The 144,179-nt window shown below is 43.0% G+C and overlaps 2 protein-coding genes across 7 annotated transcripts; one reads left to right on the forward strand and one right to left on the reverse strand.

Annotated features, from left to right (window-relative positions):
* Positions 1–52,473: 52,473 nt before the first annotated feature.
* Positions 52,474–104,874, forward strand: ABCG31 (pleiotropic drug resistance 3). Of its 6 annotated transcripts, none has more exons than XM_087375714.1 (21): positions 52,474–52,558; positions 59,361–59,520; positions 59,658–59,734; positions 59,832–59,976; positions 60,068–60,369; positions 60,447–60,728; positions 61,157–61,473; positions 61,642–61,802; positions 80,023–80,126; positions 80,290–80,446; positions 80,565–80,663; positions 80,805–80,959; positions 81,058–81,390; positions 81,475–81,765; positions 102,675–102,758; positions 102,856–102,989; positions 103,084–103,311; positions 103,584–103,755; positions 104,041–104,128; positions 104,258–104,424; positions 104,605–104,874. In XM_087375714.1, the coding sequence occupies exons 1-21, from the start codon at positions 52,475–52,477 to the stop codon at positions 104,872–104,874; spliced, it is 3,810 nt and encodes a 1,269-aa protein (XP_087231840.1). In that variant the 5' UTR covers position 52,474. The 6 variants fall into 6 exon arrangements, with proteins under 6 accessions (XP_087231840.1, XP_087231843.1, XP_087231845.1 ...); XM_087375717.1 differs by having other exon boundaries at positions 80,565–80,643; positions 80,869–80,959; XM_087375719.1 differs by having other exon boundaries at positions 80,565–80,631; positions 80,869–80,959.
* Positions 104,875–120,052: 15,178 nt separating this feature from the next.
* LOC147901208 (putative pentatricopeptide repeat-containing protein At1g68930) lies at positions 120,053–122,554 on the reverse strand. Its single transcript, XM_087376451.1, has 4 exons — positions 122,207–122,554; positions 121,742–121,957; positions 121,386–121,654; positions 120,053–120,380 (listed from the first exon to the last, which is right to left on the reverse strand). Exons 1-4 carry the CDS (start codon positions 122,552–122,554, stop codon positions 120,053–120,055), a joined length of 1,161 nt encoding a protein of 386 aa, XP_087232577.1.
* Between the last annotated feature and the right edge of the window lie 21,625 nt (positions 122,555–144,179).

A 144,179-nucleotide genomic window follows, 5' to 3' on the forward strand; every position in this document is an offset into this window, starting at 1 on the left:
GGCTAGAGGAGGTAGGCACTGGCAACAAAATGCATTTTTGTTGGTTTAGGATCAATTGCAAGCCCCACAAAATATAGTCTTTAGTAAATCCCAAACAACCACTACGCTTGTTTCAATAAATCCTAAACAAGGGAAAATATAAATCCCAAATAGCCATCAAGCTTGTTAGTGACAATGATCGTGCATGAGGGATCAACTAATACATAGGTTCAGATTAGCATTCAGTTGGAATCAGACTGTAATAAAAATGATTGTGCATGAGGGACCATCTAATTCACAAGCTCAGATTAGCATTGAGCCAGAATCAGACTGTAATAACAATGACTTTGCATGGGGGACCATCGAGTTCACAAGCTTAGATTAGCATTTAGTCAGTGTATCAGGATGTAATAACAATAGTTTAGAATGAGAACTATTGTTGTTTATTACAGCCTGATGAACTGACTCAATGCTAACCTGATGTCCTGTTTTGATCTTTCCTTTCTTCAGTTGACTATAATAACAATGAGTTTGCATGAGGGGCCATCTAGTTCACAGGTCATGGCTAGACGATGATGCATATGACCATCTATGCTAGGCTGGGCTACTAGCAAAGCTGGGTGTATGTGCCACCACTCCTCCCCCCTCAACCCATTGAATTATTATGATCTTGGCTTTGATGACCGATAAATTCTCCCATGGCAACCATCTAATCACATGCCATGGCTAGACGATGATGTATATGACCACCTACACTAGGCTAGGCTACTAGAGCAAAGCTAGGTGTATGTGCCACTGCTCCTCCCCCCTCATCCCATCAAATTGTTATGATATTGGCTTCGATGACCGAGAAATTCTCCCATGGCAACCATCTAATCGCACGTCATGGCTAGTCCATGATGTATATGACTGCCTATGCTAGGCTGGGGGCTACCAGCAAAGCTAGGTTAATGTGCCACTGCTCCTCCCCCCTCATCCTATTGAATTATCATGATCTTGTCTCTGATGACTGAGAAATTCTAGCATGGCAACATCTAATCATAAGTCATGGCTAGACGATGATGTAGATGGTTGCCTATGCTAGGCTGGGCTACCAGCAAAATACAGTTGGTGGATTGTGTGCTCTTACCAGTGATAGGACACAAGAATTAGGCTCCGATGACCAAGAAATTCTAGCATGGAAACCACCTAATCACACGTCATGGCTAAACAATGATGTAGATGACTACCTATGTTAGGTTGGGCTACCAGCAAAATCCAGCTGGTGGATTGTGTGCTTTTAGCAATGATAGGCACCCAAAGTCGCACAAATGACACAAGAAATGAAGGGGGAAAGAGTGGGAGGGCGGAAAGTCTAGCTATATAAAGGCCTTAAGGGCAAAGAAACAATTCATTACACCCAAGAAAATTTCTCTCATAACAAGCTTCCATGCTCTCTCCAAGCCCCCTTCTACCCCTATGATGAATCTTCTGTCGCAACCTTGATGCCCCTTCATAATGCTACCCAAGTCATGTGATCCATTGTTTGACTTGGCTCTCCATCTTGCAACACTCCACCAGCCATAGCCATGACCAAGGGAGTTGCAAGATGGGGAGCCAAGGGAAACGGGTCGTCGTTGAGTTCTCTCTGCCAGTGGTGCCTTGAAAGAAGCAATTATTTTATAACCCCATTAGTTCCTCAATAAAGAAGTTTCTATGACAAAGGCAATTCCTTGAAAGATTTGAAAGAAAAACCTCATGACCAACCATGTTGCAAGATGGGGAGCCAAGGGAAACAGGCCATCGCTATTCCGTGAGGCACTAGCAGAGAACTCAACTTGGTGTTGAGCCTCTCATAATTACACACAACCTTCCGTAATGGGGAAGGAACTCAACTTAGTGATCAGCTCTAATGCACTAAGAGCATGCTTCAGTGTGCTAGAGCTTACCACCAAATTGAGGTTCCCTGTCCCTGTCGAATGTTGTGCTCGATTGAGCTCACCTCCAAGTTGAGTTCCCTTTTCTAGTGCCTTGACTTTTGAAGTTGCTATGAAAAAGATTGTTTCAATTAAGAGGTGATCGTATTGTCCCCTGCATGTGAGGAGTTCCAAGTCAAAATTGTAAGAAAGTCCTACCTACAATAGCACTACGAGGTGCTCATATTGTCCCTTGCATACAAGGCACCAGGTCAAAAGTGTAAGAAAGTGCTAACAAGGGCAAAAAGTGACACCTAGTCCTACCACAGTGGTGGTGTTGACAAGTGCTTAAAGAAGTGTCACAAAAACAAAGTGCTAGCATATTTGTATGTAATTTGTTTTGTTAAATGTTTGCTTCGGATGTAATTTATTTTGTTTCAATTTCGATGTAATACTATTATCGTAAAAACTCTTGGATGTAATTTCTTTTGTTTCAATTTCAATGTAGTACTATTATCGCCAAAACTATTGTTGGATGTTACTTTGGTTGGCTCTGATGAAGAACAAATGGCATATTTCTGCCCTCATTTACATTTTAGTGCAACCATAGGGATCGTTGCACAAGAAATTATTGAAAAAACTATTCTTACTATAGTGAAAATGGTTCCAATAGCCAGCGCAGTGCTTTAGAACTATGATAACTCCAATAACCAGCACGGTGGTTGTTGCAAGGAAACTATAATAAATTGTAAATGCTACATTTTCCTTAGCTTGGAACTAAAATAGCTCCAAGAACGTGTGCGGTGGTTGAGAAATTATTGCACAAGGAGTAATACGACTAAAATATCTCTAAAATAACACTATTTTCCTTGGTTTAGAACTAAAATAGGTCCGACATCCAGCGTGGTGGTTGCAGATATGGACCTTGAGGGGTCCTATTAGAGATTGACATGCCATAGTGGCCTGCCACGATGGTCTTCATGCCAACGTGGTGGTCTCTCCATGCCAACATCATTGCTTGAACCAACATCGTAGGTCAGCGCAGCAAAAGATTATGTTGCACAGCGATAGATGGCAAAGATGCATAATGATAGGTGGCAAGGCAAAAGTTTTGTGCTATTATCAGACCAACATGGTTATGCTCAAACCAGCACAGTGGTTAGCGCATCAAAAGATTGTGTTGCATAATGACTGATGGCGAAGCTGTGCAAGCAAACATGGCAAGGCAAAGGCTGCATGATGTAGTCAAGCCAGAGGCAGAGCAACAGTCTCTGTGCTCATGAGTAATTGCATATAGTGCCATGTGTCAAGCTCTGGGCTCTTGACCATGATAAGATTGCATCTAATTATTATGCCAGTGCATGTTCAAGACGTCGGGAAAATTTCCAACGAGAGCGTGGGTCCGCACAAAATTCAAATATTCACCTAGAAGTGCATCGCATCACGGCCCCAAAATGGCCCCGAAAATAGTTTCGCGATTGGCCACACCCAAGCAAATGTTGACCTTGTGGTGACAAGGTTAAGATGATGGTTGGGAATAAAGTGGTTGTAACTCATGTAGTTTGTGTAATCAATCCAAATGGGTACTATAGTGGTGTGAATATTAGAGTAGATAATGTATTAGTGATAGTGGAGAGATGTATCAATAATGAGACACCCTTGTCACCCCTATGGATGAACAATGGTTGTTGAAGCACTTTGGTTGCAACAAGTGAGCTTGAGCAACCTTTTATCGAGCAATGCCAATTTCCTTATTGGAAACAAACAATCACATTCATAAATATTTTGTAGGCAATATGCTCAACAATGGTAATATGGTAAACTTAGTATTAGTGGCAATGTTATTGCACATGGTGAGTGAAATATTCAACAATGATGGCAGTTTGCATCAGATGGTGTGCTCTATGTCACGGTGGAAATTGGGGACGAGCATTTTCTGAGCGAAATCTTCCGAGCGTTCGAGCGAAGGAAAAAAAAGCTTCCAACTATACATAAATATGGCAAAAATCGATCAGAAGAAAACATAGTTTCACTTAGAAATATGCAAAGTATTATAGCAATGCCTATTTTATACAAAAATCTTTAGGTGAATCTATAGGAATGGTGAGAGCATAATGGGATGGATTTTGAAGAAACCCACATGTAGAGTAGACTTCTATGAAAATTCCCTTATGATCCTTCTTACAACTTTTACTTAATAGGGGGTGACATTGAAAACCCTCTCTCAACCTATCTTCATGAAAGAGTTTCTTCAAAGAAAACTCATTGAAGCAAGCCATCCAGGTAGTTTCGCCAGCGAAACCCCTTTGAAGCAAGTCTCCCAAGGTAGTTTCGCTGGCGAAACTACCTTGGACAGCACTTTTAAAAGTGACATAACTTTCATATCCAATGTCCAAATATAGTCATTCAACCACTCAAATTGATTGGAACACCCCATTTGAGCACATCTATGAAGTTAAATTTTGGAAAATCTTTCATATATAGTATTAAATATTACATGTATTTTATGAGAGTGATATATAAGCCCAAGTTAATACTTATTTATAGTAATTTAAACTTCTTTAGAAACATGTCCATAAATATGCTATAAAAACACTAAAAAGATATTGCCATATGATATAAATGTGTTAATAAGTAATTATATATGCATAGTATTATTACATTGAGAGTGATTATGAGGAATGTTTCTTAAGGAATTAACACTTTTTTAAGATAATAACAGGGGTACAAAGGGATGTCTCTAAATAAGAAAATTATGTTGTGTAAAAATGAATGAGTGACTAGTCTATATATTTTTATGATAAAGGGATCTAGTTCTAGTGAAAATAAAAGTGTAAAAACCATGTTTCCTAAAGAAAAACATTTTTAAAAATCTCTTGAAAAACACGCTCGGATAAACCTGCTCATAGGTTTTTGCTCGTAAAATTGACGCATCCGTGGAAATTGAAACACTTGAAGCTTCATGATAAGGGTAGCCCTATAGAGGAGGACAATGTGAATGTAGAAAATATTAGTATACAACTTCATAGGTTTGATTGATTTGATGTAGGCAAGAAATGGAGAGAGACAAAAAATTTGCTAACACACAAGAAGCATATGGATATCTTTCACTTGGTCTTTGGCATGCAGACCCAAACTTTACCATGGGATCATTAGCTTGGAAAGAAAAGACAAGCATGAGTATGGCGATCTTGTATATAGTGTTTTAAATACTTGATTCCATCTTCTCCATTGTGCAGCCTTGAGGACATCCCTAGACATTCATCTATCAATGAATGAGAGTCTAATTCTTATGCTCAACAAATGCTTGCAAGTACATTGCATACATCCAATTTAGCTTTCATAAAGCTTCCACCTTGCCTCATATTGCAATGTGATAGTTGTGGCTCGAAGAACCAAAATAGATGTGCTTTTGTATACCTATCTTTACTAGTAACAAGGTGGGTTTTCTTAATCATGTATATGGGTTTCTTAGCAACTGGGTATACCCATGAAGACACCGATTCATTGTTTAGTCATATTTTGGAGTAGTTGAGGACAAGTCATTTAGTCATTTTAGCACATCTTATGAAATCTTCAATGAGTGTAGGCTGGCTCTTGAACTATGATGATAGAACTTCTAGACTTCAAAGGCTTTACTGATGTGTACTTATGTGAAGGCCAAGATAAACTCAGTGGACATTCAAAGTTGTTGCATTTTTATTTTTCCATGCAAAATGGCATCCCAGTTATACAATACAAAATGAATCATACCCAAGATCATTAGATGCAAAAGAGTGGTGGCATAGAGTTGTGCAAAAGAGATGCTCTTGGAAAACCTTTGTTGCTAGTTGGGGAACGAATGTGTGAGTACTTAAAGATAGTGCCCAAGTGATCAATGGTATACAAGACTATAAAATATTGGCGCAAGCATGGGATTGAGAAAGGCTCACTAGATTCTTATCTTGTATGCATAATGTGAGTGATACAATATTGGGAAAACATGGTCAAGGTATTGTTAGGACCTATGTAACTATGCAACTTCTGAGTACATGTTCAAGATTTTGGCCGCTAGACAACACATGTAGTAGAACAAAAAATCAATGCTGACAAAGAAGGTTTCATGGGTTTAAATACACTAGAAGACCACTTCTGTGGTCCAGAACACAACAAGCCCAAAGATACATTCCAACCACTCCTAGATGTAAAAAGGGTGATTTTGTTCTTGCGAGTCCAAGAGATAAGATATATCCAATTTTGTTGGGTGTATATGGGTCGACATTGAACCCAACATTGCCTTTGAACAATACAACATGGTATTGATACACACATGAGGTAGGGCACACACATGAGAAAATTGATCCCATGTTTAGTAGGTTGTCTGAGAGATTCTCAGTGGAGCAAAAATTCCATCTTTCCTCATCAGATGGATACATTCAAGAAATTTATATCATCCTCTCCAATACCTTTTCTTCTCATGCAATTTCTAGACTCCAAGAGTTATGTCAAAGGCTACCTATGTGATGGCCAAGATATGCTAGTTTGTCATGGAAAACCATTACAGTTTTAGTTTTTCATGCTATGCAACACACCTATAATGCAATACAAAGTGCATCCAAAATCACTGAATTGGATGCCCATAGAGGGTAGGAATTGAAATATGAAAGAAAGATAGTGAGCAATATTTTTGCCAGAACGATCTATCTAAAAATATTGCCAATGGATGAATTTGTGAGGGACCACTTGCAAGTAATATTAGAGATAAAGGAATAAATTAGGTTTTAAAAAAGGTTGTCAAGGGGAAAGAATGAATCATATGAATCTTATATTAGATTGGATAGAATATTGGAAGAACATGATAGGAGAACTTGAATATGTAAATATCTCAGAGGTAGGAGTGCACATAAGTTTTTTGCCACAAACATAGTCACTTGATGATGAGGATAATATAGATTGTCACAACAAATGGAATGATCACTATTTTGGTCCTATAAGAGCTAAGATAAGGGAGGAGTTTAGCCCAATGGTGGACATTAAGCAGGGTGACTTTGTGGCTTGGGGTTGCCTAGGCAAGTGTCGAGATGGATGCAACATCTCCTAACTTCAATAAAGTACAAATTCATTAATGAGCACCATCAATTAAGAGAATTTCTCAATGATGAAGAGATCTATGCTAATTGTTGGAACAAGTATTGGGTAGAAAATAGGTCAGATCTAGAGTCTTGGGAATCTATTGATTCGATGGTTTGGTCATGGACATCAAAAGCCATAAATCCACCCACCTAGCAAGTTGACATGTTCTCTCATGTAATGTTTCCCATTTGTTGTGATATTCATATATGAATAATATATCGATTTACAAAATCCTTTCATCTTCTTGTTCAATTTACATGGTGTTTATTAACACCACTAGCTGGTGTTTATCACCACACCCCTAGCAATCCACTGCGTCTGCAATGATGTTTATTAACACCACCAAATATATGATTTTCAAGATCTTGCAATGCTACATGCCAATGTCACTATTACATTTAAGTCACCATAAGTAATGAAATTTTTGACAATCAACAAAGTTTCCCATAAATAATGAAGTTTCCCAAAGTCATATTATTTCCCATAATTAATCGAAGATTCTCGTAATCAACACATAATTCCCAAATTTAATGAAATCCAGCCAATTTTAAAATTCCCAAAGTACCATTTTCCCCCACTTTATCTAATATGGTCTTTGTGTATGTATGTATGTGTGTGTGTGTGGGGGGGGGGGGGTCTCTCTCTCTCTCTCTCTCTCTCTCTCTCTCTCTCTCTCTCTCTCTCTCTATATATATATATATATATATATATATATATATACATGTATGTGTGTGTGTGTGTGTGTGTGTGTGTGTGTGTGTTACCTATTATTTCAATGAATCTAAATATCCACTAATCCATGCTCTTAGTCAATGCTTTGAAAGGCCCTTGGTAGCCATTGCTTTATCAAGACTATGTTCACATTTGCGTTAGTGCTAAAGGGTGCAGTAGAATCTAGAGATAATCCTCAAGAAATGAGAAATCCATTTACTTACTCTAGCTGCATTACAAATCGTGAATCTAAGAGAATAATGTTTTGTCAATTATTCCAATGGTGAAAGCCATCAAATAATTTCCAAATTAAGCAAGTTGCAAGGTAGTTCACTTTCAAGTTCTTAAATTACAAACACATATAATTATGTAAACGTGCATAACAGGGTCGAGAGCACTATATCTCTCTCTCAATTGTATTTTTCAAGGTTGCCAACGTCTTCTTCCACAATATCATGCCCAAGACTCTACTTGCAAATCCGACAAAGTGGCGTGCCAACTCACGTGGCACCATCACAACAAAAATGAAAGTTAGAACAATACATTTTTGATGTGGAAGCCAGGCTTCAAGGTCGGCACATAGTTGTTATCCTTGTCACTCAATCTAGATTAGCATTAGTAAAATCTTGGCATTTTCAAGGCAGTTGGCATTTATAAATTTTATCAAGTGCTTATACAAGTAATTCTCATGAAATCTACATCCATATGGGGGATTAAAATAAAGCATGTTTAAAATATATATTGCATTAGATAACATGCTTTTGACTATCCCAAAATAGAGGGTGTTATAAGCAAATGGTAATCAATTTTACAAAGGACTCCCTTCTTAAGTTATGACGAAAATTTGTGGATAGCCATATTGCATGCTACATATTTTTTGATACATAAGAATCACATTTTGACTTGAACTAAGAAGTTGCAGATCTATGGACAAGCTATAATTTTTCTTTTGTAAGCATATCAATTAGACATTTGTAGCAAAAGTTATAGCTTCTACAAAAGAACTAAAAATTTTTGTTTTGCTATAGCCAGTAAATTACTGCATTCTCAAGTAGTGACAGAAATTTGTGGATAGCCATATTGCAAGCTACAAATCTTCCGATACATAAGGAATAGAATTCTACTTTGAACTGAGAAGTTTTAGATCTTTGAACAAGCTATAATTTTTATTTTGGAAGCATATCAATCAGACATTTGTAGCAGAAGTTATACTCTCTACAAAATAGCTAAAAGTTGTTGTTATAGCTAGTAAATTACTACAATTAGCCAATTCGCAAAAGTGAAGTGTAAACAATGAAACCGACTAAAGAGAATTAGTGCTTGCTCTATTAGCATCCTTTCTCTATCATCTATAGTAAAGCAAAAGATTATGAGAAACATAACCAATACATAGACTCCATAATGTATTACCGCTACTCAACCCATAGATGCATTTTCAATTCCCATATTAGACATGTAGGCCCAACTGGGAAATGCCTATGGAGATCCTTAATGTCTATGATTCTTGTCTTCCAGTATTTACATGAGGTCCCAAGACTATTCTCTTAGCTTAGTGAATAGCTATCATATTCCTTTGTAGATTCTCTCCATACGAGGCAAACTACCATCACAACATATCCAAGTGTATCGGAAGAATTAGTTCAACAATATACTAAATCATCAAGGGTCCAAACCTTTTTCAAGTGATCCCCTCAAGCATGGGGTACCTGAGATCATACCAACTTCCATCATCCTAAAGTACATGAATATCATGAAGGAATGCGCCTAACAAGAAAATGGAAAAGGAAAGGACACGAGAAGGATCAATAAGTAAGCATGCATTGTTTAAGAAAGCTTTAAAGTGTAACAACTCCATTTTTTCTTTAAAATGTAAAGATGGTCATACTTCCTAAAGTATATGTATGTATACCGGGAATTTCCATAATATCCTAAGGGGAGTAAAATATCATGAAAAAGATGAGTAAAGGATAACATTGGCTTGTAGCAAGGGCCATAGAGAAGAATAGTTGGAATACGTCATGCCACATGTTGACTTATGAGACTATAACTACGCCAAAGGGGATTGGGCCAACCATGTATATCATGGGATAGATGAAACTCCCAATAAGGTAACAAAACCACTTCAAAAGGTCTTAAAGGGATGAGACACTCTTTTATAATGTCAACCATAGTGCCTAGGTCACAAATAGACCATTTCAAATCGGCATTTAGAGAGCCCAGTGCTTGAGTTCGTGCTCAAAGCTCAACATCTTAGTTCAAAGTAGCTTATATACTAACATGGACTTCAATTTGGGTGGTTTAAATACAAATACAAGAACTCCCATTCGAATCAAGATACTCAAAATTCTACCTACAGCGCAGTCATGAATACCAAGGCGTGTTAAGACATAATTTTCTTGTAGCTCTAAGGGAAGCTGTCATGTAGTTTTCAGAGGGGCTCTAGAGCTAGAGAAGAAGGTTTGTTACTACCACAGCATGAGGAGAGTCACGCAAAACATTCCATCCCCCCTTCTTGCAACAAGGACCTACCTTTTCAATGAAGAGATGATGAGTGGTAGAAATCCTAGAATATAAAGGAGATGTGGAGGAAGGCACTGTGAAATCCATGATCCAACTGGAACTGCATAGAGGGGTAGCATTGAATAGCCTTCAACCAAGAAATGACAAGAAATACAACCACTTTCAAGATAGCACTAATCTTTTGTAAACCAAGGAGGATGTAAAGTGCATGAAAACTCTCTAGAACTTGTAGATTAGAGCACAATACATCTGATGGGTAGTCCAAACATAAGGGTTCCCTATTCGAAGGTCAAGGCCTATGATCACGAGTGTCACAACCGGAAGTATAAGGCTGCCAACTACAAGCAAACCATCATGTGAACTACTAGGCTGAATTTGAGTAAGAAATTCTAGTTTTGTAGTGGGTGCCTTAGGCTAAAGATTGCGTGCTGGCATCAATGTCATTCCAATCAACCTTGGAGACTCCATGTAGTCCATGCGACTCAGCAACAACACAACAAGTAGTGCCATGAGCCTTCTAGTGCTTTTTAGGTAAACACTCGTAGTGCACCATGGGGGTTCCTGTTTCTACCTGGGAAGTGTGATCGATATCACGAAGGGTTGAAGTAGTTCCGAAATAATCTCTCCACATTCTTCCTATCAAGCAGATGTGTCGAGAGTCTTCCACCCATAGTCTTTCACTAGAAGTTTTCCATCGTAAGAATCCATCTCGGCAGCTCTATCGATGATCTTTGGAGCGTGGTAAATGGCTAGATGATAGTAGACCATGGAATGGACGCTCTGTTCCATTTCCATAGTTCCAACATATGGTGTGTCTCAATGTGGGTTTCCATAGTATACAATTCGCTACCAAAGTCTGGTCTCCCCAGAGTTCTACCTATAACCCAGGAGCAAACAAAGCTCTTCACAACCCAACCAGAGAGGGAGATAAAGAAAGGCCAAATGCTAGAGATTGTTGCAACTCTAGACTGGTCTATAATGTGTCGCCAATATAGCCAATCCGCCATGTGTGACGGCTAAAAAATCATGCTACCCTAAAATGTATATTCAAGGGGGAGGCAAAAGTAGCAAATGGAGGGGTTGTACTTAGTGTAGTAAATACAAAGGTGAGCTACATCACATGTACAATGGGGACACTTCACCCCCCATATATCATTCATGCCCTATTTCTTTGAAAATTCTTACCATTATCCAAGGTCATTTTCGAGCTGTGTGGGCATTCAAACCAAATCTAGAAAGGAGGGGGAAGATGTAACTCCCCAAGTGTTCCAACCCCTACTGGAGCATTTAATGAGCCTTTAGTTTAGGTTCAGGCTCTATGGAGTATTTAAATATGTTCCATTTACTCCTGAGCATGATTATTTGGATGGACCTAGTGGTCCAAGGTTACCAAGATAATGCTCTCACAAGTGACATCGATATAAGTGAGCATGATTCTCGCAAGTGATATCGATATAAGTGTATGAGATAATCAAAAGCATAAGAGACTCCTTGCTCATCCCAATGTGGGGAACCATAGTATGTGAGTCCTATGCTCTCAACATGTACACCTTGGGATCACAGGGGTCCCCAAGGGGAGGAGTGTGTGTGTGTGTCTATATATATATATATATATATATATATATAGAGAGAGAGAGAGAGAGAGAGATAGAGAGAGAGAGAGAGAGAGAGAGGGACAGGGACATATATAAAAATAAAATATGGATAAATATAACAAAAAAATTCATACATATCTATATATTTATTTATAAATATGTTTATTTAATATATGTATATATATATACACATACATACATATACATATACATATACATATACTTCTGAGCATAAATGTGCAAAATTTTGGAGCTGTGCTTGCAATTGGGTCTTATGCTCTTAGCTAAGGTTTAGAAATCCTCAAGCATCTTGCTTGTGAAGTTTGGTCGACTTTGGTCTACAGAATCAGCCACAGTGATTGTTTCAAATTCTGATTTTGCTAGAGCAATGCTGGGCGAAATGGCTCAAATCTTTGCGAATGCTTTCTGCTACTGATGGGCGACTACAAGAGCTTCCTTTTCCACCTAAAAGCCCTCTAATTGATGCAACATAGCTCTCTAATTTCAGCCTACATTCTCTGATTTCTCAGTTTGGGGAAAATTTGGGGGTAATGGTCAAAGTTTGACTAGTTCCTACAATTGACCATCCAAAAGTTTGCTCATATATGTGTTTTAGTTCCCTAAACTCTAACTTCTAGAAATGCATTGAGTGTTTAACTCGCATTTGATTGGTTTTAGAACTCTATGCTTGTTGCGGGAACAGTTTGACCAAAGTTGACTTCATTGTTTGACTTGACTATTGGTTGAATCTGTTGTTCAAATGCCTTTGATTTTCATGTGATGTTATGATTTTTTTGGTTTCATTCTCCAAACCAATCGAAAAGGAGGGGTGATAATCAAATCTTGTAAGAGTTTAGACACTGCTTTCTACTGAAAGTAAGGCCTAATCATTATGGATCTTTCAAAGGTGAAGGAGGAAGAATCTAAAGATAAGAAGACTACATGGAGTCCTAAGTATAGGTTCATTAAGAAGACACCACCGAAAAGGATGTGGGAGAAACCCACTAGCTATTATTATGCCAAGCAATTGGGATTCTTTGATTTCATGGCAAATAATCTACATGTATATGGGAAAGGGGATTTATTTATACTAAAAGAGTGTGACTCAAAGAAAAGAAAGATCTCTCCCAATGAGGAAGAACTAGCTGATCGAGGGACTACCACTCAAGAAGAGGCCGACCTCTTTGATATGAGCGGGCCTTTTAGATTAGGTGTGTGATTGAGTCAATAAGGTGCTCTACCATGGATTAGTCTATCCTAAAATGATATGTTTTCTTTTCTAGTCAGTTGAGTATGCTTGATGTCCATATACTGGGGGGTAGTTCTAGTGACACCATCCACTTGTAAACCAAGATTCCTAAGAGTGCATGATAGATTAGGGCCATGAGTGTGTTAGGGGCAAAAGCAGCAACAGTAAAGAGGAGCTAGGGGGGGAGTCCTTAGATCATTAGTCCTTAGATTATTATTAATACGTTGTATCTAGTTTATTAATGAGATATGAAAAGACGGAAGTTCTAGGGGCAGGCGGAGAACTGAATAGGCACGGCAACCGTGAAGGAGTTATGTGTGCCGGTTAGATAAGAGAGGAGAGAGCGATCATTCAGAGAGATCAATTGAGGCTCATTGATGAGGATCGGAGCAAGGATCAGTGCTATGTATCAGAGAGTACGGTGTTGTACTGCTCGGAGAAATGTTATACAGAGATTCTATTACATCTGCCTTATTGTTTTATCATGAATGATTCTGTCGATCACTGTTCTACTCTATGAATTTTCATACGCAGTTCTGAAGTACGATTACGCATGTAAATCTGTCGCAGTAGTGCGTTTCGAGTTAGTCTTCAGAGTAGAGAGGGCTAACACTTTGGCGACCACGGAAGATTTCCATGTTCGTCGCGGTGGATTCCCCCGGAGAGGTTGGATGCTCCCCATCTGTAACACTCTGATTCCTCGGTGCGAGGCCTAGCGCATGAATGACGCTGGGAGTGAGCCAGGGGGAACATCGCGCTCTCCGGAACGGCCTCGGGAGCCTGCAACTCCAGTATCGGCACGTACAACCCGCGAGGAACGGCATGACAGATATGTGGCTCAACGTGATCTTCTCTTCGGCTTCTTCACGGATAGTGAGAGTAGTAGCCGCTCTGACACACCTCCGCTGATCCCAGGAGAGGAAGGTCCAGTCGTTTCCGGTGTTCAGGAGGAAGGCGAATCCTCCGGACGCAGTAGCCCATTCGATTTAACAGGTACTCCTCCGGAAGACGAAGCGTCACCGTTGCGGAATTCCCCACCACCGAGTCCCAGGAGACGGGAGGGTGGTGTGCCTGCAGGAAGCGGAGCCCCAGGTCCGTCACCAAATCCCGGTAGGGGAGGTGGAGGCGGTGGAGGCGGAGGCGGGGGTGGAGTTCCGGCGGTAAGCAGCGCGGCTATTCCACCACTGGTATCCAGGATGACGGTGAAGTACCCCAAGTTTTCGGGACGGGATAAGGAGGATGCGGATGCACATATTCTGTCATTTGAGATGGCATGGATGGTGAATACGGCTCCACCAGTGCAGGCGACAGATCTTATGAAGATGGCGACTTTCATCCCGACACTGCAGAAGCAGGCGGCAGTATGGATCGCGCAATATGGAGCTACCCATTTTGCCACGTTTGATCTACTGCGGGATGCCTTTTTGCTCCGGTTTCGGGAGGACAAGACCCGTGTTCATGTCCTGGCCAAACTGGGGAAACTGGAACAGAAGAACCAAGAAGTGGAGGCGTATGCGGCCAGGTTTCGGTCGTTGATCCGCCGCCTCGATGCAGCAACTACTCCAGCAGTCCCCATCCAAAATGCTTACTTCATGGAGGGGCTGAATAAAGGATTGAAAAGGTCCCTGGCATCGTTGGATCTGGAAGCTCTTTCATTGGAAGAAGTCGTCCAAGCAGCGGTGAGGGCGGAACAAGTCCTGTTTACTTCCAAGGGAAGGAAAGGAAAAGTGAAGTATGAGGAGGCTGAGGGAGACTCCGATACTGATACTGAGGAGGAGTCGGATCAGTCGGATGAGGAGGAGGACAAACGTTCCATGAGGCGGAAGGCTGGAAAAGCGGCAGGGAAGTTATTTCCGGAAGGATCTGCTGCCGGAGCCAAAAGCCGGGATAGTGGAATAGGGTCCTCTTCAAAAGTTCGCAAGGATACTTGGTGTAATCGGTGCCAAAATGCAGGACACTTAGCAGAGGAATGCGGTTTGAATGAGCGGTGGTGTGCGATTTGCCAAACAGCGACGCATACCACGGAGATCTGCCGCTATAACGCACGAATAGCCCCGACACCAGCGGTGGCGGCGGTAGTTGCGGCACCAGCCGCAGCACCAGCCGCGGTACCAGCCGCACCGGCGAAAAGACCTTGGCGGCCGAGAACGGCTGGAACAGGTGCAGATGAACCAGCAGGGGAACGGACGTTCCTATGTTTTTATTGCAATCAACCCGGACATCGAAAGGTAGATTGCGAATTATTCAAGCGCCACAAGGCGGAAAGGGAAGCAACCCGGGGATCCGGAGAAGGCAAGTCCGCACCAGCAGTGAACGCGGTTCTGATTATCGAATGCGATGATGACAGTCCGCAACAGGATAGCAAGGAGCCTAGTCCGCAGTCCGAAGAAGTACCGGAAGTACCGGCGGGTGTCTCTGTTGAAGGCAAAGTGGGAGGAAGTGCGAGCGGAGATGTGCTCGTGGTCACACGATCCCAGGAAAAGGTGCGGGACTACAAGGCCCCGCAAGAGAAGGGGCGACCCCCGGCGTTGGATTGGCAGGCACAACAACAGGTGCGGTCGACGGTCGGTGAATGGGTCCAGAAAACCCCAACGGTGTTACCTAGGCCTAGCGCGGAAAAGGCAGTCTCAGTGACGGAGAATGGCACGACGGTGGCAAGGCGCCTACAAGGAGACCAGCCAGAAGCGACTTGTCTACCTACCAGTCAGAAGGACAGCCTGATGACCGGCAAGGAGGGTGTTGAACCATATGATTTATGGCAAGATTTGCGGAAACAGCAAATACACATGACAATGGAGCAATTGTTAGCATTGGTACCCAACTTTCGGAATTCTCTCATCAAACAATTGACGGAACCAGTCAGGGCGATGGAGTCGGAGATGGAAGCGGTAACAATGGAAGTGTCGCCTGACGGATCTGCAAAGCCTGAAGCGGAAGAACAGCCTCCTGTTTTAGATGAAGCGGTCCCGGTAATTTCCGTAACGCTGGAGAACAGCCGTGTGGGAGGGGTGTTGCTGGACGGAGGGTCTGGGGTCAACATCCTGTCCGAACAAATGCTGGTGCCGTTGGGTATCACAAAATGGGAATCCGCACCCTTCGCCGTTCGGATGGCGGACCAACGGAGAGTGCAGCCGTTAGGATTGCTCCGTGGATTGAAAATGGAGGTTTGCGGCGTGAAGTTCGAAATCGCTGCGGGGATTCTCCGGATGGAGGATATTAGCGGGTCATACCCGTTATTGCTCGGAAGACCGTGGTTGCGGCAGGCCCGTGTGAAACAAGACTGGCAATCCGACCGCATCACCATTCGGAAAGGAAAAAAGAAGCTGAAGCTCTCGGTACATACCAAACAAGGGCTGAGGACGCCATTCCGACCGACGATGGCGGAAGGTATCCATATGATGGACGGAATGGGGGTCGAAGAGGAGGATGACTACTTCAGTAGGAATACGGAGCTGGTAAGCTTGTTCGAGGTAGATGTGGTTGCCGTTTTAAAGCAATATCAGCATCAGCTTCCCTCGGCTACGCAGGAGTCATCCAGTTCCACGGAAGAACCAGTCGAAGGGAGTCTACCGGAAGGCACAGGAGACATGCCGGACGAAGCGGGAGTGGCGGAGGCGGAAAGAGTTTTCGAGCAGGAACTCCGTCGCTCGCGGAGGGTCAAAGAAGACGAGCTGTTGGATCTTAACCTCGGAACGGAGGGGGAGCCAAAGAACGTTCGTGTCAGTGCGAAGCTCGACAAAGGATTTCGGGGAAAATTGGAGACATTGCTGAAATCCTTCAAAGACGTGTTCGCCTGGGACTACACAGATTTGCTCGGCATCGATCCCAAATTCTATCAGCACAGGATCAATCTGCAGAAGGATGCGATACCGGTTCGGCAACAACGGTATAGAATGAATCCGCACTATGCCCATAGGGTGAAGGAGGAGCTGGACAGGTTGCTAAAGGTCGGGTTTATCTGTCCGGTTGACCGTGCAACGTGGCTTTCGCCAATCGTGATTGTTCCGAAAAAGAATTTGAAGTTGCGGGTCTGTGTTGACTACAGAAAGCTTAACGCGGCGACAATCACGGATCCGTTTCCATTGCCGTTTAATGATACTATGCTGGATACAGTGGCAGGTCACGAGATGTATTCTTTTCTGGATGGCTTCAGTGGGTATAACCAGGTGCAGATGGCACCAGAAGATCGAGAGAAAACAGCCTTCATCACGGAGTGGGGAGCATTTGTTTTCCTGGTGATGGCATTTGGGCTAAAGAATGCTCCGGCAACATTTCAACGCATGGTCCAAGAGATATTTCATGATTATTTACTAATCTTTATGCAGGTATTTCTGGACGATTTCAGTGTTTTTGGGAGTCGCGAGCAGCACCTTGAGCATCTGAAGAAATGCTTAACCCGGTGTAGGGAGGCACGGTTGTGTCTGAACCCTATGAAATGTGCATTCGCCGTGGGCAGCGGTATGCTGCTAGGTTGCATTGTCTCGGCGGAAGGCATTGCGGTGGATCCGGCGAAGGTCGAAGCGATTCGGCAGGCAAAGGTTCCTGGCAACGGTAAGCAGCTCGGGAGATTCCTAGGGCAGGTTAAATGGCACAGCCGAATGCTGCGGTATCTGGCGGATGTGGCGACACCACTGTATGACCAACTCAACAAAGTACCGCTAGTCTGGTCTCCTGCTTGTGACTTAGCTTTTCGACGGCTCAAACTGATGTTGGCAACAGCACCGGTGGTTCAGCCGCCAGATTGGACGAAGATGTTTCATGTCTTCGTGGATGCCTCGGACGTGGCTATTGGTAGTGTCCTCATGCAGGAAGCGACAAGCAAGTGGTTCCGACCGGTGTATTATGCAAGTCGCAGGTTGTCAAAAGCCGAACGGAATTACTCTACTACGGAGCGGGAAGCATTGGGGATGATTTATTCCGTAACCAAGTTTCGTCACTACCTGTTGGGGAATCGGTTCACGTTTCATGTGGATCATTCCGCCTTGTTGTATTTGGTACACAAGCCCGAGCTCACTGGAAAGTTGGCCCGGTGGATGCTGCTTTTATAGGAGTTCGACTTCACGGTGGTCCATCGACCAGGAAGTACACATGCCGTAGCGGATTACCTTTCGCGGTTGGAATCTGGCGAAGACCCGATGGGTGTGGAAGACGATTTTCCGGATGCCCAGCTGTTCGAACTGGAGGCGGTGGTACCGGCAGCTCCAAAGACGTGGTACGACGACATGTTTCACTTTGTCGACACGGGCCAGATGCGCGACGGAATGTCGCGAGACCAGCGGAAACGGCTCGCGCTCAAGAGCAGAGACTTCCGGATCATTGCTGACCAATTGTATAAAAAGGGGCTGGATGGTGTGTTGCGACGGTGTGTGTACCCACATGAGCAGGAGGTCATCCTGGAAGAGGCTCACCAAGGAATCAGCGGTGGACACTTCGCAGGAGAAGTAACCGGACGGAAGGTACTCCAAGGAGGTCTGTGGTGGCCAACATTAATGGGGGATGCGCATAGGTTCGTCAAAAGATGCGATGTGTGCCAGAGGTTGGGCCAGCCATCAGGTCGGGACCGGATGCCGCACAATCCCATACTGGCCCTCGAACCGTTCATGAAGTGGGGGCTGGACTTTGTAGGTCCGTTTTCGCCGCCGGCGAGGAGGACCGGTAACCGGTATATCCTGGTGGCGACGGATTACTGTACCAAATGGGTGGAGGCCAGAGCACTGAAGGATAATTCGGCAAAGGCTGTGGCCAGATTCCTTTATGAAGCCATTATGACACGGTACGGATGTCCGGTTGAGCTCGTCACGGATCAAGGTGGGCATTTTCTTAATGCGGTGTTACGGGAACTGGTTACCCGGCACCTAATCATTCATAAGAAGTCCACAGTGTATTACCCTCAGGCAAACGGACAGGCGGAGTCCTCGAATAAGGTGTTGCTAGTCATTCTGAAAAAGCTGGTCAATGAAAATCGGACAGATTGGGATGAAAAACTTTACTCCGCATTATGGGCGTTCCGGACTTCCTATAAGGTTGCGACGGGGTTCACGCCATTCAAGTTGGTTTACGGAGTTGAAGCAGTGGTCCCCATGGAATTCCTAGTACCGAGTCTGCGGATTGCAGCGGCAGAGAAATTGGGCTGGGACGAGTCCGTAGACCGGAGGATTGAACAGCTGGATCGGCTGGGTGAGGAGCGGTTCTACAGTGCGTATCTTGCACAGGTAGTCCAGGACAGACGGAAGGTCTGGGTGGACCGTCATTCAAAGAAGAAGACCTTCAAACGGAGAGATGCCGTGATATTGTTTAATACTCGGATGGGTCCGCATCCGGGTAAGCTGAAGTTACGGTGGGGAGGTCCGTATTGGGTGGTGGAGCGTTATGGTGACGGCACGTTCCGATTAGGAACACTACAGGGGGAGCTGTTGCAGAAGCCGGTAAATGGATTTCGTCTCCGACCATATACAGGGCCCATGCCACCTTACCCATTTCCGGAGAAACCACCTGTGAAGATCATTTCAAATGCATTTGTAGCCATTTCGGTGGAGAAACCGATGATGGGGGCTATTAATACGCACGTGTGGTCTCACTCACTTTATTCCGAGAAACGGTGGGAGCAAAGCTTCGTGTTGCGGGGCGCGGACGCCGCCATGCAATCTACTGAATCTTCGAAGTGGGGCTTTTATCAGAATGATGGGACACTTGATCGTTGCATGCAAACAAGGAGTTCACCAGGGCATCCAAAAGGCACTTTGGAAGCAAAAGGGGGCTTACTTCCAACTCTTTGTTTTCCAGAACTCTTCTCCCTCGCATCCCAGCTTTTCGCCGCTATGGTGGTCTTCCATCTGATCAATCCGTTACCTGTTGGGGATGAGGCTGTGCAGTCTTGGCTGACACGAGCTCGTCTGGTGGAGTTCGCGGGTTTGCCATGGGCTACGACACCAGTTCATCCATTGGCGCAAGATATCTTGGCGCAGCTTGCACGCGGGCGCAAGGTCGTGGTGTATGGCAAAACTTTCACCTTATGCAAGGAGCTGGTAGCGGCCCGTTTGCACTTGCCGGTGGATGGCCCCTGCAAAGTCACGAAGCTTACCAGCAGTGCCATGGAGGCAGCTCTCGGCGCAGGTTGCAAGGGGGAGTATAATATGAAGAAGCTGGATGCTTCGACGAAGATATGCTACAAGTTTATTGCAGAGGCACTCTGGCAGAAGGTGAAAGCAGAGTTACTGGGACAGACCCAGTTTACCTATTTCCAGAGGGCGGAGCAAGGGAAACCGGTTCCCTGGGCGAAGCTGCTGGCGGACAGAATTCTGGAGGTGGCCAAGAAGCTCTTGAAGCCCACGGCAACATCCCGGATGGGGCAGGTCTTATTCTTTTTGTTCGGACCAGATGCGGAACCGGTCATCCCAGGATCGTATGTGGAGGTGGAGGAGTCCACAGACGAGGGTTCGGACAAGGAGTCCAAGGAGGTGGAACCAGCGCGATCAACAACGGAGGGAGTTCTGACGCTGATGCCAAGGAACCAGGTGACTCCGGTAGTACCTGCGGTGGAGGTTCCGGCGAGGTTCCGGCGGTAGTACCTGCGGTGGTGGTTCCGGCCGAAGTTCCACAGGGCAGCCAGCGGAGTAGGCCAGCGGTTCCGGCAGAAGTTCCACAGGGCAGCCAGCGGAGTAGGCCAGCGGTTCCGGCAGAAGTTCCACAGGGTAGCCAGAGGAGTAGGCCAGCGGTCTCAGCAACATCGAGCCGCATGGCCAGTTTATTGAAACGAAAGTTGGCTCTCGCGCCGGAAGGAGGCATGTTGAAGAAAACCCGCCCGGAAGCGGAGGCCTTGCAAGGGGAAAGCTCAGTCCACACTCGGGAGGACAGTTCGGGGAGACAGGCAGGTCAGGAGGAAGCCCGTGTAGTCCCAAGGGGGAGTGGTGAGCTGCAGCTATCTCCGCCGGTGGAGACCTATGATCTGGTCACGGCACGACGGTTGGCGGAGCGCTTGCTCCAATGTTTTCAGAAGGGGCAGCTGGAGGAGAATGAGGCGAGGTTGCGCCAGGAAAATGCCAGGCTGCTCGAACGCAATCAACAGCTGCAGGAGCAGTTGGTACGACTCCAACAGGTGGATGCACGGCGACAGCAGGATATGGAGGAAGCAAGGACGGCGATTGTCGCCCAAACTCAAGAACACCTGCGGCTGACGAAACAATTGACGGAGAAGGCTACAACTGCGACCGCCAGGGTGCAGTTGTTGGAAGCGGAAGTGATGGCGTACCGGCAACCCTCTAGCTCTACACGCATGCTGGACGAGGCACTTTTGTTGGATTTATCGGAAGCCTTCGTCGCAGAGATGCAGGGTATTTTTCTTGATCATCAACATCAATTGCGAGTAGAGCTGGAGCGGGCTTGCAGGCCTCTCGACCGACGGTTGGCCCGGAGGGATGAGGATGATCCGGCGGGAGGGGGCGCAGGAACAGCCTTTTTACCACCAGCACCGGTGACGGAAACTGCGGCACAACCGGAGGGTGGAAGTTCTACATCGGCAAATAATCTCGGGAAGCAGACAGCGGCGGGACCGGTGGATTCTGCCGAAGGCTATGTCAAACGGATCGCCGAGCTGGAAGAAGCCCTCCGAAGAGCGAAGGCCAGAGGAAAAAGACCCGAGACCGCGATGATGCCACGACCCCGAGCAGACGCAGCAGCCGCTTTTGTGGCAGCTTTTCCGGAGCCAGCGGACGGGGAATCCTTGGACGCAAGGCACTTTTTGCAGCTGAAAGAACACGTCGCGGTGGTGCAACAGCAGTGTGACGATGCAAGATCTCAGCTGTTGGCACTCAAGCTCGCCCGGAAAGAAGAGCACCAACAACATGAAGTTGAGGTGAAGAGCCTCATGGCCGATTTGCTGCAGCTCCGAGCTACTACGCCAGACCCCTCAACAGGTGCCCAAACCAAGGAATTGGGGCGGGTAATGAAACGACTGGATAGTGTGGCGAAGAAAGCAGATCGCACTATGCGGGTAACCGATCTCGAACTCGCTTTATCTGAAAAGACCCGACTGCATGCAGAGGAGCTACAACAGCTGCGGAGAACGAGTCATGTTGAGAGAGCAGCTATGTTGGTTGACCTGCGGACGGCATGCCGCTATATTCATCGGATGGCGGCAGTAGCTCAGCAGGCGGGGGCGGCGGCACCACCTTTCTATGGACAGCTCCAAATTTTTGTGGATGCCCATGCTCTCAACCCGCAGCAGCTACCTTTACTTCGACCGGCGCAAGCGGCTCCGGCAGTACCAGTACCGGCGCCGGCGGCTCCAGCAGTTCCAGCAGTTCCGGTGGCAGCGGCAGCAGCGGCGGCGGCGGACGATGACGGTGGCGACGTCGAGGATGAACCGTAGCGGAGAACCGGTGGGTTCGGATGCGGATCCAGAATCCGATTCCCTGGGAGTGCCAAGTGTTAGGGGCAAAAGCAGCAACAGTAAAGAGGAGCTAGGGGGGGAGTCCTTAGATCATTAGTCCTTAGATTATTATTAATACGTTGTATCTAGTTTATTAATGAGATATGAAAAGACGGAAGTTCTAGGGGCAGGCGGAGAACTGAATAGGCACGGCAACCGTGAAGGAGTTATGTGTGCCGGTTAGATAAGAGAGGAGAGAGCGATCATTCAGAGAGATCAATTGAGGCTCATTGATGAGGATCGGAGCAAGGATCAGTGCTATGTATCAGAGAGTACGGTGTTGTACTGCTCGGAGAAATGTTATACAGAGATTCTATTACATCTGCCTTATTGTTTTATCATGAATGATTCTGTCGATCACTGTTCTACTCTATGAATTTTCATACGCAGTTCTGAAGTACGATTACGCATGTAAATCTGTCGCAGTAGTGCGTTTCGAGTTAGTCTTCAGAGTAGAGAGGGCTAACAGAGTGTTGCCACATGATGGTGGGCAACAAGCCTTGGAGCATCCCATGTACTACTACCGAGCATGAGGTCATCAATTTGTGGGGGGGTGTTAGAACAAATTGATTATGGGCTTAGCATATGAATGTAGGACAGTGTGAAAAGTTGTGTGAGCACTTCAGTAGGTGAGTCTAGTGACTTGGCAGTTAGGTATGTCAGGTTGGTGTGATGTGTGGATTTGGAGTGATCATAGGAGGTAACTGATTGAGCTAATCATGGAGATGATTGTGGATCTGGGATCTACCAGCATGGATGCAGCTACTGTTATGGATAAAATTGTCTAAGGAAAAAGGCATTAATATGTGTGTGTGTTTGTATGTGTGGCAATAGTATAATAAAATATGGTGTGCATAGGGCCCAGGGTTGAGGTGGCAGGGCATGACCATGTGCCACCCTTCCACGTAAGAGGACCCATAAGGTGTGTTGTACATAATCCATGGTAGTAATATTATAAAATGTAAGGTGGCATGGCTCCTCCATGTGCCACCCCTCCACCTAGGCTGCATTTAGTGAGATATGGCTCAAAGTCCATGGGAGAAGTAATATAAAATAGGTGGACATGGATATTATATTGGGTTATTCCCTTCATATGGGATAGGCCCATGTGGGGGAGGTATAGAAGGTCCAAGAGAGCAAGTTAAATAATGGGGAAAGTAGGATGAGGTGGCAAGATTCCTTGTGCCAACCCTCCACTTGTCCTCCTAGAGGTTTGAACATATTATAAAATTGGGAAGAGACCAAGGGAGTATCATAGACTTGAGATATGGGGCTTGATTTATGTGGAAAATTGAGGCAAAGGGTTGTCGCACACAATTGACAGTGCATAACCACCTAGCCCACATGGGAGACTTTTCCACACACACCATGCATGTGGGAGGATGCATTAATTAGGAGAGACCCCCTCTTTTGGCTATAAAAGGAGGGGGCTATTCCTTGATGAGACACGCTCATTCTTGTAAAGCCACCTAGCTAGTACTTTGATATTTCCCTCTCATCCTTTCTTTCAAATAAATCATGGTCATCTTCCCTTGATGTCTCCATCTCTACATTCCTCCTCCTATCATGTACATGCTTCTCTTCCCCCTCTCCTTTTCCCCTTGGGTCATAGTCTCCCTCTTCATTCCCTCCCCTTCTAATTCCTTTTCCCCTCCCATGATAACTTTTCGCCCTCATGATCTCCTTTCCTCTATGGCCCTCGAGCATCGCCATGCTTAGCCTCTAGCCTCTGGTCTTGATTTCTTTTACGGCTAATAGAAATGGTGTGGCTGCTGGGATTGAAATCTCCATGGCGAGTGGCGAATCTTTTGCTTGTATCGGTCGCATCTGAAAAACTGTACCTTCTATGCTCCTTCTAAGCTACTGCGTGCGCATTCGATTGGTGCGTCTACTGTGTTCACCCGCGCGATAGTTTTCTGGGCTGCTGCGTCTTCTGGTCACGAACAGTTTTCTCGCTTCGCGCATCTACTGTGTTCACCCACGCGACAGTTTTCTGGGCTACTGCGTCTTCTGGTCGCGGACAGTTTTCTCGCTTCGTGCATCTACTGTGTTCACCCATGTGACAGTTTTCTGGGCTGCTACATCTTCTGGTCATGGACAGTTCTTCTGAGTTTCTGCAAAATTGTAACAGTAGATCCCGCACCCCCCTCTTCTCTTCTTCTCCTCCTTCTCTTTCTCTTCTCCTCTCCTCTCCTCTCTTTTTATTAAAGAGTAGGATTTGAACCCAAGACCTCCCCCTTCACAAAAGGGAGACTTATCATTGCGCCAACAAGTTGGAAGTGATGAAAATGTAATGATTTTTGTTTATATATTGAAATCTCAGAAACTGTAACTCTCTAACCCTGGGGAGTTTACTCTTGCTATAAAAAGCAAAAGTACTTCATTTCATGTGCTCTATTTACATCTCCTGCTAGATCGCCGATTCGGAACTTCTCCAAGTCCACTTTACAGATGCACGCCACATGAGGAGGGTGGATATTTATGTCACTTCTCGATGCGTTTAAGGATTTGGTGCCTGGTCCTCCGTGCCTTATGGCTACCAATGCACGAGATCTCTTCCTTGATCTTCATGTCGACCTTCAATGGCTGATTGTCCAGTGCATTATCCAAGGAGATGACGGGTGGAATGATACACCGTGGATGATTCATGGTGAAGAACTATTGATACGCTGGGAAAACTTTGATTTTAATTCTACTCATTGTGCGGTGATCGAACTACTTGCTGCTTCAGAGGTAATTATAACGGTTTCCTTCATCAAAGGGTGGGATCCTCCCCAAGCTTGGGGAGAGATTTGGCACATCTGCTTGTTAATTCCTGTGGATAAGCTCGTCCTGAATGGTTTATTCTCAATCTCACTACAAAGGTTTCTAGGCCTCGGCTAAGGTTGGTAATGTTTCGACCAAGGAATCCATTTGTACCTAATCAACCTTTTGTGCCTCATTTCGAGCTTCAAGTTGTAATTCTTTTTGGTCTAAAGATAAACTATCAACAAAGGATTGCAAGTTTATTTGGTGCTGAACGTTTGGCTCAAGTGTTGAATTCTTCCCACCCTCTCCTTCTACCTATCCTAGACTACCGAGAAACTTGGGATGTCCGAATTTTAGTCTTGGTGTGATGACACCTTGGATCCTTCAATTTGATGGAGCTTACAAACCTTCGACCAAGGCTGCTGGCATGGGTGTGAAGCTCATTTCATCGAGTGGTGAGGAGTATTGTTATAGCAAGTCTTCACCTGCAAGTACTTGCAATCAAGCTGAGTACTCGGTGCTCATTTTTGGGCTACAAAAGGCACAAGGACATCATGTCAAGCAACTTGAAGTGCAAGGAGATTCTCAACTAGTATGTCAATAAGTTAGTGGAAGGTGCGGAGCAAAGGCTTGGTTCCATGACATCAACAAGCATTGGAACTTTGCAACCAATTTGAAGAGGTAAAAATTCAGCATATCCCTCAAGCTCAAAATCTAGTTGCTGATTTCTTGGCACGTGAAGCTTGTACTTCAATCACACATGACATGAGTGGAAGCACCACCCCAACAAAGCTGCAAGCCACGAAGAAGGGTGATCATTTGTAAGGAATGCAAACGTTGTGGTCATCATGAAACTAAGTGTTGGGCATACTTGATACGAGTTCACCGACTCCGGAAGATCATTAGAAAGGTCCTCAAGGACATTTCTCAAAAGAAGGATGCCAGACTGCACACCCCTTGAAGAAATAGCATGGCGACTACAAGAACTGGAAGAAGCTGAAGGTGATGTGCAGGCTCTCCAACTATTGACATTTGTCATGGCATTCTTGTTTGCCTTGATGAACAACCTTATGTAGCGCCGTGTCTCTAACCCTCGCTTGTAAAGATGGATGTGATATCATGAGGGTTGGTCCTTTTAAGATTGTCTATGTGCTATTTTATGCTGAAGATTCTTCCCGTGTAGTATTTCACAATACACCAGTCACACCCTACCCTGCCTATGTGTGCTTTGTGGATGTATCTTCACCCGATTTTCAGTTCAAGCTTCCTCTTTCTATTGTTTGTCCATAGATAAGCCTCATCTTGCCACTCTCTTTTCCATCTTCCAAGCATGGCTAACATTCCCGTGTTTTGTGGACAAGTGGAAGAAAATCCAAATGAGTATCTTGTGGCCTTCAAGCACCGTTGTGTTTCTCTCAACTTTCTTACTGAAGACAGATGGCTGTTGGTTCTTCCCACATTTCTAGAGGGTTTGGCTCAAGTGTGGTATGAGAAGCAGGCCGAAGACGTTCGCCAAAGCTGGCCAAGGTTGACAGCAGCAATGATTGAGTATTTCGGCAAAGAAGAGGAGCCGGAGAATGTGTACCTGTAGGTGGCAAACTTGAAGCAGTCAGAAGGTGAGACGGCGCGTCGATATGTGGATTGAGCGGCCGTGCTCCTGGACTGTTTAATTACCACATAGGAGGATAATGCTGGATTTCGAGCTGGAATGACTCAGCATGTGCTGGGCTACCTTGTAGCAGGAGCAAGTGATGAATTCCGCCTCAAGCTTAAATGGGAGAATCTAGAAACTATGGTGCTAACACATGAGATTGCTCAAAAGTTTGATAAAGTTCAGTCTTTCCCCGCTTCAAAGAAGATGATTGTCCCTCCGCAACCCCCTCAATTCCTGCAACAACAACCTGGGGGGTCTAACTCAGGGGCATACCCCCACCCCTCATCAGGGATGTATCCACCGCCTCCGCCTCAAATGTATGGTCCTCCCTTAGATGCTTACCCTCAACAAGGTGTATATTCTCACCCTCCGCCTCAAAGATTTCCCCAGCCTCACCCACGAGCCCCCCTCCTTTCTACTTCCTCGGCCCCTCCAGCTAAAGAGGCCTCCCCTGCAATAGAACATAGAGTCAATGACCTAGCCAAGGCCCTGAATGATCTTTGGCTTGAGATGGTGGGCATCAAAAATCAAGCCAACCGCCCTCCAAGAGACCGTGCTAATGTTGTATGCTACGAGTGCCACCAGAAGGGTCATTATCGCACGGAATGCCCCAATATTCCAAGAGTGAATCTTCTAAGTGAATCTGGCATTGAGGATTCTGATGTAGAGATCCTTGACCTCGGGAAAAGAAGTCGTACCACCTCGGACCCCTCTCCAAACCATGGACCAGGCCACCCCAGGAAGAAGGTGTCCTTCTCAGAGCCCTCAGATGTTGAGATGGTAGACCCACCAACCGAGAAGACTAAAAGATCCCGTAGGAGTAAGTTGTCACCCTCGGATTTTCCCATCGGCTCGGGGCAAGAAGACTATTCGGTCGTTCAGGACCTTGCTCCTCGGTCTTTGAGCATCACGCTCCCTCAACTAATAGCATTAAGCCCTAAGGTGAGATGTGAGCTGCAGCAAGGTCTCTCAACAAGGAAGAGCAAGAAAATGGGAAAGGTACGAGAGGTATCTTCTATCTTTGAAGAAATTGATCGGCACCCACATACAGTAGATGTCATCATAGATAATTGCCGCGTCAAAAATGTGTGTGTTGATGGGGGAGCTGCATGTAATATCATGGTGCCCCGAATCATGAAGAAATTGAATTTGAAATGCACAAGGCGTTCCTCCACTCGAATCAAGGTAGCATATGGTCGACGACTCGCCACCTTGGGAGTCATTGAGGATTTGCCCATCACTGTCAATGGGTTGACCACCACCGTCAATTTCTATGTTGTGGACATCGAAGATATAGGCAGGAGTTACACAGCCATACTCGGGAGACCATGGTTGAGAAAGAGTGATGCAGTCAGCTATTGGAAGATAGGACACATGTCTTTTGGTGCTTCTAAGGAGAAGATCCCAGTGCAACCCGGTGCCACGGAACCGGAAGAAGAAGAGGAGCAAGACAGTGATACTCTCTCATCCTCGGTGTCTGAATCAATGGAAGAATCAGACGGGGGGGAGGAATTCTCAGAGGAGGAAGTTTACATGATGAGGGTGTCTCCGACCCCGCCACCTACAGAAAAGGTAACAGCTAGTCCTCAACAGCTTGAATCTATGCTTTCCCCAGACCTCACTCCAAGTGAGAAAGACGAGTTCCTAGAAATGTTCAAAGATTTCCCTGACCTCTTTGCAACTAGCTACCACCACCTTCTCCATGTGACTACCATAGAGCACAAGATAGAGCTGAAGCTGATGCAAAGCCTGTGGCTCAGAAGTATCGGAGATTAGGGCCCCTGCAGACAGATGCTTTGTGCTCAGAGTTGTAGAAGCTTGTAGAGGCTGGGTTTATTGTTCTAGTTCACAATACTGAATGGGTTTCACCAGTGGTAGTCACGCCAAAGAAAAACAACAAGTGGCGGGTCTGCATCGACTATAAGAAACTCAATACAGCCACCAAGAGGGATCATCATCCTTTGCCCTTTCAAGACCTCATTCTTGAGAAGGTAAGTGGTCATGAGATGTATACTTTCTGTGATGGTTACTCTGGGTTTTATCAAATCAGAATTGCCGAAGAAGATGTGCTTAAAACCACATTTGCCACACCCTGGGGGACATTTGCATTCAAAGTAATGCCATTTGGCCTCACCAATGCTCCTGCTACCTTTCAAAGATTTATGCAGATGGTGTTTGCTCATTATTTGGGGGATTTCTTGGAGGTGTTTTTAGATGATTTCTATATATTCTCATCACGTAAGGAGCACATCATGAAGGTTAGATTGGCCTTCCAAAGGGTCAATGATGCAAATGGCAGTCTCAACCCTGAGAAATGCACCATTGGAGCCACTCAAGGGAGGTTACTGGGACATATTGTCTCATCCGAGGGCGTCAAGCCTGACCCCGAGAAGGTAGCAGCCATCCTCAAGCTCTCCCCACCAACAACCAAACATCAGGTATGCTCATTTGTCAATCTAGCAGGATACTATCGCCGCTTCATTGATCAATATGCTGCTTTGACACGACCCATGACTATGCTATTAAAAGATGGGGTTGATTTCTCTTGGAATGAGGATTGTGATCATGGGTTTGCACAAATCAAGAATGCTCTAGCTTTAGAACCCATTCTATGCAATCCAGATTGGTCAAAGACTTTCTGTATCAATCCTAGGTTTAGTGAGCACACTTTGGCAGGTATTCTTCTCCAGCAAGGGGAGGATCAGTTCATGTATCCCGTTCGATTTGCTTCTCGATAATTGCTCGACACTGAGCGATGCTATTCAGAGGCTGACAAGCATGCCTTGTCTTTGGTGTTTTGCATTGAGAAATTTAAGCATTATGTGGTTGGAAAGTCCTTCATTATACTCACTAGCACTGTCTTGCAAAGCAAGTTCTTCAATCACCAAATCCCATGGGTTGGTTGGCCAAATGGTTGGCAGTTCTACAAGAATATGATTTTTCCTTCAAAATTGTAAAAGGGGGTTGTTCCAACTTGAAGAATGCTTTGATTGATTTCAAGGAGTGCCTTGATGTAACCCTTGTAGTGGCCATAGAAGTTGGGGATCCATGGTATGGTGGTATCTACAGGTTTCTGACTGCTTTCTCCTTTCCTCCAGAAAGTACTAGCTATGAGAGAAAGAAGATCCGCAGAGATAGTAGGTGCTACACCCTCCTTGATGGGGTGTTGTACCATCAAGGCATGGATGGGGTACTAAGACGGGCCATTGATGCAGATGAAGTGCCTAAGGTATTGAAGCATTATCATGATGGATTTTGTGGAGGCCACTATGCCAGTGACTATACAGCTAAGAAGATTTTACATGCTGGATACTATTCGCCGACCTTGTTCAAGGATGTCACTTTGTATTGCAAAACCTGTGAACCATGCCAATTCTTTGGTAGGAAGGACTGGTGTCCTAGGCAACATCACCCAGTGATGTCCATCCATCCATTTCAGAAGTGGGGAATAGATTTTGTCAGGCCCTTGCCCATGACTGACCGCAAAAAGAGTATCTTTTAGTAGCCACTCAGTATGTCACTAAGTGGGCTGAAGCGAGGCTGAAGCTATCACCCTCCCCACTGCAAATGGTAAGGCAGTTTCAAATTTCATATTTGAACATATCTGCACAAGGTTTGGGACACCCATGGAGATTGTCTCTGACCATGGGAGTCCATTTTTAAATGAAGCAGTGGAGTTACTCATGGATCGCATGGGTATTGATCATCACACTTCTAGCATCTATTATCCGACATCCATGGGTCAAACAGAGTGCACCAATGGCCTCCTTTGTAAAACCATGGGAAAAATGGCCACAAGGAACAGGAGCCAATGGGATCAGAAGGTCACTGAAGCCGTGTGGGCTTACAACATCACTCATAAAACATCTACAGATCACACTCCTTTTGAGTTGGTGTATGGTATTGAGGCAGTTTTACCACTAGAGATAGAGATTCTGGCCTTGAGATTGGCACAAGAATAGAGGATGATAGAAGATGAATATGTAGAGGCCAGATTGGTACAACTTGAGAAGTTAGATGAAACCCGATGCCTTGCACTACACCAAACAGAGATCCAAAAGAATCGACAAAAGGCCTGCTTGGATGCTAAGATTCGTAAGGGATGGGAAAGACACTTTGCTGAGGGGGATGTTGTGCTATGCTTTGATAACAGATTGGACCACCAAATGGATAAGAAGTTTCTGCCACTGTGGACTGGTCCATACAAATTCATCAAGGAACGTAGCAATGGGTCTGTACAAGTTCGGGAGCTGCATGAACCCTATGGCAAGAAGGTGATCAACAAGCATTACCTCAAGCCTTTCTTTGTGCATGATGGACCCAGGCATGGAAATGCTGTGCATTCCTTGCCTGGGGGGGGAAACTGTTATGGATAAAATTGTCTAAGGAAAAAGGCATTAATATGTGTGTGTGTTTGTATGTGTGGCAATAGTATAATAAAATATGGTGTGCATAGGGCCCAGGGTTGACGTGGCAGGGCATGACCATGTGCCACCCTTCCATGTAAGAGGACCCATAAGGTGTGTTGTACATAATCCATGGTAGTAATATTATAAAATGTAAGGTGGCATGGCTCCTCCATGTGCCACCCCTCCACCTAGGCTGCATTTAGTGAGATATGGCTCAAAGTCCATGGGAGAAGTAATATAAAATAGGTGGACATGGATATTATATTGGGTTATTCCCTCCATATGGGATAGGCCCATGTGGGGGAGGTATAGAAGGTCCAAGAGAGCAAGTTAAATAATGGGGAAAGTAGGATGAGGTGGCAAGATTCCTTGTGCCAACCCTCCACTTGTCCTCCTAGAGGTTTGAACATATTATAAAATTGGGAAGAGACCAAGGGAGTATCATAGACTTGAGATATGGGGCTTGATTTATGTGGAAAATTGAGGCAAAGGGTTGTCGCACACAATTGAGAGTGTGTAACCGCCTAGCTCACATGGGAGACTTTTCCACACACACCATGCATGTGGGAGGATGCATTAATTGGGAGAGACCCCCTCTTTTGGCTATAAAAGGAGGGGTCTATTCCTTTATGAGACACGCTCATTCTTGTAAAGCCACCTAGCTAGTACTTTGACATTTCCCTCTCATCCTTTCTTTTAAATAAAGCATGGTCCTCTTCCCTTGATGTCTCCATCTCTACATTCCTCCTCCTATCATGTACATGCTTCTCTTCCCCCTCTCCCTTTCCACTTGTGTCATAGTCTCCCTCTTCATTCCCTCCCCTTCTTATTCCTTTTCCCCTCCCATGATAATGTTTCGCCCTCATGATCTCCTTTCCTCTATGGCCCTCGAGCGTCGCCATGCTTAGCCTCTAGCCTCTAGTCCTGATTTCTTTTCCGGCTAATACTGCATATATATGTAACCTTTCATGAATAAAGACTTGTTTATTGTGATTCATCATTTGCCTCATTGTCCACAATGTTCCAACAAAACACAATGACATTTTGCTTTTTCAAGGAAATTCTAGAATCCTAACTATCTTATTAACCACTCTATAGTAAGCATCTCCTAGCTCTTGAGGCTAGTCTGGTGCACAATGGCAGACCTCTTCACACACTCGAGTTACACACTGCTTGGTTGACTCTGTCGACTTCTACGCCCAAAGTAACTCCTCCTTTTGCTAGGGGTCCTCTTCATCCTACTGTTTGCGCTCTATACATCTTCATGCCCCTATCATGTCCTACTAAAAGAAACCCACATCATGAACTTGACAAGTACCTTAAAGGAGCATGAAAAAAAATAGCCAAGAAAATTAATATGCACTGTCTGTGCCGACTCTAAGTAATACACCCACCACCGAAGCATGTCCTCCTTGTAGCTATTTTCCTCCTTCTCCGAGTCTGTTTCTGTGAGGATGCCATCCAACATCGTTCTCAGATAGAACAAAAGCATTCTAATGTCTTTTGAATATACCATAGATTCACAGTAGGTGGATCAGTGTACAGAGTTTTGGGGCTAGATTTCATAATGGGCTCTTTTTGCACTGCACTTAAATAGGGAGAGATTTCATTGAGCCCGACTTTCTCATTCTTCAATCTCATGTTAGTTGTCTAATCTAAATATTTCATCTCACATTAATTGTCTAATTGAAATCTTTCGTCTCACATTAGTTCACTAATCAAAATCTTTCAGTCTCACATTAGTGATCTAATCGAAACCTTTTGTCTCACATTACTTGTCAAGTCGAAATCTTTCATCTCATTATTATCATCATGCTGGCGTGGATCAAAGGACACTATCTAGTCACATAGCTGAGAAAATATTGCCCAAGTAAACTCTGGAGAAGATTAACAATTCAATAGATTACACATAGATTACATAGATTACAATCTCAAAGACTCCTTTACTTCAGATTACATCTCAAGGACTCCTTTACTTAAGATTACATCTCAAGGAATCCTTGTTGAGCTCCCTAATTGCAGGCTCGGCCCTCCTTGCTCCTTTCCAGAATGGGGTGGTTCCTTCCTATAGGGGCTCGGCCTTTCCCTTCATGCCGCTTTCGCTTTCCTTAATTTGAGCTTCCTGGTTGTTGGCTCAGTCAACAATTCAATAGATTACACATAGATTACATAGATAACTCTGGAGAAGATTAACAATTCAATATATTACACACATATTACATAGATTACAATCTCAAAGACTCCTTTACTTCAGATTACATCTCAAGGACTCCTTTACTTTAGATTACATCTCAAGGACTTCTTGTTGAGCTCCCTGATTGCAGGCTCGGCCCTCCTTGCTCCTTTCTAGAATGGGGTGGTTCCTTCCTGTAGGGGCCCAGCCTTTCCCTTCATGCCGCTTCTGCTTTCCTTGTCTTAAGATATTTTACCCAAATGGCAAATTGAGCTGCAGCATCTACTTTCTCATCGTAGATAGTTGTATAGCAGGCAGGCACATTTGATCTATCCAAGGTCTGGGCAATGGCAAATGGCACTCTCTACATAACAATTTTGTATGCACAAACACTCCAAAGCAAAAAAACGTGCATAGGTGGTAGCACGCAGGCCATCAAATACAGTAGTCATCTACGATGGAGGTATGGCAAACCATGCCTTTTGGACCCTATTGCATAGCAGGATAGGCATGCGATTTAACTATTGTGGCCATCAATACCACAATCTTTCTCTGTATATGGCAAAGTTGCTTCTTGATTCCTTCCTCCCTCATCCTAAGGCTTCGGATGTTCTCCTTCATCTCCTCCACTTTTTGCTCACTTTGTGCAATAGCTTCATCTGAATCCTCAGCATCTGTTGAAGCTGCGTAAATTGCTGAAAAACATCTTCATGGGCCATTTCCAAGACTTCCACTCTAGTTTGGAAATCTCTCACGACAATGAACTGCTTTTCATAACTGTCGAAAGCCACGGCAAGCTCGTGCAAACATCTATCCTGATCTTCTTGTAGGGTCTTGTAGCTTGCTCTTTGGACTTCCAATAGTGTTTCGAAAAACAACCCTCACCATGGTGGCTACTGCAAATTGCTCCACCGTGGTGGCTGGGACTTGCTCCACCGTGGTGGCTGGAACTTGCTCCACCGTGGTGGCTAGAACTGGCTCCACCATGGCTGCTCTCTACATCCTTCTTAGCCTGGGGAGCTACCCCATCCTCCCTAGCCTTGAAGCTCTCTTGCAGTTCTTGCATCACCTTTCTGGTTTCTGCATTCTCCTTTTTCAGCTCCTCCATCATTTGGTCTTTTTCAATGTTCAATGTGTTTTGCATGTTGCAAAGCCATTTGTAAAGACCCTCCTTTTCAGCTCTTTAATATTCAAGATCCTTTTGCATCTTTTCTAGCTCCTTGTCTGTCATTTCTCACTTCTTTGAGCCTATCTTGGAGCTCCTTCATGTGCTTCTCTTCTTCTTCTCTTATATGCCTTTCCATGTCGACCAATTTTGTAGCAGCCTTAGCTTGCTCTTGTGCCTGCAAGGCCCTCACTTGTGCCTCCTCTACCTTGTCTTCTGCACCTTCCATAAGACTTTTCTCAAGTTGTGCTACCTTTTCTGCATTGATGGCTTTCTCTTGTAGAAAAGTCACCTTCTGAGACATCTACTTATCGTATTGCTCAAAAATCCCTTTGAGGGTAGATGCCGTCAGGTGCATTGCAACTCCAATGGACTGAGATGACAATTGGGATTTGCCATCCATGTAATTCCTTAGGTTGATTAACAGGCTCTTAGAGATTGCCCTTGAGAAAGATACATCACATCCTTTAAGTTGCTCTACTGCTGCTTGAACCTACCAGAACTTGCAGGTTCATCTCAGGAAAGAAGTGAATGGTCTACTTTAGCACATCTTGGAGGTCGGTTGGCAAGCTCGAAATCTTGACTCTACCATCTTTACTAATCTGATCTTTGGGGTATACGTTTAGAATATCCTGTCTCTTCCACTGCTTCTCAAAAAAGTGTGCTTGCAAACTACCTCCAAAAATTCCTAGAGCATTTTCAATCACGATTTCATTGATGGTAATCTTCTGACCTTGACAGACTAGTTTTCCCTCCTTCACATTTACCTCCTGTACCAACCTGGTGAAGTTTTGGAGAGCATCCAAATTGGGCTTTTGAAGAGTGAAAGAGGAACTCCCCTATGTCACAATTTCAAGATCAAGGGAGAAGGGGCTCTTGCACTATGCTACAGAGGGGGAGGAAAGATTGTGTGAGGAGCTCTCGGACTATGCAGGGTCCATTACGAGAGGCAATAGAAGTTGCAGGAAGAGTGCAAGGGCAATAGAAATGGTTGAGAGGGATAGAAGATGAAACAGTGAAGGAAAAGGGATAGTGGAGGCTTGAGTTTACAGTCCGATTGCAACGGAGAAATAAATGGTCGAGAGGGATAGAAGATGAAACAGTGAAGGAAATGGAATAGCAGTTTGTAGCTCGACTACACTGTCAAGGTGAGAGCCACCATGGTGGTTGTAGCTCGACTACTGTCAAGGTGAGAGCCACCATGGTGGTTGGCCCAAATTTTAAATAATTCAAGGAAGCAATACTGACTTGCATGGTAATGAATGATTAGAGGTGGTGGCATCTAAGATTCCCAGAAGCCACATCTGTGGTGGTGGCTAAGACCCACTGGGCTGGCAATTAATTACCGGCCACTGCAGTGGCCCACAATTACTCAACTTCTAGTTACCACCACTAGGCTTGCATGCATGATTATTATGAGTGCAGTAAATTACCAGTCACTAGGCTTGCATGATCAGGAGAGTACTAGAGTGCATGGTAATGAGCGATTAGAGGTGATTAGGCTTCATGATTTACTTTTGTGGAAATTATTGCATGATGGTGGTGGCTTTCATCAACCATGTCCATCATGGCTATGATCCCACTGTGCTGCCACTCACCCACCACCGTGCTTTAGCATGCATGATCACTACGAGTGCAGTAAAAATTACCAGTCACTAGGCTTGCATGCTCAGTAGAGAACTAGAGTGCATGGTAATGAGTGATTAGACATGGTAATGAGTGATTAGAGCTTCATGATTTACCTTTGTGGAAAATATTGCCTGGTGATGGTGGCTCTCATCAGCCACATCTGTCGTGGCTAAGATTTTATTAGCCTGGCAGTTAATTACCAGCCACCAAAGTGGCACCACATGGCATCTTCTTCATGATTACCAACATGCCGTCTAGGGGATTCCACCGTAGTGGCCTACAATTAATATGGATGGAATCCTGGGCTCTAGCCACCGTAGTGGCTGGAACTTTATAATATATATAAGATCCGTGGCATTTGGCATTTTACTACGTTGCTCTGATCCACCCATGCTCTACTACTTTGCTGCACAGTAGGGAAGAGGGTTGGAAAAGAGCTAGAGGAGGGGTGTAAAGCATGGAGCAAAGTAGAGCAGGGGTGGAAAAGAGCTAGAGGAGGGGTGTAAAGCATCTAAAATTTTTGCTAAGCAAGAGGGAAGGCATGATTGTTCACTGGTGGCAAACTTTTTGCTCTAGTAGTTTCTTTACAAAATTGTTTTTATAGATAATGAAAAATAGTTGGTATGTCAGATAATATCTTCTATGTATTTTCTAGCAGCTGAAGAAAATACATATTGGATCATTACTAGCTACTAACTTAAATAAAAAACTTTGACGTGTGATTGGACAATAACGTACATATACCCTTCTGCTGCTAATCACAGAATAGTGTATGTGACTTATTGCTACTCACATCATAAGGAAACATAATTATGCTTTGTATTTGTTATTAATTCTCAATATCATACTGGTATGGGACCGTATAGATATTGAGGAATATGACAAGTATAATGCTTAGACCTGTAACAAAATAACATAAGCAATGAATGGATGTGGTATAGTACTTTCTCTTGGTATAGGATAAGTATAATATTAATCTTTCATAAGTTTTGAATTGGCTAAATTCGTTATCACTTGGTTAACGAGAGCTTAAGATCTCTTGAAGAAATTTTTTAACCATGATAATACTTGATGAATATTCAAGAGAGTACTCTTCACATCTCTACTCGTTGACTCAGAAAGTCAAATACACAACTGAGGTCAGTCGCAATCCAAGCAAGAGGGATGTTACGAAATTGTATTCTCTTGCTGTGGAAATTATTTTATTTTAGTCATGTGACTATGGCAAAGTATTCCATAGGAGCGCATCGGGCACGACGAGGGTCCTAGTGGATGCTTTGTGGAGTTTAGTTGGGAACTCCTAACTACCTGTGTTTTGCCAGGCTGGATGGTTAGTATTGTATCGAATGGTTGCCAAAGGCCATGGGCCATATTGTAAAGAAATGAATAGTAAGCCATGGGCTAATTTATTTTATTAATTATGGATGAGGGCATATTAAGACTTGTGATGTTTTGAGCTCATGGAGCTATGTTGAGAAATCCCTCTAGTTGTGGACAAGGGATGCTTTTGGATGTACTATTATTGCCTCTTTGATTGTTTGAATTACAATTATAAATACTCTAGATGGGAAGCAAGAGCCACCATCTAGGGGGGCAGATTGGATCCCATGTAGTGTCACTCTCTCTCTTTCTCTTCCCTCCCCACTTGTTTCCTTGTTCTTGGTTTCTATGGTTTTGGTAAATCATGAATTTGTGATCATGCTTGATTTTTAGCTTTTGTAACATCAAGAGGCTTGCAAGTGATGATCTAGTGTTGCATGATGCAATATCGTGTAGACTTCTTTGTAGCATTGGATGAGTTTAGACAAAGTGGCATAGTTTGTGAAGAATAGTTTACAAGAGAGTTGATAAAATGATGATGATAAAAATATTGCACCTATAGGGCAATTGACCAGGGATGCATAATCAAGGATAAAGGGGAAAAGTTAAGGGACAAAGCAACTGAGTGCAACATCCCAGCATGAATTCTCGAATAGAGTGGCCAAAGGACCTAGCAAACACATTGGCTTTGTGAATCTGGCCATTAACATAACTTTTTGGAACCCCTTTCAAGGGTAGTAAAGTAAAGGTGGAGAATGGAAAGGGCCACAAAAGACAAGAAAAAGGCGGCGTGCTATTACCAAATAAAGGAGGCCTTAAATAGGTTTGCAAACATCACGCTATTCCCACTAACTTTATGGTTGTAAAGTCAGTGGGTAGTACCCATCACATATATGTATCTCACGATAGTATACACAGAAGTTTGATTCCTATAGTCAAGGTCCAAATTTATTCAAGAGGGAGAGTTGGGTATGTCTAGTGTAGCTAGAGCACTACTGTATCTAGCCGATATAGCGTTATATAATAGAACTTTCCTTCTCACACATCAACATAGGAGCACTCTCCCAACTATTTTGAGATGGAATTTACCCCCACTTAGAGGCCAAAACAACCATGGAATGGAGCATCATGCATTCGGTAGCATTCAAATTTAATGATACTAATGGGGAGAAAAAATTACATGCATTGGAGAAATCATGAGGGTGAATGACTCAAGTGTAGTGCATGATAGAGCCATTGAACAAAAGATCCCAAAGGCAGTTGAGGTACTCGTAGTAGTAGAGAGAGTGGTTGCTTTGTGAGACTCAACCACAAAAGAGTAGGAAGTGAGCACGCCGACCTCTTTTCCATCACCAATACCAAATGATGAGTAGCTTTAGGTAGTGACTGAAGGAATCAAGAAACCCTGACACTAGCAGTTTTGGGTAGGTTTCAACAAGGACACAGAAGTAAAGCAAGGATGGATAGAGAGAGTAGATGGAAAGATAGATAGGAAAGACACTAGAGAGAGGAAAGGGAAGAAGACAAATAGGAAAAAGACTAGAGAGAGGAAAGGGAAGAAGAAGAAGATGGTCATACAACCAACAACGACTAGAACGAGCATCAACAGTAAGGGTGAAGTTTTAGAGCTTCAATGGGGCTAAGGGACAGAATCCAAGATTCGCAATCTCTAGTTGGCCCAATTCCTAGTGTAAAGGCACCGATGGAAACAATTCTGGAAGAGAAGGATGCCCCAAAAAGTGATGGAAAATCCCACTAAGGGTGAGCAAGTGTCATTCAAATATGAGTTTGATATATGGAGTGTGTTAAAGGATCTACTAATCAATATGTCAGCAAAGCAACTATTAGATCTAGTGCCAACCTACCTCCATCAGCTCCATCACTAGCTCGGTGTTTTGGTTGTACCAATAGTTCCATCTAGTGTGTGTTGCAAGACCATTCAAAACCAGTCCGCCGATGGTGTGTGCCACTCTTTCAGAACTACCAAGGGCACAACCAGAAGCACTGATTTACAATGAAAATATTGCAGAGATCACAATGACACTTAAGGGCCAAGCAATTCTAGGCACATTGGTCGATGGTGGTGAAGGGGTCTATGTAATATTAGATGATATGTGCCAACACCTTGGATTCTTTGGATGGGAGTTGGCACCTTTTGTGGTAAGGATGGTGGACCAATGGCATGTACAACCAATGGGATTCCTTTGCGGTGTTCCAATCATAGTGGCAAACCTAACATTTGTGGTTGTCATCATCATCCTTCATATGGAAGACATCAGCAGTGCCTAGCCGATATTGCTTGTTGGTAGCAGTAAGCGCACATAAGACAATACTGGCATTATGATCAGATCACGATCCCACCGACAGGGTAAGAAAGAAGTAAAGTTGTTTGTTAAAGCTAGGAGGCCGATTCACACATGCTTCCACCCATAGGTGGCTGAAGGAGTCAACATGACAGAAGGACTTTACAACAATGAAGACGATAAATTTCTTCATAACAACCTTGACATCATGACTCTCTTTGAGGTGGACATAGTCTCCATCCTCGACAAGTACCACTTCCCTCAGGAAAAGACCGCCACTAGACAATGATCTACTGGTCAAGGATGATCAAATTATGTTATTGAAAGTACCCTATGATACGCTGACAGATATCTTGAAGCTCATTCAAGTAGAGAAAGATTTTGAGAGGGAGTTACAACACTCTCAAAGGGTGACAGAAGATGCCTTGATGGACTTGAACCTCAGCATGGAGAACCCATGGATGGTCTGCATCAGCACCCAACTTAGTCTCAAGTTTTGGATGAATCTAAAAGACCTCCTTGAGACATTTGTCGATGTCTTTGCATGGAATTACACAAATATTAAGGGGATTGACCCTCAACTTTACCATCATAGAATTTTCCTAAAGAACGATGCAAAACTAATCCAGCAATAGCATTACCGGATGTACCCCAACTATGCTAAAAGGGTTAAAGAAGAGATTGATAAACTCTTGCAAGTTGGATTGATATACCCCATCGACCGTGCAACCTGAATCTCCCCAATTGTAATCATACCAAAGAAGAATAACAAGTTGGTTGCATGGATTACCACAAGCTCAGTGCTACGACTTTGACTAATCCTTTCCCTCTCTTTTTCATGGATGCCATGCTCATACCATGCTGGATGCTATTGCTAGACATGAGATGTACTCATTCCTTGATAGGTTTAGTGGATACAATCAGGTCTGGATGGCCAAAGAAGACTAGGAAAAGATGGCATTAATTACCAAATGGGGGATCATCGCTTCCAACATCATAACATTGGCCTCAAGAATGCACAACGGCATTCCAACACTTGGTCCAAGAATTGTTTGATGAGTATCTCAATTCCTTCATGATAATATCCTTAGACAACTACAGATTCTTCGAAATGCTGTATTGTGCATCTATTCCTCAACCTGACCAAGTGTGCCTTCGCAGTTGCTTTCTTGGCCACATCATCTCAAACGATGGTATCGCCTTGGATCCGAATAAGTTTGAGCGCATCTACAAGGCAGAACAACCCACCACTAGCAAGCTGTTACATGGCTACCTTGGCCAAGTGCAGCGGCATAGTTGCATGCTCCAATACCTTGTCAATGTGGCTACCCCTCTCAATGCACACCTCAACAACAAGCCACTCATTTGGATGAAGGATCCTTCTGATGGAATGTAATGCTCAGTCCTTCTTCGATTCCCCAGAATCATCATCTTGAGGGAAGGCCTACTTCATGATGTTGATCTTGAGGGAAGGTGTTGAGAGTTCATGCTCAACATCATGTGATCATATGTGCATAGCACCATCACGTGATCATATGTGCATAGCACTAACCTTATAGAGTGCTATAAAGGAAAGGGTTAGATCCCCTAATCCTAACCCTAAATGGGTTTGTATATATTCTATTTTTTCAACTAATCTCGTGCACAGTTAGTCATTTGTGGTGTGCTCTCTAGCTGTGCCCTCTCTCCTCATCTCCACTCTTCTCCTCTCCCCTCTTCATATTTTGTCATGGTATCAGAGCATGGTTCTACCTTCCGCTGAGGCGCCATCCTTCTTGTGAGAGTGATTGAGAGATTCAGAGATCGAGAGAGATTGAGTGTTCCATTCTCTTCCATTGAGAGAAAATTCCGTCCATTGGAAGAAGATTTGCGTCATTTGTTCTTGAGAGATTTCCGTCATTTGAGAGAGTTTATTTGAGTGTTTCTTGAGTTGACAGAGAGAGAGATTCTTCTTTGAGAAAGATTTAAGAGAAAAGAGAGATTTCAGAGACTATTGAGAGTTTGTGAGAGTTCTTTGTGAGAGAGATATGCTTATGATAGAGAGTCTGACTTAGACAAGGCTCCAAAGGCTCAGCCCACTGGCTCGAATTTCTGGCTCTCCATAGCCAGCAACGTCTACAACCACCTCTCCTTCACCACGTTCTTCACGAGCTCATGCTGCAGCAGCCGACTCCAGCCCCTGGCAGCCCATATGCTCCATCTAACTGAGCTCCTGAACAGTGGCCGCCATCGCAGCTCTAAACGAGTCTCCAACGAGCCATAAAGGCTTCTCTGCAGTGCCCATTGACGCACCAGTCTATAGTAATCTATAGATTCTACTAGCTGCCTCTACAGTGCACAGCGCACAGCCTCTCCAAGAAAGCTACTTCACCTCCATTGATAGCTCGCCCATACGGGCCACCTCCGCTTCAACATCCATGAGCAACCTTGCTCTTCATGATGCCGAAAGACTCACTCCACCATCTTCTACCAACGCTCATTTAGTGACGGACTCTTTCATGAGACTCTTCACGGGATGCTCTAGCCACCACCGCTCTTCTAAATGAGCTCCCAACTGCTTCTGTCGACAAACGGCACTCCTAGCCTACAACACTGTGGACTAGCCTCCACCACCGACTTGCAACAATGAATAGCCCAAACGGCTCCTCTCTACCAGCCAAGCTCCAACGATTGCTACATCGACTAGCAACGCCTCTAACTCAGAACAGCTTCAACGCCTACGTCCAGCCAACGATGGCTCTAGTTTCAGCGCATCTCCAACGATCTCCAGACGCATAGCCACCACGAGTCCACCGAGCTCAACTGCCTCTCTCCAGCCTCAATGCTTCATCAACCTTCAAAACAACTGCTCACACACCTTCAAAGTGCGACTCCAGCAGTGAGTCCACGCTCCATTGCTCTATAGCAAGTCCCGCGACTCCTTCTTGGACGTCTCATCCTAGCGCACATCCTTTCTCTCTACTGCAACGAGACCTACGCAGCGGCCTTCGATAGATTCACGACCTCCAAGCTCCCGGCGGCCAACAACAGCTCCAAACCTCTCAACGCTTCATCCCTTCTCTGAGAGAGAAACTGCCACATGGTAGATAAAGCCACGTGGCACTCCACAAACCACACCTGGGGTTAAGGTAACCGGGTAGAGTCACTCTAGTTAGAAGGGATAGTGTTGGTCAGCCTAACCCTGGTCAGTTAACCAGATAAGGTTGGCTCCTAACTGTGGTTAAGTCATGTGAACCACGGTTGAATTGGTTGGTTAGATTTTTACCACGTGGCAACCTTATCTCCAGTACCACATCACCTACCACGTCATGAGTGACACATCATCATTGCCATGTCATCTGCCATGTCACTTGGACCACATCATCAGTGCCACATCACATTGTTGCCACCTCAGCAGTGCCACCTCAGCTGTCCAATCAGTACTGACCTCTGCAGGCACACACAGTGCTCCACAGTCACTGCATGTGACCACTCCTGCCACCTCAGCATAGGGCTCCATTGGCACACCTCTTGCTAGGCACAGTGCCACATCATCACTGCATGTGACCCACAGTGACACATCATCATTGAGCACATTTGCACTCCTTTTGCCCCTCCACCTAAATCAAGTCGTATCTCTTGATCCAAGAAGAATTTGAGGGCACTCCAAAAAGCAAAGTCAGTCATTTTTTTGTGTTCTACGTGCTCGTTACATCATGCACACATTTCGGGGCAAGTTACACTCACATTTAAGCCTCGCCGACAAAACCACTTCCTTCACACACATTTGCCTCTACATTGACGCATCTGACCCAGCACTTAAAAAGAACAAAAGAAAAGGAATTATTTGATGTTATTTCATCGATCGAAGGTCGGTTTAGATCTAGATCAGAGTAGACTAGATCGCCATAGAGGGGGATGCTTTGAATTTCCCCAAGTTGCCAATCTAAGCCATGCCCGAAATTTCCGACTAGTACCTACTCAGAGTCAATCCATACGCTCACATACGGCTTCACATCATTACATTACCTAAAACCTTACGTTCATCAGTTCAGTGAGCAGACTTCAGAGACTTCAGAGGCATTGCAGATTGTTTCAGTGGGCAGATAACATTTGATTTCACACACACATGCCACCATTGTAAAGCCTATTCGGCTATCTCACAGCATCATGCACATCATTTCAGCCTTGTAAAGCCTCTTGGCTGTTCCCGGCATCATTGCCACAAGCCTTGTAATATAGATCAAATTTTATATATTGCAGTTCTATCTTCACCGACAATTCAGAGATTTCACTTAGCATAGACAGTGTATTTGCAGTTGATTCATACAGAGATTTTCATGACACTTTTGAGTACATTTCTTGCATCATGTCGACTAGCAACCTCAATCTGGAGGCATCTGCTAAGTTAGACAACTCCAATTACAGTACATGGAAATATCGAATGGAGACCATTCTTGTACTTAAGGACAAATGGGAGTATGTTGATGGGTCTACACCTAGACCATTGGTCGATCCAGCTACCAGTAGCTCTACTCCATCTGTTGTCACAGCACCAGCAACAGGATCTACATCTACACAAATAGTTTCCGCACTAGTAGCAGATCCTGCCATTGCCCGAGCTCAAGCAGAATGGGATAAGAAAGACAAGTATGCCTATCACCTGATCAAGCAGAATGTACAAGATGTCATGCTAGGACAGCTCAACATAGTCAAGACATCGAAAGAAGCATGGGATATGTTCGCAGCTCTCTACAAGTCCGAGAACACATCCAGGATTCTCATCCTGAGAAACCAGATCAACCAGACTTTTTGCAACAGAAGTGAAACCGATCATGCTTATGTACTCTACATAAAAGACTACAAAAATCAACTTGCAGCAGCAAGAGAGACTATGAACCCTGAGAAATGGTTCAAGTCATTCTGAATGGACTAGGAGAGGGATACGAGAATCTAGTCCAGAGTATTGCCATCCAACGGCAAATTCTGACACTAGAAGAACTTCAGTCAGTCCTACTTGGTGAATAACTTTGGACTCAGGCCATCCAAGCACATAAAGGTCATTCTAATGATCAGGCTTTCACAGCTTTAGACAGAGGTAGAGGCAGAGGCAGAGGTAGATCATACCAGAAAAGTGGTCATCGTCAACAAAATCAAAGTCATCATCAACATTAGCATCAGCATCATCCTCAACAACATCAAAATCAGCAAAGAGGAAATAATTCCAACCGAGGAAGATTTCAAGGACGAGGGAATGCATCCACCAATGTGTCAAACATTCGTGCAACTACTGTCACAAGTTTGGACACTATGAAAGAGATTGCCGCAAGAAGCAGTACGACCAAGGTGGTCAATCCAGCAGTAATCGAGGGAATTCCCGAGGTAGAGGAAATCATCGTGGTGGACATTCTAGTCACAGTCATTTTGCAAATGAACATGGGAATATGTTTCTTGCAAGCGAGGAATTGCATCAGACTGATACAGTGTACCTAGACACTGATTTCAATCCCAAAGAGGATTATAGCTATCAAGTCAACCAAAAGAACAGGATCCTAGGTATATCGACAGCGGTGCATCATCTCACATGACAAATCATCAGGAATGGTTCATAGAAATGAAACCATTAGAAGGACAGAAAAATGTCATCTACACAGCAGACAATACACCGAATCCAGTTCAAGGGATAGGTGTTATCCCTATGAACAATCTCACTGGTACGAAAGGATTGGTGAAAGATGTGCTCTATGTTCTGAAGCTCAGCAAAAACCTCTTGTCAATAGGTCAAATGACGGAACACAATTACAAAGTCATCTTCGACGGTGATGAATGCACTATCAGAGACAAATCCAAAAGATGTCAGCTAGTAGCAAAAGGTGTCAAGGAAGGACACTTATACAGAATGCTAGCTACAGTACCAAATAAGCATGCCATGTTAGCTCAACCACAACAGATGCCACTATCTGCAAAATGGCACAAGAGATATGGTCATGTCAATTTCAAGTACTTGTTAGATCTCTGGAATCAGAATATGGCAATTGGGATTCCGAAGCTACAGTTTCTTGGAAAAGTTTGTGAAGCATGCTGCTTCGGCAAACAAAAGTGAACCAACTTTGGCAGAAGTACCTCTCGTGCATGAGGTATTCTTGATTTAATTCATATAGATGTATGGGGTTATGCCTAGACCCGCAGCATCAATGGTTCACTTTACTACTTGACCTTCATTGATGACTACAGCAGATATTGTTGGGTCTACTTTCTAAAAGAGAAATCTGAAGTGTTTTCCAGATTTCAAGAATTCAAAGCCATGGTAGAAAACTAGACAGGCAGAAAGATCAAGGTCATGAGATCAAATAGAGGAGGTGAATACATGTCTTCAGCATTCATGAACTTTTGCAAAAATCATGGCATTCGAAGACAATTCACATGTGCAGATACTCCTCAACAGAATACAAGAGCTGAAAGGAAGAATGGGACTTTAGCAGATAGTGCTAGAGCAATGCTTAGTGAAAAGCATCTTCCGAATCAGTATTGGGTAGAAGCAATAGCTACAGTAAACTACTTGCTTAATCGGCTTCCTACCAAACTGATACAGGGTATGACTCCTTATGAAGCATTCACTGGACAAAAGCCACACATTGGGCATCTCCGCATATTTGGTTGCATAGCATATGCCCACATACATGATGATCATTGCAGAAAATTGGATGCAAAGTCACGCAAATGCATCATGGTTGGCTACACTGAAGAAAGCAAAGCATACAAATTGTATGATCCCATCAACTGCAAAGTCATTATCTCCAGAGATGTAATCTTTGATGAGGAATCAGAATGGAAAACCTCACCTACATAGGAGATAGAAGCATCGACTTCACAGTCATCTACAGAACAGGTTGATGAAGAAGAGCAAGAATTGCCAGCAACACCCCAAGTAGAGCCACAGCAACTCAGACGGTCTACTAGGGAAAGCAGACCTCCAACCAGATTGACATATGCTCAAAAAGGCAAAGCAATTCAGGTGGAAATCACCAACTATGCTCTTATGACTACCATCATGGCTATAGAAGAGCCAATGTACTTCAAAGACGCAGTAGACAAGCCAGAATGGCAAACTACTATGAATGAAGAAATGGATGCTTTGTATAAGAATAATACTTGGGAAATATGCAACCTTCCACCTCCCTTCCACCAGGAAAGAAGGCCATAGCAAACAAATGGGTATACAAAGTGAAGTACAATCCAGATGGCAGTATTTAGAGATACAAAGCCAGACTAGTTGCAAAAGGATTTGCACAACAATATGGTCAGGACTATGATGAGACTTATGCTCCAGTAGCAAAGATGGATTCCATTCGGTTCTTGATATCACTAGCGACACTCAGCAGATCGAATGTGTATCAGCTCGATGTCAAGAATGCATTTCTCAATGGTTATCTAGACGAGGAAGTCTACATGCAACAACCAGTAGGTTATGTTGAACCAGGAAAGGAGAATAAGGTTTGCCATCTCAAGAAAAGCCTCTACAGCTTAAAACAAGCACCCAGAAGTTGGTACAGCAGAATCGACAAATATTTTGCTGATCTGGGATACATGAAGTCCAATGCAGATCATACTCTCTACTACAAAGTTCAAGGGGAAGACATTACTATTGCACTTTTGTACATAGATGATCTGATTGTGACAGGAAGCAAGGATAGCTTCATTAGAAAACTGAAACAAGACTTATCCGTAGAGTTCGACATGAAAGATCTTGGACTTATGCACTATTGTCTTGGAATTGAGTTCTAGAGAGATTCAGATAGCACATTCATGAGTCAGCTCAAGCATGTTGACAGTCTCCTGAAGAAGTTTCATATGGCAGATTACAAGATTGCAGCCACTCCCATGGAACAGAGTTTGAAACTTACTAAAGATTCAGAAAAGCCTACAGTCAATGACAGATACTACAGGCAGCTCATTGGATCTCTTATATATCTGACAATCACACAGCCAGATATTTGTTATGTAGTAAGTTCACTAGCACAGTTTATGGCAAATCCAAAACAGTCTCACTGGAATGCAGCCAAAAGAGTCTTGAGATACATAAGAGGTATAAGATAGTTTGGGATAGAATATAGAGGAAGTCATCCATGGTTGCATGGATACTGTGACAGTGACTATGCCGGAGATCATGAGACCAGGAGATCGACACAGGGATATGCATTTTATCTTGGTCAAGGTGCTATATCATGGTGTCAAACAAACAACCAAATATTTCTTTGTCTTCGACTGAAGCAGAATATAGAGCACTCACTACAGGTGCATGTGAGGCTATATGGCTCAGAAGACTATTGTTAGAAATAGATTACTTTGATGAGTCTAAGCCAACAACAATATACTGTGATAATCAATCGGCTCAAGCATTGGCCAAAAATCTAGTATATCACTCCAGGACAAAGCACATTAATGTCAAAGAGCACTTCATCAGAGAAAGAGTGTTACTTGGTGACATCACACCGCAGCATTGTGATAGCAAAGAGAATGTTGCAGACATCTTTACCAAACCACTCGGTAAAGAGCTATTCGAGAAACACTGACTAGCTCTTGGTTTGACGCAGAGGAAGGACATTCCCATTAAAGGGGTGTGATGGAATGTAATGCTCAGTCCTTCTTCGATTCCCAACAATCATCATCTTGAGGGAAGGCCTACTTCATGATGTTGATATTGAGGGAAGGTGTTGAGAGTTCACGCTCAACATCATGTGATCATGTGTGCATAGCACCATCACGTGATCATATGTGCATAGCACTAACCTTATAGAGTGCTATAAAGGAAAGGGTTCGATCCCCTAACGCTAACCCTAAATGGGTTTGTATATATTCTATTTTTTCAACTAAATCTAGTGTACAGTTAGTCATTTGTGGTGTGCTCTCTAGCTGTGCCCTCTCTCCTCATCTCCACTCTTCTCCTCTCCCCTCTTCATATTTTGTCACCTTCATCCGAGCTTTTCGATTCCTCAAGTTGATGATGGCCAAAGCCTCGTCATTCAAACGCCTGATTGGAAGCTTCTCTTCCATTTCTTAGTTAATGCCTCCAATATAGCAATTGGTGCAGCCTTGATGTAGAAAAGGACAAAGAATCGGTAGATTCCAATCTATTATGCACACTACCACAACTGCCAAAGCCAAAGAAGAACTATTCGATGATGGAGAAGGAAGTGCTCGGAATGAATTACTCCATCAATAAGTTCTAGCACTACTTACTTAAGAACCCCTTCCTCTTTCAAGTGGACCAAATGATGCTACTATTTCTCATTAGCAAGCCTAAGTCAGCAGTTAACTTGCTCGTTGGATGTTGCTACTGCATGAATTTTACTTCATAGTTGTTCATAGTCCAAGTAGCTCGCACGTGGCTGATTACCTATTCTCCCGACTAGATGGCAGCGAGAACCCTGATCTCTTTATCGATAATTTCATGGATGCAGACTTGTTCGAGATAGTAGTCGAGGGATGCGCACTAGCCAATGTGCCAGATGAAGCACACCCACTAGTGCATAACCAGGGAGGAGTGCAAGACAACATCCAGCTGTTCATACTAACATCATATGATGACATGTACAAATCGGTGTGCCAAGCAATCACCTGCAGATGGAAGTGACTTACGGATTCAAAATTGGTAATTTCGAACTTGTTGCAATGACCTACATTATTTCTTAACATAACCAAATTTCTTACAATGAAAGCAACGAGGTCTACCCTGATGGACTCGGTGTGGCAGTTTAGACTTATCAGAGAATCATCAATTAGGGCGAGCTGTCCTATTAAAATTTTGCTAATTTTCGATGATGCTTTTGATTTCCATATGTGTAGGAAAATTATTGGATGTTGGAATAGGCAAGAGAGGAGGTAAACTGGAATTTTATACCATTTTTTGTTGAATTGAATTAATGTGTTGAGCAATGAGTAGCGCCTCGTTCAACGACCTTGGCCTCTGATCTTGCGTGTGTTGAAAATAGTCATGGCCATAGAAAAAATATCTTCAGATCTAATCATGATTGGGTCCACACAAAGTAATAGGTGCGGCATCTTTACCCTAAATTACGACACAATCTCTATTGAGCATTACTTCAACTCTTGCAATTGTGTAAGTGCATTCATGATGACTATGTCAGAATTTTCGAATGCCTTCGAGAGAACTGCTTGCAATTGTGGCCAAGAATCCTTGACATTTTTATTCAGTTGATGATACCACATTACTACAAGTCCTTGGAATGAGGGCTTAATTTCCTCACCTTGCTAAGCATTTGACCAACGTCAATATTCCGACTATTCAAGCCATAAGAAAATATCATCATCTGCTTTGCTAATGAAGGGCTTTAAACACACACGTGAATCATGCCCCAAACTCAAAATGTGTTGTGAAGAAATGTGTGCTATGAGATTTACCACATGCATGCATGTTCAATTACACTAACTCGGAAAGCAGCATTGCAAGCATCTCAATGGTGATCTGAGGGGGAGGTGAAATGACTTCAAAGTTGTCAGTTGGGTTGCATCCATGACTATCCAAGCATCTCCACCAACTTTTGGGACGTAATAACATAGAAAGACTTGCGATAGAAGGTAAGCAAGAAAGGTAAATGAGTATCCATTCCTTAATTTCGATCATCTTTAAAATACTTACAAGCGTGCCTCAAACTGATAGTAATACAAGCCAAGAAACTGGCTGGCACAAACTAGCCTAATGACGGCCATGTGGAGGTGCATACATGGCTGGGGTACCACGTGGCGCAAACAAGGCTACCTATGTGGCTGAGGTGCCACTTAGCCAGGGTGACATGTCCGGCATGGTGTTACGATACAGATACCATGCCCGACATGTCGTGACACCATGCTTGACAGCCTAATGTTATTTCTTGGTTGCTTTAGTTTGTCGTATGTACTCCTAACGTGCCCCAATTAGCTAGAGCCAAATTTTCGGTGCTGGAGATGTAGGTGCACACCTTTGTCTACATATGTGGATATATGTGCACAGCAATGTGCACAAGCACATGCATGGTGGAGTGGTAGTGATGCAAGCTCACAATCGAATAGTGTTGGGTTCAATCACCAACGTGCATCCCTTTTGCACAAATGTGCAATACACTTTTCGGTTGTGTTTCTGGCAGAGGCTGAGTTACGACAAAATAAAGAAGCGTCACTTTTCGGCTATGTTTTCACCGGCAAAGGTTGAGTTCCGCATACGAAAAAATAAAGAAGCGCACAAATAACCCATTGCTGCGCGTCGACATATCGAGCATGGCGTCACTTTGGAAAGTGATGCCAGACGCAGTGCCTATACGACAAAATAAAGAAGCATACAAATGACCCATGTCGCTGCCCGAAAATATGTCGAGCATGGTGTCGCGTTGGAGAGTGATGCGAGAGGGCAGTAGTGCGGGGGCGGGTGCGGGGGCCGGGAAAAGGTCGAGGGGCATTGTTGATGAGAACTTGAGGGAACGACTCATGTTCGAGGGTGACCAGTGGTGTCTCTCAATTTTGATGTTGTAGAACTTGAAAGGTGGCGTTCAAAACAAACCCCCCAAAAAAAAAAACAAGGCCCTTGAAATCTTGCCTCCTTCTTCATCATCATCTTCTTCTTCTTCTTCTTCTTCTTCTTCATTTTCATCATCATCTTCTTCATCATCTTCTTCATCTTCTTCGTCTTTTGCATGCTTGCCATTCTTGTTGCTCCCCCTTGCTATGGCTGCCCAATCCCTCCCTGACGGTCACCTCTCTTTTAGCCCTTCCAATGCCTTCTCCTCACGCTCCAGCCTCCAACACCACCACCACGACGACGACGACGACGACGACGACCTTGAAGCCTTGAAATGGGCCGCCCTCGAGAAATTCCCCGCTTACGATCGCCTCTACACCGCTTTCCTCCAGGAAGACGACGTCGACTCCGCCGCTCGTCGATCGCATGCAGCACCAGCACCAGCACCAGCAACCGTGGATGTCCGGCGCCTGCGAAAAGCCCAGCGGAAGCGAGTCTTGGAGAAAGCTTTTGCCACCACTGAGCAGGACAACGAGCGTCTTCTGAAACGCCTGAAGGAGAGGATCGACAGGTCATCTTCTGGTCATGACACGTGATTCCGAGAATTGTGGAATGGGAACACCTCTCAACTTTCGATCATGTGCAATGATCATGCAGGGTAGGGATAGAGCTACCGACGGTTGAAGTACGTTTCGAAAACCTTTCTGCAAATGCGGACGTATACGTTGGGACTCGAGCTCTGCCTACGCTTGTCAACTTCGTGCGGAATTCTTTTGAGGTGGCACCAAGTTCATCATCATAGCGAGAAGTCCATTGAAATTACTGTCAAACTGACCTCAGAAAAATGAACGACCTGCATGCAGCTTAGGCAAGCTAACAACGACATTTTTTTCTTTGCGCGTCGCAGAGCTTTCTATCAGCGATAAATGCCTTACCATCGAAGAAGCGAGACTTTCCGATTCTAAGAGACCTTAGCGGAGTCGTAAGACCCGGGAGGTTGGCTTCAATATTTTTCGGCTTCGTACGTCGCTATTACAGATTGAATATCGCATCTGAATCTTGCCAAACTCAAGGGATTTTTTGCATGCTGCAGAATGACGTTGCTTTTAGGACCTCCAGGTGCCGGAAAATCAACCTTGCTCCTTGCTTTAGCAGGGAAGTTGGAGACTGAAATTCGGGTGAATATTCGACCTTTCTTTTTCTCCAAAGGTCTGGCATGCAATGCAAAGTAAATAATCTTTCCTATTAAGACATTTTGGACAAGGGTGGCTAAAAGGAGGCCGCTAAACGCTCATTGTTTGAGGCGTTGGACCTAATTACGCATAAGTACAAGAGGTATAAGTTGAGATTGTAAAACTTGGATGGCGTGAGGGAAATGGAGTTCCGCACGTCTACTCTAGCGGGGAAACTCACGAAGAGATCATCTATGCTCCATTATCTAAGGCATTGCAAATACCTCTGTAACCTTGAATGTAGCTCGCTGGTCTATCAGTGGGCCGCTGGGACGGTGCATAGGGCTAGATTACACGAGCGCCATGGGTTCTGAATTTCCAGGTCAAATGAGCGTAGGGCCTTAACTTGCATATGCCAGTTTAAGCAGGGCTGGCAGCGGAGATTTTTGAGGCTAAAATTGTTTGACGTATTGAGAAAAGAACAAAAGCTTGGTCCAATCGCTCCCCCATCGAAGATTTACAAACTCAAGAGCTTCAAGGAACGACTGACCTCGTAGGTTATCATCATTATGGCCTTTAGGGTGGACATTCGAGACCTCTTATCTTGAAGCATTGAGGTCTTACGAGGACGCAGAATGATTACTGCAGATATCTCTGGATAAACTGCATGGGTAAGTATCATTCCCAAAAACAGCCTTTACACTATAAGAACATCCTGAGGGCACCAAAAGAGACAGAGGGCTACATGCACACAAAATTCAAATTGTACTGGTAAAGATTTCTAGAGTTGAAAATGGAGGAGTGTGACAGATTAGATACCAGGCCTGAGCAGGATCAAAAGAATGAGGCTGAGCAATAGGCAGCACTAGACTAGGGTGATGTTGAGTATACTATGGGGGTTTCTGTGAGACTGAAGATAGCAGACTGAATGAGCATGCAACTATGGGCTGAGGGGGAGTGGGGTGAGCATTGTTATTTTTTAAGTTGGGATCTTAATCCAAACAAAGAGTTGGAACAGTTGAACATATAGGAGAAGCAATGAACTTAGATCAATGACGAACAAACACCTTCGTATGTATGCAGTTGAACATAAAGGAGAAGCAATGAACTTAGATCAATGACGAACAAACACCTTCATATGTATCTCTAATCAACAGCAAAATTTCATGAAGTACAAGTTATGGAACCTTGTGGAAACACCTCCAGGGGGAAATATTATTGCTTGCAAATGGGTGAACACAATCGAAATTCACAGCATTGGCATAGTGGAAAGATACAAAAGCAATGTTGTCTGCAAAAAAGTTACTGTCAACAAGAACATGGATTTTGAGGAAACTGTTGCACCAGCAATTAGAATCAAAATACTTATACTGCTATTGTCAGTTGCATGCACTTTGGACTTGTATGTTCATCCGTGGATGTCAATTCAGCTTCTTTCAATGGACATGTTCAGGAAGACAATTGCATCCAACAGTCAACAGATTTTGAGGTAGAAGGAAAAAAACATATGGTATGTAAAATCTCTGGCCTAAATTAGGCTTCTATCGTCTAAATTAGGCTCCATGAGCTTGGTATACCCAAGATTGATGGATACTTTAGGTTGAAATGATTCATCAAAGGTGAAGAAGATCACGATATATATGCTTTGAAGTTGATGGAAATTTGACAATCAACGTAGTCTATGTGGATGATCTCATCATACCGTGCAATAGTATGGAGATGATAAATCATAGAAGTACATTACATTTTGGACAAAAAAACTGAAACATGTCCCTGTAGTAGCTTTAAAATTGGAGAGGGTATGCTACAATGTATCAACAAGTGGTTGGCACGCTCATTTATATGAAGGTAGCAACCAGATCAAGCATTAGTTATGCATCAAGCTTGGTTAGTAAGTGTACGGCACACCCACATTAAGCATCATTGGAAATTGGTGGAGAGAATTTTCAAGTCTTCAAAGATATCTCGAAGCATCAACTTTCATATCGAAAAGATGCTGGAAACCACATAACATGGTATCTTGTCATTAGGGGAGAATTGGGGTCTCAAAAGGGCCTCATAAGGAATGGATTAAGCTAAGACCAAGTGAACCTGTTGGAATATGAAGCCAAAGTGAGTTTAAAATGAGTGTTCTAGGTAGTCTAGGTGTGGTTTTATAGTCTAGTGAGTCCTAGACATGCCACGTGTCATATTGGGAGTTATCCCATATACATTATGGCTTTCTAGAGTCTAGTATCACACTATATAGTGTTGTACTTGTCTATTGTCTATCATATCAGTCAACATCAAGTTCTTTGGTATCATGTGAGTACTTGTCCATTGCTTTCACTTACTTTCCATTTCATTTCCATTATGCTTGTTATCTTTCCTTTCCATTCCTAGTGTTAGATTACTTCTTTCCCTACCACTATGATCTTTCATGTGGTATCAGAGCCATGTTCTTAGCCCTGCTTTCTCTTTCCCTTTCCCTTCTAAGAGGTTGAGGTGAGGGAGGCCAATGAAGCTACTCTACCTCCTCCTTCTTGGAAGTCTACCCTCTTCTCTCCTTCCTTGAGCTCTCTTCTCCACACCATGATCTACCACCTCTCTTCTCCTTCCTTCAGCTACATCTTTTTGTGACCTGTGGATGATGTGACGCTTCTATCTGGATCTAGAAGCAGAATCATGACTCCGTGTCTTCAAAAAAGCTGTACAGGACCTTGAGTACTACATATTTCGTTTTTACATCATTGCAATCCGAGCTTTCTGTGAAAAGTTACAGCCCTTGCAAGAAGTGACGAAATTTGTTTCTGTGCGCGAATTTTGTTCTAGAGCTCAGTGATTTGACAGCCCAAGTATGATGCAGCCAGCTCAACGTGGAGCTGTCCATCCTCTTCATCCCCTTGCAAGAAGTGACGAAATTTGTTTCTGCGCGCGAATTTCGTTCTAGAGCTCAGTGATTTGACAGCCCAAGTATGATGCAGCCAGCTCAACGTGGAGCTGTCCATCCTCTTCATCTTTGACCTCTGCTCCAGCCCACCATTTGCTCCTTCTGCCCAACATTCTCTTGGATCTGCTGCCCGCCGCAAGTTGGTGCCTGTATTCTGCCCATCGTTCTCTTGGAGCTGCTGTCCTTCTACCTCTATCTGCCATGAAGAAGTTCCACGCTGCCTCTATCTTCTCTGCCTGTCACTTGATTGAGTTCTTGACATTACATTGCAGTGACTCCTTCACATGACTACTCCAAACTTTGGTGAAGACTTCCCGAGCTAGATGTGAGTTCTCCGATACTACTCTGACACACTCCACTACAGTGATCTCTCTGATTAGTGCATTACATCGAGCTTAATGTAGACCACTCTACATCAACAAGTGACTTCTTCAACATTGCTTATTCGATCGGTGTCTGAAGTACCTCGCATTGATTGACTTCCCGATTGGTCGTGGTACCTGAGGCTTCTACTTTGACATTGGTGACTCTCCTTCCGGCATTTTAAGAGTCATCATGTGATTGCTCCATGTAGCTACCCCATGGACATCACCGACACATATTTTGGGACATTCCTACCTAGCGCTTCATCAACATTCATCATCGACTCGCAGGGATGTGCACACATGTGCCTTAGCTACTTGGAGGACATCTCTTACTTCTAAGAGATCTATTTTTATTATTATTACATGCTTGATGTTATTTTGGGGTCCTCTGCCTTGGGTAGTCTCCCTAAAATGATATGTATTAAGAATTTTTGGTTTTGCATTGCATCTAAAGGTCCTCTACCTTGGATAGTCCTCCTAAAAAGATGTATTGGTTTTCCTATTTTTTGGTGTGTGGCTTCCTAACATGTCCTATTATGAAGCCAAGGGGGGATGTACTGTGGGAGCCATATGTATTGGCTTTGATAGGTCCCGTTATCAGGCCTGGCCGAGTTCCAAGATGGTGGTGTATTCCTAGACCTATGAGCTGGTCATGTAGCCATGCTATGACGTGAGTCTCTGAGCATGTTGAGTCTCTGAGCATGTTGAGTCTCAAGCCATGAGAGTGCTTGGATCAACCTCTGAACACGCTCAGACTTTAGCCTCTGAGTTACATAGGGTGAACAGTTTGATGACTGTCATTGTCATGTTCTGTTCTTGGTTCCATTCCAATAGTCTCTCACCTTGCCTTCATGGGGGGGTGTTGGAATATGAAGCCAAAGTGAGTCCAAAATGAGTATTCTAGGTGGTCTAGGTGTCGTTTTATAGTCTAGTGAGTCCTAGACATGCCACCTGTCATATTGGGAGTTATCCTATATACACTATGGCTTTCTAGAGTCTAGTGTCACACTATATAGTGTTGTACTTGTCTATTGTCTATCATATCAGTCAACATCAAGCTCTTTGGTATCATGTGAGTACTTGTCCATTGCTTTCATTTTCTTTCCATTTCATTTCCATTATGCTTGTTATCTTTCCTTTCCATTCCTAGTGTTAGCTTTCTTCTCTCCCTACTACTATGATCTTTCATGAATCCACTATGGTAATCCATGGGCTAAGGGTCCCCTAGCATTTACTCAACTGGCATGGGTACCTTTATTTTGAAATTGATCAACCTTGGCCCTTAGATGAAGGTGGATGGTGGATAAATCAAAGGCCTAGGACGCTCAATTTGGTGGGAGGCACCTTTGGTGGACTCTAAACTGGAAAAGGTTGGGGAGACGTCGCCACTTGTTGTGGACCATTAGATCTTGGATAGATCTAATGGTGGAGATTAAAAGATCAAATGAAGGGCCTAGATTGAGCTGCATTTTGGAGGGTGTAGATGGAGGCATTGAGATCAACGGTTGAGATTCAGGCGCATAATGGACGGTGCGGATTTGAATGCCTTTTTCTTGCATCTCCACCCTTGGATCTCCTTGAGATCAATGGCCCGGATTCTAGCGCCTTTTTCTTGCATCTCCACCCTTAGATCTATTTCTAGGTGGATGGCTGAAAATGAGCCCCCTTCTCTTTTGATCTCATCCATTAGATCCTCAAGGATTTAGATTTGATCCTTCTATCCTTTGATGGTATCCATTGGATCTACACCTTGATCTAATGGCTTCGAGTGTTCCACCACAAATTTGAATGTGTCCCTTGGATTGTAGATGAAATTAATGGCTGGGAGTGAAGATCACAGGTCTAAACCATGGGTGAGAGGTCTCCCCACCCATAAATGCTCAACATGTCCTTTTATACACCTCAATGTACCATTGCCCACACAAAGGAGCACTCTCATTGGTACATCTCAAATCCCTAACTAATCCCTTGAAATTAGGAAACACTAAGTGGAGGCCCTTTTGAGACCAAAAATCTCCCCTAATGGATGTAGTTTGGGATGAATGTAAAGAGATAAAGTTGATAACTAGTTTTAGATTCTTGCTCAATCAACGTTGCATAGTATATGGTGAAGCAAAATGTAGGGCATTCTTTGTCGACAATAGAAGCAGAATATTGCTAGCATTCTCCAAGCATGCTTGTGAGAATACTCTTTTATTTAACACGGTCACATTTTATTTAGCAAAGAATCAAAAATATTATGGAAAGGTGAAGCACATCAATATTTTCTATCAATTATCTTGGGATCAAAACAAAGAGGGACTCTGGATCAGTTGTCTAACCTCTTGTTGGGGAATTAGCCCTCTCCCTAGTGGATATGCAATGGGGAGTCAGGACCTAGAAAAGTTCCATGACATGTGTCAAAGGGGACAATGTATTGGATCCATATAAAAATGAATGGGGTGTCTAGTTCTAACACTTTTCACCAAGGCATTGCCACTTTACAATTTTGCATTTTTCCTGAGAACTATTATGCACATGGCAGTCATAGTTAAAATTTAAGCTTTCCCTCAAAGAACACCTATGTATCATAGACATTAAACTTTAATTGGAGGGAAAGTGCTAGAATAGATAGTTATGGTTTCATGTTAATGTAATTAGTTAAATATGCAAGTATGTGGGTAGAGTGGTCTATGTTCGTATAAAGGCATCAATCCCATCGGTATGATGATTTTTGTGTATTGTAAGCAACCCAAAGGAGCCAAGTGTCAACAATAGGATGCATTGGGTATAGAGGCCATGAATCCCGCTCCAGGGCCACCTTAAAGGTCCATGAACATGCAGCTACGGCTAGCAACACATGCCCTTCACTTGTAACAGTCTCTACAGTCTGTAGGCTTTTTTCCCTGGTCTGATACCATGTAAGCAATACAAGGAACCACGTGTCAACAATAGGAGCACCAGATACAAAGGGTCCCACACCTCCTCCCATAACCGTGCTAGCCTCCTCCCAACAAAAGGCCAATGGATGGAAGGAGGGTCTTCAACAAGCCAATATATCCAAGAGTCATCCATCTACCACTTTGTATGTGGGATTTTAGTCCCCCAAGTCCACATGTCACAAGTGCATACAAGAGTCCTTTACCTCTCAATCACAATGCCACAAGAGCTAATGGTAGTTGTACATTGTAGGGCTATTGTGCATCATGTTATCTTATGGTTACTGTCCTCTATCCACTTCTCCATTTCGTGACATCCCCCCTTTGGTGCAGCCTTTGAGTGTGCATCGATTGCAAATGGGATCTGCTTTTTTTGTCAGTTGTACAATATGATTCAGAATTAAAAACATCATTTTCTCTCTCAAAGAGAGTGTTCTTTTAGACCCTTCATGCAATCTTAGTAATTTATGTCCACATGGCTTCATAGGAAGTATATGCTTTGTTTCTGTATCCTTATCTTTAGGTATTGATGAGGATGAAGAGGATGATATTGAGAATGATGATGATAATATACTTAAAGCAGACTCCAATTGCAGTGCACTGGAACAGTTACCTATAATGGTCATACTTTCTCAGAATTTGTGCCTCAGAGGACCTCTTCATACATCAGTCAAAATGACAACCATATTGGTGAACTTACAGTGAGAGAAACTTTAGACTTTGCTGCCCGCTGTCAAGGTGTTGGATTCAAACATGGTGCGTTTTATTTTTCTTTATAGTTTTTCATAGCCATGAGAAATTGTATGCCAAGTTGGATAAGCATAACGTGAATTTTTTTGGCCTCATTTTTTGATTTGCAGTGTATGATTTTTTTAATAGTTTTGATGAATCAGATATTATGATAGAACTGGCTGAACGAGAGAGAGAAATCCACATTCATCCAGATCCTGATATTGATGCATTCATGAAGGTCTTCATGCCCTTACAGAACCAAAATTAAGAGTTTTCAAATGAGAGTTCATATTAATTGTTTGTAACCACATCTCAACTCATCTGCTTTTTCCCAGGCAATGGCAGTGGAAGGAACAAAGCATAGTTTGTCCACTGACTACATTATGAAGGTGCTTGGCCTTGAAATTTGTGCTGACACAGCTGTAGGTAATGACATGCTGAGGGGTATCTCTGGCGGTCAAAAAAAAAGAGTGACTACAGGTCTCTTGCTAAGACCTAATCTCAATGGACAAATTTTATACATGTTTATGCAAGTTTCTACTTTAAGAATTAAAAAATATTCTTTCTGCAGGGGAAATGGTTGTTGGACCCAAAAAGACTCTCTTCATGGATGAGATTTCTACTGGGCTTGACAGTTCAACCACCTATCAGATCGTAAAGTGCATACGCAACTTTGTTCACTTGCTGCAAGGCACTGTATTGATGGCCCTGCTTCAGCCGGCACCTGAGACATTTGATCTCTTTGATGATGTAATATTTTTATCTGAAGGATACATTGTATACCTTGGTCCACGGGATAGGATATTACAGTTTTTTGAGTCCCTTGGATTCAGGATTCCTCTGCGGAAAAGCCTAGCTGACTTCTTACAAGAGGTATAACAATTCTTTAGTGTATGTTGTACCTACTTCAGCTTAGATGGATTCATAGGGTAAACAACTATGTTCTGCAGGTCACCTCAAAAAAGGATCAAGCGCAATACTGGGCAGACAGGAACAGACCTTACAATTTTATACCTGTGGCCAGTATGTCTGAAGCATTCAAGGAATTTGAAGTTGGAGCGGAACTGAAAAACTACTTAAGGACACATTACGATAAGTCAAAAAGTCACCCAGCTGCACTTGTTCAGAAAAGATATGCTTTGCCCAAATGGGATCTTTTCAAAGCTTGTATTGAAAGAGAAATTTTACTTATTTTGCGGAACCGGTTCCTCTATATTTTCCGAACATGCCAGGTGATCTCTAATTTTCTCTACAGTTTTTTGGTTCTTCCTGAAATCTACTGTACTGATTTGTGAAGAGAAAAATTTAGTTTCTGCTAAAATGATTTATAGATGAATCACAGAATTTGAACTTAGAATCATACATGATACTTTACAGGCTTTTAAGGTGTTTATTTTGAATCTATAATATTTCTGCAGCCTTGTAGAGTAGTTTTGACACAAAATGCTCCACCAGTCACTGTAAGCATTGAAATAGTAACATGGCCTAACTGAATGGGTAAGTCTGTGTTCGGACAGAAAGACTTTTTTTAACTTCGAATTTGGGATTAAAATGATGGCACAGGTACCCTATGCATGTCTCTGGACCACGTATAATATTTGAAAATCTTTATCCCACCAGTTTTCTAATGTCCTAGTACTCTGTTGTTTCAATTGGGCAGGTGGGATTTATGGCACTTGTCACTGCAACTTTGTTTTTACGTACAAGAATCCATCCAACAGATGAAAGCGATGGGAACCTCTACTTGAGCATACTTTTCTTTTCATTGATACACATGATGTTTAATGGTTTATCTGAGATGGCAATTACGGTTGCACGCCTTCCAGTCTTTTATAAGCAAAGGGACAATCTTTTCTATCCTTCCTGGGCCTTTTCAGTACCAAGCTGGATATTGCGGATTCCATATTCACTCTTGGAATCAATTTTGTGGTCTTGCATGGTCTATTACGTAGTAGGATTGGCACCTCAAGCTGGAAGGTAAGTAATATTTATGTTTTCGTTTGCTTAGTATTCCATATTCATGTATCAGTATGAAGTCCTTATCCCATGCTTATGGCATTCAACTATTGCAATTTAATAATGTATGTTCAGTCTTGTTCCTAGTTGTGCCAAACTTGACTGAATCACTGACACATACTGTCATAGGTTTTTCCGATATGTGTTTTTGCTATTTTTAATGCACCAGATGGCCATTGGACTTTTCCGATTCATTGGTTCTGTCGGAAGGACCATGGTTGTGGCTCAAACATTTGGTTCTTTTGCACTTCTCATTGTCTTCTTACTTGGCGGATTCATTCTTTCAAAAAGTGAGGACCTTTCCCTTATTTACCACATAAATAAATGTAATCCATCAGGAAAATAGAGATTCTTGAACAGCTTAACTCGCAGTATGTTTCAATCTACATATGTATACAAAGTCTCAAGGTAGAGCTCCTTATTCAGACCTAAAGACAAACCTAATGGGAGGACGATGGTTAAATGATGTGTGTAGAACAAGCCTCTGAAAACAAAGCGTCCTTGGTCCAGATCCAAAGAAAGGCTTGTGGTCATTCTAGCATGAGATGATCCCCACTACAGTCCAAAATGATGTTGAATTCTGATGTTTATTTTCAAGGAAGCCATTTCAGAAGCAGCCATACAGGTGGATGCTGCAATTGCAGGGCTAGTTTTCTGAATCAATAAAACATTCTTCTTGAACGTCTTATTCTGGTTGCAAATATATTAGGTTGATCTAAACCTCTGATGCGTCATCATCATTCAACTAGTTGATGACTTCATAAGCCAAGAACTTCTAGCACACAATATATGCCAAGTAATGCACTTAGGTCCCAGCTATATTGGAGATATTGTAGGCTGAATTGATGAAAAGTGAGACAGTTCAACGTGTGCCTCTATTTTTGTTTAGGATGATTTTCAGGGAGGCCTGACTTCCAAATAGCTCATTTAGGTCTCTTGGTCTTCCTAAGCTAACAGTAAGTTGCAACTTCATCATTTATGTTGCATCATAATTCATGTCACATAATTCAAATCTCTGATTTTTAAAGTTCATGATACAAACCATACAGACAGGACCCCTTAACCAGGACAAATGTCCCCTTAGGAAACATCACAAAAGACGACCTCCTCCAAAGTGCCTACAAACGCTCCAGTGAGGCGGCTGCTCCAGCACTCACAGCCATGGCAAGAAACTCTCATGGAATAGCCCACAACACCTCAAACAACTCTCCATCAAAAGGCGGCTGCTCCATGCACTCACGCTCCACCTACAGCCTTGGATCTCCATCAACAAAGCTCCCACGCTCCTCCATGCCAATAGCTCATGAATGGAGACGCATGCAAAACTGGACTCCATCGCCTCTACAAGCTCGCAGAACCTCTCCAACGACCAGCTCCCTTCACCTTCTATCGACGAAATGCAGCACAGCTCCCTCCACAGAATGCAAAGCTGCTCTCCACAGACTAATCTCTCACTAGTCTATCTCTCTACCTCAGTCTTCCTTCTCTCTCTTGCTCTACTATTGACACGTGGTAGATAGCATCTAACCAAGGTTAGGTGCAATTAACATGTGGCTCAGAGGTTTGGTAAATTTTCCACATGGCAGATAGACCATAACGTGGGTTAATCCACCAAATTGACCTCAGGTTTGACTGTTGGTTCAGTTACAGTTACAGGTTTGGTTCAGTTACAAGTTGGTTGAGTTACAGTTTGGTCAAAGTTGCAGGCCATTTGGGACTCTGGCGAGATGCCTGAATCGCTTACAGAGGGCCTCATCCACCTTATCCCAAAAGGAGGTAGCAGAAATTTATTGTCCCAGTGGAGGCCTATCACACTTCTGGGGACTTGTTACAAGATTCTGGCCAAGGCTATCAGCCTCCGATTGCAGCCACTTCTCCCTGATCTTATCCACGACACTCAGACGGGATTTGTGCATGGCAGAAGTATTTTTTATAACATTTTTTCTTTCTGGGAAGCTTCAGAGTGGGCCGTGCAGAGTGGCCAGAATCTTGCCATTCTACTGTTGGATTTTGAAAAAGCTTATGACAGAGTAGATTGGAGTTTTTTGGAGGGCACCCTACTACGCTTTGGATTCACTGATGTTTGGATCAGAGGTGTTTCCTCTTTGTACAGATCAGCCCATAGCCAGGTACTTATTGGTGGGGTAAGGGGTGAGAGATTTCAGATTTCGAGATCAGTCCGTCAGGGATGCCCCCTTGCTCCTTTCCTTTTTTTATTCGTGGCCGAAGCTATGAGCATCTATGTTAGATCTCAAGCTGACATCTTTGGGCTGAGACTTCCTATCAGAAGAGAAGAGGAGCTGCTTGACAGTGAGTTGGCTGATGACACAGCGATTTATTTGGATGCCTCTCCACAGACATTGACTTCTTTCAGGACAGCATTGGATTTATTTTGCTTGGCGGCAGGGGCGCAGATAAATTGGCATAAATCCAATGGCTTTTGGATCAGTGATGAGGACACTCCAGTTTGGGGACTTGACATAGGGTTCACTTGGGTTCAGAGGGGTGTGCCTATCAGGTATTTGGGCTGCCAGGTCGGCTTGGGTATTTCTACCACGCAGCAGTTTGCTCCCGTGTTGGAGAGCATCAGAAGGAAGCTTCTCTTTTGGAGCTCAGCCAAGCTGGATCTTGCCTCTAGAGTTGTGGTGATCAACCAGGTCCTCTTGGCCACGGCCTGGTTTATTTGTTCATGTTGGTGCCGTTCTAGGGACTGCATCATTCAGCTCAGAAGACCGATCAGGAACTTTCTCTGGAGTGGGCTTGATGGCACAGCAGATGCCTTAGCCAGAGTGGCTTGGGAGACCCTCATCCTCCCTACACAGGATGGGGGTCTCAATATTATTGATCCAGATTTACAGTGCAGAGCCTTACTTTGCAAGATAGTGGTGCGAGGACTTATGCCAGGACAGGAACCGTGGAAGGACTTTCTTATCAGCAGCATACAGAGGTGCACACCTTCCTCAGGAGGAGACTGGATGAGCAGTGTTAGGTGGATTTTCACCTCAGCACACCTCAGATCACCTTCATCCCCTCTCATGGTTGCCATTCTGAAAGCTTGGGCTAGTTTCAGAAGCTCTCTTCGGAGGATTCCTCCTTCCTCCCGGGAAGAGATTGACAGGCAGCCCATCATGTGGAACGACAGTATTTTAGATGATCGTGGCAGACCACTGGGTGCCTCACTCTACATGCAGTGGGCCAGGTGGGAGAGGGGACCTGCTTCTTCTTTGGGATCTTGGAAAGCCTTCCGTAGGCTTCCAGAGGAAACCAAGTCAGGGTTGACAGGACATCTCAGAGGGAGTGCAGGGAGGATCTTGCAGATTGAGTCAGCCCTTCCAGAGGCTTGGATAGACACAGATGATATGCCTCTCACTATCTCCACTTGGGCAGGTACTTTCTCGAGAGGCGGGGTTCCACTTCAGGTCTTAGCCTTCCGAGGTGCACAGGAGGATACTTTGGTTTTCAGTGTCCAGGATGGTGGCAGATTGCTCAGATCTACAGATGATATATTGCTTGAGTCTGCTTTTCAGCCTATCAGGGTCGTAGGCCTTTTGATGCAGGGATCAGATTTAGAGTGGTTCTTAGACCCTGACCCCCAATTACTCTCCACCGGGTCTTGGAGACTTTGGCTCTATGGAGGAGTTCCCATCAGGTATTTACAGTGGGACCCCGGAGAGTGGGAGTGGATTGACGCGGGGCATCGAGAGAAGACCATCCCCTTCTTTCGTTACACGGTCAGTAATGCCAGGAGATTTCAGCTCAGTAGTAGAGGTTGGAGACCCTCCAGAGTTCCTCATTGGGAGACTTTTGGTATTACTGCGGATCAGCAGAGGTACTTCTGGAGGAGGCTCTGGAAATCCCACAGGAATAGAAAGATCACTATCTTCTTTTGGCTTTCTATTCATGGAGGGATTGCAGTAAACCTTTGGAGGTCCAGATTCGGAGCCGACCCTACTTGCCCTCGTTGCCTTTCTGCTTCGAAGTCTATTCAGCATTGCTTATGGGATTGCAGACAGGCGAGATTGATTTGGATGGGGATAGCCAGGATCTTCAGTCACTTTGCCCATTCCCCACTCTTTATGACTTGGGGCTCGGTGGCTTGGCTTTCTCTTACAGGACCTCAGGTTTTCTATGAGGGACTTGACTCCTCCCGGGCCATTTCAGTTCGACATCATCGGGTTGAGCTCTGCTCGTTGGATGTGGTTACACACCGTCCTTTTACAGCTGTACATGCCTCTGTGGATACTTCTTGGGAGATTATAGCGAGCATAGCAGCCTGGCATATCTGGAGATCCAGATGCACAGAGGCTATGGAGGGTACTCAGGTTCATCCCTCGCACACATTGGCTAGTATCTGGACAGACATCGTACACACTCTGATGGCCGTATGGACGGGTATGCAGGGGGACTCCCGTGCAGCCTCAGCTAGGAGGGCTTCTTTCTTCAGGGAATGGAAGGATTCTCCTTTCTTCTCTGAATCTACTACAGGGTTGAGATGGCACTTTCAGCCTCAGCCTTGGTTTCTTTCCACCTCACTTTGAGGGGGTTTTTAATTATCCTCATGATTTCATGATGTATTCCGCTTTGAGCTTGCTCTCGCGGGTTTTTGTTCTTACTTAATAGAAGTCTTTTTCATGAAAAAAAGTTGTGCCACGTGGCATAGTGACACCCAAGCACAGTAATTCCTTCACAGGCACACTGTGCTTCACCATATGCACCCACAAGCCACATCATTAGTCATCTTTTAGCACCCTTGAGGTCATATTCTTCCGCGAGCATTATCTTTTGATGCAGGTGGAATTCGGAGATGCTCCAAAAACCAAAATCGCTCGCCAGCTCGCGCTCTATGCACCTGTTACATCAATTCTAAAATTTGAGATTCAGTTTGCAGTATTTGCAGAAACATCTTCATCGGCACCACTCCTGATCAGATCACATCCTCTCCAAACCCAGCACAAACCTAATGAAGATAAAGTCTATTTTGCTGCTTTTTCATATCGTTCGAACCTCAGTTGTACTTACTTGGAAAGCTTTGGAAAGGAGGTATAATGCCAACAACATGTCACGTATTCTCTTGTTGGAGAATCAACTGAAAAACAATCCAATGCTTCCAAATGAATCAGGTCCTTGTTAGAATATGAAGTCAAAGTGTGAGTTATTTGGAGTGTACTAGGTCTCTAGGTGGTGTTTCTAGTGTATGTTAGTAGACACCATTCTACTTTATATCCTAGAGTGCCACATGTCACTATGGGACTTATCCCATATACATTGTGTGTTTTCTAGAGTCTAGTGTCACACTATATAGTGATGTACTTGTCTTGAGTCTTTTGATATCAGTCAACATCAAGCTATCTATTCATGTGAGTACTTTGGTTATCATTGCTTTGCACTTGTCTCTTCATTTCCAACCTTTCCATTTCCTTTCCATTCCGTTTCTATACCTTCAGTCCTGACTTCTTACTCAGATTGAAGGACCTTGGCGATCAGCTCTAATCACTTAGACACGAGGTCAAACAAGAAAGACTAGTCCATCTTTCCATCAATGGACTTGGATCAGATTATGGACAGTTTGTGACCGCATTAGTCACTCGAGATGCACCTCCAGCATTTCAACTCATGTCAAACATGCTCATGTAGGAGCAATTGAGACGTGGTCTCAAAATAGATTCGAAGAATCATGATACTTTCTTCACAGCAAGAGGCGGTGCAAGAGGGTCGTACAAAGGAAAAGGAAAGAATTTCGAACGCTCTAGCAATCAAGACAGAGGTTAGTACTAGGGCAGACAGTCTCCATCTTCATCGAATCAGAGTCATGGTCCTCCCGTGCAGAGGGGGACATGGAATCCCAGAGATAGAGGTAACTATGGAAGAGGAGGAAATCAAGGAAGTGCTCCTAGACGCGAGGGAAATTGCAACTATTGCGGCATTCCAGGCTGTTGGGAACCAGAATGCAGAAAGAAACAAAGGGAGTTAGGCAATGTGGGCTAGTCAAATAGGTCTCACAACCCTCATCGAGGCAATCATCAATAGCAATCCACCCACTATGCCTATGATGAAGACAACTCTCAGGACTATCAACACAAAGTTCTCATATCGCAGTCCACATCTCAAATACAGAAGGATGAGGACACATGGTGTTTTGACTTTGGTGCGAGCAACCACATGACACCTGAGAAAGAATGGTTCTCTAACCAACCGGAACCAAAAGAGAACGTCATGATGGGGGATGACACACCCCACAAAATCAAACATTACGGGAGATATGGGGTCTCAAAAGGACCTCCAATTAGTGTTTCCTAATTCCAAGGGATTAGAGAGGGATTTGAGGTGTACCATGAGAGTGCTCCTTTGTGTGGGACAATGGTACATTGAGGTGTACAAAAGGACATGTTGAGCATTTATGGGTGGGAAGATCTCTCACCCATGGTTTAGACCCATGATCTTCACTCCCAGCCATTGATCTCATCTACAATCCAAGAGATACATTCAAATTTGTGGTAGAACACTCTAAGCCATAAGATCAAGGTGTAGATCCAATGGATACCATCAAAGGATAGAAGAATCATTCAAACCCTTTAAAATGGTAAGGATCTAATGGATGAGATCAAAAGAGAAAGGGGCTCATTTTAAGCCATCCATCTAGAAATAGATCTAAGGGTGGAGATGCAAGGAAAAGGCGTTGGAATCCGGGCCATTGATCTCAAGGAGATCCAAGGGTGGAGATGTAAGAAAAAGGCGCTCAAATTCACAATGCCATTGATCTCAACCATTGATCTCAATGCCTCCATCTACACCCTCCAAAATGTGCCTCAATCTAGGCCCTTCATTTGATTTTTTGATTATAGGGTCTTCCACATGGTATAGGGGCTTCCATAGTTATACTTTCAAAAAGATGTATGTGAGACTTGTTGCATGGGTAAGCAGCATAGATAGCCCTTTCCAAGATCTTCAACTCAAAGTACCCATGTTCTTCAGATCATTCATTCAGATCTATGGGGTTAGACTACTATACCGTCTCTTGGCAAGGCTTTGAACTTCATGACCTTTGTCGATGATTACTCAAAGGAGACTTGGATCTTCTTCTTGAAACAGAAGTCTGATGCATTTCACACTTTTCAAAGACTTCAAAGCCTTGGTAGAAAAGCAGACCGGCAAGTACCTAAAGATCCTCCGTTGTGACAATGGAGGTGAATAAAAGTCCACAGAAATCAATGCCTTTTGCAGACGGTATGGCATCACACGTCAGTTCACATGTAGGTATACCCCTCACCGAAATGGGGTTGGTGAACAAAAGAATAGGGTGATTGCAGAGTCATCTAGATGCATGCTTGATGAGAAGAATGTTCCAAGACAGTATTGGGCCGAGGCATGTGACACATATGTGTACTTGATGAACAGGAGTCCCACTGCTTCATTGCAAGATATAACACGAGAAGAGGCATTTGCAAAAACTAAGCCCTCTATTGATCACTTGAGAGTATTTGGCTCTCTTTATTATGCTCATGTTCCTGACGCACTTAGGACTAAACTTGATGTCAAATCAATCAAGTGTGTTTTTCTTGCATATGCTGTAGAGTCGAAGGACCGACTCTATAATCCAGTCAAGCAGAAGTTGATTATATCCAGGGATGTTATCATTGACGAGGCTTCATCATACTTTGACAGTCCGACTACAGTTTCTACTCCGCCTCAGCCAGCAGCGCCAGTGATACATCAGATTTCTTTGCCTGTAGAGTCAAATAGTATGCAATCCACAGTGACCACTCAAAGTAAAGGCAAAGAAAAGGTTCTTGACATAATGGATATAGCAAATACCACGGTCATCATCAAGATTCATGAAAGTTCCACTTTCAATCTCAGGAGATCTGCTCGTGATCAAAATACACCTGAAAGGTGGATCTACAAGAGCAACTATGCATTCATGGTCAAAGTGATGGAGTTTGATGAGCCAACCTCCTTTAAAGATGCAGTGCAAGTCCCTGAGTGGCACAGATTATGCGGAGACCTTTGCACCAGTTGCAAAGATGACTACCATCAGGATAGCCATAGCTCTTGCAGCTCACTTTGATTGGCCCATCCACCAGATGGATGTGAAGAATGCCTTCCTCAATGGTTTTCTAGAAGAGGAAATCATGTAATACAACCTCCAGGATATGATGCTACTGGGATGGAACAAAAGGTCTGCAGGTTGCATAAATCACTTTATGGTTTGAAATAGGCTCCTCGTGCATGGAATGCGAGGATTCATTGTCACTTTCAGACATCTGGTTTTCAGCCATCAAATTCAAATCCATCTCTTTACATCAGAAAGACTACAGAAGATAGTGCTCTATGTTGATAACTTGATCATCACCGGCTCCAATGGACATCTCATCTTAGAAACAAAGAGTCAGATCACCTCAAAGTTTGACATTAAGGATATGGGAGAACTCCATGATTTTCTTGGTATAGAAATATGGAGAGATGACACAAGGAAAGTACACTCAAAAGGTACTTAAGCATTTGATCAAATTGGTCAGCCCCACCAGGAGTTGCTGCTCCTCCCCGACTCCCTAGCTGCCCCCTCTCCTCCCCTCCCCGCCTCACCTCTCCCTCCTCCCTCAGCCTCTCCTTGCCTCCCTTCCTCAGTCCCCTTCCCCCACTCCCTCAGCCCTCTCTCCCGCCCTCTACACCCGCCCCTTCTCCCACAGCTCAGCCCCCTCCCCCGCACTCTATACCTGCTTCTCTCCCTCGCTCTCTCAGCCCTCTCCCCCGCCCTCTACCCCTGCTCCCTCAACCCTCTCCCTAGCCCTCTACCCTCGCCCTTTCCCCCCCGCCACCTCAGCCCTACCCCCACCCTTTGCCCCCCGCCACCCCAACCCCAACCCTTGCACCTTCTCTCCGCCACCCCAACCCCTACCCCCTCCCCCAACCTCTACCCCCTAACTCTACCCCTTCAGCCCCTCCCCCCTTCCCCTCCCCCCCCTCCTCCCTCCTCTCCTCTCCAACCCCTTCAGCCCCTCTACCTCTCCCCTCCCCTCCTCCTTCATCCCCTCTCCTCCCTTCCACCCCTCCCCCCCCCCATATAAACCTCTCCTTTTCAGCCTCCCCCCCCACCCCCTACCTTCTTCCTCTTCTGCATCTCACCCTCATCTTCTTCTATATCCTCAGCGTTTTTTCAGTCGGACGGAGCTCATTAGTGTTCGAGTCGGCCTTTCCACCCCGATTGACGATGGCTCTGCCTTCAGCCAATCCTCGCCCGCTTCCACCGGTCGTGAAAACCATCACCTTTTCAAAAGATGAGTTGCAGTAGCTCAAAAAGGATACAGAGCAGGAGAGCTCGACATCACTCTTTGCTCGCATCCATGGGTCCCACCCTTTCAGGTTACAGTGGATCCTCGCTGCTCTACCTAGACACCTCATAGGGCACTTCACAGATGTTCATCTACTTGGGCGAGGTTTCTTCCAGATTGTTATTGACTTCTCAGAGGTAACAGATACAGTGCTTCAGGCTAGCCCGTTAGCATTGAGCTCCAAGAGGATTTTTTAAACCCCTTTTTCATTGGGGTTTGATCCTGTCAAGGAGGATAGCCGGACGACATCACTCTTCATCTGATTTCGCGGCCTTCTTCAGGTGTACCATTGACTTCTACATTCCATTGGAGCTACCTTTGGGGTGGTTACTAAGATCCCCCCTCTCCCTGAGATGCCTTCTTCAGCACCAGAGGCAGTCAGGTCCGATGGGGTACCGCGTATTAGGGTCATTGTCTCTGACCCTAATATCTCGGATGACCACATTATGCTTCAACGTCCAGATGGCTCCTTCTTCAGACAGAGAGTCAAGATTGCAGCAGGCAGATAGGATCAGTGTAGGCTTTGCAGGACCCTTGGGTACTTTGCTAGAGATTGCGCAAGGAAAAGAAAGAAGAAAAGACTTAAAAGATCCACGGATGTGTTAGGAAATGGAGTCAATTTGAGTGACTTTTAGTGTGTTCTAGAGTAGTACTATACTACTTTATATCCTAGAGTGCCATGTGTCACTATGGGACTTATCCCATATACATTTGACACTTAGAGTGTGTGTGCCTATCCTATAAAGGCATTGTACTTTCATTGTTATTTTCATCAAGCCTCATGCCTTTCTTGATCATGTAAGTACTTTGCTTAGTTGTATATTTCTTTCTCGCATTATTTCATTTCCTTTATACTTTCCTAGTCTTGCTTTTCCTTTCCATTCCATTCCATGTCTTGCATCTTCATATGGTATCAGAGCTAGACTATCTTCCAAGAGGTTGAGGTAAGAGATTGAGAACATTGAAGCCTCTCTCCCTCATTCCCCTTGGAGGAATGGCTTCTCCAATTCCATCTAGAGCTCTCTTCTCCATGCCATGATCTGCCACCTCTCTTCTCCTTCCTTTAGCTACATCTTTCTATGACCTGCGGACGATGTGATGCTTCTATCCGGATCTAGAAGCAGAATCATGGCTTTGTATCTTCAGCAAAGTTATAGAGGACCTTGAGTACTACAAATTTTGTTCTTACATCATTGCAATCTGAGTTTTTTGTGAAAAGTTGCAGCCCTTGCAAGAAGTGACAAAATTTGTTTCTGCACGCGAATTTTGTTCTAGAGCTCAATGATTTGACAGCCCAAGCATGATGCAGCCAGCTCAACGTAGAGCTGTCCATTCTCTTCATCGTTGACCTCTGCTCCAGCTTGCCATTTGCTCCTTCGGCCTCTGACATTCTCTTGGAGCTGCTGCCCACAAGTTGGTGCCCATATTCTGCCCACCATTTCTTACTCTCCTACATCTCCATTGTGCCCGCCATCATTTTTTTTTCCTTTTGCCCACCATTTCTCCCATTTCTTCCTCAGCCCTCCATTTCTCCCTCAGCTCTCTTGTGCCCTTCATTCTATCCATCACTCTTCTCTCTCCTAGCTGTCAACTTTATGGGTTCACTTTCCACCAACTCTCTCCTTGTAGACAAATTCAAGGGGGATGGATTTCCCACATGGCAAAAAAAAGTGCAACTCCTTCTCATGAAGAAGGATGTTTGGGATGCCATCGAAGATGATGAAGCACTTGAGGCATCAACGGAGCTTCAAACACGAAAGATTTGGAAGCAACACAATTCGAGGGCCATCGCAATCATCGGGCTTTGCCCAGATGATTTTTTTGATTCATCACATCGACTTCAAGTCCAAGGCAAAGGAGATTTGGGCACGCCTTGAGAATATATTTGGTAACAAGATCACCAATTCCAAGGTATTTCTAAAAATGCAATTTTATAAGCTAAAAATGGAAGAGTCTCATACTTTGAGTGCGCATATAGCAAAAATTCAATCTTTAGTTCAACAACTCTCCAATTTGAAATGTTGCCCAGATGACGAGGACAAAATGGCTGTTCCAGTAGTCCCTCACCTTTCCTCCATGGGGGGGTGTTAGGAAATGGAGTCAATTTGAGTGACTTTTAGTGTGTTCTAGAGTAGTACTATACTACTTTATATCCTAGAGTGCCATGTGTCACTATGAGACTTATCCCATATACATTTGACACTTAGAGTGTGTGTGCCTATCCTATAAAGGTATTGTACTTTCATTGTTATTTTCATCAAGCCTCATGCCTTTCTTGATCATGTAAGTGCTTTGCTTAGTTGTATATTTCTTTCTCGCATTATTTCATTTCCATTATGCTTTCCTAGTCTTGCTTTTCCTTTTGATTCCATTCGATGTCTTGCATCTTCAGGGTGCGCCTCATAGCTTCACCCTACCTAGACCTTCCCAACGACTAGCTCCTACCACTTCACGCGCTACTAGACCTTCAACTTCACAGCCAGGACTGCTAGCCTCTCATCCTGGCACTTCTACAGTGCAGCCAAGACCATCAGCCTCTCATCCCGGTACTTCTTTAGCACGGATAGGACAGTCAGTACGTCCTGTTTCGATCATCCCTCGTTGGGTGCCTGTCAGAGTTGGGGAGCCAGTTCCACCTCAGGCTACCATTGATGGCGCCACGGACCTGTTAGATATCAATGTTCCACTCTCATGTAACTACGCGGGAACCAGCTAACTCTCCTTGTAAGCCCCCCATATGAGGAGAATGCATTTGAGTAGCTCGGTTATCCGGTAGGTCCTGGTTTGGACACCAGATGGGGGCCATGTGTGGCCGGATGGCTGGACGGAGTTGGCACACTGCCAACAAGGCTACATGCAAGTGCGAAAAGGCATCCCATGACTGACCGCACTGAGGGTAGACGAAGCATTTCTCGGGGCAGCCCACCACTCTCGGGTTGCGGGGCCCGTTTGGAGTCTCAGATGATCCCGGATGGCTATGGGCCGCCGTAGGTTAGTTGCTCTATTTTATGCCACGGTTCTATCGTGTGGTCGGTGGCCTATTTTGGGACCGACCCCCAGTCGACCGTTTTGGACGGATTGGGTTGGTCACCTAATTGGGTCTAACCGACTACGACTAATGGCTATATAAGAGCAAGCCCGTGAAGCTCATTTCATCACTGGCTACAGCAACCCTGATTCCTTAGCATCCAGCCTCCGTCTTCTACTGTTTCTGGCACGCCATCGAAGCTTCTCTCACAGGAGCGCACGGCTGGGAGGCAGCGCCATTTATTGTATCAATTCTACAGTAATCAAATTTTTGATTCTCCATACTATCTGTTTTCTCTCTTGCGTACGAGATCCTGTTATCTATTGAGCACAGACGTTGTATTGTTTTCTTATAGGACCCGTCTCTTCAAGCAGGAGACATTCCTGTTCTGGTTCCACGTGCAGATGAGACTGCTCCTACCCCTTCAGGTATTCATGTGTAGGAGCGCTCACCTAGGGAGATCCTCTCGGTAGAGACCCGTGCCTTACTTGAGAACAATGCCAAAGTCATGGCCGAGGTCATGCAAATTCAGACCAAGGTCATGTAGCATGCTAAGTTCTTGTCTACATCTAACAGAGGTAAGGGATTATTGGTTCCACTCCTCCTTTCGCAGGGCTCCTTCGCACTCCTGCACCAGAGGTACTTCGAAGGAATTCATTTTTCGTTCTGGCAGACTTTCCTGAGTTTGAGGCAGAGGAGGAGTTTGTACCCTCTATGCTCGGGGAGCACATCTTTCAGATATCTATGGACTGATTTTCACCCTCAACAGGTGTGGGTGTGCTATCCTCAGTTGAATTCCCTCCTCAACTTTTCACAGGAGAGGGTTTTCTCCACTACTAGGTCGGGCAGGATCTTCCATCCATCCTCCTCCTCTCGCAGATGAGGATTGTTAGTTAGAACGTTCAGGGCCTCGGGGATGTACCTCACCGCCGCCATAGGCAACTTCATCTAGGTGTTACTAGGGGACCCATGGATATTCTAATGATTCAGGAACACAAATTGGATCTCAAGGATAAGCTTCTTTCAGACCATACTTTTTGGTCACCCGCCTTGGGCACCAGGGGAGGTACTTGCATCTCTGTTTCTTCTTCTATACTCCCCTTAGTGATTGGACACATGATCATAGTCCCTTCCAGAGCTCACTAGATTACACTTTTGATTGGTGGGCATAAGGTTGGTCTTTTAAACCTTTATGCACCAAATTCTAGAGGGGATCATGTTCCTTTTTTGGAAGGACCTGCTCTCTTGGTCACATATTGCAGATGCTTGGATTATAGGGAGCGATTTCAACATGGTTGAAATGCCCTCAGACAAAAGGGTGGTAGGAAAGGTGGTATTCACTCCCTAGAGAGAGCAACTTGGGATGCCTTCCTTTTTCAGTACAGTGGCAGGGATGCTTGGCACGATGATGCTTTTCACACTCAGCCACATTCTCTCATGTTTTCTTGGTCGAACAGGAGATTGCAGATGCCTCTACACGCACGGATTGTTATGTGGATGATTGGGCTCTTGACAGAGGTAGTACTGTGTGCATTGCAGCTGGGGTGTCCACTTCAGATCATTTTCCAGTTGTTCTGATGGTCACAGATTCTCATGTGAGGGGCCGCTCTGCCAGTGTTAGGATTTCAGATGCCTTTTATGCAGAGGAGGCCTTACAGAGACAGGGTTGAGGACCTAGGTATCTCATATGTAGGATGGGTAGCTTTCTCCTTCAAACTTAGCCGCAGCCCTCTCTTATATTAGTGACTTTTATCTTTCAGTTGCTCGTATCAGGAGGGGTGAGATCCTCAGGCGTGAGATAGGTATCCGCCAACAGTTGGCTGCCCTCCAGATGGAGGATTAGAAGAGGCCTACAGATGCTTGGATTTAGGAGCGCCTTGCTGCAGCAAGGGCTCAGCAGCAGTCGCTTTCAGATTAGAGAGCAGAGTATGCCTTTCATGCCAGAGAGTCATTTTGGACTTAGATGGGCGGTAGGGTCAACAAGCAGTTCTTCTCTACTCTTGTCCCAGACATAGTAGGGAGAGCGTTTCACAGCTTGTTGACTCATGCGGAGTTCTTCAGACACATCCAGATGCCGTCTTGCAGGTTGCCACCGATTTCTATGCCTCCCTTCTTATAGCAGATCCTGACACTCAGGCCATAGATGATGCTAGAGTGGTTATTTAGTAACACTTACCTGGATTGTATATAAAGCCAAAGTGAGTCAAAAATGAGTGTACTAGGTGTCTAGGGGGTGTTTTATAGTCTATGAGTCCTAGACATGCCATGTGTCATATTGGGAGTTATCCCATATACACTATGGCTTTCTAGAGTCTAGTGTCACCCTATATAGTGTTGTACTTATCTTGAGTCTTAAGATATCAGTCAACATCAAGCTATCAATACATTGTGAGTATTTTGGTTATTGCCTTGCACTTGTACTTTTCTTCCTTTCCATTTTGCCTTTCATTATGGTTTCCATATTTCCATTCGTTCCTAGCTAGCTACCATGTCTCATCATATGGTATCAAAGTCTTCCTTCCTCCTTGCTTCTCCATAATTAAGGCGCATCGACCCTTGGTCAAAGCTCCTTAATTATGATCAAGAGTGTTGACTCTGGTCAACCAGAGAATAAATATATATTTTTATATTTGTTATGTGTGCACATGTGTTCAGTGGGGATGCCCACCGTGACTAGAACTAGTCCATAATGTGTTGTTTGCATGCAAAGCACTAACAATTAATGGGTGCCATGGTGGTGTGCTTTAATTAATTGTTGCAGATACTAGGAAGAGTTATTTTCCTAAGCGCTACGGGAGCCTAATCAAAGTCTAGGAGGCGGTTCGCATGACCAAGTGCTTCGAAGACTCCAGATTTGCCCTTAGTGGCATGTAATTAGGAAAGTAATGTAGAAATTGACAAGTGGCTTGTTGCCAAGAAAGGGAGCCTCAGAGCTCATGTAATGATTCATTCATTCACGTTCTGGATTTTGTATCAGGAAGCTCTACGCTAAACTCTTGTAACAGATTCTCTCTTCAAGAAATAAAATACCTTCGGGGGGGTCCAACCCGACATGTAGGTCCTAGCTGTGTGTAGAGAGAGAGAGAGAGAGCTCTTATGAGTGTTTCTGCTAACATGGGCACCAAAACATATCAAATTCCCGTAACATCCAAGAACGTGTTGACTCAGGAAAATATTAAAAAAACCATTCATGACTTGACTTTACATGACTCCAAAAACATTTCACTTGACCACACACTGGACACCCTTGCTCTGGACAACCACATTGCATTTCATCATTTCCCAAAAGTCCCCGTAGAAGTATCTACCATCTCAAGAAAATATCTACATCAGTGTAGAGTCTTTTATGAGAGTGTCCATAGCTCAAAGCCACCACCAACTAGCTATGTACATAGCTATGCACCTACCCATCAGCATGCAACAAGTGAAAAACATATTTACATTTTTATCCACACAATGGCTGTTTTTTTGGATGCCACTCCACAGACACTGACATCATTTAGGTAGGCATTGGATTTGTTTTGTATTGTAGTAGGTGCACACATTAATTGGAACAAATCCAATGGCTTTTGGATCAGTGATGATGAGGATACTCTAGACTGGGGGAATGACATAGGGTTCACTTGGATTCAGAGGGGAGTCTCTGTTAGATATTTGGGATGCTAGGTTGGGGTGTGCATCTGTCTTTGGCACAGTAGTTTGCTCCCATGTTAGAGAGTATCAGGAGGAAACTCATCTTTTGGAGTTCAGCCAGACTTGACCTTGCATCCAGAGTTTTGGTTGTGAACCAAGTATTATTGGCCACTGTCTGGTTCGTTTGCTCATGTTGGTGTAGATCTAGAGGTTGTATCGCTCAGCTCATGAGACCTATCTGGAACTTCCTATGAAGCAGTTTAGATGGCTCCTCAAATGTTGTAGCCAAGGTGGCTTGGAAGACCCTCATTCTCCCCAGAGGAGAAGGAGGTCTCAATATTATTGACCCGAACTTGCAGTGTGTGGCCTTGCTCTGCAAGTTCGTAGTACGCGGATTGATGCCTGGATAGGAGCCTTGGAAAGATTTTTTCTCATGCAGCATTACTTCTTGTACGCCATCTCATGGGGGAGATTGGATGGACAGCAGCAGATGGATCTTTACTTCAACCCATCTCAAATCTCCCCCTTCCCCACTCATGGCTGCTATTCTGAAAGCATGGGGCTGCTTCAGAAATACGCTTCGTAGAGTTTCACCCACCTCTCATTAAGAAATTCACAAGCAGCCAGTCATGTGGAATGACTCAATTTTGGATGACCATGGTAGGCCACTTGGAGTGCCACATTATATGCAGTGATCTAGATGGGAGAGGGGACTTGCTTCTACAATAGGCACCTGGCAGGCCTTTATGAGACTTCCAGAGGATTAGAGACTTATAGCAGTTGGCCACCTCAGAGGGAGTGCAATCAGGATACAGCAGATACAGGCAGCCATTCCGTCAGAGTGGATTGACACAGATGACATGATGACCACAGAGTCCACTTGGTGGGGAGCGTTTTCAGGGACGGGCATTCCGTTACAGATTATTGCCCTGCAAGATGCACATGAGGACACCCTAGTCTTTGATGTTTAGTCTCAAGAGGCAGACTTATCAGATCTTCTGATGATATTCTTTTGGAGGTTGCCTTTCAGCCTACCAGGATTGCAGGTTTCATGGAGTGGGGTAGGGACTCACAGTGGTATCTTGACCCTGATCCTCTTCTCCTTGCGCTGGGGTCTTGGAGACTCTAGTTATATGGTGGATCCCCTATTAGGTTCTTACAGTAGGACCCAAGGGAGTGGGAATGGATTGATGAGGGGCACCAAGAGAAGAGCTTCCCTTTCTTTCGCTTTACTATTAGAAATGCCCGGAGATTTCAACTTAGCAGTAGAGGTTGGAGGCCCTCTAGAGCACCTCATTGGGATAGTTTTCAGATTTCTGCAATTGTGCGGAAAAACTTTCGGCGTAGGCTCTGAAAATCCCTTAGGAATAGAAACATCACTCTTTTCTTTTGGCTTTCTATTTATGGAGGATTGCAGTGAACCTGTGGATATCCAGGTTCGGGGCTGACCCTACTTGTCCTCGTTTGCACATTGCAGTTGAGTCAGTACAGCATTGCCTTTGGGATTGCAGACAGGCGAGGACAATTTGGAAAGGTGTTGCTAGGATTTTCAGTATCTTTCATACAGCACCTTTCTATATGACCTAGGGTTCAGTGGTTTGGCTATCTCTCATTGGCCCTCAGGTGTTTTTTGAGGGAAATGATCCAGATCTAGCGCTCATTAGACACGTCTTAGGAGATTCTGGCTAGCATTGCAGCTTGGCATATTTGGAGAGCCAAGTGTATAGAGGCTATGGAGGGTATCTAGATTCACTCTTCCCAAGCTATGGCCAATATTTGGGCTGACACAGTACACACTCTGATGGCCATATGGGCGAGCATGCAGCGATCCTCCACAGCAGTCACTGCCAGGAGAGTTACTTTTTTCAGAGTTTGGAGAGGATCTCCTTTCCTCTATGAGTCTCCCTCAAGGTTGAGATGGCATTTTCAGCCTCCGCCTTGGTTTTTAATTATCTCATTTTGAGCTGTTTTTTCCTCATGCATTGCATGATGTACTCCCGCATTTGACCTTGCTCTTGCGGTTTTCATTCATACTTCATCCACTACATCAGAAAAAAAGGGGGAGAAGTGAACAAAAAAAAACACAAAAAATACTGAGCACAAGCATAAACATGTGGAAAAGGAAAACTGGAGGAAGTACAAAGAAACCTAGTAATATTTAATCTTTTATATGAAGAAGAATGCGAGCATACATGCACAAGTAAGGGAAATACATAAGAGCAGAAATGAAATGACAAATACCTTAAAAATCACAGACAAGGAAACTCGAATCGGTATCAAGCAAAAAAACTAAGATGATGAAAAACAAGAAAAGATGTCTGCACAAGATCAATAAATGAGCATGTACAATCAGTAAACATACAGGGAATCTAATAAAAGATAGCAGTAGCAGGGAAAGGGGAATGAGCATGCAAGGGGAGGAAAAGAACCAGTAAGGTCATAGAAGTAAAGTTATTGTTGTGCAATCAACCTTGTCTCTTTTATCCTCATTGGTTATGATATTGGATTTTCTGTTAACAGACAGCATCCGTCCATGGTGGATTTGGGCATTCTGGATATCTCCTCTCTCTTATGCACAGAATGCAATAGCAGTCAATGAGTTTCTCGCCCCACGGTGGGATAAGGTCATGATTCTACAAGGAACAAAAAATTGTAGCCCTGAAATTTAGCAATTATACTAAAGGAAGTTTTGATAGATGATGAAGTAATTGTTGTTATTCTACAATAAAATCACTTCTACATGTTGTGGTCTGATTATTATGTTGTGTTTCTATCTCTGGAATATAGTTGAGTCCAAACGGAAATCAAGCTCTTTATCTGAACATTCTTGAATCCCGAGGACTGCAAAAAGAAGGATATTGGTACTGGGTTGCTGCTGGTGTACTTGTTGGGTACATATTCTTATTCAATTTTTTAGTGACATTCACCCTCCGCTATCTTAACCGTAAGCTACATCTCTAATTTTTCATGTACAGTTCATTTTAATACTTAGACTTTGTGTGAGTCTGTTTTAATCATGCAGCGAAGACCTCCATTGTCTAAAACTTTCATTGGGCATGCAGCCTTGGGAAAGCCTCAGGCTGTGATCTCTAAGGAAAAGGTAAATAACAAAGAAGAAGTTAACATCCAGCCTGGAACAGAGTACACATTCATTGCTAAGGGTGAGATTAGTGACTCCAGAAATCCTGACATAAACAAAGAAAAGTTGTTGTTTCTCTATAAAAATCCAATAGAACAGGATAATGTTTAGAAAACTCATCAGACTATGCATTTCGTCATTATTCTGAACTCTTTTTCTGCAGCAAATATCCTGCACAATGGGCAAAACCAACCTCCTGTGGATGTATATCCACTGCAATCCAACAGGAAGGATGGTACAAGGGCATCCCTGACATTACCCTTTCAACCTCTATCCTTAACCTTCCATAATGTTTGCTACTATGTTGATATACCTCCAGTAAGTTATCCAATTTTTGCTCTTTACCTTTTGAAATGGAGCATAGAACATAGATCTTTCCCAAGAGTTGAGGTATAAATTTTTTATATTTTGTTCAGGAGCTGAGAGGTGGAGACGTGAGACTTGATAGGTTGCAGCTACTACAAAATGTTAGTGGTGCTTTTAGGCCAGGTGTACTCACAGCCCTTGTGGGTGTCAGTGGTGCTGGAAAGACTACGTTGATGGATGTGCTTGCTGGAAGAAAGACAGGTGGATATGTTGAGGGCGATATACGAATATCAGGATATCCTAAAAGGCAATGGACTTTTGCCCGTGTGTCAGGCTACGTTGAGCAAACAGATATCCATTCTCCACAGCTTACAGTCCATGAATCTCTGATATACTCTTCCTGGCTAAGGCTATCAACAGCAGTTGACGGTCACATGTGCCAGGTGAGCACCTCTACACTTTTGTATTTCTTGGAACCTAAATTATCCTGAGCAATGTAACAATAATATATGTGTCTGATATTTCAGGCCTTTGTGGAAGAGGTGATGCAGCTGGTTGAGCTGGATTCTCTTAAATATGCATTAGTTGGACTTCCAGGTACCAGTGGCCTTTCAACTGAACAAAGGAAACGTCTAACCATTGCTGTGGAACTTGTTGCCAACCCATCCATAATTTTCATGGATGAGCCAACTTCGGGATTGGATGCTCGAGCAGCAGCCATTGTCATGCGCACTGTTCGAAATACAGTCGACACGGGGAGAACTGTTGTCTGCACCATCCACCAGCCAAGTATTGACATTTTTGAGTCCTTTGATGAGGTATGTACCATGAAAATTTATGAAAATATAGATACTGCATGTACTTAAGTAGGAAACACAAAACATCCTTGCTAGTACACATAATTAATGGCTTTGGAATATCTGCTTTGAAAGGATCTTTGGTACCATGATCTCACGCATTGCTTATAAGGCTGGCAAATTCTGGATTTATGTGGCCAGCACAGATGTGGTTGAACCACTTACTTTTGAAGATGATCATGGTCAGACCATTTGGATAGTGCCATTTAGAAGAATACAATGCAATCATAAAAAATTGGTACTTGGAACTTGGTAGATCTTCCAGAAGGGAAGAATGGACTCATTGGAATGTTTTTGAAACAAATGTTAAAACTCCTTTCCTTTATGGAGATTTGACTAAGAAGGTTTATGTCAAGCAAACCCAAGGTTTTGAAGTACCAGGATAGGAACTTAAGGTATGCTGTCGAAGCAAGCACCACGGCTTGGTATCATCAGATACTTGCCTATTTTTTGTCTAAGGGCTTTCAAAGTGATCCCCCTGAAATACATCCTTATCCGGATGTTGATGATATACTCTCAAAGGAAATAATGAGGATTTAATTGCAGGAATACAGACAGATTTGACTTTCAAATTTGATATGACAAAATTTGGGCTTATTACATTATTTCTTGGGTATTGAATACTGGCAGCAAGATGATGGTATATTCATATCTCAAATAAAATAAGCCAAGGAGATCCTTAAGAAATGTATGTAAGCCAGTAAACTCCACTTAAGTCTCATTGGAAGAGCAGGATGGAGGCTACAGGTTACCAAAGTTAGTGCTATATTTGCAAGCAATTCTAGCACCTTGCTCACGATTTCCCTAGGAGGACTAGACACACCAAGAGATGCCCAAGACACTCCCTTTTCCCCTCACCCCTCACCTTTAGGACACTCCCTCTTTCCCAAATCCTCCTCATCCAAGCCAGATGAACACAAAGTGTGGTTGCAATGCTCTAATTGACCTAAGTCTTGTAGATCTTTGTGCATAACATTGACTTCAAGTCCATAGACAAACAAATTTAGGAAAAGATCCAAGCTGCAACTCAATGTGATTTTATGAGTGAGTGTGTTGTGTCTATAATGATACTCTGTCTAGATAGTCCCAAAATGAATGTACTCATTTATTATACGCCTTGTTTTATAAAAGGCTCCATATGATCTTATATCCCAGCTAACTAGGAGCTAGTGGGGTGACTAAGTACTGACCTCATTACCTCGTCTCATCCTAATAGGAGAGACAACCATTACATTGGAGGTGCAGATGGAGAGTCTAATGGAACTAGATAGGAGGCATGCTAGGCTAGGCTAGATAGCAAACATAATTAAATGGAAATGGAAAGCAAAGGAAAAGGAAATGCTAGAAAGAAATGAACAACCAAAGGAAAGTACTTACATAACCAAAGAGGCTTGAGGCTTGATTCAGGATATAGGCAATTCAAGAACGCAAAGGTCATTCTAATGATCAGGCATTCACAGCTTCAGACAGAAGCAGAGGCAAAGGCAGAGGTAGAGGTAGATCATATCAGAAAAGTGGTCATCATCAGCAAAGCCAGAATCAGCATCAACATCATCCTCAGTAACATCATAATCAACAAAGAGGAAATCATTCCAACCGAGGAAGATTTCAAGGACGAGGAAATGCATCCACCAGCGTGTCAAACATCCAATGCAACTACTGTCACAAGTTTGGACACTATGAAAGAGATTGCCACAAGAAGCAGTACAACCAAGGCGGTCAGTCCAGCAACAATCGAGGCAATTTTCGCGGGGCAAAGGAAATCATCGTGGTGGACATTCTAGTCATGGTCATTTTGCAAATGAACATGGAAATATATTTCTTGCAAGCGAGGAAATGCATCAGACTGATACAATGTACCTAGACTCTGATTTCAATCCCAAAGAGGATTACAGTTATCAAGTCGACCAAGTGGAATAGGATCCTTGGTACATCGACAGCGGTGCATCATCTCACATGACAAATCATCAAGAATGGAAACCATTAGAAGGATAGAAGAATGTCATCTACACAGCAGACAATACACCAAATCCAGTCCAAGGGAGAGGTGTTATCCCTATGAACAATTTCACTAGTACGAAAGGATTGGTGAAAGATGTGCTCTACGTTTCGAAGCTCAGCAAGAACCTCTTGTCAATAGGTCAAATGACAGAACACAATTATCGAGTCATCTGCAACGGAGATGAATGCACTATCAGAGACAAATCCAAAAGATGTCAACTAGTAGCAAAAGGTGTCAAGGAAGGGCGCTTATACAAAATGCTAGCTATAGTACCAAATAAGCATGCCATGTCAGCTCAACTGCAATAGATGCCACTACTTGCAAAATGGCACAAGAGATATGGTCATGTTAATTTCAAGTACTTGTTAGATCTCAGGAATTAGAATATGGAAATTGGGATTTCGAAGCTACAGTTTCTTGGAAAAGTTTGCGAAGCATGCTGCTTCGGCGATCTTGAACTATGCAATGACGGTCTAGAACTAGACATGGCTCCCATGCTAACTCAGAGGCAAGTGAGCATGGCTCAGAGGCTAGTGAGCATGGTGTAGACTCAAAGGCTCAACTAGTATGGCTCAAAGGCTCATCATGCAGCATGGATATATGACCAACTTAGAGGTCTAGGAGTGTTGGAACATGAGGTCCAATATAATCTAGAAAGCATGAAAACAAAACAGGAGACAAGCTATGGAGGCATGAAGACATGACAGACATGATGAAGAAACTAAACTACTCAGTTAAGTCTCAAGCTCAATTAGGTTATAAGATGGAAGCTTGTACTCATAGAGAGGCTTGATAACTAGCTGGTGTAATTTATTCATGATAGAAGTGAAGTACAAAAGATACAAAGTCACCCAACTATATGGGATAATAGAAAAGTGCCACATGGCAGCGCACACACTAACTACTACAAAACTAGCACTCTAGGTGCCTATAGAAGAGGCAGTTCCTTAATATTCCCAACAAATCCCCCCTCAAGGAAATGCCTCATATTGTTAAGGATAAATCATAGGCTTATGGTCTCTCATGCAGTAGGACATCCTTGGATAGGTACAGAATATGGGATATCCCAGAATTAGCTCAAAACATCATAGATACCTTTGAGAGGTTCGCACTGACAAGAAAATAAGATAGCTTTGCATACTCATAATGGCTGCAAAAGGTTCACAGAGTCCTTTTTGGAAACCTAATCTAGGCAGGGCACCCTAGGAACGAAATCCAAATTTCAGGAACCAAATAGAAGCTCTAGCTTCGTTCCACAATACAGGTGCACTGGAACCAAAATTCAGGTGATGAATAACTCGATCAGTCAAGGTTGAACCAATGAGGGAAAGAGATTTGTCGTTGAGATGTTCCCAAGTTATAATTTCCACTTCATCATCAGAGGACAATTGCTTGTCTTTTCCTCTTACCAAATTCCATACTCCTTTGATGAGAAGAAGCCTCAGCTTGTTTTTCAAGATGAGAAAGTTCTGACCAGAAATTTTTTCCTTAGTAGCAGATTGAGAAGACTCCACAAAATCTGAATATAGAACCTCAAGAACTGAAAAAGAGGTTAGTTCATAGCACCTTGTTTTGGTCTCCTCAAATGTAGCCGTGAAGGAAGTCTGCAGTAGCTATAATCTTTTGGGAAAACCTTAGCCACAAAAACACCGCAATGAAAATGTTCATCATCAAACTATTTTAGCAGTGACTTATCAAGAAACGTTATGGCGAATCGTTCTAGAAACAAACTGCCTCTAGTCTTTAATCAATACGTTGCAATCTCTTGGCAAAACATCTTTCTAGTTGCAAGAGAAGATCTCCCAGATGTCTCCTAGCAATACTCGCTGAAGGAAACCTCCATGAGCCAATACACAATCGAAGCAGGAAACAATATACAATCCTCCTAGATTGAGACAGATTTTGAAGCAGATCGCTTGTTCCTCAAGGAGAAAAGTGTGCTGAGAACGGGTTTGATGTCGTGTATAAAGAAAGACAGAAATGAGCAAGTAAAACGATGTCCAACCACCACAAAGAAATGACATCAAAGAAACAAAACGACAGCCTTTTTGTTCAGAAATGGCGGCACTTGAGCTGGTTTGTGCTCCTGTTGAAGAGTGGCTTGCTGAATATTGGCAAGTTTAGAGCTGATAAATGGCAGCATAGGGCAGTACCACAGTGTGGACGGAAACAACATGCTCAAAGCATGACCACAACGGTGGTGGCCATTCTTCCTCAAAGTGACGATAGCAGCTGCTTCAGAGTAGGTTCAGAACAGATTCAACACCAAGATATACATAGAAACAATAAGGGTAGAGTTTCCAAGAAAGAAGCAGCACATGATCAACCATCTTCACAAATCAATCTCTTTCGTGATGCAATCGATCACAGAGGCTTGGTGCAAGCAGCAGTGGCAGCATTGCAGCTCCATGAGAGGTGTGGGCATTTGATAGGGGTAACCTAGCTCTGATACCACATGTTGGAACCTAAGGTCCAATCTAATCTAGAAAGCATGAAAACTAAACAGGAGACAAACTATGGAGGCATGAAGACAATGACAGACATGATGAAGAAACTAAACTACTCTGTCAACTCTCAAGCTCAACTAGGGTACAAGATGGAAGCTTGTACTCATAGAGAGGCTTGATAACTAGATGGTGTAATTTATTCATGATTGAGACCTCACTTATATAGAAGTGAAGTACAAAAGATACAAAGCCACCCAACTATATGGGATAATAGAAAAGTGCCACATGGCAATACACACACAAACTACTACAAACTAGCACTCTCAGTGTGCCTATAGAAGAGGCAATTTCTTGATATTCCCAACAAGGAGACCAATGCACCAACATTATGGAACTCACATGCCAGGCCTAATAAATAGACCTATCAAAGCCAATACATGGCTCCCACAGTACATCCCCCCCTGGCTCCATAGACTAATGAGGGACATGGAGCCACACACCATAGAAAACCCATACATCAGTTTAAGAGGACTATCCAAGGCAGAGAACCATTATGGACACAACACACATGATTTATTGCATTCATTTTTGGGAAACATCCATAGGGCAGAGTACCCAAATATAACACGCTTAGAAAATAAATGGATCATCATCTCCATCTTCCTCTGGAGGGAGAGAGAGAGCAGTGAGAGCATGAACTTGTGCCGGAGGGGCATCATCTTCATCATCACTAGTGGGGACTGCAACCCAACTGGCATGTTTGCTTTTTGGCAAGCTTCTGGTAGAATCTGTCCTCCGTATGACTAAGCTTGTTACAAAAGGTGCACTTGAGAGGCTTGAATGGCTTTGTCTTTCCATGTGCTGGTGGAGGCTTGGGTTTCCATTTGCTGGTGGAGGCAAGAGTCTCTGTAATATCTGAAGAAGAGATCCGAGATTCTTTGTTTTGGCGATCTTTTTCGAGAAGAAGAGTCACCATATCATCAAAGATAGTTGTGGCAAGCCTAAGTATTTCAAGAGTGTGCTCAAAACGAGAGACTCCTTCCATACTCTTCATGCGGACAGCCATTTTGTCCTCGTCGTCTGGGGAACAATTCAGGCTGGAAAGTTGTTGAACAAGAGATTGCATTTTGGCTAAATGTGCACTCAAGGTATCACTATCCTCCATTTTCAAAATTTAAAAATTGCAACTTCAAGAAACCCTTGGAGTTTGTGATTTTGTTACCAAAAAGATTCTCGAGATGTGCCCATATCGCCTTGGCCATTGATTTGAAGTTGATGTGATGAATCAAAGTATCATTGAGGCAAAGTCCGATAATAGCAATAGCTTTTGAGTTGTGTTGTTTCCATGTCTGGAGTTGTTGAGGATCCATTGTGGAAGCGTCATCCTCAATAACATCCCATACATTTTCTTTCATGAGGAGTAGCTGCACCTTAGTTTGCCAAGTGGGGAATCCTTCCCCTTGAACTTCTCCATGAGCAATGAGGTTGAAGAAAGAGAATTCATTGTTTACCTTGGGAAATGGAAACAGTCTTCAATCATACGAGGAATGTACCAGGCTGTTTCAACACTTTAGAAGCGAGAAAAGGGATGAAATATGAGGCATAGTTAGCAGCATGCTGGAGCATATTTTGAGGGCGGGAGCAGCAGCAGAAGACGGCATCAGATGGCACACATTTTGAGGGCAAATGGCGGGGCAGAAACAGGCTGAGAATGGCAAGCAGTAGCAGGCAGCAGTGCAGGGAAAATGAGGTAGAATTAGAGGCAGAAGCTGGTGCATATTTCGAGGGCATTAGGTGGCACAAATGGCAAGGATTTTGAGGCTGTTGGCGAGGGCAGTAAGCAGCATAAGTAATCATGGGCAGCACCCACATGTTGATGTAGATCAGCTCCAACAGCTCCATGGAGAGGCTAAGGTAAAGAGAAGCTCTCCAAGAAGAAAGAAATAGGGAGAAAGGAGGGAATGGAAGGGAGTTCAATCAGGGAGGTGTCTGAGGGGAGGGGTTCCTATCCTTCCGGAAGTGTTACCGGAGGCCAAAGGCTGCTGGCGTGAGAAGCATGAGTGTTGCAATGATCTAATGCAACGGATCGCGCGGAGTGCACCGTGCAGTGGTGTGTGGGTGTCGTAGGCTGTACTGTAGTGAACAAAGACGTACAATTGCACTATGCTAAATGACAATCACATGAGAACTCCACAACATAAGCATAAGAAGAAATCTCGTCATACACAAGTGAACAATCCCCATATCGGAAAGAGATAGGAAGACGTGACCAAGATGGCCAAAGTACATATCATTGGACCAGCATCTACAAGTCACAAGTCGCAAGTCACAAGGACACACAGGTCTATCCCCATAGTAGATAGAGGGGTACACACAGGTCTCTCCACACACTCTCCTTGGCGAGCTCGTAGCTCCAACCTCTATCTCCTCACACTCTTCTCTCTTCCACTCCAATGCCGAATACTAAATGCTGAATGCTGAATGTCCCATCCCCTCTCCACCTTCTCCTTCATTCTCATCCCTCGCCTTGGAGGGTCCCTTCTCCGCTAAGAATCTCCCCCTTTGTCCCTATTGGTCATCCTCCTATCTCCTTAGCTATTGAGGATAGCCATTGCACCGCTGGCTCTCTTGATGTCTACGGCGAACTTCCTGACTCCCTGACTTGCCAGCCTCTTCTAGTCAAGATGGTGTAAGAGTTCAGCTCGTCCCTTCGTATCAGTGCCACAGACCAGTGTGGCCTCTATGACAGTAAAAGAGACTACCGCAGTGTCGACACAGGCAATGTGCTCTCTTCCATTACAATGAGCCCTGTTCGTCACTATGGATGGCTAGCCATGGACGACCCCTACATGGACCTCACAACCAGCATCATCGCCTGCCCAATTGGAGGCATGTGGACGTTATCTAATTCAGTTGTCGTAGCAATGGACAACTCAACAGGCCCTTCAGTCTATCCTCCCCTTCCCTTCCCCTCTCTCCTACCCTCTCTTTCTCCTTCTTCCTGCGCCCGCGTTCAAGGCGTCCTGGGCAGTAGTTTCACGGATGGAGCTTTTTCAGTGTTGGAATCGGCCTTTTCACATCGATTGGCGAATGGATCCCCATTCAGCCAGTCTCCGTCCACTTCCACCGGCCACGAGAACCGTCATTTTTTCAGAAGACGAGTTGCAGCAGCTCAAGAAAGATGTGGAATTAGAGGGCTCCACATCACTTTTCGCCCGCATCTTTGGGTCACACCCTTCCAGATCACAGGCTAGAGACTGGATGCTGGCGGCGTTACCAGGAGACCTCGCCCCACACCTCAGGGATATTCGACTTTTGGGATGTGGATTCTTCCAAGTGGTTTTTGACTCCCACGAGTCCACTGCCCTTATTCTCACAGCTAATCCCCTGGCTTTGGGTTCGAGGAGGATCTTTCTTTTACCCTACACCTTGGGCTTCGATCCTCAGTCGAGGAGGACAGGCAGGTCACATCACTGTTCATTAGATTTCCTAGTCTTCCTCAGGTCTACCATCGACTGCTTGCCACTATCGGAGCCACATTCAGAGTGGTCATTGAGATCCCCTCCCTTCCTAGCATGCCTGCTTCCTCGGTAGAGGTAGTCAGTGCAGACGAGGTGCCTCGTGTTAGGGTCATTGTCTCTAACCCTAACATCTCAGATGACCACATTATGCTTCAGCGTCCAGACGGCTCTCTCTTTCGACAGAGAGTCAAGATTTCAGGTAGACAGGACCAGTGCAGGATTTGCAGGACCCTTGGGCACTTTGCTAGAGAATGCCCAAGGAAGAGAAAAAGACCCAAGAGGTCTTTTAGTGTGGCTCCTTCACGTACTACCACGTCTGCACCTCCCTAGCACCCTGTACCACACACTCCAGGACCACCAAGAGCAACAGGGCGCCCTGCTTCACGCACCCCAGGACCACCAGGGGCAGCAGGGTGCCCAATGCCCGCAGCACACCCAGTACCACGATGGAGAGCTATCAGAGTGGCTCCCTTACCTTAGGAGGAGACTTTTGATCCTGTTCAAATAGACGCCTTCCAGACTCCAGAGGTGGATGTTGCTGCAGCCCCAGACACTACAGTTCCACATCAGGAGGGGCCTTTAGATCCACCAGCCCCAATCACTTTGGTTTCTAACCCCTTGGTTTCTAACCACGAGGGGGCTATAGGTACTTCTTTCCTGCAGACTGTTCCTGCCACACTCAAGACAATCGAGAAAGTGCAGGCGCAGATGAGGGCTCCTGATTCCTCTTCACCCCAGTTCTGCTGATAGAGGCCTGGCAGGTCCTTTACCTCCATCTTCCACGAGTGCAAGTCTTCTTCGCACTCCTCAGCCAGACTTGCTTATCAGGAATTCTTTTTCGGCACTGGCAGATTCGACGACTTTCATGGATGATGAGGAGTTTGTGCCCTCCACCTTAGGGGTCCCGGTCATTGGGATTCCTTCTGACAGGGCCTCCCTTTCAGTAGGTGTGGGGATCCTCTCACCTGTTGAGTTTCCTCCCCTCAGCAGGAGTGTTTCGGCCCAGGGGAAGCTAGTCTCCTCTACTAGGTCGGGTAAGCCTTTCCATCTAGCATCCTCCTGTCGATGAGGATAGCCAGCTGGAACATACAGGGTCTAGGCGGAGTTTCACACCGTCGCCGTAGGCAGCTGATCCGGAACTAGCTTCATCTAGGTGCCACTGGAGGTGCTATTGATATCCTTTTTATCCAGGAACACAAGCTGGATGCCAGTGATTGCTCTAAGTCTAGCAAACTGCTTTCAGGACATATCTTTTGGTCACCTACTATGGGCACAAGGGGAGGTACTTGTATTTCTCCCCTTGGTTGCTGTTCATGGTATTATCTCCCCTTCTAGAGCTCAATGGATCATTATTTTCATTGGAGGGCGTAAGATTGGTCTTCTCAATCTTTATGCTCCCAACAACAGAGGGGAGCAGATCTCCAAGGAGTTACTCTCTTGGGCACCCATTGAAGATTCTTGGATCATTGGTGGCGACTTCAACATGGTTGAGTTGCCTTCAGACAAAAAGGGAGGCAGACAGGGTGGAATTCATTCTTTGGAGAGGGCAGCATGGGATGCCTTCCTCTTTCAGTTTAGTGGCAGGGACACTTGGTTGGATGATGCCTTTCATATTATGCCACAGTCACTCCTGTACTCTTGGTCGAACAGGAGAATACACATGCCCATTCATGCACGAATTGACAGATTTTATGTAGACGATTAGGCACTCGACAGAGGAGGATTTGTATGCATTTCTACTTGGGTTTCCACCTCAGATCATTTTCCAGTGGTGTTGCAGATTCTTGAGCCTCATCGGAGAGGACACTTTGCCAGTGTCAGGATTCCGGATGCTTTTTATGCAGAGGAGAGCCTCACGGAGGATATTTTACAGATTTGGGTTTCTCACATACATGGTGGAGCTGTCCACCCATCTCAGGTAGCTGCAGCCTTATCCGGAATTAGTGACTATTAGCATACAGTCGTTGATTCTAGGAGACGTGAGATTCTCAGATGTGAGATTGGTATACGCCAGCAGTTAGCGTCCCTTCAGAGGGAAGAGCAGAAGAGGCCCACAGATGCTTGGATTCAGGAGCGCCTTGCTGCAGCAAGGGCTCATTTGCAGACATTGTTGGATCAGAGAGTAGAATATGCCTTTCATGAACGGGAATCCTTTTGGATTCAGATGGATGGCAGGGTCAACAAACACTTTTTCTCTACTCATGGGCCCAAACATAGTAGAGATAGTGTTTTGCAGCTTGTTGACTCAGACGAGGTGTTACAGTCAGATCCTGATGATGTCATGCGTGTAGCTTCAGATTTTTTTGCATCCCTTCTTACCACAGATCCAGGCACACATGCCATTGATGATGCTAGAGAGGCTATTTAGCAGTGTATCCCTGTATTGGTGAAGGATGAGATGTATGTTTCTCTGGATGCACCTTTCACCAATGCAGAATTCAAGACTGCATTACTTGCCCTTCACAAGGGCAAGTGCCCAGGTTCAGATGGACTTACCCCCTCCTTTTTTATTACTTTTTGGGAGCAGATTGGTGATCACATTACATCAGCCCTGCAGGGCGTGTGGGACTCTGGTGAGATACCGGACTCACTTACAGATGGTCTCATTCATCTCATCCCAAAGGGGGGTAATAGGAATCTTGTGTCTCAATGGAGACCTGTTACCTTATCACACGACGACCACCTGTGTCGACAGGCGTTGACCACATGACGACATCTGTTGACCACATGTTGACCATGTGTCAACACAAGTTAGCCACACGATCACACGGGTTCATCCAAGAGTACTATCCGAGGCAATCATGTAACGACACATATCAACCATAGGTCAACCAGGAGTATCATGTCCAAAGTGATCTCATCAAGAGCTGCGCACATGGAGAGTGAGCTTAGCACATGGAGCAGTCAGGAGTATTTACATTTACACAATGGTTCAGTGATACAGTGGTGCAGTGGTGCGGTGATTCAGCTCACCTGCACATGGAGAATTTACACCATTAGGCTGGCAAGTCAGGGAGTCAGGAAGTCGCCGTAGCCATCAAGAGAGCCAGTGGCGCAACGGCTATCCTCAACAGCTAAGAAGATAAGAGGATGACCAATGGGAAGAAAGAGGGGGATTCTCAGCGAAGAAGGGACTCTCCAAGGTGGGGGATGAGGATGAAGGAGAAGGGGGAGAGAGGGAAATTCATTCAACATTCAGATCTGGAGCGAAAGAGAGGAGAGTGAGGAGAGATAGAGGCTAGAGCTACAAGCTCCCCAAGGAGAGAGTGTGGAGAGACTTGTGTGTACCCTCTGTCTACTATGGGAATAGACCTGTGTATTCTTGTGACTTGCGACTTGTGACCTGGGGACACTAGTCCAGTGATATGTACTTTGGCCAACTTGGTCACTTTCTCATCTCTCTTGTTTCTTCCCGATATGGGGATTGTTCACCAGTGTAGGATTTTCTTATTCTGCTTATGTTGTGGAGTTCGCCGGTGATTGTCATTTAGCATAGTGCACTCGTACGTGCACTCGTACGTCGTCGTTCACTGCAATATAGCATACGGCACTCGCACACTCGCACACTATTGCACGGTACGCTCTGCGCGATCCATTGCATTAGAGCATTGCAAAACTCATGCTTCTCACGCCAGTGGCCTTTGGCCTCTGGTAACACCTCCGGAAGAATAGGAACCCCTCCCCTCAAACAGTTTATGGCGATCACGGTGGGACACTGCTGGTATTGAGTAGCACGAGTGAAGTGGTGATCTAGGGTCCTAGAGACAGGTCTTATGCCGAGTAGTTCTGAAACATTTGAAGGAGCAAGTGAGAGAACTAGGAGGTACTTGAGGAGAGTGGAGAAAAGACTTCTGGCAGACCAAACTAGGTACAAGAAGCATTACGTGCGACGTAAGTTTGCGAAGTCCTCAACTCGAGCACAAAGTGAGCCCATTGGAGCAGTAGCTAGAGCAAGTAACTTCATCGACACTCTCATTGACTTGGATCAACAGGAACCCTGGTGGTCTGATCCGGACTCCGGAGAAGAAGAAGTGCAAAGCGGAGAACAGGTGAAAGAAGAGGGTACTAAGGACGAGAGCTCCTCAAGGACACATCAAGGTCAGCCCCTCTCCTCCTCCTGCAACGATGTCTTCATCAACCACCTCTTCTACCAGAGTGGTGACTCCATCTGCTCCCGCCTCGACCTCTTGTGGACAAGCTGCTACCTCATCTGTTATGCATAGCTCTGGGCTCCTAGCTAATCCTTCTTCTACATCTATCCCATTGGGGGATACTTTTGCTCCGCCGACCATGCCTTTACCTGCCATGATGGTTTCATCTCCCTTTCCATCCACACCGGTGTTGCCTTTTCCACCACCTCCTTCCTTCCCTTCTGCCTACTCATCCATGACTTCAACTCCGTCCCTCTCTTTTCCAAATGCTCTCCCATCCTCTTTCACCCCCACATCTTCCATGTTCTCACCCTTTCCCTCTGCAACACCGAGACCCCCCACTTATGCGCTACCATCTGGGTATACTTCCTCTATGACTACATCAGTAGTGACTTTCCCATTGTGGTCCTCCACAGGAGGAGTTGTCGGGGTGGTCTCCTCCTTGGGAACACCAATACTCATTACAGCCCCATCGGGACTCCCTCCAACTCTTGCATCTTCTCCAACCTCTCGGGTGGGGATGGCCGCCGTTCTCAGTCCTCCAGACAGAGCTAGACTTCTTGAGCTACTCAACAAGGTCCACGTGAAGACTCAAAAGTTCAAAGGCACCTCCATGAGGATGCGGAAGCTCATGTGGGGAAGTTCCTTACAGCATGTAGAGCTAAAGGTGTGGAGAATGAGCATGCGTTTCTTCATATCTTTCCCTCGTCATTGGAGGATGCCGTGGATGTATGGTACTGTCAATTTCCTCCGGACCACTTCTAGACGTGGACCGACCTAAGGGAGGAATTCTTATGTACTTTCAAGTTGGAAAAATTCGAACACATGATTGTCCAAGAGTTATCCACTGACACCATGAAGCCTAGAGAAAGCATCTCTGAGATGTACACAAGGATGAGGTTCTTGGCGGCAAAGATGTCTGTGCCACCTAATGATGCTGTCATGAAGGGATGGTTTTTGAAAGCATTACCCCCTTCCATTGCTATAAGGTTGGTGGATAAACTCCCTGAACATGCCTCACTTCAAGACTTCCTAAAAGAAGCTGTCAAGATGGAACAGTCACAATTAAGCTTTGCCTCATCAACGAATACGACCACCCAACTCCCAAGAGAGGAGGGATCATCCGCATGGCAGCAACTCAAGAAGGAGTTAGAAGAAATCAAAGAAGGCCTGAAAGATAGAATAAAGGTGGATGGCCAATCGTCCTTTGAGGCCCAAATTCGAAGTGGCCTTTGGTGCACAGAATGCAAGAGTTCTAACCATGGTTACTGGGAGTGCCCCTCCAAGCGAAAGGTACCTACTTCTACCTCATTTTGTACATTTTGTGAGATCCATGGACATGATGCCTTTGAGTAGAGGTACCTCAAAGGATTAAGGAAGCTTCTTCCAGAGTATACCTCGGGGGAACCTCTAGTTGCTGCAGTCAACAAAACGGTACCCATAACTTCTGGCCCAGCAGAAGTATCTCCTGCTCGCCCTCTTGCATGAGCATCTGAGCCACCTCCTCCTCCTGTCATGCCACCTCCGTTGCTTCCGACTCCCCCTTTGCTCCAAGCTCCTGCCCCCAATTCAATTGGTTCCTCTTATTTCTATCCTCAGCCATACTATGCCCCGTACCAACCACCTATGTCAGGAGGTGGCTATGGACCCTCTTATCAACGTGGTCGAAGGGGTGGTTTCCGAGGTGGACGTGGAGGTGCAGGCAGAGGTACAAACTTTAGAAGACCCATCATGTGTTACAGATGTGGCGAGTACGGCCACTACCAAGATGATTATACACAGCCGTTCGGGGGACCCTCTTGTACACAGTGCAACACAAATGACCACTACACCAGAGATTGTCCCAATAGAAGAGTGGAACCCGCATCCCAAGTGAATATGGTTGATGTAGTAGTGGCGGGTGAGGGCAACAGTCCCCATTTGATTGGCGCAGTGTTGGGCGCTGTGACACGGTCACATACAAAAGGTGACAAATGTAAGGGTGACTCAGAGTCAGCACCAGAGACCTCAGCACCAATGAGTTCGACAAGTGTTCCCCCACCGAGGTCATTCTCCTCCTCCAAGGTACACAATACGCCTAGGAATAGACCACCCATGCTGGCTTCTGATAGTGATTCAGAAACAAACTCAAAGGGCACACAGCCATTAAGGTCAACCACTAACTCTGGAAGTGCCTCATCCTCGGGTGATCACTCTATGCCTTTGAGGTATCAGGAGGTGGTAAAGGGTGTCACGAGAGATCTTCAAACTGTTCTGAAGATGAAGGTAGCACACCTCAGCTTCCATCCCGCAAGTCCAGAACTATGAGGTTTGCAATAGAAGTGACAACCCTTGGACAGCACCGGGATAAGGAAGCACGAGTAGGTTCTCCCACTTTGTCCCCAACAGCACTCAACAGAGAAGACAAGACCTAGTCCTGCCCAGGAAAAAGGGAAAGGAGTGATGGAAGAGAAACCACTGGAGACAATGACTCACAGTTCACACCTACATCCACATCCTCGTATAAGCTTCGACCCTCGGCCAGAGGCTAGGAGGATGAGGTTGCAGAAGGCTAATGCTAATGTCCACCACTACTCCTTGTTTGAAGATCTTATGAGTTTTAAACCCAACCTCACTCTATGACAACTTTGTCTATTGTTCCCCCAAATCAAGCATCAGACTATTACATTTCTGAATCACCTCCCACGAGGTCGACACAAGGGATCTACTCCGAGTGAGCCAACACCAGAGACATTATCGGCTCAGCATGGGTCTACACCGGACCACTTCTCTGCCTACGCTGGCCTCACTTGTGAACAAAGTCCCAAGCTCACCGTGGAGATCCATGGAGTGGAGCTAAAGGACGTCTTCCTCGATGGTGGGGCCGCTGTGAACATTATGCCGAAAGGTACACTCCAAAAACTAGGGTTGAAGTTGACAAGTGATGTTCACTTTCAGTACGCATGGCTGATCAACGGAGAGTAAAACCAATGGGTGCAGTCAAAGGTGTTCACATGAAGATTGGCGGAGTAACTTTTCTCTCCAATTTTGTTGTCCTTGATATGACCGAAAATGAACAAACTTACCCTCTACTTCTTGGTAGGCCATGGTTGCGGTCTTCAAAAGCCATTCAGGATTGGTCAACTGATGAAGTTCGATTGCCCCTGGGATCGACATCCCTCGAAATAGATATGGTCACAGGGCAGGCAAGGCACATACCAATAGAACTAGGAGAGGAGGATTTTGAAGAACAAGCCGGAGCTGAAGAGGAGCAGTGGGGATGGCCCAGGGGTGGTGACCAAGATATTAATGAGGAGACAACCCTAGAAGGATTTGAAAGTTTGACCTACTTGTTGGATCGGGCTGATCAAGAAGACGAGCAAGCTGTCATTTTGGATTGGATGGGAACCCTGGGCTCCTTAGCGGTCAACATGGTGGAACTATGCCAACAAGAAGATCAAGAAGAACACCTACTTGCAGTATCAGATTTCCACCCAGAACGACAGGGTCTGGCTGAACTAGTTTACGAAAGGATGCCCTTTGGACTTTGCAATAGTCCACAGTAGATCCTTCATTGTATCCTATAGTATTGTCAGCATCATTTTGACCAATGTCCTCCATGTCGGCCACTGGACGACGATCCTCAATGTTTAGTGCAGTACCATCATTGTCCTCAGTACGATCGCTTGGAACATTCAGTAGGCTGCCCTTGAGGATCGCCTCCATAATCACAGGCAAGAATGGGAAGCAAAAATGACAACACTACGCAGCCAACATGCAGTAGCTCTGGCAACTTTGCAAAGCTAGCATGTCACAGAGGTGACCAGATTTCACCAGGAGATTACACAGTTAAAAGAGTCGTTGTCTTCCTCCGAGATTGCCAAGGAAAAATCAGAATCCAGAGTGGCTGAATTGGAAAAGAAGCGTTCATCCATGGAGGAAGAATTCACAGATCTTCGGATGCAGTTGGCCACCCTCCAGACTTCCCAGTCCACCTTGCAAGGGCAAAAGGATCAGTACTACCGGCGATACCACCGATATAAAGCCAAGTATGAAAATCTGAGAAATGTGATGGGCACGCTTGAGTGTGAGGAGGAAGCACCCCATCCACAGATACATATGACTAAGCCAGAGCAAAGGGATGAGCAAAAGGCCACAGAGCCAAATACGAAGGCGGAAGAGGAGAAGGCAGAGGAACAGGCTGCTGATTACCACCCTCAGTAATCTCATACAAGGGTTGATACATGGGTGTTTGGGGTTTTTTTTTTTTTTGGCACTGTTAGATTTTGCCAAGCTGCTTGGCCCTCACTGTAAATATCAGTGTTTTACCTCAAGATGTACTCAGTTTTTTTTGCAATTTTCCATGTTGTCCCTTATCACGCAGCAGTTTCTTTTTCATGTTTCAACTTAATACAAATCTTGGATTACTCCCACGGCCAACCACATGGTCTGTACCATTTCCTTTTCCTACTCCATCACCATATCAATGGTTTGTAAGTTCATTTTTATTTTTTCTTTGATGGATTCGTCCTCCATTTCTATTCACCGGGACGGTGAATGATCGTGGCGGGGGAAACTGTTACCTTATCACACGACGACCACTTGTCGACAGGCGTTGACCACATGACGACATCTGTTGACCACATGTTGACCATGTGTCAACACAAGTTAGCCACGCGATCAGACGGGTTCATCCAGGAGTACTATTCGAGGCAATCATGTAACGACACATGTCAACCACAGGTCAACCAGGAGTATCATGTCCAAAGTGATCTCATCAAGAGCTGCGCACATGGAGAGTGAGCTTAGCACATGGAGCAGTCAGGAGTATTTACATTTACACAATGGTTCAGTGATACAGTGGTGCAGTGGTGCGGTGATTCAGCTCACCTACACATGGAGAATTTACACCATCAAGTTGGCGAGTCAGGGAGTCAGGAAGTCGCGGTAGCCATCAAGAGAGCCAGCGGTGCAACGGCTATCCTCAACAGCTAAGGAGATAAGAAGATGACCAATGGGAAGAAAGAGGGGGATTCTCAGCGAAGAAGGGACCCTCCAAGGTGGGGGATGAGGATGAAGGAGAAGGGGGGGAGAGAGAAATTCATTCAACATTCAGATCTTGAGCGAAAGATAGAGATAGAGGCTAGAGCTACAAGCTCGCCAAGGAGAGAGTGTGGAGAGACTTGTGTGTACCCTCTGTCTACTATGGGGATAGACCTGTGTATTCTTGTGACTTGCGACTTGTGACCTGGGGACACTAGTCCAGTGATATGTACTTTGGCCAACTTGGTCACTTTCTCATCTCTCTTGTCTCTTCCCGATATGGGGATTGTTCACCAATGTAGGATTTTCTTATTCTGCTTATGTTGTGGAGTTCACCGCTGATTGTCATTTAGCATAGTACACTCGTACGTCGTCATTCGCTGCAATATAGCATACGACACTCACACACTACTGCACGGTGTGCTTTGCGCGATCCATTGCATTAGAGCATTGCAAAACTCATACTTCTCACGCCAGTGGCCTTTGGCCTCTGGTAACACCTCCAGAAGGATAGGAACCCCTCTCCTCAAACAAGACCCATCACTCTATTGGGCACTTTTTACAAGATTCTAGCAAAAGCCATCAGTCTGCGGCTACAGGTTTTTCTTCCAGATTTGATTCATGACACGCAGACAGGGTTTGTGCATGGCAGAAGTATTTTTTATAATATTTTCTCATTTTGGGAGGCCTCAGAATGGGCCATGCAGAGCCGCCAGAGATTGGCCATTCTACTCTTGGACTTTGAGAAAGCTTACGACAAAGTAAACTGGGATTTTTTAGAGGGTACTCTATCTTGCTTTGGTTTTTCAGATGCATGGATTAGAGGAGTATCCTCTCTATATAAATCAGCCCATAGCCAGTTGCTCATTGGGGGGGTAGGAGGGGACAAGTTTTAGATTTCCAGATCCGTCCGCCAAGGATGTCCTCTTGCCCCGTTTCTTTTTCTATTTGAGGCGGAAGCTATGAGTATCTACATTAGATCTCAAGCTGATATTTATGGGTTGAGGCTTCCTATCCGTTGGCAAGAAGAGCTCCTAGATAGTGAGTTGGCAGATGACACGGCTGTTTTTTTGGATGCCTCCCCCAGGACACTCACTTCCTTCCGGACAACCTTGGATTTGTTTTGCACGGCTACAGGTGCACACATTAATTGGCATAAATCCAGTGGTTTTTGGATTTGTGAGGATGACACCCCGGATTGGGGTAATGATATTGGCTTCACTTGGGTACAAAGGGGCATCTCCGTCAGATATTTGGGCTGCCAGTTTGGGGTGGGCATCTCTCCTTCACAACAGTTTGCTCTGATGTTGGAAAGCATCATAAGAAAGCTCCTTTTCTGGAGCTCAGCCAAACTTGACTTAGCCTCCAGGGTGGTGGTGGTTAACCAGGTTCTTCTAGCCACAGCATGGTTTGTATGCTCTTGTTGGTGCCACTCTATGGATTGTATCACTCAGCTTTAGAGGCCTATACGAAACTTTTTATGGAGTGGTCTAGATGGACACAACTGATGTTACAGCCAGGGTGGCTTGGGAGACCTTGATTCATCCTACAAGAGAAGGGGGTTTGAATATCATCGACCCAGATCTACAGTGCAGAGCTTTACTCTGCAAGTTTGTTGTGAGAGGGCTTATGCCAGGGCAAGAGCCTTGGAAGGATTTTTTTATCAGATGCATACAGTCTCGCACGCCCACTTCAGGAGAGGATTGGACACACAGTACTAGATGGGTTTTCACCACAGCCCACCTCAGGTCTCCCTCTTCCCCTCTTATGGTTGCTATCCTGAAAGCATGGGCCAGCTTCAGGATTTCAGGATTCCCCCATCCACCCGTGAAGAGATTGAAAGGCAACCTATCATGTGGAATGATAGGATTTTGGATGAGTTTGGCAGACCACTTGGAGCTTCTCCTTACATGCAGTGGCCGAGATGGGAGAGTGGCCCTGCATCTACAGTGGGAGCATGGAAAGCCTTCAGGAAGCTTCCTACAGACCGACAGGCCCAGATGGTTCTTAATCTCAGAGGGAGTGCAGGGAGAGTCCAATAGATTGATGCAGCCTTGCCCTTGGATTGGGTGGTTAAACAAGGTTTCCCCCTCTCACCGACAATCTTTGGTCTTTTTATCGATGGGTTGGAAGAGCGGATGACAATTAATAGCAAGGAGAGCATTCAGATTGCAGGGTATGCTTTGTTAATGCTTATCTACACAAATGACATAGTAATCTTCACAAAGAATAAGGAGAGCTTGCAAGCACATCTAGATGCGCTACACTCAGGGACGTAGGTCAATATAGACAAGTCAAAGGTAGTGGTCATCAAGACACGCAACAAACAAGTAGATGTCACATATGGGGGAGAGCCCCTAGAACTAGTCAACTCATATAAATATTTAGGATTGGATTTCATGGACAACTACAAGTGGAATACATGCGTGGAAAGAAGGATTCTAGGGGGTTTGAAAGCTCTATATAGCTTCCAAAAAAAATGCAGGAAGGCATACCTGTGGAATTGGGAAATGGGAAAGTTTGTTTACGCCATGCTTGTGCATACAGTAATCCTCTACGGATGCGCTTGGGCACCTGAGCTGTCAAATCATATTGGGAAAGAATAGAAACTATACATAAACGTTTTCTGATGGGGGAGTTGGGGGTTAAGACACAGACACCCTGTCTGATCCTACTAGATGAGATGGGTATGTTACCTCTAGAGGGGCAAGCATTGTGTCAATTCATGGCCTACCTCAACAAAGTTGAGAAGATGGACACCAGTAGGAGTTGATGGAAGTTACACAAAGCATGGGCTGGCACAGGGAGGGAATGAAATGGATGGAAACATGGAGTATAGCAGCCACTAATTTACCAGAATATGCATGTGAAATAAGGGAGATTGTGACGCAAAAAATGCTACAAAAACCATGGCAAAACTTTGGGAAAAATGCAGTTTTATAAACAGGAAATTAACTCAATGGACAGCCATGGAATGCAGAAATAGCTCAGGGAAGACATATCAACATTTAAAAGACATCTCAGCCACAAAATCAGAACTAGCTCATATGATCTCGAAGTAGAGAGGGGTAGATGGGCAAGACCTCGGATTCCTAGAAAGGAAAGAACCTGCAAACTCTACCCCACAAGGGAGGTAGAGAATGAACATCATGTATCCTATGATGTAGAGCCTACTCAGACATCAGAGAAGGATATGGGGACAGCAGAGATCTAAAAAACCTACTGGAGCAGCCAGCCAAAAAGCTAGGAAGCTACTTGAAAGAGGTTTTGGAACATCGCAACAAGGTACCGGGTCTAGCATGCAAGCTAGCCCAACAAGTACTGAATACATGACAAGTTTGAAATTTTCTCACTAGATGTAAGAAATCGATAGTGATCAGCAGTCCCATAGATCCCGAAGGCCATTTTATAGATTTAGTATGTAGAGTTGTGTTATAATAATCGAGCTGAGATGCCATGTGCACTCCTCGTCTCTCTGATTTATCCAGATGATGTAAGCATTTTGACATTTTGTAGCATGTCCCATAGACCCGTGAGGCTCCCCGTGGACATTAATATGACTCTCTCTCTCTCTCTCTCTCTCTCTCTCTCTCTTTTGTGCGATTGTGTTTGCACATTCAGCCAAGATGCACTCCTGTTTTTCAAGTTATAGTGTAACATTATTGTACAAGTAGGAAAGCATGGATGGAATAAATTGATCTCAGAATCATAAATATCATATGTGCAGCTGGTGCTTATGAAACGTGGTGGGCAAATTATCTACGGTGGACCTCTTGGGGAGCATTCAAACTTGATGATTGAGTACTTTCAGGTTTACATATATTCCTCATTTTGTTTGTTTTGGTAGCCACTTCAGTCTAGAGAGAACGAAGGAAATTTTGAAAGTTGAAATATGCCTATGTTTGTAGGATATTGAAGGTGTGCATCCTATAAAAGATGGTCAAAATCCTGCTACATGGATGCTTGAAATAAGTACACCTTATGCAGAAGAGAAGATTGGGAGGGACTTTGCAGACATTTACATAAACTCTGATCTTTACAAGTGAGATTACAGTAAAACCTAAATGTTCATATTCCGATCACACCAGTACAAAAGCTTCTACTTAATTCCAAACTTTGCCTTTATTCAAATGCAGGAGGAATGAAAGTTTGATTCAACAGTTAAACACTCCAGCGCCTGGTCAAAATGATTTAGAATTTTCAACTCAGTACGCTCAGACCGCATGGACCCAGCTATTGGCATGCCTCTGGAAGCAGAATCTCACATATTGGAGAAGCCCATCTTATGTGGTTGTGCGATTCTTCTTCACTGTGGTTGCTGCCCTGCTTTTCGGGACAATATTTTGGAGCTTAGGCTCAAAACGGTATCTCTTCTTTTCATATTTTGGAGTATTTCAGACTATTTACAAATATTTCAACATCCAACCACAACATTATGTCCACCAGGATTTTCTATAATGTCTCAGGTGAAACTTTCATATTTGCCTAGGAAACAGTTATCTTTAGTGTTCATTTAATGTCCAAAAGTTGCAACGCACATAATTTTTGAAACTATTCCACATCTTTCAGTTACCCTTTGAATGCCACTTTACATTTTCTGAATATTTTTTGGAAAATCGTCTCTTACTCCTTACAGACAGACACAGCAGGACCTATTCAATGTCATTGGGGCTCTTTATGCTGCAGTTTTGTTTCTTGGTGTCAACAACGCATCAACTGTGCAACCAGTTGTTGCAGTTGAACGTTCAGTTTTTTATCGAGAACGTGCAGCTGGAATGTATGCTGCTATTCCTTATGCTTTTGCTCAGGTTAGCTGAAAGCTATTTTTTACTACTCCCCGAATCATTTTTGGGTACATTTCTCTTGGAAAGTTTGCATGTACCAGAAAATACTGGAAGTGTACTATTAGTTAAATAGAGGGCAAGCATGCCATTCAAACACTTGAGGTCTCAAATGTTGCATTTTAGGGAAGTCCATGCCACAAAACAGCAGTCAAAATCCCAGGAAATGCCAAGAAGGCACATTTAAATTTCTTGAGTGTCAAAACATGCAACAAAGATTAAACATCATCATATCTTTGCATGATTTTGCAGGCTTTGATAGAGCTTCCTTACATCATGTTCCAAACACTTTTGTATGGTGTGATCACATACTCCATGATTAATTTTGAATGGACCGCAGGTGCACTTGAATTGTTAATCCTTGCTATTGATATATCAAGTTTCAAAAATGAATATTAATACTGAATCGTTTCTCAATAATAGGATTCACCCATTACTGCAGTTGAGTAATGTAAAGCGGGACTTGCAGGGAAATTTTTCTACTATATATTGTTCATGTTTTTGACATTTACGTACTACACATTCTATGGAATGATGGCTGTTGGATTAACACCATCACAGCAGCTTGCAGCAGTTGTTTCATCAGCTTTTTACTCCTTATGGAATCTATTTTCAGGATTCCTTATCCCAAAAACAGTGAGGCGCTATGCTTTGTCATATCCCTATTCTTGCCTGAGAACATTAGGGGAAAATATTAAGTGAATTTTATTTTAATTAATATTTCCCAAATTTATTGGATATATATAACTTTAAAATCACAAAACTTTAGTCAAGGTTCAAAGACTCATTGCTCACAGTATGACTCAACTCTTGCAGAGAATGCCCGGATGGTGGGTTTGGTTCTACTGGATCAGTCCTGTTGCCTGGACTCTCAATGGACTTATCACTTCCCAATTGGGTGATGTAACAACAACACTGACTACTTCATCAGGACAACAAATGAGTGTGCAAGATTTCATTCATATGAACTTTGGCTTCCGTCATGAACTGCTAGGTGTTTGTGTAGCTGTACTTGTTGCCTTTGCATTCTTGTTCTGGATCATCTTTGCCTTATCTATCAAGTATTTGAACTACCAACATAGATAAAGACGTCTGCATGAAGCAGGCTTATTGAAGATTACATAGAAGGCTGTTGTTCACCAATTTTTACCCGGCCTTTGAGTGGAGTGCAAAGGGGAGCTCATTCTTGGGATCAAATTTGTATCATGTATGTTTTATAAACATAAACACCATTGAAATGGATGGAAAATGGATTTTATTTCATTATTTTGACGTAATTCTTGAATCCATCGATCAAGTTATGAGGATTGCCAACTGTGTTCTTTCTACCTTTACTTTCCCTCTCTGCGTTTTCTGATCATGTATCATGTGAAGCAACCTTATGCTACAAGGGTGAATGAGAACAAAATATCTACTGTAATGCTTGATACAGAACCTCTTTTCTCTGTTTTACGGGAACTTTGCAGGATAACGAGATCAAACCAAATGTATTCCATCGAGTATAAAATTTTGGTCATCTAGGGATGCACTTGACATGATAAATTCATAACTGTACTCTTTTGTGCAGTCCTTAATAGTGAGGTGCTGAAGTGAAGGGACCTTTTAAAATCCATGAATTATAAATGAGGTAAATTGGAAAAGCTGACCATTGGGACCAGAACAATATATAAGAGGGAGACGATACCCACATATAAAAAGAGGGTAGAGGCATTAGAGGGTTGTGAAGATTGGACTGCGCTCATTCTGTCAACCAGATTATTATTTAAACAATTTAATCACCAAATTATGATAAAATTGAGTCAATATTTGTATAAGATAATTAAATTGATGTAGAAGTCCTGGCCCTACCACCCAAAGGAGGATATTGTCTGCAAATACGCAATGAGTCTGTCTCCTCCACTTTGGACCTTTCATAAAATCAATGGGTATAAAACATGCTTCTACTCTACAGCTGGACTCTCAGTTTGGATTGAAATCAAGGAACCACGAATGAATGTTGAAAAGAAAGGGAAATCATTGTCTCTACAGTTTCACTTTGAGCATCCTTTCCCCCTTCTATTCCCAAGAATCCCATGTTAACATTGTTGATGATTACCAGGGTCGTTTGGATTATGGTCGATTTCAACCATGTGATTCAAAGGACCCAACGTCATGGATCCACCTAAGGTAAAGTCAGCTCAAGACACAGGGAAACCAAGTCAACAGTACTATAATCAATCTGTAGCAGTCATTTAGACAACATTTCAAAACCCTAACGTGACTTCAATTCAGTCCTAAGATAGCTGAAAAGGTAAGTTTAAGTGCCAATTTCTATGCCAAATCCCATGTTGTTGGTTTCAAAGCAATCTTCATTTATTGGTAACCTTTATTACCATCTAATACCAGTTCTACTATATAAAAGGCATTTTGTAAAGAAAACAATATCATTGATACTATATGAAACCCATTTCCAAAAGAAAAAGGGCAAGAAAAGCAGGATAAAGTGGAAAAGCCAGCTAAAAGTGGAGAAAAGCAGGTCGCACCTTTTCTTGGATAAAAACAGCAGTCACTATTTCGACCATAACTTTTGATTTTGAACTCTAATTGAGGAGATCTTTTTTTTTGGGAAAGCTGAGATTGTGATCTACAACTTTACAGAAGAGGTCGAGATCTAATTCCATGATCTATTAAGTCGAAAACTCAGAATACGCAGAGTCAGCAAGGCAGCATATTTCAGAAGCTCCGAGATTGAGATTGAGAGTGCGAGTGAGAGTGAGATTCTTTTTTCGTCTATCATCGTATCATCTTGAGTGAGAGTGAGATTCATTGAAACACCTTGGTGTGAGTGAGAGTGAGAGTGAGAATAGCTCGGGGGTGGTCGGGCGGCTGATGTGACTCCAGGATTGATTGTAAACGATTTTGATTCAACAAAAAGTCTCCTTCTATTGTATTTCAGTTTTCTTCTTCTCTCTATAGAACCAATCTTGATTTTAAGGTTTGGAGCGTCTCAAGAGAGTTAACATTTTGAAATATGTTGTCATAAGAAAATAAGCAAGCTATTGGATACAATTAGGGATTCAAGATGCAAATTCACTTGGCATGAAAATATTATAGAAAAAATCTATCTTGGCAGGTCAATTATATATTCAACATATTCAAGTTAAGCACATAATATGATCAGTTGAAGCATGAAATATTATTCAATCCCAACCCTTGAAGAAAGAAGTCACTAAGCTGGATGCCTTAAAAATCCTTGGGAGAACCATGCCTTGAATTATCATATTGCACTACAAGCTCAATATAATAAAGGATATTGTAAGAAATCACGGATGAAGGGAGGAGCATTCAGTCAGTTTCTTGACCTAACTCTGTACATTTTTCTTAATCAATAGCTATTCATGCACATAATCAATGTGCAACCAGACCAAATACATTATTAGTAGGAACACTATCCTATGGCATCCACGAACTACGTCTTGGTGAATAGGTTTGATCCTTAAAGAACTAATGGATAGGTCAAACATCTCCCTTTCTGCCTTATGCCAAATGGATTGAAAAAGAAATATTTGTGCTCTACCTTTCCATGGCCCTTTGGACTCGCAAAAGTGAGATTCCTCTTAGATGGTCACAAATTCACCATAGCCATGTGGATCACTTGGAAAAGTTGAGAATGGCCTTGCAAAGAGTGGATGATGCAAAAGGGTGCCTTAATCCTAGAAAATGATGTCTAACACACAAGAAGGTATCTCTCTTGGGACATGTTATCTCACAAGGAGCCATAGAGATGGACCTTGAGAAAGTGCAAGTGATTATGCCCTTCCACCACCCACCAATGTAAGGGAGGTAAAGAGAACTTCAAGTAACCCAAAATACTACCAACACTTTGTCGATATGTTTTTTGAAAAGATGTATCCTATAAACTTGTTGACCAAGAAAAGTATTCCCTTCCAATGGGGGCCAAATCAAAATCAATCAAAATCAAGCCTTTTGTTCGGTTAAGGCATGCATGAGTCAAAGTCTAATTATGCAACCTCGTAAGTGGGGAGATGACTTTTATGTGAATCCAAGTATGCTGCTGCATTTAGTGGGTGCGCTATCTAAAAATCTCCAGAACTCAATACCAAGACAATAGTGCATAAGTCCAAGATCTTTCATGTGAACTCAGCAGATAAGTCTTGTTTTAACTTTCTGATGAAGCTATCCTTGCTTCTTGTCACAATCAGATCATCTACATACAAAAGTGCAATAGTAATGTCTTCCCCTTGAACTTTGTAGAGCTTGAAAATACAAAGATTTTGATATAATTCTCACTCAAATTGGAGTCCGAAATAGAAAGGTATGACTCTTTGACTTGATGCTATAAAAAATGTCGATTCTAGGCCCGCTGACTTCATCTCTGTTTGGAAGGCAATGATTTCCTTTGGTATTGGAAAAGTATGTCCACATCCTCCATATTCCACATAGAAATTCTAGAAGGATTCCTCTTGACTCCACACTCCTCCACATCATGCCTTCACATGCCCTCCACATGCTTGGCATGTGATCACTCCTACATTATTGAACGTGGACATGAGACCCACTTTTTTTCTTATTTTCTATAACCCCATAATATCTTACTCACAATTAACTCTCACCCCATACCAAGGTATTTATCATTCATACACATGGTATTTATAATGATTCATTCCACTCATCCTCTCAATCCCTTACAATATCTTTGAAAATGAAAATAACATGATAGCTAGAAGGCTAGCACCTAATGCTCACAATCTTATCAAACATACATAAAAGTGATGCCAATACCAAATAAAAGATATCAATTTTTTGTGTCATCTTTATCCCCCCAATAGATCTCCAGGATTGCTTTGGGGGATTAAGATGACACCTTTTTTTTTGTGTCATCTTTATCCCCCCAGTAGATCTCCAAGATTGCTTTGAGGCCATGGTGTCTAAGGATAAAAAATATTCAGATACTCATTGATACATCTAAGAAGCTCTTGGCCGTTTGCATCGTCCAAAACATAGTTGTTGTTTTTGGACTTTTCTTGTACCCTAAAGTGACCTTCCCAACATCAAGGAAGTTTCTTATCCAATCGCTTCTCTACATGGCCATCAAACCTCATGACTAATTTGTGAGTGTCATGCCTTGCTTTGCACCATTGTTGTGCTGCTTCTAGATTTTGAAGTGCTTGAAGCCTTTTCTCATCCAAGATCTCTACCTATATGAGGCATTGGGCATGATCTTATTTTTCATCATTTGATCCTGCAAATGATGTGCAGAGGCTGTTGATTTCCAACTCTATTGGCACAATGGCCTCTACCCATAAACTAGCTGAAAAGGCCCAAAACTAAGAGAAATCTTATGAGTGGTTTTATAGGCCCATAGGACCTCTCGCACATGTAGATCCCACTTTATTTTCATGGTATCTACTACTTTTGACATAGATCCACAAAGCAAATCATTAGTTGTATCTACTATCCCATTGCATCAAGGATAATAGGCAGTTAACATGAGATGATTGAGTTTAAACTTTTGCATCCAAGGATTCTATCAATTCATTCCTAAAGGGCCTCCCCCCATATATGAGGATTCCCAATGAACACCCAAATTGGGCACATATGTACTCTCAGAGAAGGGATGCCACCATCGTTTCCTTATTATTGACCGTGACCTTTGCCTCTATCATTTGGTTGCATAATCCATGGCCACCAATATATAGTACTTCCCATATGAGGAGTGAGGAAGTGGTCCCACAAAATCTAAACCCAATATCTCAAATGGGCCATATGCTACAACAGGTTTTAAGGTTCTAGGAACCAATTGCTTGCATCCAGATTCTTGGTATACTTCACAGCTTCACCAACACCACTCATAGACATCTTTGTTGAGACGAGGCTAGTAATACCTAGTGTTGAGGATCCTACAAGTTGTGCTAGCTACGGCAAAGTGCCCTAAACATTCATGGCATAGCTCCATAATCCTTTTAGATTATTCCAAACTCCCCAACCTCCTAAGAACCTCATCTTTACCTTGCATGTAGAGAACATCACCTAGAATTGTGTAAGGATGACCTTTCCTTATTACTAGCCTTTGCTTCTATCTAGGGCTCAGTCCAGTATCCTATATCCAAGTAATGTTGGGCATCTTGGAGTTCTAACCAACTTGTATCTATCAAGCAAGAGTAGCCATTTTGAAAGAGGGCAAGGTTCTTGTAGCCAACCAATTAGATTTTTGATTAGCTTTTCTTGAATCATGTACAAATTTGGAGAACTCAAAAGCTTCTTTTAACTCCATGGCCCTTTTATATAATTCTTGTAGGGACTTCTTGCCTTGTATTCTCCTTTCATTTGACGAATTGTGAATCACCTTTAACCTCTACATCTTTCACTCCCTCCTTTAGGTCATCTTCTAATCCACAAATTAATGCATTAAATTTGGCAACATTATTTGATATAGCAATTGGAAATTCTATACCCTTGTCCCATATGCCTTTTCCCTCTGAATCAAAAAAATGGTCCCTTTGGCTCTTCATTGCTTATAAGAGCTAAAGGCTCCATCAAAATGCAAAGTAAAAGAAGTTGGTGGAGTCTCCAAAGCTTCACATACCTCTTCATTTGTCCCTGTTTCTTCTTCTCCTTCTTTTCCTGTAAGAAGATATGCAAAAGAGGCCCTAGTGGTGCTTTTGGTAACAAAAGTAAAAGAGAATTCCTAAAGCTCACAAATCTATTTTGCAAGCTGTCCTATAGGATTGGGTTTGCGAACCAAGAATTGTAAAGAAGGTTGAGATGTAAGGAAGTAAAGGGGCATCAACGTATCTTAAAATTCTTTACTACAAAAACAAGTGACAAACCTCCTTTCTCCATTTCAATATACCTCTCCTCAACATTAATGAGTTATTGGCTTGCATAATACACATGTTGCATGCATCCTTGATATCCTTTTTGCAAGAATATATTTTATATCTCTTTAAGTTTATGATATCCATAATATCTTCTGCTAATGTTCCAATTCATCTCTATGCACTGCCATGTTTCTTTCACCTAGTTGAATCACTTTTGATGTGACTCACCAATTAGTCCTTTGTAGGGTGGGTCATTCATGATAATCCTCAAGATTTTTCCTCCAATTTGACCAGAAAATTATTTTCCCTAACCATCCAATTCAACCAAATCAGGCTTATTAGCTCAGTCCTTTCACACCATTTCACATAGTGTTGCGTCATAGGTGTTCTTCCGCTACAGGTGTGCCCTTACATTTGGGGTTGACTGGTTGGATCACATCAATGCTTCCCCATTTTCCTTCTTGTTTCCTATGGTAGAGTACAACCTCACTTTTGATGATATATCTTTAGTTTGATCCAAGAGGATAGAGAGTGAGCAGGTTTTTGGCTTCACTTAATGTTGAGATATGCTTTCTCATCTTCAACATGTGTATTTAAGACGTGACCAAAAACTAAACCGCCAATTTTGTGTCACAGTATGACCCATGTTGGCTTTAGATAGCCTTATTTTTAAATATTTTTTTGCACACAGTTTACATACAAAAGGGTACATATAGAAGGGTACCATTTAAAGGAGGTATTCACAAATTGAATAGAAAAAGGCTGCATCTTATTCATTAAAATTTAATACATAATGAAATTTTAAATTAGGCCTTGAATGCACTTGATATAGAGGATTTATATATAGCAAACTCCTTGAGAATTGTTGTAATAATAGGGATCGATTGTAGATCTAGTGACATTGGCCAAGAAGTGCGCATTAGAATTAAAGATATAGATATCATTTGTGGGATAAGTGATGCCACAAAAGGGATCATTGATAAATTTAATGACATTGGCTAGACTCAAGTTGGAACCTAAGGTATTCTAAATCACTATATATATCCAACTAACCCAAAGTAATCACAACCTTACAAACCATAAAGATAGCCACAACATTTGATAGGTAACTCACATCAAAGTGATCCAAAAAATAAATAAATAAGCACAACATCCTCTATAAGCATACAACATCCAAACAAAAAATTGATAGTTTAAACCCAAAATAAAATTCATTAAATCCCAAACAATCAATATTAATACTATGAAGTACTCACTGTAATTAAAGATATAAATGCCATTTGTGGGATGTGATGCAATAACTAAAAGTGACGACGATAATGATGAAATTGGCCATGTTCTTATGGGGGTGAAAGACACTAGATATAATTCATGGGAGGATTGATTATAAGCTTAGTAACATTCACCATGAGGACATAAATGACATAACATCCATTTGTGATGTTGGTCATGGTGTTTGCACTGAAATAGAACCAATGCAATTACACACTCAATCGATTGCTTTTGGAAATCTATTGACTTCAATGAATGTTTCTAAAATATTTCCATTTCCAAGATATTATTAAACATCAAATAGATCTCAAGGCAACTCAATCTTTGATTTTACAGATGAAGATGCAAGAGAAATGCATTAAATGCACAATGGACTCATGAGTGGGAAAAGAAAGCTGCTATGCTAAAAAAGAAAGTATATAAGTGTTAAGAGGTAAACAAATCATGGCACCAATTCCAAAACTCGAGGCATTAAATGCTATATGAGTAGAATGTACAAGAAACTATCGTTAAAGTTAGTTGTAAAAAACTTTGTATTAGAAGATTTATATAAGGGAAGATTGTAACGCTATGTATTTAGGGCAAGACATGCCCAAATAGACATAAGTAGCTTAGTTGATATTTCCCTTTATCCCTTAATCTCAAGATAACTCGAAGGTAATGCTATGCAGACGTCAGTTGATGGTTAATGGAATAGCCATTTGCAACTAAGAATATTAGTCCACTAGTTGATTAAATTATTGCATGGAATCGACTGGTGCATTTGGGTAGAGGTGAAAGACAAATTGGTTTCATGGAAATGTATCAAATTTAAAAGGACAAAGAAGCACCTTGAATGCATCCACAATTTTAAATCAAATCGTTGAGGACAATGCATTGCCACAACCTCATCTTCAACAAATAATGCCAGATGGTAATATAGTGAGACCATGTCATCTTCCTCCAGGAATGACAAAGAAAGTTGTACTAGAGACTATTAACAAAACTTTATGAGATAGAGAATAAAGATCTACTTTGTGACAAACTTTAGCATGGTTAAGATTTCAATGTTTTCTACAATTGTGTGGAGTGTTAGTACATTGATACCAAGTCTTTTGTGATGTATGGATTACTAGTTTCCATGAACATAATAGTAACCAAGTGGCAACATGCATCATGAAGGCATTACAAAAAGTCAAAGATGTTTGTCGATGTATACCTTGCAGCTTGCGAATACAAGTTGATGATTGTTGGAGAGAAAATAAGGACAAATATATCTTTGGTTTGTGCTTTATGCTGGTTGCTTTGAAATATTTGAAGAAGTGGAAATGGGTTTTCTTCTTGTCAATCGCAGACATGAAGACCTAGATCAAATATTTAGTGTAAAATCTAAAGAGTTAAAGTTGAGGGATGTTTTGATGATGAAGATATGCTAGATAAAATTGGGAAAAAAATGGTGGCTCTCAATAGGAAGAATTAGAAGTGGCCATCAGGGACAGGATGGTAGACCAGAGGAAATTCATTTGAAACAAGGAGATGATACACTAATAGGTCACACAAATCCACATTACTTCAGAACCATATGCTTTATTAGTAAAAGTAACATTGTTGGAAAGATTAGATTTGTTCTTACAAAAAACAAAACACTTGAAATAGATGAAATGAAGGGCTTGCAAGCCTTCATTTCTCATGTTAAAAGTATGATGCAAAAATGAAAGTCTAATTCTTATGCTCAACAAATTCTTGCAAGTACATCGAATACATCCACTCTAGCTTTTAAAAATCTTCCACCTTGCCTCATATTGCAATGCGACAATTATGGCTCGGAGAACCAAAATAGATGTGCTATTGCAGACCTATCTTTACTAGTAACAAGGTGGGTTTTCTTAATCATATATACGGGTTTCTTAGCAACTAGGTATACCCATGAAGACATCGATTCATTGTTTAGTCATTTTTTAGAGTAGTTGAGGACAACTCATTTAGTCATTCTAGCACATCTTATGAAATCTTCAACGAGTGCAAGCATAGAATACATGAATTTATGTTGGCCACAGCAAGATAAGTCAAGAGGATCTGAACTTGTTAGAGAAACTATAACTAAACATATGGAAGAAGCTAAGCTATACCTTTCACCTTAAAGCTTTTGTGGTAGGAAAGGTAATAAGTCCTTACCATAGTTTAGATCATCTGATGAAATCCAAGAGGGTCTTCTTATTGCCGTTTGGGTAGCTAATCTAGAATCAGACTTGGATGACCAAAGTGACCTAATTTGGGTTGCAAAGGTTTCTTTAATAGCAAGGGATGAAATGGGAATCCCTATCACAGTCATAGATTTGTGCTATGAACCAAAACCTTTGAAAAGTCTCCCAAAAAATTATACAATGAAATAACTTTATGAGGGTTGTTTGCAAAAGAGACATGAATGGGTTCAAAATAAAGAGTCTTGATTGAAGTGCAAGTGAGTAGGATTGTTCATTACTGGAGATCAAGGACTCAAATTCAAGAAATAAAGCATGGGTATGATGTGAGTTATCACAATCCCCAATAGAGCCACACACAAATAGATCCATGTTAAAATGTAGTCACAAATTTCAATGACTCTGATAGAGTTTTGAAAGCATAAGATAAGATACCTAAGCATTGTTTTCAACAAACACTGTATCTTTATGCTACATTTATTTTGATATAAAAAACTCTTGCATTACCATATTTATGTCATTAAATTTATTTCAAATTCATCATAATAATTAAGAAGTTAATTATGAAATACTTAAATAATTAATAAAAAATAGTTAGTAATAGAAAGCAGTTAGTAAATTGAGTAGCTCCTGCCTCTCCAACATATGGCACATGCCATATGTTCCCATGTGCCCAACATATGGTGCATGCCACATGTTAGGGGCACCTTCACCTTTTTTCCTTGAAAACTTTGATTAGGAACATTAGGATGTAGTCATGTTTGTGCTCAAAATGATCACAAAATGGACGATGAGTTAATATTTAATGTCAAATAAGCAAAATACTATACTAGAAAAGATTTTCCCTTCCCCTCACATTCTCTTTTCAACCCACACCTATATATTTATTTCTGTAGGCCATAGTTTTGTGGAGGTGAATATATGTAGTGTTGCCAAAACACTCATTGGAGGGGACCAGTTTGAAAAAAAAGTAAAAATAAAAAAAAAGTTCAAATTTTTTGAATACTATGCCCACGAGTGCACTTGCAAAAACCTTGTGAAAATATGAAGTTGTTAAGAGCACAACAAATGCCATGTATACAAATATAAAAGGATGATGTACATTTAGCTCATATATATTGACATTGTTAAAATAACACCAACCTAAGGTCACCCATGGGCTCCAAAAAGTATATGAAAATCCTAAGCCTCGTCTCATTAACAGTCATCCTTGTCTCTATTACAAACATCCCTCTCAGCAAATAATGAATAAAAAACCAAGCCTAAGACCCTCCATTCTATACAAATAGATTAGATCAAGTAACACAAAACCTATTCATGTGCCAAAATTAGTGCCAAACAAGATAATCAAACATAAGGCATTCCAACATGAATATATACATACCAGGTAAAGACAAAGAAGAGACCATGAAAATCATTATTAACATGCAAAATTTGGTCTTCTTGCAACATTCAACAAGATGGAAAGAACTAATAACAACATCAAAAAGAAATTTAAGATAAACCATGGACCAGCCCAACCCCAACTCCATGAAAGAACACAGAGCAACAACTTCCAACTCAAGGCACTGGATATCGAGGGATGGGTAATCAAATCGATCTAGGGGATTTTAATAACTATGTAAGGCATTCCAATCGTGATATAGTTTTTCCATGTGAGTTTCATTAAGAAGTAAGATTTTTACATCGATGGTCAAGGTTGATAGGCCCCCATAAAAGTAAAAATCTACAACATCTGGTAAGATTCAATATATGACTTGACTTGTCTCCATCCATATGATTCTGTACCATTAGAGCAAATGGCTAACTACCGATACTTGGGTATAACAACAAAAGAACCCCCCTATGACATCAAGGTGACCAAGCATTAGTGTGGGAATTCTAGAACAAGCCATTGATCTACAAGTTGATGCTATTGCTTAGCTATATTGCATGAACACCAACAATGCTAAAGTTTTTCATATAGTTGTGGAAAAGCTTGAGACAAATCTTTCTCTTTGTGGGGTGGTGACATTATGATTGTCCTAGAGGAGAATGAGAAGTTATGAATGAGCGTAACATAAAATAAACTAAGCAAAGATAGATATCATCATTTGGTTGCCTCTTCCTTGCACTGCCTCCTGTTAGAGCAAGGTACTTGCCAAGATACTTTGTGGAACATGCAATCCTATATTCTTTGGCTTGAGTACTTACAAACGTAGCATTTTTTGTTTAGTAAATTCTTGCAACAAAATTTATTCTTTGTATAAGCCTTTCAGTAGAGTTTCATGCAATCATGTGTCTTGTGCTACTCAAATTAGGCTTAATTTTTTCAAAACAAGTTCAAGAGCGTGATTAGAGCCATTTACATACAATTCATTCATGAAATGGGCTATCTAGAAGAACCACAAGCTATAAGGGAGAATAGACTTTTGATAAATCATGCTTAATAGGCTTACTAAGCTCTCTATTAGTGATGTCAATTAGAGTCATTAGTAAAACGCACCCAATGCTATGGATCTTAGCCATGACTCAATTACATGGATGAGAATGGAACTCTTACCATGACAACTAGCCATGTGAAAAATGTAGACTCTTATAAGATACATGGATTAGGCATTCAACAAAAACATCATCTATGGAGAAAGAGGTAGTTATCAAATTACATATTAGGAGGTGTTAAATAGCAGATCTAGAGAGAAAAAGAAAAACACTCTTCAACACATTGCTTTTTTTTGACACTATAAGCCCCACCTAAAGAGTTATCGGAGGCTAGAATGAGCATTGTTCTAAATTAGTTCTCATATTTCAAGATAATTCATTGTATATTTTGTAGGGTAAATTAAAAGAGACAAATCTCATGCATTTTGATAAAAGAGAGGAGTGTTTTAAAAGGATAGTTATGCAAGTGCAACATTTAATTGAATTCTTTCTCAAATATCTAAAATTGAGATTGCACTTCCATATACATGCTTAAAGGTAAGTTAACCTTTGATGAGAGAATATCACATAAGTCTTCTCATATTTAATTGATTTAAACATTCTCTTTGATTTTAAAATTCCCAAATGAATTATAGGAAAAAAAATCAATTAAAACGCCATCCTATAGTGAGCAATAATCCCTTTTGGATTGTTAATTCTCTTTACAATATTACACTAATATTGTGCAACATTCCAAAAAGGTAATCCATCCATTATATATACTAGACTATGCACTTTCGTAGTCATATGGTCATACAAAGTTGATGCTATGCAAAATGCCCAAAGGATACTTATGAAAATCACAAGCCAACTAGAGTAAAAGAAGCTATAAATATTTTCCAGTTGTAATTTGTACATCAATAAATTTATGGCTTATAGATATTGTAAACAATCTAGCTACAAAACCACGACAACTTATTTTTAATGATAGATCCACTCTCTTGCAACAACTTACGACTTAAATCATGATGTAACTAACTTTACTCCGCCATGTAATATACCTAAACTATCTTACCTATTAGGAATATTTTGTATAAGAGGGACACTACCTTCTGCAACATATATATACCTTCATAAGACTATATCTAATCATACAAATTAACTTTTTTTTAAACAAGTGAAAGAACATAGAAAATATGGGAGTTTGTAAGCAACCCTAGTTTGAATGCACGACACTCCAAAGATATGAAGAGGATGGTTTATGAATGTCATGTTCAATATACGAGTAAATGGAAAAATGTAAAAAGTAAAAATACTATTATGAGTAAATAAAATAATAATAACTAAATATCTTAGTAAGCAAGATGTGATTATATTCGCATTAGTACCCAAGCATAATATGCCATCTCGGTTTTGAAAGATTTTGGAATCTCTTCGGTATTGAAAATTCTACAAATGTATCTTGCGAATGTAATGGCTCACCAATAGTTCCCATAAATACACAAATATATCATGCAAATGCAATGGCATAACCAATAATCCCCACAGCTGCAAATTCCTTCCTTGAAAGTGATTCTCATACTATCTTCCTGCTCTTAACATCGCTGTAATATGCGATTGCCGCATGGTAGTTGTAAAAAGCTCCCCATATTTTTTTCATCAATTAGGGGAGTTCCCTTGGGGGTATTGAATAGGGCTTCCTTGTTGGTGCAAACTCCTATTAATTAATTAGTTGGTGTGGAGGGAGGGGGGAGTGGTATATGATGCAAAATAATTAGGGATAAAGGGGGGAGGGAGAGGAGCAATAATTAGTCTCGCTTGGGGGGGAGGGGGAGAGCTTGCATTAAAAAAAGGGGGGAGGGGGATAGTCATTAAAGAGGGAGGGACGTTTGAGATTGGGGAGAGGAGGGACCACTATGGAAGGGCATTAAAGAGGAAAGGACATCCCAAAGAGGGAGGGGGATGAGGGAGGATATATAATACTATTATAAGGAAAGGGTCACATAATATTTCTTTATAGCTTAGTGGTAGGACTCACGTGTGGGAGAAGGAAGGTTTTGACTTTCTTGAACCTTTGGGGAAGTCCCCCTTTGGACATTAAAATAAATCATTAGAGCAAACATGCTAACTAGACTTCAACTATGCCCTTGTGTTTTGTGTATCATTAACAAGGTGAATGATTATAAATCATTCATAAGGCCTGCCCTATATTCAAACAGGGCGGAGATGATGAATTGAAAGCTCATGAGAGAGAGAGAGAGAGAGAGGGCGGGGGGGGCATGGGTGGGGGGGAACGGAGGGCCTAAAAATGCGGAGGATTTCTAGAGGGAACAATACCAAGTGGATCGTAAAATCATTAGAGATTTTTTGAAAATTGAAAATGGCTATTTTCTTTTTGTTGTGAATCACCTTCACTTAGTCCTTCCTTTCGACGAGCCAAAAAAGTCCGAAGACAACATGCAACTGTAAGACGTACCCTTCTAGCTTTGCAGATATTCTAGCTTTGTAGTGCCTTGGAAATATCGTGCATCCAAAGGATTGAACATACATGGAACTGTGTCTATGTCGCTCAATAGGCATGGCCATCTACCAAGCTAGGTACCAACGAGATATAAAACAAGCTGCAAGAAGCAAGCAAAGGAGTATCATCCTTAAAAGTTAACACACAAAAGCCTTCGAAGACTGATTAAATTCTTGATCTATGCAGTTCTTATGCAAAGCCAGGGGCACATATGCTAAGGATTACACTACGAAGGATGCTAAATCAACATTGATATGCCACTTTCACGCCAAGAATTTAGACAAGACGAATGCCAATTTGAAGCTAAGGGATGTTGGAAGGGAAGTTAAGAGAACACAACTATATTGGTTTGTGAATTAACTCAGAGATCAACCATGGTATTACAAGAAGATAGGTGGGGAAGGAATAGATTGGTGCAAAAAATACAAGGTAAGCAGTAAGGCAATGTTATAGTAGCTCACAATTTGAGAATCATGTAATTACGTTGTAGAAGAAGCTCTTGATATAGATGATGGGGATGCTTTTGACACTAAATAAGCAAAACTTATGCTATGCCGACACTGAAGATGACTAGAACTGCAACTTTAAGAAGCATATAATGTGTCATCTTGCAATAAGCAGCAAACCCCTGACATAGTGTCTTTATGTTTAGTTGTGTCTATTCAATAAAGCACAATGTTCTCTAAGTCAGTCTATGGGCAATTGATGGTTGATCGCTTGTTGATTTACTTTGTCATAATAGCCAAGAGAATGGTTGTAATTGAGAGTCGTTGAAGATGACAAGGGGATGGAAAATATGAGGGTTTTACCTACTTCAATTTATCTAATATTGTGCAGCTGTATCTCTCCTCTTGCTATGTACCTCTTAATATATGAGCATGAGTTCTTTTTGAAGGGTCATAATACAGCAGCAAATGGTCACAGCGTACTAAAATTGGGATCTCAGTCCCAATTTCCCTCTATGCATGCTTATTGTGCGCGTATCGTTCAGAGTTAAGAAGGGATTTGGGCTGAGCAAATCACAGTTTCTCCAGTCGAAGTGTATGCAGAAATCCGCCTTGCCTTAGCTATCATGGTCCTCCTGCAGCACCTGCATAGATGTTTGACATTAAGACATAAGCTGCAGCATCCTTTTTATCTAATTGCACTGCATGCTCAAAGGCCCATCTTCCAAGCTCTACATTACCCCACTTAAGACAAGCACCCAACACAGTATGCCACAGCACACAATTAGGTTGAAAAGGCATCTTCTCCACAGTCGCTACCATCTCATCTAATTGGCCTGCACGGCCAAGGAGATCAACCATACAGGTATGGTGTTCAATAGTTGGGATGACGCTACAGCCTTTGCTCATGGACTCAAAGTATTTCTGACCCTTATCCACTAGGCTACTATGACTGCATGCAGTAAGAACATTAAGGAATGTAGCACAAGTTGGCTGTATGCCTTCTCCTCTCATTCTCTCAAGCAGATGGAAAACAATTTCACTTTCTCCTAGCTGGGCATATCCCGCAATTAATGCAGTCCATGAGATTCCATCTTGAACTGGCAACTTATCAAACACTTCCACCGCTTCTGCAAGCGAGCCACTTTTGGCATACATGTCGACTAAGGTGTTGCCAACAAGAGGATCTCTTTCAAATTGCTGTCTGGCAATCTCAATATGTATCAATCGGCCCTTGTGCAAAGCTCCTATGTTGCCACAAGCTTTCAGGCTGCAAACAAACGTGACAATATTTGGAGAGATGCCCTCCAGTTGCATCTGTTTGAAATGGTCCAGTGCTTCCTCACCAAGCCCATGTTCAGCATATCCTGAAATAAGTGCCGTCCATGAGACTACATCTCGTACTGGCAGCTGTTCAGACACTTCCTGTGCTTTTTCAAGCGAGCCACATTTTGCATACATGTCCACCAAAGTATTGCCAACAAAAGGATCTCTATCCAATTCCTGTTTGGCAATCTCAGCATGTATTTCTTGGCCCTTGCCTATGGCTCCTATGCTGCCACAAGCTTTCAAGCTGCTAACAAATGTGACAGCATCTGGAGATATGCCCTCTAATTGCATCTGTTCAAAACATTTGAGTGCTTCCTCACCAAGCCCATCCTCAGCATATCCTGCAATTAGTGCAGTCCATGAGACAACATCTCGAACTAGCAGCTTGTCAGCCACTTCCCGTGCTTTTGTAAGAGAACCACATTTGGCATACATGCCTACTAAGGCGCTGCCAACAAAAGGGTCCCTTTCCAATTCCTGCCTGGCAATTGCAGCATGTATTTCTTGGCCCTTGTCTAGAATCCCTATGCTGCCACAAACTTTCAAGCTACAAACAAATGTGACAGCATTCGGAGAGACACCCTCCAATTGCATCTGTTTGAAACAGGTCAGTGCTTCCTCATCAAACCTGTGTTCAGCACATCCTACAATCAGTGCATTCCACAACACTACGTCTCGACCTGCCAGCTTGCCAAACACCTCCTGTGCTTTTAGAAGCAAGCCGCATTTAGCATACATGCCAACCAAGGCAATGCCAACAAAGGAGTCTCTTTCCAATTCCAATCTGGCAATCTCAGCATGTATTCCTTGGCCCTTGGCTATGGCTCCTATGCTGCCACAAGCTTTCAAACTGCAAACAAATGTAACAGCATTTGGGGAGAAGCGCTCCAGTTGCATCTGTTCAAGACAGTTGAGTGCTGCTTCACCAAGCCCATGTTCAGCATATCCTGCAATAAGTGCAGTCCATGAGACTGTATCTCGAACTAGCAGCTTGTCAAACACTTCCTGTGCCTTTGCAACCAAGCCGCATTTGACATACATGTCAACCAAGGTGTTGCCAACAAGAGGATCCCTTTCCAATTCCTGTCTGGCAATTGTTGTGTGTATTTCTTGACCCTTCTGTATGGCTCCTATGCTGCCACAAGCTTTCAAGCTGCAAACAAATGCAACAACATCCGGAGAGACTTCCTCCAGTTGCATCTGTTCAAAACAGTTCAAGGCTTCCTCACCAAGCCCTTGCTCAGCATATCCTGCAATTAGTGCAGTCCATGAGACTACATTTCGAACTGGCAGCTTGTCAAACACTTCCTGCGCTTTTGCTAGAGACCCACATTTGGCATACATGTCGATCAAGGTGCTGCTAACAAAAGGATCTCTTTCCAACTCCTGGCTCGCAATTTGAGCATGTATTTCTCGGCCTTTTGCCTCATCTTTCAGCCTAGCACAAGCCTTCAGTAGTGCCACAAACGTATACTTGCTAGGATGTACAGAATCCTCCTCCATTTTCAGGTACAGGTTAAGGGCATGCTGTGATTCCCCGCATTCAATAAAACCCATGATGAGATAAGTCCAAGAATGCTCGTTCCGATGAACCAACCTGTTAAAAATCTGCTGAGCATCGCACATGCTTCCACATTCCACTAATATTGGGACAAGGTAGTTCCCAAGAGATTTATAAGTTTCCAGCCCACTTTTGCACATGTAAGCATGCAAGCGCTTGGCATACACGAGTCTTTTCTTTTTTCTGCACTTCTGCAGCACGCATATTACGTTGTCAACAGAAGGCAACTGGGGCATCCGTTCTAAAGAAGTGAGTGCCTCTTCTAAGTTCAACATCTCCAAGCCTCTCTTCTTTTGCAGAGCTTGTGCATTGAGTGCATTCACACCTAACGCTGGCCTTGCAACTGTTGCCACACTCCGCTATTTCATCCACCCAGCCAAAGTCTTTAGAGTTCGACTGGGCGTGACCACCGGATCGTTTGACCCCGTGCATTCCCTTGTTTGCGGACTCCTAAGCCAACCTGGAATTGCACCAGCCGTCTAATTGTTAATGCTCGAGAGCTGAACCGTTGGTTTCGTGTCTAAGTGACAACAGACTCTTCGGACTAGCCAATAGAGTCAAGGATATCTACAACTTTATCTGTGCAAAATATTTTGCCAGATTTCGTTGGGCACTTACGTTCGTGCCACTACTGGGAAAGACCCGTTAAGTACGCTCGCCAGAAGCGCTCCGTACTTGAACTATGCTTTGTTTCGAGAGCCGGAATTCATGTGTGTCATTTATATCCGCCGGACTTGTCCCTTTCCCCAAAGGTAGCGAGTCGTGGTTCACGCCACCAGGACACTAGCCCTTCACACCGCCTTTTGGAGGATGGCAAGCAAATGGTGTGAACCTAGCCATAGACTCTTCAAAAAAGGCTCCTTGCACTTTTGGGGGATCCCTGCTAGCAGGTTGCTTTCGCAGCCCCATGGCTGTTTACATGATGAGGGCTACCCTTTTCTTGGCAGTGGATTGCTAGCTTGATTTTCTAAATTCCAGGCCACCATTCCACTGCTCTCCTGGGCATTTCTCTCTCTGAAGCTGCCTGAGCTTTGGCGCAGACTGCAGCGAGCATACATTGAAAGAGCTGCCTGGTGCCACAGGTCAAACTAAGAGGTGGGCTTGCACGTCCGAGTCCATCCGGCACACGAGGACACTCTCCCTAAACCGTGTATGCTGCCCAGTCAATGGCCTCCCTAGTGCCAGCTCTGACGTAGGGAGAGCCCTCTAAGCTCTTCAAAGAAAGCTAAGGCTAAGCCTAGGTCCACGGGCCTAGGCTTTCCGGAGACTCTTTGAAGAAGGCTAAGGCTCTTTACACATCGCCCGGTTGCCCGCCGCTAGCCAAAAAGACAGGAGGAGGAGTTTAAAAAAACAAAAACAAAAGACACGAGCACTTTACCACATGGCAAGACACTATTAGCTCCAAAATTTGTGCTGCCTGCCCAACCTTGGGAAGCTAAGACCCCTTGTCCAAGGGCTTGGTGGGACTTGAACCCATGACTGTGCACCACATGAGCAAAGTTCTCACCGCCAAATCACATGGCAGTATGTATGCATCCCCTGCCTGCCAAGGGTCTTATCATTCAGGCTTGGTAGGTGGGGCTTTGGTGTGTCAACACCCTAGGTGCCCATAGTTGGGTGGCCGCTTGAACCAATATGAGGTGAGCTTTTAAACAATGGGTAGGCATCTCGTTTCACATACACCACCCATGACCAAACCTTTCTTGGATTCCACATCCTGCCCTTTCCGAGCCCTTCCGAAGTAGCCAAGGTTGGCTACCCGATGATGGACACCCTTCAAATCTACCTTGAATCACTTGTGTTTTCAAGGTCCTATAGATCAGTGGTGTTTTCTTTTAATTACAAAACCATCGTTGGGCAGCCATTGGGCAGTGTGTAAAGGGGGTGCCCATGGGTGGACACTCAATTTTTTACAACCAACGATGAACATCTTGTGTGCACCCAATCCAAGCTGTCAAAGACTCTTTTGGACGCCTACATGTTGGGCTCTCCTTGGGCACCCTTAGGCGGTGTGTAAAGATCCTTATCATACCTCTTGGGAGAACACCAACGAATTTCACCTCCCTCGCACCTCTCCTCCCTTCCTATTTGCCACTCATGCCAAGGGTGACTAGAGGCTCTTGTTACAACTACTTCAACGTTCTTAGCACTGTCTCCTTAGAGGAAGTGCTATAGTGGTGGATGATTAAAACACCTTTTGTGCATTTCCATGTGTAATTGTTTGAGTTGTGTGTCTCAAATTGCCATTTATGGAGATTATCTGGCAAAAATCGCTCTTTAATATGCCAAAGGAAGCCCAACCCCCTTAAAAAATCATGTGGTTTCTCTTTTGCATCCCAAGGTGCTTACTTTTACCACTATACTAGGAGGTAGTGGCCACATGCACCTATGCACTCTTTTTTTCTAAGAAACAAACTCGAGTGTGTGTGTGTGTGTGTGTGTGAATATAAATATAAATGAATAAATAAATAAACAAATATAAAATTCAGAGAGGTGGCATGTAAGAGCATGTCTCTAATTGTTGAGGCTTTGGAGTAAGGTTTGGATTTATACTTGAGAGCATTTGTAGGGCTACACGCACTCCCTTGCCATAGCCCTACAAAAGTTGTCCAACCATTTTCTATGGGTACTTCAATCCCCAAACCCAATTGAACCTTACGGAAGGGGATTTCCTTGCATGGATGCCTTTATAACCTCTTTATAATCCTGAGTAGCTTTTAATTGCTAAAGCTTTGAGCCTAGACATGTTACTCGATCATCTAGTGAAGTCGAATAAGTCATTGGCCCAAATCTTTGCAAAAGAGGCCCACCTCACCTTTGAAACGATCCACGAATGTTTCTATTTGGCAAGCCTCTGAGTACCTCTGAGTATGTACAGGTAATGCCTTGTGTAGATTCAATAGAGCTAGAGGCTGGCTATTGACATTAGACCACTAGATCTAGGCCATCCTCCCCTCTTAAACCAACCCTTGCCCCTTCCATAAAAGCTTCCCAAAAAAAAACCTTCCAACAATCTATTAGACACTGAGCTAGATCACACCTTGTAAGATAATAATTTCTCCTTCCATCTAACAAAATCTTAGATGCTAACCTTAGCATCTATCGCCTCCTGCACAAATAATTCAGACACCCTATCCAAGGATCCTCTGCCAAGAACATCTTGATGATCCATCTTCATCCTATACCCATGATACCAATTTGATTTTCAACTCTGGAGTGCCCCCCAAAATAAAACACACTTAGCTAACATGCACTCAAATCTTTTAGCCGTCGCTAAAGGAAAAATCACCCCTACTAGGAACAACCACCCCAAGCAAGAAACTACACTTAATGGACAACCAATATAACCTAGATTATGCTAGGAAAAGCTAAATTGTCTAGCCATCTAGCTCTACTATCCTAGCCAATTTAGAAAGCAAAATCTTCTCTTCATTACAAACCGAATTTGACACGTTATAAAATGGGCATGTAAAAGCATACAAAATGTTCTATACAATGCATAATAGCACAAAAAATGTGCTATATAGCACATGATATCATGGATAATGTGCTATATCGCACAAAATAGCATAGATTGTTGCTAGATATTGCGCTCTACCATTAATCACAAGTTACGTGTTTAACTATGCTCTAGCATAGAGAAGGTGCTATGTAACAAAGCTAATGTACTATATAGAATAGTTTGTGCTACTAACACATAATCTATGCTATGTGGCATAGATCACCCTATATCGCACATTACCTATGCTATATAACACATAACCTATATTATAAAGCACATTATCCATGTTATATAGCATAGAATAACACAAAATAGCATAGATTATCTGTGACTTCATTTTTTGTATGTAGCACAACAACACACAATAGCATAGATAATGCGCTATACAGTAAAAATTATGTGCTATTAATCACAATTAGAGAGGTAAGAAAGACCTAAGAGAGAAGGGGAAGAGGTAAGTGGGACAAGAGTTACCGCTAGAGAACATGCGGAATAAAGAATCTCACATATTGCTATGAGGAGAAGCAAAAGCGTGGATGTGGAGTAGACAATGTCACATGGCATGATGATGTGTAAAGGTGATCTTGAGGCTATATATGAAGCCTCCCAATGCATGATTGATATGACATTGCAATAGATTGAGTTGAGTGTGCCTATCTCTTGTTTCCCCCTTATGGATTTTCTTGTGTACTTTGAGCCTGCATAAATTATACAATGATCTTGTGTGCACTGGGCTTAGTGTTGGTCATATGTTGTATTTAATGAGTATTAGAGCTGGTTATCCACAAGTGTAGGTAGTGTGTTTGTTTCTCACGATTTGTGTGTAGAGAAGAACAAGCATGCTCATCATCTTTGGGGAGAAAATTCTACAAGGTTAGTATTTCTATGGAACCTGTAGCCAAATTAAAGAGAATAGCATGAATGCCTTGTATGTGCTTGTGGAAAGAGCATATGTCTATATTGAAGAACATGCACGCAACCAGTTTTAAGAGCTCGATCTTGCCAAAGACTTGGAGAAAGCAATAGCCTTTAAGGCTATTCTACTAGGACAACCAAGATCCAATAACTATAGCAAGACCTCTAGAATGGGAAGAAGCTCTGCAAAAACATTGACCAAGAACAAACCAGTTCCCTCTACTTACTCTAATGTATGAGGTTGAGATGGAACTACCATGAAACCTTCATTCTTGTTTGAAATGCACAAAACACACACAAATCATTGCCTTTTGTGCACCGTGAAGAAGGCACATTAAAACCGTAGTAGACACAAAGAAATGAGCTAAAGAGGATTATCCTCTTCAGAGGTAACAATGTATGACATGCAATGGCCATACCATAGATAGCTGCCAGATCTAATGGCTCAAGTGTTCTTACCCTATGCATTTGTTAGCATTTTTTTAGAGAAATGGGTGTATTCAAATGCTAACTTGTGCCTATATAAACAAATTTGTAGGCTAATCCAATATTATCCCTCCTCCTCCATGCGTGCTGGTCCTCCCTCCTCTATCCCTCCTCCTCTTCATTTGTTGGTTCTCCTTCCACCCTCCCTCCTCCTCCTCACTCGCTCCTCCTCCTCCTCCCTCTTATGTGCTGCTCCTTCATGCCTACTACTCCATACCTTCTCCTTCTCCATGCTTGCTACTCCACTCATCTACTCTCCTTTACTCATGGCACCATTTGGGGATGTCTCCAACAAGTACCAGGTTCACTTAGAGTTGGAGGCTCAATATGCAAGCACATGCAGTTTGTGATTTGAGGGGAGCCTCTAAAAATGTGCTCCAAAGTCTTCGTTTACAAGGGAAACCTTTGGGTAGAAGGAACCTTGTATCTTGTAGATTGTGCCACACAAAAGAGCCCTCCTTTTCAAACAATGCATGAGCTTGTTTAATTTGTTGGCAATGGACATGCTAGATTGTTTCATTATTGCAATTGATTGAACCATGCTCAACAATGGCTATGCAAGCAAGCAAGGTGTGTAGAGCCCAAACAAAACAATTAGCACATCTAGAAAATAGCACTATTGTCACAATGCACAAATCTATAAAGGAGTTCAAAGGTAGAATAAGGATCTTCATGTAAAGCCAATGCATTGGACTTAGAGCGCCAAGAATTGCAAGAATTACTTTTTAAGCTAGCTGAAACTAGAAAACATTTGGAATGATCAATATATAACCACGTTCAATGGTAGATAGAGACGGAATGAGAGAAGGTAGAAGAATGAGTGCAAAAGATAAAGGAAACACCTTTCAGAGAAGGATAGGAAAAGAAAATAGTAGACACGGATGCATTGGCACCCACTGGTGGTGCTAGAAAAAGGAGAATTCTGGCTACGAGGTTGGTTCTCCAATGTTCCGATTAGATTTCACTCTTTTGTGCTACATTGTTTGTGCTAGGTTTTACTTGTGTTCTTCTTTAGGAACTTCATGGAAGATGTGATGGGATGAATGGACAAAGATGATATTGATTCTAGCTAATTTATTGAAGATGGACAAAGATGATATTGATTGTTCATACTCTCTAGCCAATTTATTGAAATCAAGTGATGTTATCGGGATACTAAAGGACCCAAGACACAAATGCCATCATGTGTAAGTTTCTGAAGAGGTGATGAAGGACTTCAAGGACATTGTAGATGCAAATGAGATGCTTGGAGCTTGTGATGCTGCTGGTGTAAGTCATGAAGCTTACACATCTATTTTTAATTTTCAAGTCTACTCTTCTGGGAAAGTATAAGAAGTGTATGGGCCAATACCCACACCTTGGTCTATGAAGTAGGCACGGCAAGAAACAAGCCAAGGCACAAGAGAAATGCAGACCATAGTTGGTGGTTTCAACCTGAATTGCTTTGCCTTTCTGAGCGTATAAATGTCAGTCTGGCTGGAGGTCTTCTTTCCTTAGTAGACCGTCTGAGTTGCTGTGGCTTTGCTTGGGTGTTTATGGCAATTCTACCTCTTCTTCATCAACCTTTTTGGTAGATGACTAAGTAATCGGTGCATCTATCTCGTGTGTGTTTGAGGTTTTCCATTCTGATTCCTCATCAAAGATTACATCTTCGGCGATAATGACCTTGCGGTTGATGGGATCATACGACTTGTATGTTGTGCTTTCTTCACTGTAGCCAACCATGATGCATTTACGTGACTTTGCATCCACTTTTCTACGATGATCATCATGTATGTGGGCATATGCTATGCAACCAAATATGTGAAGATGCCCAATGTGCAGCTTATGTCCACTGAATGATTCATAAGGTGTCATACTCTGAATCGGTTCGGTAGGAAGCCGATTAAGCAAATAGTTTGTAGTGGCTTTTGCTTCTGCCCAATACTGATTCTGAAGATTCTTATCACTAATCATGGCTCTAGCACTAACTATTAAAGTACTATTCTTCCTTTCAACTCTTGCATTCTGTTGAGGAGTATCTGCACAAGTGAATTGTCTTTGAATGCCGTGACTTCTGCAAAAGTTCATGAATGCTAAAGACATGGATTCACCTCCTCTGCCTGATCTCATGAGTTTGATCTTTTTGCCTGCCTGGTTTTCTACCATGGCTTTGAATTCTTGAAATCTGGGAAAGACTTCATATTTCTCTTTCAAAAAGTAGACCCAACAATATCTGATGTAGTCGTCATCAATGAAAGTCAAGTAGTAAAGTGAACCATTGATGTTGCGGGTCTAGGCATAACCCCATACATCTGTATGTATGAAATCAAGAATACCTCATGCTTGAGAGGTGCTTCTGTTGAAGTTGGTTTGCTTTTGTTTGTTGAAGCAGCATGCTTCACAAACTTTTCCAAGAAACTGTAGCTTTGGAATCCCGATTGCCATATTCTAGTTCCTGAGATCTCACAAGCTCTTGAAAGTGACATGACCATATCTCTTGTGCCATTTTGCAGATAGTGGCATTTGTTGTGGTTGAGCTGACATGGCATGCAAATCTGGTACTGTAGCTAGCATTCTGTACAAGCGTCCTTCCTTGACATCTTTTCCTACTGGCTGAAATCTTCTGGATTTGTCTCTAATAATGCATTCATCTCCGTCGAAGATGACTTGGTAGTTGTGTTTTGTCATTTGACCTACTAACAAAAGGTACTTGCTGAGCTTCGGAACATAGAGTACATCTTTCACCAATCCTTTTGTACCAGTGAAATTGTTCATAATGACAATGCCGGTCCCTTGAACTGGATTCGATGTATTATCTACTACTGTGTAGATGACATTCTTTTGACCTTCTAATGGTTTCATCTTTGTGAACCATTCCTGATGATTCATCATATGAGATGATGCACCTCTGTTGATGTACCAAGGATCTTGATCTGCTTGGCCAACTTGATAGCTGAAATCCTCTTTTGGATTGCAATCAGTGTCTAGATACACTGTATCAATCTTTTGCATTTTCTCATTTGCAAGAAACATATTCCCATGTTCATTTGCAAAATGATTGTGACTAGAATGTCCACCACGATGATTTCCTCTTCCGCGGAAATTCCCTCGATTACTGCTAGACTGACCGCCTGGGTCGTACTGCTTCTTGCAAAAATCTCTTTCATAGTGTCCAAACTTATGACAGTAGTTGCATTGGATGTTTGACACATTGGTGGATGCATCCCTCGTCCTTGGAATCTTCCTCAGTTGGATTGATTTCCTCTTTGCTGATGCTGATAATGATGCTGAGGCTGATGCTGACTTTGCTAATGATTTTGTTGCTGATGATGACCACTTCACCGGAATGATCTACCTCTGCCTCTGCCTCTGCTTCTATCTAAAGCTATGAATGCTTGATCATTAGAATGATCTTTGCATGCATGAATGGCTTGAGTCCTGAGTTCTTCACCAAGTAAGTGTGACTGAAGTTCTTCCAGTGTCAAAATTTGCCGTTGGATGGCAATACTCTGGACTAGATTCTTCTATCCCTCTCCTAGCCCATTCAGGATGACTTCAACCATTTTTGCGGGATTCATAGTCTCTCCTACTCTGCTACGAGTTGATTATTGTAGTCTTTTATCCTAAGTATGTAAGCATGACTGGTTCGGTGCTATTGTGGAAACTCTGGTTGATTTGGTTTCTCAATGTGAGAATCCTAGAAGTGTTCTTGGACTCGTAGAGAGCTGCAAACATATCCCATGCTTCTTTTGATGTCTTGACTGTGTTGAGCTGTCCTGGTATGACATCTTGCACATTCTGCTTGATCAGATGATATGCATACTTATCTTTCTTATCCCATTCTACCTGTGCTCAGGCAATGGCATGATCTACTACAGGTGCAAAAATTGATGATGTAGTTGGAGATCCTGTTGTTGGTGTTGTGACAACAGGTGGAGTACTGTTACTACTAGATGGACCGTCTAATGGTCTAGGTGTAGATCCATCGACATACTCCCATTTTTCCTGAAGTACAAGAATGGTCTCCGTTCGGTATTTCCATGTGCCGTAATTGGAGTTGTCTAGCTTAGTGAATGCCTCTAGATTGAGGTTGCTAGTCATAGACATGGTGGAAGAAATGTACTCAAAGTGTCATGAAAAATCACTATCTGAATCAACTGTAAAACACTGAAATCTGAACTGTTGGTGAAGGTAGAACTGTAATATAAATCCGATTTAAATTACAAGGCTTGTGGCAAATGATGCCCGGAATAGCCAAGAGGCTTTACAAGGCTGGAATAAAGTGCACAATGCTGTGAAATAGCCAAATAGGCTTTACAATGATGGTATGTGTGTGTGAAATCAAATCATGTGCTATCTTCCCACTGATCAATCGGCAATGCCTCTGAACACTTTGAAGTCTGCTCCACTGAACTTATGAACATCAGGTAATGTGATGATGTGAAACCATATGTGAGCATAGCGATTGACTCCGAGTAGGAACTAGTCGGGGATTTTGGGCATGGCTTAGATTGGCAACTGGGAGAAACTCAAAGCATCTCCTCTATGGCGATCTAGTCTACTATGATCTAGAACTATACCAACCATCAATCAATGAAAAGAACAACAAATAATTTCTTTTCTTTACTTCTTTTTATGTGATGGGTCAGATGTGTCGATGTAGAGGATGATGTGCATGTAGGAAGTGGATTTGTCGCAACGAGGCTCAAAAGTGAGTGAAACTTGCACCAAAATGTGCACATGATGTGACGAGCACATAGAGCACACAAGAGAAAGGGAGAGAGAGACACTGCATGGGGTCCAATTTGCCCCCCCTAGATGGTGGCTCTTGCTTCCCATCATAATTGTCATTCCAAAAAGCAAAGAGCCAATAATAGTACATCCAAAAGCATCCCTTGTCCATAATTATAGGGATTGATCAACATAGCTCCCCATGAGCTCAAAATATCATAAGTCTTAATATGCCCTCATCCATAATTAATAAAATAAATTAGCCCACAGCTTAATATTCATTTCTTTACAATATGGCCCATGGCCTTTGGCAACCATTACATACTTCGATCAATCCAAATCACCTTCATCATCTCCATTTCTCATTATTCAACTCATCATCTATACTCAAACCACCAATTGTGTTAGTTGTTACAATCAATTGATGAATCATCACACCAACTAATCCCAACACAATTGTACGCTTGATATATAGACATCAAAATGCACACCTTACGACCAATTATAATAGCATTAGTAACACTAGTGACATTAGTATTAACATGGGATCACCCACAAAACTAACTATCTAGCCTGGCAAAACACAAGTAGTTAGGCATCCCTAACTAATTAAACCCCACAAAGCATCCACTAGGACCCCCGCCATGTCCCGTGCACTCCTATGGAATACTTTGCCATAGTCAGACTTGACTCAAATAAAATAATTTCCATAGCAAGAGAATATCAGAAATACAATTCTGTAACACTTGAATGATATTAGAAATATAGTGATACCACTAGAAGCTAATTTTTTAGTCCATATTGCATCCTTATACAATTTTTGTGTGAATTACTCATAAAGATTTCTCTGATTGGTAAACAAACAAGCTCAATCGATATGCACGGTCAGCATATATGTACCCCTCTCTCTTATTGAAGAAGCATGGTGGTCATGCACTAGAACTAGTACAATGGTCCCATTATTCCATAGAACACCACGTGTTGCATATTGCATTCCTGTCTAGTAAACATATGGAATGTTGAGATCTACACAATGTTTAGATTGATTGTATTCCCATCGCAATAAAAGTAGTGAGTGCTACATGTCAAGCTTTGCATGATGTTTAGAATGACTATGCCAGCAAGTTCTGATAGGTTGGGGTCTCATCATTATGCCAGTGTAGCAATCAATACATCAAGAAAAAAACCCAGAAGTGTGCAAGCCTGCCCTAAATTTGGAATCTCACCTACCAATGTGTCATAGAACAGCACCATATGACCACAAAAATGATTGAAAAATAGTTCTAAAATTGGCTACACCCAATTGTGAATAGACCCGACATAGTAACCTAGTGGATCTAGGTTTAGGATAAACATGATACAATATAGAGCAATCATCAATGCTAACCTAGCTACTCTAGGCTTAGCCTATGCGAAAGAGTCACTCACCATCACTATCAAGTTTTGGCCTCCATATCGCCCTCTATCCACCTCTTTGAACTAACTTCAAAGCTATTGTAGCACCTCTATTAGCTTGAGAATTTAAAGGTTGTCTTGTCACCATCATAAGTGCACCCTCTGCCTCTATGTCTCACCCCTATATCACCTGATCTTGTCTCGTGTCCCACAAAAGATAGTTTGCACCACCAACCCATGCCATAGACTTTGTACAATTTGACTAGTAAATGGTCCATGATATGTCACTCATAATCTAATGCATGATCCTTACTTGGTCTATTTACTCCAATGCACTCAAAGGCCTCTGTATAGCTCTGCCTCAAAACTTGTTGCCATGTCTCATCCTAAAAATCCTCATCCATTCACTTCAATGCAACTAGCTTCTTGATGCCATAGGAAGATCAATGTAACTCTCCTCATCCATTCACTCCAATGCAACTGACTCCTTGATGCCATGGGGAAGTTCAATGTAACTCTCCTCATGTGCAATCCTCTCCACATCCTTGCATTTCCTATAAGATACTGGCACCCCTATGATAGGATCTCTCTCACCAATCGAATGCACTATAAAGAGGTCACTTTCATCTATGGGTCAACTATCAAGAAATGCAATTTAAGTGAAATGGATGACCACACTTGAGTACATAAACTCTTGACATTGCATCAAAGGGATCTTGAAAAAGAGTCCATATTGCATCACAAACAAAGTCGTGAAAAAATATGAAGAGGGGAGAGGAGAAGAGTGGAGATGAGGAGAGAGGGCACAGCTAGAGAGCACATCACAAATGACCAAATGTACACTAGATTTAGTTGAAAATGTAGAATATATACAAACCCATATAGGTTTAGGGTTAGGGCATCTAACCCTTTCCTTTATAGCACTCTACTGGGTTAGTGTATGCACATATGATAACATGATGTTGAGCATAATCTCTCAACACCTTCCCTCAAGATCAACATCATGAAGGAGGCCTTCCCTCAAGATGGTGATTCTAGGGAATCGAAGAATATTGAGCATTACATTCCATCACACCCCTTTAATGGGAATGTCCTTCCTCTGTGTCAAACCAAGAGCTTGTCGATGTTTCTTGAAAGCTCTTTCGAGTGGTTTGGTAAAGATTTCTGCAACATTCTCTTTGCTATCACAGTGCTGTAGTGGGATGCCACCAAGTAATACTCTTTCTCTAATGAAGTGCTCTCTGACATCAATGTACTTTGTCCTGGAGTGATATACTAGATTCTTAGCCAATGCTTGAGCCAATTGATTATCATAGTATATTGTCGTTGGCTTTGATTCATCAAAGTAATCTGTTTCTAATAATAGTCTTTTGAGCCATATAGCCTCACATGCACCTGTAGTGAGTGCCCCATATTCTGCTTCAGTCTAAGATAAAGAAACAATTGGATGCTTGTTTGAAAACCATGATATAGCACATTGACCAAGGAAAAATGCATATCCCTGTGTGGATCTCCTGGTCTCATGATCTCCGACATAGTCACTATCATAGTATCCATGCAACCTTGGATGACTTTCTCTATATTATATCCCAAACTATCTTGTACCACTGATGTATCTCAAGACACTTTTGGCTGCATTCCAGTAAGACTGTTTTGCATTTGCCATAAACTATGCAAGTGGACTTACTGCATAACAAATGTCTGGCTGTGTGATAGTCAGATATATAAGAGATCCGATGAGCTTCCTGTAGTACCTGTCATTAACTATAGACTTTTCTGAATCTTTAGTGAGTTTCAAACTCTGTTCCATGGGAGTGGCCGCAATCTTGCAATCTGCCATATGAAACTTCTTTAGGAGACTGTCAACATACTTGAGATGACTCATAAAGGTGCTGTATGAATCTCTCCAGAACTCAATTCCAAGACAATAGTGCATAAGTCCAAGATCTTTCATGTTGAACTCTGCAACATAGATAAGTCTTGTTTTAGCTTTTTGATGAAGCTATCCTTGCTTTCGGTCACAATCAAATCATCTACGTACAAAAGTGCAATAGTAATGTGTTCCCCTTGAATTTTGTAGTAGAGAGTATGATCTGCATTGAATTTCATGTATCCCAGATCAGCAAGATACTTGTCAATTCTACTGTACCAACTTTTGGGTGCTTGCTTTAATCCGTAGAGACTCTTTTTGAGATGGCAAACCTGATTCTCCTTTCCTGGTTCAACATAACCTGCTGGTTGTTGCATGTAGACTTCCTCATCTAGGTAACCATTGAGAAAAGCATTCTTGACATTGAGTTGGTACACATTCCATTTGGCGAGTGTCGCTAGTGATGTCAAGGACCATATGGAATCCATCTTTGCTACTAGAGCATAAGTCTCATCATAATATTGACCATATTGCTGTGCAAATCCTTTTGCAACTAGTCCGGCTTTGTATCTTTGATTACTTCCATTTGGATTGTACTTCACTTTGTATACCCATTTGTTTGCTATGGCCATCTTTCCTAGTGGAAGGTCACATAATTCCCAAGTATTATTCTTATACAAAGTATCCATTTCTTCATTCATAGCAGTTTGCCATTTTGTCTTGTCTACAGCATCTTTGAAGTACACTAGCTCCTAAAAATAGCTTTTGAAAAGGCTAAATAAAACATACTCTCATTATTCGATGGCAAGAGTGAAAAACACTGCCAAGCCGGCGTTGCCTTTGGCCTTCTTCCTCCAACTCTATGACCTCCTCCCACTCCATGGACTTCGGACACACAAATCCCTTTGTCTCCATGCCGATCCCTCTGGTAAGCGCTCCCCAAACTCACATGAGCCTCCTGACTCCCATGAGCCTTCCTCGGATTCCTATGTGTAGTAGAGGGGGGATGGTTGTGGGGAGGGGGGGTGGAGTGGGGGGGCAAGGTGGGGAGGTATCAAAACCCTAAACCTCATTGAAAGGGGCCTAAAAAAGATGATGTGCTAAATATTAAAAAAAAAGGCTACATAAATCATTTTTGAAGCCCTAACTCTCATTATTTGATGGCAAGAGTGAAAAAAACTGCCAAGTCCAATAGGATGTCACCTTAGGCCTTCCCCCTAGCCTTCTTCCTTCAGCTCCATGACCTCCCACTCCATTGCCTCTAGACACAGTAATCCCTCTGGGGACACAAATCCACCAATCCCTTTGGCTCTACAAATCCCTCCGACTCCATTAATCCCTCTGGCAACACCTTCCATGGGTTCTCCCATGAGCCCTCCCTAAAAAAATCTTGTGATCCTTTACTCACTCCTGTGAGGCCTGTCCAAACATGCATGAGTGCTTGCATGATCCTTTAACCTCCTAATGAGCCCTCCCTAGACTTGTATGTGCAAAAGTGCTTCCCTGAGCCCTCTGTGGATTTGCGTGAGCACAACCAATAGCACTCCTATGAGTGTCCCCTGACTTCTATCCCTCTCTTGCCCATGAGAATCATGCCTCCCCTCCCCATGACAAATCTAGTTAGAAGTCCCTTAGCCTACAAGAGTCTTCTCCAGCTAATTAGGCTGAATAGCAAAATGTGTTCGAGTATAAGTGAGATCTTTCTCCTATTCTATCTTGGAAGTGGAAGCTTCTGTATTCGGAGGGAGTTTGGAGGGCTACGTATCATATACTGACATGTTTGCATCTCTCAACATAACCAACATGGTCAATAGAAAGTCTTCCATTATCTGGTCATCTGAACCCAAAATTTTGGGATCTTGGACTCTTGTGTCAACATCAAACCCAGATAGTACCCTTGGTGCCTCATCCTCTTGCAATCTAAAATGCACCTCAATGTCATGGAGGAACACATACTCTTCTCCATCAACAAGGAGGGGGGACAATGACCATATGTCTAATGTTGGGTCACAGGTCTCTAATACCAATGCTTGCTCTATACTGGAAGGGAACTCTTGGAGTAGGCCCAATGCTTCAGCTACTTCCATCTGCTCCCTTGCCTGGTCAAGAGTCTTGCCCACGTATAGGACATAGTCTGTGGTCTAGGGATGGGGATATCAAAAGACTTAGTAGAGGGGGTTCTTGATGATGAGGCTTCTAGCTCTTAAATTCCTTCTTGGAGAAGAAAGATGAATGTTTGTTAGCCCTAGGTTAGGCTAACATGTATGTGGTCACCAAGGCATCGACCTCAATTGGGGGGAAGAAGTGGTGGAGGTGGTCAAGCACCCGTTTTACAATAAGAGGTGTAGTTGATTTTGGCAAATTGACCTATCGGCGAGTAGCGGTGGGCACACCGAGATGGTTTTTAGGTAGAAAATTTGTAACAAGCAAGGGACAGAACAATAGAGAGAAGTGTGCCTAGTTCTCTTTCTCCGAGCTAAGTTGATAAGTTAGGAGTGTCCATGGCAAGCCAAGGTGGCTTAGTTGTATCAAGTGACTTTAATACAATGAATGAGCAATTGACTATCTCCTTGGTTTTACTTGTTGCGATACTTCAGTAAGTGTTAAGTGTGGGTAATAACTTGGTATTCTCCTGTCATCACATGGTTCTTTCTTGTTAGCTAGCCACGACCTCTGAGTGGTACTTGTTGGAACTTGTTCTACACCCAAGCATCCCTATCTTAGGATTGCAAGAGAGAGCATCTTCATGAAGTGCAGCATCGGGTTGGTAATTAAACCGAGCATTTTTTAGTTAGTGGGGTGGGTGATCAAAACCGCTGTCAACATTTTGGTGATCCTACTGAGGGGAAGGTCAAGTGACTTGCGAGTTGACAAGCTATCAGGGTAGGACATTTAGAGAACCGAGCCTGTAAGCTTAGTGTTAGTGGGGAAAAGGAGAGAGAGTTCATGATAACCCATTGTGAAGAAAAATAGTTGTTGGGGATCATGAGTTATTGTGGGAAATTTATTCAAGTAAGTCCAACCGAGTGGCATCAATTGATAGAGTGCTTGAAGTTCGGGGTGTGGAACACAGAAAGTACTCGGATTGTTCTTTGAGTGCTTTTTGACTTAAGCAATGGCTGAAACATGCTTGGAGAGAAGAAGAAGATATAGGCTGGACATGAAGAGTATTTGAGTCACAGGCAATGGCTACATCTGACTATGCAGAATTGAGCTATCTTGGAGCCAGAGTTCAATGCCCACAGGAGGATGGCAGGGGCAACTATCCAACAAGAGCAACGAGCAAGAGATGAGAGACTTGGCTATGCTACACCAGGGGTGGAATTTGACTACTATATGCAGAGCCAGAAGGTTTAAACAATGGTATCGAGCCAAGGCATCCAGAAGATTGGCGAACCGTCATGGTAAATAGAATCTGAGCACTCATCCACGGAGAGTTTGAATTTTGAATGGATGGCCATCTCCTCGATAGAACAACAAAATGAACATGAAGACCAACTCAAAGAGCGGCAAGAACATCTTCAATGACACTCGGCTATTGTACCTAAAAGAGTACGTCTAGAAAGGTATGAAGGCAGAAGACTGCTGGCTATGGCAGATGGACATAGAATCCATCATCATGAAGACAGAGGTGCTTTTGATGGAGAGACATGCCACCAAAGATTCAAGGTAAATGAAGAGCAACTAATGCAGTTTTCCCAAGTTCCTCTCATGACATACAGAGAACCTACGTGACTGATAAGTATACATCCGGTTGTACCCCTGAGGCTTGAAGATAGTACTATGACAACAAAAAATTATATTTTGTTTTGAAACCTGTGGGAGGATTTGTGGGGCCCGCAAGGTGACAAAAGCTAGCCATGGAGACAAAGAACCAAGAAGCGTGACAGAGAAGTTGGTGGTAGGGGAGATGGCTCTTTACAGCTACTCTCATTGTGGCTTGTCAATCTTTTGCTGTTGACTACTTTCTTTCATGTAATCATTAATGTGGGCTTGACACTAATTAGAATAATCAGTGAAAATGATTGCAAATGTGATTATGAGTGGAGTGCATCATTGTAAATACCACGGGTATGAATTATAAATACCTTGGTATAGGGATAGAATGGTTTGAGAGATATATTATTTGCTTTGTAATTGGGAAAATAGAAATGAGTCATGTATTTTGAGTGGGCCAGATGACTGCATGGCCTCCATAATGTACTAAAATAATATGGAGAGCACATGCCAAGCACATGGGGGGCATGTGGAGGAGTGTGGAAGAGTGTAAAGTCAAGAGGAATCCTTCTAGAATTCCAAGGTGGTATATGGAGGATGTTGGCATATGGAAAAGAGAGGGTCCCTATGGGCTCCAAGGGGAAAGACTCTTGACTTTCTTAATTTTTAAAGAGTCATGAGGATCTTGTGATGGGACACTTGTCAAAATGTGCCCAAAAGGACATTTGATGGTGACCCTTGTCCTTATGTCACCAAGGGGTGAAGGAATCTACTAGGCTGAAAATGTAACAAGGTGGAGGGTGAGAATTGCTCTATAAAAGAGACCTCTCTCCTCCCTCTCCATCATCTGGTTCTTCCCTTTGTAGTTATGCCATCACTTGTATCTAGCTTTGCCTATCTTTTCCCTTCTCCCTAGAGCATTAGGCTCTCACTTTGTACCCATCTTCTTGCTTTTGATGTTTTGAATAAAGTTCATGCTTCCTTTTCGTCATCCTTCTTCCATCTCCTCTCTCCTCGCTCTAAAGCTTAGTGTACCCACATGAGTGAGTCATTTCTAGATCTGTGTTAAGGGTATTCTCTAGTCCCATAGGCGACCTCAATTTGCCATGTATCTAGGAAGCTACAACTCTACTGAAGGAGATCGTTGCCCTTTCCATAACTGCAGTCGGGTATGGGCAGTTTTGACAGTCTTCCGTAAAATGGTCATAACTTTCTACTCCGAGATCCGTTTTGAATGAAACTTATATCAAAATCTTCATCTTTTCAAGATCTATCTACAAATGTATTCAGATATTTTTTCCATTTAGTAGAATAAAAGTTATTGTTGTCTAAGTAGTCGGGTCTGTTGTTTGGAGCAATTTTGAGAACCTTTCATAAAACCGTCATAACTTTCTATTCCAAGCTCCGTTTTGAATGAAACTGATATCAGAATCTTTGTCTTTTTGAGATCTATGTTTCATCCCAACCATCCGATTCAGCCAAATCAGCCCTATCAATTCATGCCTTTCACATCAGTTCACATTGTGTTGAGTCAAAAGATGTTCTTCCAACAACGGCTCACCCTTACTTTTGGGGCTGACCGATTAGCTCAAATCAATGCTTCCCCTCAGCCTTTCTTATTTTCAATGCTAGAGTACAACCTCACCTTTGATGTCTATATCTTTGTTTTGATCTGAGAAGATAGAGAGTGAGTGTCTCTTAAAGCTTCGTCTAATGCCCAAATCTCTTCTCTCTTCTTCAATTTGTGGGTTGACACGTGACCAAAACCAAAACCCTAGTTTTATGTCACAGTATATCTCCCCATCAAATAAAAATTCAAAATTTGAATTGCATTTGTCTGCCCCCCTTGCACAATGTGAAAAGTAAGGCCCCCTAAAAAATAAAGTTCTCTTAAAACTTAAAATTTAAAATTTAACTTGCAATTGGAAACCTCTCTCTCTCTCTCTCTCTCTCTCGGCAGAGAAAACCTCTACTGCCATGTCCTTCCTCAGCCCTCCCTCTTCATCCACCTACTTCTTGCCTTCCCTCTCCCTCTCTTTTCCCTCTCTATCCCTTGCCCTCTTGTGATGAGGAGTTTCATTTAGTTAGGTTGGGGTTAGGTTGCATGGTTGTGTTACATAGGGTTAAAATAGGTAGTTGGATTAGTTTAGGTGATTCGATTACATGAATTAAGGTTAGGCTAACTAGCATGAGTTAGGTTAGATTCATTTTTACCATGTGAATTTTGTTAGCATTTCCAGGGGGAGGGGAACTACTTAATGGGACCTACAATAAAATTTGAGTAGGGGACTATATTAGGTATCCCCCTAAAATTTTCATTAAGTATAGGTATCCCCTTAAAACTTATTCCCCTCCCTCCCCCTCCCCCCCCCCCAAACTTTATATTTTAACCTTTTAATTTTATTCCTAAATTTTAAATATTTTTATATTTTCCCTCTTAAAATTTAACCATTTTAATTTAGATATCTTTCCCCCTTAAATTTATTCCTTTTAATATATGTTTAAGTCTTTCCCCCCTTTAATTATAAAGCTTTTAAACAGGTTTAGTTAGACTTTTGTATTTGTAGGTTACATGCTTCCCCCCTTCAATTTGTCCTGTTCAATCTAGCTTATAGGTTTACGTCTTTAATTTAATGATGCTTCATTTTCACTTTTGGGCATAAGTTTTACTTTTTTGTTCACTTTTTTTGTTGTTCTTTTTAGTTTTAGTTTAAAGTTTGTAAGTTTAAATAGGTTGAATACTAGGTTATTGTATTTGATTTTATTAGGATAAATAAATATTATATATATATATATATATGAGTATATATATATATAATTAAATATATTAATTTATCTATCTATATATATGTGTGTGTGTGTGATGCTTGCTGCATTAATAGGTTAGTGTTGGTTAGCATCAGTATAAATTAGCATTAAACTTTCTATACATCTCAAAGATGCTATTATTTTAATTCTTAATCTATTATCTCATTAGTTTTTAAAAGATAGATATTCTAATGATAGTTTGAAGTTTTTAAGTTACTAACAGGTTAGTATAAATTTAAAAAATTGGCTTTGCAAGGGAAAATGACAAGGACAATTTTTTTGAATCAACTGGAAGGAGTGAAAGAGGTAGATGTTAAAGGAGACTCTCAACAGGTCATTAGGCAAATGAAAGGTATTAAGGCATGGAGTCCTAATCTACAAGATCTTTATAAAAGAGCGATGGAGTTAAAGGAAGCTTTTGAGTTTTGCAAGTTTGTGCATATTCAAAGAAAAAATAATCATCAAGCTGATGAGATGGCTACTAAAGCTATGGCTTCTTTCACTGAAGCTACTCTTGCATTAATAGATACAGGTTGTCCAGAGCTCCAAGATGTTCAATATTACTTGGATGAAGGACATTTTCCTCATGGATTGTCCCCTCAACAAAAGCAAAGGCTCACAAGAAAGGCTCATCCTTATACAATTCTTGGGAATGTTCTATACAAGCAAGGTAAAGATAAGGTTATTAGGAGGGTAGTGAGCTTGGAAGAATCTAAAAGGATTATGGATCTGTGTCATGAATGTTCAGGTCACTTTGCCAAAGTTGTGAGGTATGCCAAGCATATGGACGCAAGCAATTGGTTCCTAGGCCCTTGAATCCCATTCCAGCATATGGTCCATTTGAGAGGTGGGGTTTGGATTTTGTTGGCCCCCTATATGTGCCTGTTTTGGTTGCCCTTTGGAAATCCTTACAGATGGAGGGAGGTCTTTTAGGAATGGCTTGATTGAATCTTTGGTGTACAAATTGAAAATAAATCATGTCATATCAACTCCATATTATCCCCAATGCAATGGTCTTGTGGAAAAAACTAATGGTTTGCTTTGTGGGTCCCTGTCTAAGCTAGTAGACACCATGAAAAGGAAGTGGGATATGCATATACCAGAGGTTTTGTGGGCTCATAGAACCACTTATAAGCTCTCCCTTGGTTTCACACCTTTTCAACTAGTTTATGGAGTGGAGGCCATCTTGCCAATAGAATTGGAAATCTCAAGCCTTCGCACATCTTTTTCTTGATTGTGCAACAAAGAAGAAACACATGCCCAATGTCTAGTACAGTTGGAGACCTTGGATGAGAGGCTTCAAGCACTTCAACATTTGGAGGCAGCACAACAACATCGCAAAGCAAGGTATGATGCTCTTACCAAGAAGAAGAAGAAGCTAGAACTCAAAGAAGGAAGCTTGGTCATGAAGTTTGATGGTGGTTGTGTGGAGAAGCGGCTAGACAAGAAACTCCTTTGCCACTGGGAAGGTCCCTTCAGGGTGAAGAAAAAGTTCAAAAATAACACTTATCTTTTGGAAGATGCAAATGGTGAAGAGGTCCCTGGATGTGCCAATGAGTACTGGTTAAAAGTGTTTTATGCACGGATACCATGGCTAGCAGACCCCCATGCCAAGCACGAGGATCTACTAGGGGGGAAAGATGTGACAACAAAAAATGATATTTTGTTTTGAAACCTGTGGGAGGACTTGTGGGGTCCGCAAGGTGACAAAAGCTAGCCATGGAGACAAAGAACCAAGAAGCATGACGAAGAAGTTGGTGGCAGGAGATGGCTCTTTGTGACTACTCTCATTGTGGCTTGTCAATCTTTTGATGTCGACTACTTTATTTCATGTAATCATTAATGTGGGTTTGACACTAATTAGAATAATTAGTGAAAATGATTGCAAATGTGATTATGAGTGGAGTGCATCATTGTAAATACCACGGGTATGAATTATAAATACCTTGGTATAGGGATAGAATGGTTTGAGAGATATATTATTTGCTTTGTAATTGGGAAAATAAAAATGAGTCATGTATTTTGAGTGGGCCAGATGACTGCATGGCCTCCATAATATACTAAAATAATATGGAGAGCACATGGAGGGCATGTGGAGGAGTATGGAAGAGTGTAAAGTCATTCTCTACTCCCCTGGGTGACCTCAATTTGCCATGTATCTAGGAAGCTACTTCTCTACTAAAGGAGATAATTACCCTTTCCATAACTATAGTCGGGTATGGACAGTTTTGACAGTCTATACATCATTATTTGTGCAAGTCATTAGCATTATACTTTAGGTCCTAAAGTAGAATTAAGTAGGATATGACAGTCCACATCTTCAGCACATGAAAAGAAACCCACTATATAGCCTTCCATGAAATTATAGATATCTCCCATACACTTAGGAGATAGTAATATTCTTTGTAATCCTCTCTTTCTCTTCATCTTGTTCCATTGGCTACCAAAGTATACT

The sequence above is a fragment of the Dipteris shenzhenensis genome, chromosome 6 (assembly GCF_047967505.1).
Source record: "Dipteris shenzhenensis isolate YYH24624 ecotype China chromosome 6, Dip_SZ_1.0, whole genome shotgun sequence".
Classification (NCBI taxonomy): Eukaryota; Viridiplantae; Streptophyta; class Polypodiopsida; order Gleicheniales; family Dipteridaceae; genus Dipteris; species Dipteris shenzhenensis.

Excerpts from the sequence above, each read along its gene's own strand:
- ABCG31 (XM_087375714.1), top strand. The coding sequence starts at position 52,475 with ATGACGTTGCTTTTAGGACCTCCAGGTGCCGGAAAATCAACCTTGCTC. Across the intron at positions 61,474-61,641 it reads TTGGCACCTCAAGCTGGAAG|GTTTTTCCGATATGTGTTTT; the intron begins GTAAGTAATATT and ends ATACTGTCATAG. Across the intron at positions 80,664-80,804 it reads GTACACATTCATTGCTAAGG|CAAATATCCTGCACAATGGG; the intron begins GTGAGATTAGTG and ends CTTTTTCTGCAG.
- LOC147901208 (XM_087376451.1), bottom strand. The coding sequence starts at position 122,554 with ATGCCCCAGTTGCCTTCTGTTGACAACGTAATATGCGTGCTGCAGAAG. Across the intron at positions 121,655-121,741 it reads AAGTGTTTGACAAGCTGCTA|ATGCAACTGGAGCGCTTCTC; the intron begins GTTCGAGATACA and ends TGTCTTGAACAG. Across the intron at positions 120,381-121,385 it reads GTAGGATGTGCTGAACACAG|TCATAGTAGCCTAGTGGATA; the intron begins GTTTGATGAGGA and ends TACTGCATGCAG.